General features: G+C 41.8%; 1 protein-coding gene and 2 pseudogenes across 1 annotated transcript; all 3 read right to left on the reverse strand.

The window, feature by feature from the left end:
* Positions 1-21199: 21199 nt before the first annotated feature.
* On the reverse strand, positions 21200-21260 carry LOC149461433 (U6 spliceosomal RNA; annotated as a pseudogene).
* A 9742-nt stretch (positions 21261-31002) lies between these two features.
* Positions 31003-105950, reverse strand: TMEM164 (transmembrane protein 164). The gene is made up of 6 exons (XM_089678270.1): positions 105517-105950; positions 53024-53073; positions 52294-52360; positions 47294-47372; positions 35656-35756; positions 31003-34796 (listed from the first exon to the last, which is right to left on the reverse strand). The coding sequence occupies exons 1-6, from the start codon at positions 105913-105915 to the stop codon at positions 34590-34592; spliced, it is 903 nt and encodes a 300-aa protein (XP_089534396.1). The 5' UTR covers positions 105916-105950; the 3' UTR covers positions 31003-34589.
* A 37296-nt stretch (positions 105951-143246) lies between these two features.
* LOC149461435 (U2 spliceosomal RNA) lies at positions 143247-143372 on the reverse strand (annotated as a pseudogene).
* Between the last annotated feature and the right edge of the window lie 807 nt (positions 143373-144179).

Genomic DNA, 144179 nt, shown 5'->3' on the forward strand with positions numbered 1-144179 from the left:
ATGAAATGTTGATTCCTATGGTGCCTGTCCACATGTCTGATGCACTGGCAGTGTGGATCCAGTGCAGATTAAAAGAGTCATGTCCAATTTCTGTGCGGTCCGCTTCAGGTGCTGATTACAGGCTATTGACTTCTATGGGAACAGTTTCTAAACCGCACATGTGTGAACAGGATAAAATCCTGACCTGTACCTGATGTGAACCACTGCACAGCTACTGTGGCTGCTGTGTCAATTAGCTGTGCAGCCTGAGCTTCAATCCGCACTGCACATGTGTGAATCAGCTCGAACAGTTGCTGAGCAGCAATGAAGGATACTGAGGTTCTTAATATGGAATTTAGGAAGTTTTTGGACATGCACTTAAACTGGGAAATGGGGGGCAGAGATGTAATTGATAAGTCATTTTTGCTCCCAGCGGGTTGAAACAAATGTGAGGGTTTGTGTTGCAAAGGACTGTGCTGATGGTGGTACATCAAGTGAAGTTTCTGGTGGTGAAAATAAAGCAGTAGATGGCAGTGTTTGTCATGTGCACTAATCCTCGTAGTTTAGGCAACAAGCTTTGTGAGCTGACAGCTATGTCTTGGGACAACCTGGACCTTGCTGCAATTACAGAGATGCGGTTAGACATGTGCACAATGAAAAGTTAATTTTGTTGCATTCGTAACAAAATTCGTTTAGTTTCATGTATTCGTTTTCAACCTGATTTGAATCCAGTGGATTTGAAGTATTTGAATCAAATTCAAATCAAAAATGTTGAATCAATCCGAAATCATTGCGAAGAATAGCTGGTTCTATTCTATTTGAGTTTTGGAAAACAATTATCCTCTTTCTAGTTTGTTCTATTCTATTTTATTTTCTATTCCTTTATTTTCTAATCTATTTTATTCTATTTTGTTTTCTATTCATTCCTATTGTGTTCTGTTTTTCTCTAGTTTTTTCTATTGTTTTATTCTATTTTCAAAATTCAAATTTCAGAAGACCGCTATATTCTTTTCTATTCCTTTTTCTATTTTATTTTATTTTCTATTCTGTTTTCTATTCCTTTACTTTCTATTCTATTCATTTCTGTTCTATTCTGCTTTATTTTTTTTAAATTAGAATTTTGGGAGACGTATATCTTCTTTCTATTCTATTTTCAGATCTATTTTTTAATGCTATTCTTTTAGAATTTCAGAAGATGGCTGTAGTCAAACACTAATACACATAGGCTTTGAAGGAAAACCGCAATATATTTTGACTGTTTTTTAATTTGATTCCATTTTCGAATTAGATTCAAATTTCGTATTAAAATGTTTTGTAATTTCAGATTCATTTTAATTTGTTACTATTGTAATTCAGAAATTTGGATACATCTAAATAACGAAAATTGTGTCCGAATTTGGTTACGAAATGAACCACACATGTCTAGACCTGGTTCAGGGATTCATATGACTGGGAAATAACTATACTGGGGTATACACTTTACAGGAACAAGATAGTATGGGGGAGGTGGAGTTGCCTTATACTGTATGTGGAAAAAAAAATAGCATAATACTAACAATTCAATAAACAAATGAAATACTCTAAACCCTCTGGGTCTGCCTTTCAACCAGAGAGGGATCTCCCCTTAGAATTGGTGTAGTTTACAGACCCTCAAGACAGACTGAAGATTATAACTTGTTGATTGACGAGATAACTCAAATGACAAAGAAGGGAGAGGTTTTGATTATGGGTGACTTCAACATGACTGATGTTAACTGCAATTCTCAAACTGCTTTTAAAAGGAGGAGCAGGGATGTAATGGATGCGATGAATGGAGTTTCTCTAAAACGGTAAAAAGCCCAATATTCTAGACCTAGTACTGACATATGGGAATCGATTGGTGTTGATGGGAGAAAATTTGGGTTCTAGTGATCACCAGTGTCTTTGTACAGTGAAGGAAATAAGTATTTGATCCCCTGTTGATTTTGAATGTTTGCCCACTCACAAAGAAATGATCAGTCTAAAAATTGAATGGTAGGTGTATTGTAACACTGAAAGATAGTATAGCAACAAAAAATTCAAAAGAAATGCATGTCTAAAACATTATGCACTGATTTGCATGAGGGGAAATAAGCATTTGATCCCCTATCATTCAGCAGGATTTCTGGCTACCAGGTGTCTTTCATACAGATGATAAGCTGAGATTAGAAGCAGTCTCTTAAAGGGAGTGCTGCTATTCTCATTTTGTTACCGATATAAAAGACACCTGTCCACAGGAGCAATCAAACAATCAGATTCCAAACTCTCCATCATGGAAAAGAGCTGTCCAAGGATGTCAGGAACAAGATTGTAGACCTACACAAGGCTGGACTGGGCTACCCAACTATCGCCAAGCAGCTTGGTGAGAAGGTGACAGCAGTTTGTGCAATCATTCGCAAATGGAAGAAACACAAAACAACTGTCAGTGTACCATGCAAGATCTCACCTCATGGAGTGTCAATGACCATAACAGTGAAGAATCATCCCAGAACTGCACGTGAGGATCTTGTCAATGATCTCCAGGCAACTGGGACCACAGTCACTAAGAAAACAATTGGTAACACACTACACCAGTGCCTGCAAGATCCCACTGCTCAAGAAAGCACATGTCCAGGCTTGTCTGAAGTTTGCTACTGAACATCTGAATGATGCAGAGGAGGAATGGTGGAAAGTGTTGTGGTCAGTTGACCTTTTTGGCCTCAACTCAACGTGTTTTGGAGGAGGAATGCTGCCTATGACCCCAAGAACACCATCCCAACTGTCAAACGTGGTGGAAAAATTCTGCTTTGGGGGGGGGGGGGTTCTGCTAAGGGAACAGGACAACTGCACTGCATCAAAGGGACGATGAACGGGGCAATGTACCGTCAAATCTTGGGAGAGAACCTTCTTCCATCGGCCAGGGCATTGATAATGGGTCGTGGATGGGTGTTCCAGCATGACAATGACCCAAAACACACGGCAAAGGCAACAAAGGAGTGGCTCAAGAAGAAGCACATTAAGGTCTTGGAGTGGCCTAGCCAGTCTCCAGACCTTAATCCGAATGAAAATCTGTGCAGGGAGCTGAAAGTTCGAATTGCCAAACATCAGCCACCAAACCTTAAAGACTTGGAGAAGATCTGCCAAGAGGAGTGAGCCAAAATCCCTCCTGAGATGTGTACAAACCTGGTGGCCAACTACAGGAAACGTCTGACCTCTGCGATTGCCAACAAGGGATTTGCCACCAAGTACTAAGTCATGTTTTGTGAAGGGGATCAAATACTTATTTCCCTCATGAACATGCAAATCAGTGTATAATTTGTTAGACATGCATTTCTTTTGAATTTTTTGTTGCTAGTCTGTCTCTGTGTTACAATACACCTACCATTTGATTTTTAGACTGATCATTTCTTTGTGAGTGGGCAAACATTCAAAATCAGCAGGGGATCAAATACTTATTTCCTTCACTGTATATGATTGTTCCATTCTTGTTTTAATATCAAACCAATAAAAGTGTTAGATTTCAAAAGAACACGTTTTGCTGAAATAGGGGAGTTTCTAAAAAAAAATCAAAGGTTGGAGTAAACCAACAGGAGTAAGTAAACAGTGGCCACGGTTTTTGTTTTAAAGTCTATTATCCTGGAGGCAACTAAGTTATATGATAGGCAAATTAGTAAGTAGTGAACCATATTGTTTTCCATTTATAAAGAGGTAAGTAGGATAGTAAAGGAAAAAACATCAGTATACAGGAGATTGAAGGACACAGGAGGTGTCACTGATACTTATGTTGAGGAAGACCTGGATGTAGCAAACCATTTCAACAACTACTTCTGTTCAGTCTTCTCAGAAATAAGTTGTAGTAGCAATAACAAGTTGGGGAATCATATTGGTTCTTGTAATGAGGGTTAATTTTTAGGATTCCTGGACACAGAGGTAGCAGAGGAACTGGCTTGGCTAAAGCGTAATAAAGCAGTGGGCCGTAAGGGTATTCATTCCAGAGTTCTAAGAGAACTTCGAGATATAGCGGTTGGACCATTAACAGATCTTTTTAATCAATCTGTTCTAACAGGAGAAGTTCCCCATGACTGGTGGACCGCTAATATTGTACCTATGCACAAGAGGGCAGCCAAGGTAAAAGCTGGCGATTTACAAGCCAGTGATTTTAACATTGGTTGTAGTAAAGTTAATGGAATCACTTTTTGAAAAGGATCATTGATCACTTAAAAAACCTACAACTTGCAAGACCTAAAGCCGCATTGCTTTGGACGAACAAAGGTCTATGCTCGAAAATGTAACAAAAAAAAAACCCATAAAACAAATTACAAAACGTGTATATAAAGAAAAAACAAAACTGCAAACTCAATGAACCACTTGGTCTTTATTCTGCCATCACTGTTCTGTATTTCTGTTTTTTCCCCATGCTGAAGCAAATTTGATAATGCTTTTCTTGGGGCTTTTTTATGCCTTTTCTGTGGATCATCTGTGGGTATAGAATTGTGTCTATGGAGGGTTTTGTTTTCCCAAGCGGACTATGTAACCTGTCAGTGCTGCGCTCTCCTTGTGCAGAGTGACTGGTCTTTTCTACGCCCCCTCCGTCAAACATTTCCACTTTCTGAACATATCTGGGTTTGTAAAGGCATTTGGTGAACACAAAGTATATTTATCTCTTTTCTGGCTATTGAGGAATATTTTTTAAAGTTTTTTTGTTCCCAGCCTTCAGCTTTAAAGCTGAACTCTGGGATATGCAAATATTGTATAAGTACAAGAGACTTTGTATTTTTTCCAGATCTGTGCAATAATCCAGTGTGAAACTTTGCCTCTGTCCAGGAGCTAATAAAGACCGGTCATTCACAGCTGCTCTCTCCCCTTGTGCAGGGTGACTGGTCTTGTCTGCACCCCCTCCTGTAGTTTTCTGCAGGCAGCCTGTAGTACAGTGGTCACTAAATGGCAGACCATGGTGTGACGATCGCGGCGTCGGACCCCAGCCCTTCTCACCAACTTGTGACCGAAGGACTAGCCAATCTAAAACCGTGCTGTCACGTGCGTAACAATGCCACACACAGCTGTACCCTGAGAGCGATTGTTATTGGGTAAGGGTAATTACGCAATTTAACCCTTCATGCCGCCACCACCGCCTTTTTGTAGCGAAAAGGAGGAAACTTGCCAATATTAGCAATAACACTATGATGTTTGAATAATCGTTTGTATACCACTGTCACCGCAGGCAGAGATATACAGAAGTTTAAAAACACACAGTAACACTCTTCAGAGACGGATTCTTAGTTTGCATTAAAGAGCTTTAGAATATTTACAGAAAAGATGTAGCACACACACACACACACACACACAACACAGCAAAGAGATAACAGAAGTTTAGGGAGGTAGAGTACTTGCCAAAAGTCCTGGGTTAAGCAGATCAACTTTCCTGAAATCATAGGGGAAAGTGGATTTTAAATGTGATGTCTGTTTTACGGCTTATCTGGAATGCGTTTGAAGCCCAGTGAAGGACTGGTTTATGGCTTTACGATACTTTCCAAGCAAGAGTCTCCCAGACATACTGGGGCCAGGCTAATTGGAGTTTATAACCATGAAGCTCTCCAGCTGGGGCCTGATGCCTTTTGAACTCAGCATGATACAAACCACATGTCACTCAACAGAGAGGGAGGGGGGATTGGAGGAGGGAGAGAGATACAAGATGGAGGGTCTTTAGCAAGATGGATGACCGCGTCCATCTCTGTGTGCACAATTGCTACACCTCCCCCCTTAGGTGGTTGCAGGGGAGGGAACTGCAATTTCCCTCCTGATGCAACCGACTCGTGCTGCTGGTTATGCTGACCAGGGCACAGATCCATTGTGCCCAGAGGTTCACCTTGGGGTGATCTGGTACAACTGCACTGTGGTAGAACCAGGTTCCTTCTGAGAATGGTGCTGTTCTCCCCAGCAACACTGTTGTGCCAAACAAGTGAGTTGTCAGGGGTGAGCACCAGTCGGCTGTGACTACCCGGATATCGTGGCAACTGCCGTGGTGCCCACCTGTTTACAAAACACTTCTTTTCAGGGGTCTCATATGCTAACATATTGAGATGTAGCTACTTGTCGAGGTAGAGAATGAGATTTCCCTCTCCAATCTCCTTCCTCAGGCCCAGGACTACATCTGACCCGAAGGTAGTAGCGCCTGTGTGCATTGAAACCGGACAGGCAAATTCTGGAACTCTCCTTCCAGATGTGTCTACAGGTACCTTCGTCCAGGATGATAAGTCCTCTTTACCTGCTAGCATCCAGGACACCATTTTCATCAGTTTCCTGTCTGCTAGGTCAGTCACAGGTTCAGCTGAGCCATGATAGTTGCACCCAGGCATCTTACCGTAGCCAGCTGTATCCAAAACTGACGTAACCTGCTTTTTGGCCTGGGGAGTAGGCCAGGCCATAACCGCCTCAGCCTCTCCATTTCCAGACCTCTGGGAGTCTCTTCCTCCCGGTGGTTCCAAGTGCTGAACCACTGACATGCCCCTCTGACAGTTACCATGTTTGACTGTCCGACTAGGCATGGGCAGTTTGGGAAGAGCAACTTGGATCCCTGTCACTAGTCAGGAACAAACAGGGCAGAAACACTGCAAGGCCCCTAAAGTGGGCGACTGCACACAGTTCTACTCCACATTGTAGGTCATTCCTGACCCCTGGGGAGGTGGTTGGTGCGTTCTCAACCCCAACTAGCTTTCCTGTGAATTCAGGCAAGCAACATGGGGTGGTGAAGGCTGACTCGTCCTGAGCGTCCTGGGTTAGAGAGGGTGGCCCATACCCTCTGTTCAGGTCCATGATGGTTAGACAGCAGGCACCTGCCGGATGCTTCATTACCTCATGGCTCCTGGGCATGGGGTAGGCCACAACCACAGGGCTGGCACTCAGTTTTCCAAGGTCCTCACAAAGCCTGGTCATCGGATCCTGTTTGGAGACCGAGAGTACCGGTGATGCCCAGACCCTGCGGGACCTCTGGATCCCTGACTGCGATATTCCCTCTGTCTCTTTGGCCCATTCAATCTGCACCTCCTGTGAGGTGAGGTGGGCATGAGGGAAGGATACACCCTGCCGTCCAACTCATGAACAGCACGGTGAGCTCTCCCAGGGTTTCCCTGGACCCAGACACCATCTCTCATAGGCCTTGCCAGCAGCTTCTGTACCTGAATGGAAAGGAAAGGTGATTGGAGCTGAAGGCCGCAGCTCCCTCTCTGAGGGCAGCAATCAACTCCAATGGGGCCCCTCACACTTCCAATCCAGGTGTGCTGTCACTGCCCATGACATACGTTTGTCTGCCTGGTTTTTGGGGAGCGAATTTAAGCCAGAAGTAGTTGGAGGGGGTTTCCTCCCTGGCTTCAGATGTTCCCCATACACTTTGACTGGCTAGATCAGATGTCAAGCCATTGTTTATCTTTCTCAGCAGGGAAGCTCACAGCTAGCCTGCTGATGAATGCAACATTTTGGTCATTCCCCAGTGCTGCCTTGCCCATGGGACTACAAGTACCAACCAGCTGTCCAGTACCATACAAGTACAATTACTGGGCGGTTATCAAGGTAGAATCCTCTGAGCCGGAGCAAGAAAAGGCCTATCCAGACCATCCCTCTGCTCAGCACTCAGAGATTGTACCTCTTCCCACTTCACAGCACTGTGGGTGACCTCCAACAATGAAAATGCATCATTATTATCATCATGACCATCATTAACATTATCAATATCATCATCATAATCGTCATTGGTATCATCATTCTCAACAGTTACGTTTGTAACATCAATGACACATGAGTTCATTACCTCCACATGCAAGGGGATTTCCTCTCCTCCCTGTAAGGGAGAATCCTGTACCCCCACTCTATTCCCAGCCCCCTCCCTCTGTCCATCCACAGGTTGCCCAGACATTACCCCAACATCTGCACACAGTACCTTAGCATGTCCAGAGAGTTTCAGGGGGGCCTCCCGGATGTTCTTGGCAGGGGCATAATAGGAAACAGGAGTGCCTAGATCAGCACCCAACAGAACAGGTGTGGGAATTTCATCCGAGACCCCCACCTCCCTTATCCCACTTCCCACACCCCAATTGATGAATACCTTTGCACAGGGTATGTGTGAACGGGTCCCCCCAACTCCAGTGAGGGTAAGGAACTTTCCTGGGATGAAGTTCCTTTGCTCAATCACCTCTGGTCAGATCAAGGTGACTTCTGCCCCGGTGTCACGGAAACCAGTTACAGACAGGTGACTGGCTGCAAGTTGGCGGGGGTTACCCGCATCTTCCTGCGGTCAAACAGCACGGAAGAAGAGTTGCTGGCCAGGTGATGTCATCTGCTTCTGCTCAGGACACTGCGTCCTGAGATGTCCGGATTTCCCACAGGTGAAACATCTGCGGTTGTTAGGCAGGGGTGGCTTGGCCGCAAGTACTGCAGGTGTTGGGTGAGGGGGAGCTTGACTCACCGGCGTAGGAGGGGTTGCTAAGGGTAATTTCCCTCCTTTCCAGCCATTCGGAGGAGCCTTGCGAGGGTCAGACACCCATTGTGTTCAAAATAATAGCAGTCAGACATCACTAACCTGATCAATCACTGTTTTTGGTAGAAATTATATTTCTACATGGCAAATAATTTACTAGCAGGTGCAGTAGAGTAATAGAAATCCAACAGACCCAACAGTCATGACATGCATGCTGCTGATTCTGTGTAATTCAATCACTAATTGAAAGGGGCATGTTCAAAATAATAGCAGTGTGGAGTTCTATTAGTGAGGTCATTCATTCTTTGAAAAACAGGTGGCAGTTATTGCCCTTATTTAAGGAAGGAAGGCAGCAAATGTTGTACATGTTGGTTACAGTGCATTTCTCTCTGAAATTCTGAGGAAAATGGGTCGTTCCAGACATTGTTCAGAAGAACAGCGTACCTTGATTAAAAAGTTGATTGGAGAGGGGAAAACATATAAAGAAGTGCAGAAAATGATAGGCTGCTCAGCTAAATTGATCGCAAATGCTTTAAAATGGCAAGCAAAACCTGAAAGACGTGAAAGAAAGCGAAAAACTACTATTCGAATGGATCGAAGAATAGCCAAAATGGCAAGGACTCAGCCAACAATCAGCTCCAGGAAGATCAAAGAAGGTCTAAAGTTACCTGTGAGTACTGTTACAATTAGAAGACGCCTATGTGAAGCCAAGTTATCTGCAAGAAGCCCCCGCAAAGTCCCACTGTTGAAAAACAGAAATGTGCTGAAGAGGTTACAATTTGCCAAAGAGCACATTGACTGGCCTAAAGAGAAATGGCGCAACATTTTGTGGACTGATGAAAGTAAGATTGTTCTTTTTGGGTCTAGTGGCTGGAGACAGTTTGTCAGACGACCCCCAAACACTGAATTCAAGCCACAGTACACTGTGAAGACAGTGAAGCATGGCTGCACAAGCATCATGATATGGGGATGTTTCTCATACTACGGTGTTGGGCCTATTTATCGCATACCAGGGATCATGGTTCAGTTTGAATACATCAGAATACTTGAAGAGGTTATGCTGAAGAGGAAATGCCCTTGAAATGGGTGTTCCGACAAGACAACAGCCCCAAACACACCAGTAAACGTGCAACATCTTGGTTCCAGACCAACAAGATTGACGTTATGGAGTGGCCAGCCCAATCCCCGGATCTTAATTCAATAGAAAACTTATGGGGTGACATCAAAAATGCAGTTTCTGAGGCAAAACCAAGAAATAGAGAAGAACTGTGGAATGTAGTCCAATCATCCTGGGCTGGAATACCTGTTCATAGGTGCCAGAAGTTGGTTGACTCCATGCAACACAGATGTACAGCAGTTCTCAGAAACAGTGGTTATACAACTAAATATTAAGTGATTCAAAGGAACGCAAAATCTTCAAACATTTTTCAGTTTATATAGTGAATGTTTGAGTTTGTACAGGTGAAACTCGAAAAATTTGAATATCGTGCAAAAGTTCATTTATTTCAGTAATGCAACCTAAAAGGTGACACTAATATATGAGATACTCATTACATGCAAAGCAAGATAGTTCAAGCCGTGATTTGTCATGATTGTGATGATTATGGCTTACAGCTCATGAAAACCCCAAATCCACAATCTCAGAAAATTAGAATATTACATGCAATTAATAAAACAAAGATTGTACATAGAACAATATCGGACTTCTAAAAAGTATAAGCATGCATATGTACTCAGTACTTGGTTTGGGCCCCCTTTTGCAGCAATTACTGCCTCAATGAGGCGTGGCATGGAAGCTATCAGCCTGTGGCAGTGCTGAGGTGTTATGGAAGACCAGGATGCTTCAATAGCGGCCTTCGGCTCTTCTGCATTCTTCGGTCTCATGTCTCTCTTCTTTCTTTTGGCAATGTCCCATAGATTCTCTATGGGGTTCAGGTCAGGCGAGTTTGCTGGCCAATCAAGCACAGTAATCCCACGGTCATTGAACCAGGTTTTGGTTCTTTTGGCAGTGTGGGCAGGTGCCAAGTCCTGCTGGAAAATGAAGTCAGCATCCCCATAAAGCTCGTCTGCGGAAGGAAGCATGAAGTGCTCCAAAATCTCCTGGTAGATGGGTGCGTTGACCCTGGACTTAATGAAGCACAGTGGTCCAACACCAGCAGATGACATGGCTCCCCAAATCAACACAGACTGTGGAAACTTCACACTGGACTTCAAGCATCTTGCAGAGTGTGCCTCTCCATCCTTCCTCCATACTCTGGGTCCTTGGTTTCCAAATGAGATGCAAAAGTTGCTCTCATCAGAAAAGAGGACTTTGGACCACTGAGCAACAGACCAGGTCTGTTTTTCTTTAGCCCAGGTAAGACGCTTCTGACGTTTGTTTGTTGTTCAGGAGCGGCTTGACAAGAGGAATACGACATTTGAAGCCCATATCCAGGATCCATCTGTGTGTGGTGGCTCTTGATGCACTGACTCCAGCCTCGGTCCACTCCTTGTGAAAGTCCCCAACGCTTTTGAATGGCCTTTTCATGACAATCCTCTCCAGGCTGCGGTCATCCCTGCTGCTTGTGCACCTTTTTTCTTCCACACTTTTCCCTTCAACATAACTTTCTATTAATGTGCTTTGATACAGCACTTTGGGAACATCCAACTTCTTTTGCAGTTACCTTTTGAGGCTTTCCCTGAGGGTGTCAATGATGGTTTTCTGCACAACTGTCAGGTCAGCAGTCTTTCCCGTGATTATGATTTCTACTGAACCAGACTAAGAGACTATTTAAAGGCTCAGGAACCCTTTGCAGGTGCTATGGCTTAATTAGCTGATTAGAGTGGGACACTTTGAGCCTAGAATATTGCACCTTTTCACAATATTCAAATTTTCTGAGATTGTGGATTTGGGGTTTTCATGAGCTGTAAGCCATAATCATCACAATTATGACAAATCACGGCTTGAACTATCTTACTTTGCATGTAATGAGTCTATCTCATATATTAGTGTCAACTTTTAAGTTGCATTACTGAAATAAATGAACTTTTGCATGATATTCTAATTTTTCGAATTTCACCTGTAAAGAAGAATACAAACACTGCTATTTTTTTGAACAGTCTAATATTCGCTTTACTGAAATTTTTTTTAGAGGAACACAAATTTGATATATTTTTCTTCATGTTTTGATTTGGAATAGAATGTGTAGTGTTCCCAATGCATTTGTGTGTATGGAAATAAAAGCTATTAGGATTTTGAGCTTTATTTAATTTTTTCAACACACACTTCTATTATTTTGAACACAACTGTATATAAAACATTTTACTGGACTTATTCTGTAATGTTGAAGACTTTGTGTCCCTCATCCAAGTCTCTTTCTCAATTCTATTGAGTTTCAAGGACATATCCCAGCATTTATAGACACACGGGTAGCTCAGTCACTTTAATCCAATCACCATGGTGATATGCAGTGTGTCAAATTAGATGCGGATTGCTCAAGAAAAAGGCATGAGATGTGAAAGTTTGTGAAACCACCCTGATCTGTTTCCATAGTCTAATAGCCACAGTGCCATGTAGTCTGTGACAGGTGTTTATTATAGGCTTTAGCACATCAAGCGTCCTTTAATTGCTTTATTAATGCACATTTGTGTTTTTTTTATTGCTTTATCAGTAAGTAAACTTGCATAGTTTCAGTGCGGTACATAAATTACTTGTTGTTCCACTTGTATACATTTTATTTGTGTTGTCTCTCTTCTAGTTTAAAGTCTGTTAAGAATGCTGAGTAATGAAGCTGATGATGTATGTTCTTAACCTTTTGCAGCGACTGCAGCTCTGTCATGTTTGTGATCAACAGTATTCTCTTCAAATAATAGACTTGGGGAGAGAGTATGTAGAACTGAAATGAAAATGCAATGTCTCAGCTGCTTGCTCTTCAGTGATGGCTACCATTAATCTACTTGATAAAAATCGGCTTCACTAAAACCATTATATGTAACAAGAAGATGCCCCAAATGCGATAAAAGTATAAACCTACATGCAACGGCTTCTCTCTCCCAACCCCCCCCTCCTTTTTTTTTTTTTTTTTTTTTTTCTCTCCTCCCCCCTCAAGGCATGGATATTGCTGTGCTCTGGTCAAGGCATTGACCCAGACGCCAGTAGCTTCCTGTTATTGCCCTCTTGGGGCCTGATTCGTTGGCCCCCTCACTGGCGTATTAACGAATCCCTGCTGACTACCCAGGCCACGTACCAACACATGCAATCCTCAATTCAAACCTATTTTGTGAATAATGTTGGCTCATTCTCCTCGGCAGTGTTCTTTTGGGAGGTCCGTAAGGCCACTGTACATGGCCAGATCATGCAGCTGGCTTCCTCATGGAAGTGTGATAGGGAACGTTGTCTTTTGGAACTTTATTCCCTCCTGGCTGATGCAGATACGCTCTGGAAGACGCACCCTACTACAGCTCACGGGAAGGCTCGTGAGGCCCTGGCTACGGAGTTGAAATTGCTTTCCACCTCTGTGCCCAAGAAGTCCTTGCACTGAACTAAACATAAATATTGTACCTGTTCAGACAAGCCTGGACCGATGTTTGCCAGGAAACTTAACTCAGCTGGGAAACCATATAGGCCTGTTCGGGTACAGTTGTTTGCAGACGCCTCTACCTCCATCCCCCAGCAGATCAGGTCAGGCTTTGTAGATTACCTATCGAAACTTTATGCTAAACCTAACCCATTTCCCCTAGAACAAGAGTAGTCCTTTTTCTGTGATCTGAATTTCCCTGCGTTGTTCAATGCAGCACGTAGCACCCTTAATGCTAGTATCAATGAAGCCAAGGTTCTTCAGACTATTAAATCCTTGAAATCCTCAACCGCCCCAGTCTCTGGAGGTTTCTCTGGCCTGTATTATAAGAAGTTCTCTGTACTTTTTGCACCTCATCTAGTTAATTACTTTAACACCCTAAAAAATGGGCCCCTACCCCCTCCTGATGTGCTCAGGGTTCATATTTTCTATGATTCCCAACAAGGCGGAGGATGCAATGGAACCACAAGCCAATGTCCTCCTGAACGAATACCTGAAGATCTTGGGAAAGATTTTAAGCCTTCATATTAATATCTGAGCTGCTTGATCCATAGAAACCAGGTAGGCTTTGTCCCAGGGCAGCAGGCTGGTAACAACGTCTGCAAAGTCCACCTTATACACCTTTTGCACCAGCGGAAAATCCCTGGGTCCCTGCTCTCTTTAGATATCTACAAAGTGTTTGATTCTCTTTCTTGGGAATACCTACGATTTGTGATGTCCCCCTGGAGCTTTGGAGAGGTAATCTTAGCCTGGATTCAGGCCTTATACTCTGCCCCCTCTGCTTAAGTCAAATACACAGGGTTCTTTTTAACCTCCTTGATATTCAGGGGCACAAGATAAGGGTGCCCTCTGTCCTTAGCTCTCCATTTTAGCACCATAACCCCTGGCGATGGCCCTATGGGCTGTCCAGAGTGTAATGGGAATTCCTTACATGGGCCAGTAATATAAGCTTAATCTTTGTGGATGATGCTCTATTGGCCTTAACCAATCCCCTTACCACCCTCCCCAATCCAGAGTTTTATCACGATTCTCATCAATATCGGTCCTGTGCATCAACTTGGCATTGAATCTGGTCACCTGTTTACAGTCCCACTTCCCCTTTCAGTGGGCATCACCTTCTATCGACTACCTCGGCATTTAGGTAACCTCTTCCTGGTGGGTCGCTAATGGGTTTACACATGTTCTACATTTCCTAGCTGCCAGGTCATCCCCACGTGGACCTCGCTCTGAGAGACTAATGATATCTTGCAGTCTGAGTTTTTTTGTTACCTTCAACTTCAGCATTGGCCCACCTTGCTATGTACCCGTTCCAGAAAACTGCATTTGAGCATACCTGCCAGCACTACCCAGGTGCGACGATCGTGGAATCAGACCCCCGCCCTTCTCACCAAACTCGTGACCGAAAGACTAGCCAATCTTAAACCACGCTGTCACGTGCGTAAGAATGCCACGCCCAGCTGCACCCTGCACAAAGATTTTCCAGCTAATGGACCACAATCTGTGTGCCAGCATCCTGGGAGCGATTTTTACTGGGTCAGGTTAATTACGCAATAAACCCTTCACACTGCCACCACCTCCTTTTTGTACGGAGAAAGAGGAAACTCAGCAATATCAGCAATAACACTATGATGTTTGCATAAGCATTGGCATACCACTGTCACCGCAGGCAGCGATATACTGAACTTTAAAACACACACACAGGAGCACTTTTCAGAGGCAGGGGTTCTTTAGTTTGCATTAAAGAGCTTTAGAAACAGTTCAACACTTCCAGAAAGTAAGATTTATTACTAAAAGGTCAAAAGGGTGCAATAAAAATATTTACAGAAAAAGATGTAGCCAATATATACAGTTGTGTTCAAAATAATAGCAGTGTTCCACAGTTCTTCTCTATTTCTTGGTTTTGCCTCAGAAACTGCATTTCTGATGTCACCCCACAAGTTTTCTATTGGATTAAGATCTGGGGATTGGGCTGGCCACTCCATAACATCAATCTTGTTGGTCTGGAACCAAGATGTTGCACGTTTACTGGTGTGTTTGGGGCCGTTGTCTTGTCGGAACACCCATTTCAAGGGCATTTCTTCTTCAGCATAAGGCAGCATGACCTCTTCAAGTATTCTGATGTATTCAAACTGATCCATGATCCCTGGTATGCGATAAATAGGCCCAACACCGTAGTATGAGAAACATCCCCATATCATGATGCATGCGCAGCCATGCTTCACTGTCTTCACAGTGTACTGTGTCAGACGACCCCCAAACACTGAATTCAAGCCAAACTGTCTCCGGTCACTAGACCCAAAAAGAACAATCTTACTTTCATCAGTCCACAAAATGTTGCACCATTTCTCTTTAGGCCATTCAATGTGCTCTTTGGCAAATTGTAACCTCTTCAGCACGTCTTTTTTTTCAACAGTGGGACTTTGCGGGGGCTTCTTGCAGATAGCTTGGCTTCACATAGGCATCTTCTAATTGTAACAGTACTCACAGGTAACTTTTGATCTTCCTGGAGCTGATTGTTGGCTGAGTCCTTGCCATTTTGGCTATTCTTCTATCCATTCGAATGGTAGTTTTTTGCTTTCTTCTATGTCTTTCAGGTTTAGGTTGCCATTTTAAAGCATTTGCGATCATTTTAGCTGAGCAGCCTATCATTTTCTGCACTTCTTTATATGTTTTCCCCTCTCCAATCAACTTTTTAATCAAGGTACGCTGTTCTTCTGAACAATGTCTGGATCGACCCATTTTCCTCAGAATTTCAGAGAGAAATGCACTGTAACCAGCATGTACAACATTTGCTGCATTCCTTCCTTAAATAAGGGCAATAATTGCCACCTGTTTTTCAAAGAATGAATGTCCTCACTAATAGAACTCCACACTATTATTTTGAACATGCCCCTTTCAATTAGTGATTCAATTACACGGAATCCGCAGCATGCATGTCATGAATGTTGGGTCTGTTGGATTTCTATTACTCTACTACACCTGCTAGTAAATTATTTGCCATGTAGAAATATCATTTCTACGAAAAACAGTGATTGATCAGGTTAGTGATATCTGACTGCTATTATTTTGAACACAACTGTATGTATGTGTATATGTATGTATGTATGTGTGTATATATATATATATATATATATATATATATATATATATATATATATATATATATATATATATATATATGTGTGTGTGTGTGTGTGTGTGTGTGTGTGTGTGTGTATGTATGTATGTGTGTGTATGTGTATATATATATATATATATATATATATATATATATATATATTTATTTATTTACACAGAGAGCAATAACACAGCAAGGAGATAACAAAGGAATGTAGATAAAGTACTTGCCAAAATCCTTGGGGTAAGCAGTTTTCAAGTTCAGAGCAAAAGGGCCGTCTCCCAGAGTTGGTTCCGATGTTACAAGGGAGAATCTTCAACTTAGCTTACTTTCAAGCATCACAGCCTTAATCTAGGAACTCAGCAGGGTGTCTCCCTGAAGCAAAGAACCAATCGCCTTATTTGGGCGGGTGTGGCAGGCGGAGACCCAAGCTATGACCAAAAATCCCTCGTAGCTTATATTATGGTTCATAACTTACCCTGGATACATATAACATTCTATCCACGAGTAGATTAATACGCAGAATCTTCTTCTGAAGGTCTACATATGAAATACCTGCTGGGATGGTTAAGGAGATATTATTTTCTGCTCTCCTGTTGATCTCAGCAAGGGCATGTAATATACCAAACAATTTGTATTAAAGTGAGCCGTCCGAATATGTGCTCCATGTTTTTGTAGTTATGTCCTATTTGAAGATATAAAATTATATGGAAAAGTGAGTTTTTAAATGTACGTCTGCTTTTACGACTACCTGGAATGTCTTTGAGGCTCTGTGAGGGCTTGGTTTATAGTTATACGATCCCTTCTCCTGCAAGAGTCTCCCAGACATAGGGGCACCAGCTAGTGTGGTTCTGTCATCATCCAGATCACATGTCACTCAACAGAGAGGGAGGGAGGATATCGGAGGAATCTGATTTGGGAGAGATACAAGATTGAGGGGTTTGGAGCAAAAATGGATGACTGCGTCTATCTCTGTGTGCATGATTGCTACACCAGGATCTCCTGGCCTCATTTCAGCCTTTTATACTTCTCTAAATAGTAGCCCTTCTTCCACTCCTCTCTATGTCACTCAGTGGGAGTGAGACTTGGCAACTGAGATGGACTTGGTGGACTGAAACATAACCTGATCTTTTGTAGCTAAATGCTCATTCAACACAGCCACCTGGGAGGCGGCATCTAAGGTGCTTCTGCATTGGTATTTGGGTCCCTGCCCTTATAGTTCATGCAAATCCATGCTACAGTGATTGCTGTTTCCTGGATTGTGGCAATCGGAGGGATGTTATGCACACATGGTGGATGTGTCCTATTTTAACTAGTTTTTGGTCCCGTGTATTTGGCCTCCTATTTACCCTGTTTCATCTGCTCATATGTAGGGAGACAAGTTTGCCTTATCACACTGCCCCATTCCAGGTCTGTTTGGTCATCAGCGCAAGCTCACCCTCCTACCTTTCTCTGTCAGCCTGGAAAAAAAAATCTGTCCCCTTCCAGGGGGTGAGAAGCCATATGACCACGTTGATGCACAATGAACAGATATCCAGCATCCACAACATCTCTCATACTAAGTTCCTTAAGATCTTGGAACCACGGATGACGTATACCTTCTCTACCCTCCCTCAAGCCAGCTCGGGCCTATTCTAACAGGCAGTCCTGATGCTCCCCAGGTAGTCCCCCGATACTCTATTTTACAGGTGTGCAATTCTTTTCCCTGCAGCTTCACCTTCTTGTCTAACCACTCTATTCGCCTACTCTTCTGTAGTTACATAGGTTGCATATTGTGACTCTGCATGGGTATTGGTGGGCCCAGGGGATGCCCTGATGTTGTAGGGAGCTTCTCCAGTGCCCTTTGACCTTTAAGGCTTACCAGTTATGCTTAGGGTGCTGTCAGCTTTTGGTTATCTTTTACTGCCACATTTTTGTCTCTGTTATTGTGTAAGCCAACCTGTTACAAATATCAAAGCTAGCCCCTGCGTGGGTGAAACTGCTGCATGTTCCTTGAAAAAAACAAATAAAAACTATTGAAACAGAAAATAAAGAAAATTAACTTACTTGTAGCCACAATCGTGTCAGGCCAGGCCCCAATTGTTTTTTCTCCTGGTGGGAGTGTTCTTGCAGTGCATTCTTTGCTGTATACTGATGTAGACACTTTCTATTGGCTGGCTGCTAAAAGTGTCAATCACATGGTTGAGGATTCTCCCAGGTAATGTTATAATGTGAGGGTTGGCAAGATCATCTGGACTGGCGTGCAACGTTCACTTAATTTTTGGAGGGTGGCTCTGTGATCCTCCTATCTATCTCAGTGCACTTTTGTTGTTAGCCCTTTCTCCTCTTCCATTTTCCATTGGGGTCCCCCAGAGCTCTGTTCTTAGACCCCTTCTGTTCTCTCTAAACTTCTTCTCAAGGCAAGTTAATATTCTATTTACATTCTATTGCTCTCTGCTTCCTCCAAATCAAAATTTTCCTGCTTTGATCCAACTTCCTGTTGGAGGTGGCTATGTTTGTTCTTAATGGTCAACTCAAAAAAAGTGCCTTCTATTGCTCTATCCTTCTACAAGTTCTTTCTTTTGTTGCTGTGATCTGACTTCCCGTTAGAGGGCGACTGCATTCATTCTCCATAGTTCCACAGTATGTAGGAACGTAGCCACATAAAGTTAGTTATTTAACTTTGTAGGTCCATTTTTACACTATGTAAGCTATTTACCTACCTTTATAATTTTAGACTATTTCCTGTAGAAAAGCTGCTTTTTAATCCAGTTTTAATAGCTTCTGGATGTTAGAAGAAAACACCCATAGGCAGCAGCTGGTGAGAGCATTTATTTATATTGTAGGGGGTATAGGCGTACATATTTTTTCACCCTCTTTTGCTTACTCGAGATGGACTAGGAACTAAGGGATTTGTAGTATGCATAGAACAGTGCACATGACCATACCTAATATGTACCACTCACTACAAACAAGTGGAAGTTAGGAGAAAAAATAGAAATTCAGGAGCTCACAAATGACATTACTGGGTTTTTCTGCCTCCTTGTAAGAACAAATTTCATGAAAAATCAATTACCGGGCCACTGAGTAGTAAATACGAATGGATAATTTTTGAAGAACAAGGATATCGTTTAGTGTAATTTTAGGGATGAAAAAAAACTTGGATGATATCAAGTATGGGTATGCCCCAAGACTAACTTCAGTAAGTTTGTTGGGGCCTGAAACGAGTAAAAGGTAATGGTTTAAATCACTATAAGGATTTGTTGGGAGAGGGCTCTGTGGCTTTCCTGTTCTGACCAGTTCCCTGAAAGATACTCATGAAAGATTCAACAAAACATTGTCTTATTGGATTGAATACTCCTACATGGAGGAATTTAAGATTTGATGTGATTATTATAACCTAATGGGCACTCGCCATGCCTTAGAATTGGTTGAGGAGCTACATAAATTCCTTTATCCTTCTGGCAGAGTCAGTCATTCAAGATGATTCTGAAATCCAGGTGCTCGGTGTTCCTCCCTCCTTAGGCCATGTTTTATTAGTTTACCCTCCTCCTAATCTTTTTTTTTTTTTTTCCCCCTTTCCTTATATTTATGTATTTTGTTTCCCCCGACTCTGCTTATTCTCCTCCCTCCCCCTCCCCCCTCTGAAATGACTCTTAATACTTCTTCTCCACTCTAGCCTATAACTTGGCAGGATGACAGACTGGATACAATCAGAGGATAGGTCAATTTCCATTAAGTTCTCTGGGCTAACAGTTCTAAGTGTGCCCAACTTTGCTCACAATCCGAGATGGATATTTACATAAGGTCCAGCTTCTTTATAACAACCCCAAAGACAGAGAATGAAAACTCCTCCAAGATTAACCAGTGCTCGGCTGGACACTGATAGAAGGCACAAGACTGCTCTAACTGCTGATATGAAAAGGTATTTAGCAGTTTATATTTACTAAAATAATTGCATTTCCATGCTCTGTGTACTGTGGGAGACCGGATATAGTGAATGCAGGGTCCTGGGTTTAGTAACGCTTTAAGGTTAGTGTGATTTCAGCATCCGTTTTGTATTGTACACAGGCCCTAGGCGCTTCGGTGTATAAAGACCAGCAAAATTAACTTCTTTTCAGACATAGGAAACTATACAATCAAAAAAGAGAAACAAAGTTTATATTAGAAGGCAGATTTTAGGGGTTAATAATGGTGTGAACCTCCTGCGCTCACTAGTGTTCAACTATATATAAAGAAGAGAAGCTGCTAACATTAAATCATATACCAATGATTACCATAGACATATAAATAATAATGTAGCTCTACTCACATAATAAACAAGTGCATATAAATATATGTACCAAGTGTATCAATTAGTGAAAAATACCAAATCAACTATTGACCAAGTGATTTCATGCAAAAATCCAAACAATTGTATGTGAACACAAAATGTGATGGTGATAATTGAAAACAATTAATCCTGATCAAATACAATCTTCAAAAATAATTATAATGACCTAAATCATATGGAAAACATATATATATCTCTTTATACAAATCCATTCAGTGTAAATAATAGATAAAATCACACGTGCATATAGTGAACATACTATAGTGGAACCACAATACAAAAACAACAAAATCAGTGCTCTTAAAGTCCAAATTATGCCGATGGTAACACTTAGATGACACATTCGTGCTGATATTTGTGTGCAAGTGGATATGACAATCCGACCACCGTCTGGATAAGCCTCTCACCTTATAGCTTCGACCCTTGCGGGTCAAAGCGCTTTACTGGATCCTTCTCACGGATCCTCCAAGCCTGCTATCCCTCCAAATGGTCGCTCCTTGTCACACCCAAATCCCTCAAGGGGTCAGCACTCCACTAATGGCTCCTCTCCAGGTAAGATCAAGTGTCTCTCGTGTGAGAGATAAAATAGATCCTCCCATAGTGTAGTAAGTTTATTTGTAAAGTAGGGACAATAACAAAAATGATAAACTCACATAGCAGCAGTATCCAGCTCAAACCTCATGCTTTCGGATGAGGAAACGAATGTATGGGTGTACAGGTGTACCAAGATGGCCACTTCACCGGAAGTGCGTCACTACGTCAGGCCAATAAATATGGAACGCTTCACGAATTTGCGTGTCATCCTTGCGCAGGGGCCATGCTAATCTGACGTAGTGACGCACTTCCGGCGTAGCGGCCATCTTGGTACACCTGTACACTTGTTGTACACCCATACATTCGTTTCCTCATCCGAAAGCATGAGGTTTGAACTGTTTGAGCTGGATACTGCTGCTATGTGAGTTTATCATTTTTGTTATTGTCCCTACTTTACAAATAAACTTACTACACTATGGGAGGATCTATTTTATGTCTCACATGAGAGATTGGTGCTACACTTGATCTTACCTGGAGAGGAGCCATTAGTGGAGTGCTGACCCCTTGAGGGATTTGGGTGCGACAAGGAGCGACCATTTGGAGGGATAGCAGGCTTGGAGGATCCGTGAGAAGGATCCAGTAAAGCGCTTTGACCCGCAAGGGTCGAAGCTATAAGGTGAGAGGCTTATCCAGACGGTGGTCGGATTGTCATATCCACTTGCACACAAATATCAGCACGAATGTGTCATCTAAGTGTTACCATCGGCATAATTTGGACTTTAAGAGCACTGATTTTGTTGTTTTTGTATTGTGGTTCCACTATAGTATGTTCACTATATGCACGTGTGATTTTATCTATTATTTACACTGAATGGATTTGTATAAAGAGATATATGTTTTCCATATGATTTAGGTCATTATAATTATTTTTGAAGATTGTATTTGATCAGGATTAATTGTTTTCAATTATCACCATCACATTTTGTGTTCACATATAATTGTTTGGATTTTTGCATGAAATCACTTGGTCAATAGTTGATTTGGTATTTTTTACTAATTGATACACTTGGTACATATATTTATATGCACTTGTTTATTATGTGAGTAGCGCTACATTATAATTTATAGATTTTAGGGGTTGATTTACAAAAACTGGAGAGTGCAAAAATCTGGTGCAGCTCTGCATAGAAACCAATCAGTTTCTAGGTGTTTTTTTTTCCAAGCTTAATTGAACAAGCTGAAGTTAGAAGCTGATTTACTACCATGCACAGCTACACCAGATTTTTGTTTATATAAGGGCAGTTACAGGACATTCATAAACTATGCCTATGATTGACAAGTTTAACTGAGGAATAAAAAACCACCACACTTTCTATCCACAATATTTTATTTCCAAATATTACCAAAACTTATTTGCACATTTTAGTAAAAAACAAGTTACAAAATACCCCATACACATACAGCCATTACACAACACACTAATCACACAGACTGAGTTGTAGTTTTTCAGAAGAATCTTAAGTAATGGAAGCTGTTCTATTAAATATATGCAAGCAAACAGCAGAAAACACAACAACCAATACTAGTTCTATATTATTTAAATAATAGATTTTATTTTACGAAATTAAAACAAATGGGAATGAGATTTGTTTAAGTGGAAATAATAAAGTGAAATACTAGGCCTAAGTGCATTCCTTTTCCTGGGTTACTTTCTTCCAAATAAAGCTCCATTCAAAGAGGAATTTTGGTTATTGTAGAAAGCCATCATTAAATGTACATAGTTGGCATCAAACACTCTGCCGAGGACATACAATGTTTCTCCACAAATGTGTCATAATTTGGATGTTTACAGTAATGGTTTTTTATGCCAATACAGTGATCAAAAATGTTTTACACATCAAAGGATGAAAGGCTTAAAGCGGAGCTCCAACGCAAAGGGGAAGTTCCGGTTTAAGCCTTTGTCCCCTGCTCTCCATTAAGGATTAGCACCTTGGGGGTGCAGGTAACCAAATTTGACAGGTTCCCACTTCCGCTGTGATCGCCTAGGCAATCGGAAGCGGAAGTCCCCCCCTGCCATAGCCTTCTGGGACACATGACAGGTCCCAGAAGACTACGGGACCATTCACAAAGTGCAGCACTTTTTTGCGCATGTGCAATGGGCACCCAGCTGTGAAGCCACAAGCTGTCAAAGTCTGGTGCCCACACTAAAGAATGCGGCACCAGGGAGAAAAGACAGCTGGTGAAACTAGCGGTGGTGAGGAGGACACCGCTGGACCAAGGAACAGGTATGTGTCTATTTTAAAAGTCAGCAGCTACAGTTTTTGTAGTTGCTGACTTTTTTTTTTTCTCAGGTGGATACTTCTTTCCATTAATATTTATTTTATGCAGAACCCCAGACAAACCATTAACTTTATAAGTGTAGCGAAGGGGTTAGAGCTTCTGTCAGATTTTTTTTTATAATCTTCCTATCAAGAAGTACTTTTCCTCACTTCCTGTCTTACTGACAAGATCTCTCTAGGGGGGGCACATAAAACCTAACACGAGGAACTAACCTTTTCATTGAAAACTTTAAGGACCCCATTATACTTCTATCTTCTGTTCTGATACATTACAACTTGTGCATTAAATTAAAGTGATTGTAAAGGTAAAAAAAAAACCTACAACAATATGTTATACTTACCTGCTTTGCACAGAGCAGCCCCAATCCTCCTCTTCTTAGCTCTGCCACCAGCATGCCTGGCCCCTCACCCCCGGCGGATGACCCCAGAGCAAGCAGCTTGCTCTGGAGGCACTCATGTGTTTTTGCGCCTGCGTTGGCCCTGTATGTCCATAAGACACACAAGGTGTAGCTCAGTCCCACCCCACTGGCTATAATTGAGAGTAACGGGAGCCAATGCCTCATGCTGCTGTGTCCGAGCCAATGAGCAGGGAGAAATCCAGGACAGCCAATGCTCTTCTGCACATTGCTGGATCGAGATTGTGCTCAGGTAAGTAGTAGGTGGGGCTGAGGGGTGTACAACCAGCACACTGAAGGTTTTATATTCATAGAATGCATGAAGGTAAAAAAAAAAGGCTTCAGCCTTTAGAACCACTTTAAGGGCAGCCCATACATTTTGAATGGGCCAGAAACACGCACGATGAAAATAAAACTGGGCCTACATTTTTTTTTTTTATTATTAAACAGGTGCCCTGGCTATTGTCAAATTTGAATCTGTTGACACCTTCTGTAGTTGTGTGTTGGGGTGGCATTTTAAATGAATGGCACTTAAAAGTCCTCACATAGAGGGATGCCCAATCACACTTTATGATGATGTAATTGTGGAAAACCAGCATAAAAGAAAATATGGCTGGACTTCTAGATGAAATATCAAACAAAAAGTCTGGAGTTATAACAAACCTCACTGACATTAAGGGGACATGTGTTACAAAAAAAAAGTGACATGGCACAATAAATGCACAACATTATGTCCACTTAGCCATTCCACAGATAAAGAGTTGGGTTCTTATTGAAATCACTTTAAATATCTAGTGGTGTAGTATCTTGGGTCAGACAGCGGGCTAAGTTCAGAAAAAACATTTCCCTTCAAAAACACTGGTAAAAAGTGATTCTGTCTATAAATTGTCCCCATTGTGGATAAAACACTTGTGCAGGCACTGGATGCAGACACACAACCAGCTCTTTTCTGAAAAAAAAAACCCAGCATCAGACTAGTTGTTCAATGTCAGGTCAAAGGAAAAAAAACATTTTGGTATGTAAAATTATATTTCCATTTCAATCTGAAGGCTGCTAAGATTTTGTAAACAGTTCAACACTTTTTCTCTATGTTTGACTGTCAAGTGGGAGAGTTTGATTGTAATACAACTGTGCAGTTTCAGACAGGACACTAAATATCAGTGTAGACATTTTAGAGGACAGAAGTAAGGTTTGCTAAATACTTTCAATAAATTCACCTAGAGAGGTGTATGCTGCTCAACAAAACGTGAATTTCACCTAAAGAAGCATTATAAAGTAGCAAAGGATTTGCGTATTAAAAGGTTATTGGAAGAAAAGTTTATGCTCTAGGCATTCTGGACATTGCTGGATTTTGGTAAAGTTTTGTTAAGATAATATGCAACTTAACTTACAATTGCCCTTATAAAAATGAACTGGGAGTTTAAAACTGACTCTAGAGAACCAACAGAGTGTGATAAAAAATCTCCTGTAACAATGCGCAAAAAATCCTGTTCAGAAAAGTGATCAGCTTTTTAAAATTGATCTTTACTCAGATGTTAATAAACTGCAATGTTACAGTCTGGCTGAGAAAGATTAGCTTAAACTATTTTTTACCCCAACCTTTCATATTCCTGATATGTGCCTGTTGTAAAATATACTTGTGTTACAAAGTATCCTGTTCTCTTTGCATTGCTTCCTTTGTGTGAAATACCTGGTCATCATGACAGTTCACCTGCTTTCTTATTTCAAAACACAGTAGGCATGAGAGCACATCCATCTCAGTTTGGTCAGTTTATTTTTGCTGGGCTGGGAGAACAGCCTGCTTGTCTTCCACTGGCCAAGACTTGTGCTGACATGCTCTCCTCCGCACAGTCATTCGCTGGGAGAATCCGTGTACTGCTCTCTCTCGCGCTCTCTCTTGCTGGCACCCCCCCTGCAGTCTCTACCTCCACCTCTGCAAGCCTCTTATGCAGCTGCTAATGTAAGTTATGTGATCACTTATAAAAAGGTATTTGTTTTTTTTAATAATTATACACAAACATTTTGCCTTGCATTTCTATTTTAAACTGAATGAGTTGTTTTAACAGATAAGGGTCCACAACAAACTAAAAACGAGAGAGTGCAAAGGCCCACTGTATTACCCAACAGACACTTTATTAGAAACAAATTGCATACTCACTTGGAGCATGCTCTGAAGAAAGGGGGTATGTGCCTCGACCTGCAACAGCATGTATGTTGGAGTGATTCCTCGGCCTTGACATGCATCCACTTTCTTCTGTCATTTGGGTTCCATTGTTTCTACACATTAACCTTTGGCTCCCTGTGAGCATGCATTAGGCACTTTTTTGTTTCTAATAAAGGTTTTATTGGGTAATGCATTGGGCCTTTGCTACCTTGTTTTTCCTTTTACTGTTTGTCAGTTGGACTCCTTAGTCTGAAGAGGGCTGCATTGGTGAAGCATGTTTGCTGATGTAAAGAACCTGGTGAAAACCCTGCACTGACATTTTTACCAGCTCCTTAGCGCTTTTTGGTGACATGATCGCCATTTCACTTGTTTTAGGTAAGAGCCCACATACTGTATACTTTAAACATGGATAATTCCTAAACAAACAGCTGCTTCAAGTGCCCTACAGTGCTGGTCATAGGAGGGCATTTGGTCACGTGGACAGCAATGGCAAGAGCCTGGATCAACAGTTTCCCTAGGAAAGGTATTTTTGCCATTCTATTACTTTTTACCCATTTCAACTGGTCCATTACCATGCCAATAATCTAAGTATAGACTCTGTATAAATATATTTAATTTTCTTTTAACCACTTCCTGTCCGGACACTTTTACCCCCTTCCTGTCCAGGGCAATTTTCAACGCTATCATACTTTGAATGTCAATTGCACGGTCATGCAACACTGTACCCATATGAATTTTTTACTATTTTTTTTTTGAGACCGATAAAGCTTTATTTTGGTGGTATTTATTCACCGCTATGATTTTTATTTTTTTTGCTATGTAAATGTCCAAAAATTTTGAAAAAAGTGGTTTTCTTATAAAATTTTGCAAATAAATAATATTTCATCATAAATCTTGGCCAAAATATATTCCGTTATCTTTTTAGTAAAAAAAAAAAATACACCAAACTAGTTTATAACCAAAAATTATAATTTTTATAATTTTTTTTATATTTGTTTTTTTTTTTACATACTGTCACCCTAGCAGTACAGTGTCACCATGGTGACACTGTACTACTTGTGGGGGCGATGATTTTTTTTTTTCTTACAGTGATTGCTTTTACATCCTTATAGGATGTAAAAGCAATCATTTCTCTTTCTCTCTGTCTGCATTCTTGCAGCCATTGACAAATACTGTGTGAGCTGTGATTGGTCAGAGCTTGTCCGATGGTACAAGGCTGTTGTGAATAGCCTTGTACCATGTGACCTCTGTGATCATTCACAGATTTCACACGTAGTAAGAAATGATGACACAAGTGGCATCTTGCTTACTACTTTGCATGTGCTCACTGATTGGCCAATCAGTGATCACATGATCGGGACCTCATACAGAGGTCCCGTCCGACGATCGGTGTTTCACTGTGGCCGGAGGACACAACGGGCACCAGATCGCGGTGCTGCGCGCTCCCAGGGAGTGTGCACAACTAGAAATAGCAGGTGCTGTTTATGAACAGCAACCTGCCCCTGGAGTGCCACTGTCCTGCCATTTAAAAACAGCAGGCGGATGGCAAGTGGTTAAAAGGAAACTAGAAAATCTAGTTACAACCTACATAAATTAAGGGACCTACTTACAGCCGAGAATGGATATCTCAACACTGCCTCTACATTTTGAGAAAATAATAAAATATAGGCGATGGTAAGCGATAGTGTATAGTGTCTCTCCCCCCCCCCCCCAGTTCTCTCTGCACAACACTACAGAGCGAACCTTGTAAATGGAGGAGACCTAGGTCCCTGTATTTTAACAGGCCAAGTGACCACGCTCTTCTCTCAACTTTTTTTCTTACAATATTCATTAGAATGAATGGCACGCCATTTGCTTCAGAGTTCTGAAACAAGAATAGCATAATGCACATTTGTAAAGCATGGCACTGAGGAAAACAAAGGATCTATCGATCTCTATAAATGTATATATTATTGCATTTACAAAGCTGCAGTATGGCTGTGGCAAGGCCATACTGCTGTTTTATACAGAAGGCCCTAAGTCACTAAACTTTCCTAACAGTACAATCATTCTAGTCAGTTCAAGAATTATAGTTATGCAAACAATACAGCCTATAGAGATGAACAAGACAATATTTCAATGGTCAGTCAACATTATACGACATATGGTTATCTGTTCCCTCGTAATCCTCCTGCAGTACCTTGAGGTGAATTAAAGTGGTTGCAAGTCCTTACATACACCCAGTGAAGCGAGTGGTCTCAGATGATACATATAGATGCAATCATCTATTCTCTACATCCATTCAAAGTGTTGAATTTATAATTCTTGTCAGAGTTAAAAATAAAAAATTAAAAAGGGGGGGGGGGGGGGCAGAGAGCTGAAATGGCACTCTGCATTACACTCTAGAGAGCCCCTCCCTTCCACAAAGCTCACAGGAACAGAGCCGTTCCTCCTCTGTCACCATTTTTCTCTTGGTGTCAAGAAAACTTGTCAGAAGTGATTCATGCTGACAGAAGAACAAGGCAGCACACATAAATAACACTTGGTGCTCTAACGAGAGACAAATACATACTGCAGAGGGATATGCTTTGTCTATATTTCATGTCTGAGATTTACAACCACTTTAACTCCGCAGCATACTAAAATATGGGTTTTAGGTGGAATGACCCATCAACACAAAATCTCTCAGCATAATAAGTGGCCTATGAGAATTGTAGTACTAAGCACAAAACCTTTCTAATCCTTAATATCATTATATAAAACATACAAAATGTATAGAAATTTTAACCCACAATAACATACAAACACAGATCAAACAGAGCTTACAAGAAGGTATAAAATGGATTAAAAGACTGACAACAGTTATACAAGTACTTTTGAAATGTAATATAAAATATATAGAATATCTGCAAATTCACACTCTATTCAGTAGACTGAGGGAAATAAACAAAATAATAACAATTATATAAAAACCAAATGACTGGAAGTGGTTCCAGATCTCTACCTCAGGTAAACACAGCTAAAGTTGACTGTACAAGTGCACGGTAAAAGGAGATGACTTATGACCTGAAGCAACGTATTCCATAATAAGAGCCAAGCAACGTATTCCATGTTTAGAGCTGAAGCCATGTATGCCCTGATTAGAGCTGAAGCCATGTACTCCGTGTCTAGAGCTGAAGCCATGTACTCCGTGTCTAGAGCTGAAGCCATGTACTCCATGTTTAGAGCTGAAGCCATGTATGCCCTGATTAGAGCTGAAGCCACGTACTCCATGTTTAGAGCTGAAGCAATGTACGCCATTTTATAGACATAGCAGTTTTCCTTGTTTACATTCATCTGTGACATACGGAGAAGTCGCTACATAAAATAGGAAAGCCTAGAACTACTTCTCGGGGGTCCTGGAAAAGGTGTGAGGGCACTATAATCTTATGTAGCCATTTTGGATACAAATAGTGCTTAGTCTTCCTTAATATATGTGGCCTATGGCATTTTGGTTGGCAGAATTTATAAAAAAAAAAAGGGGGTGGGGGATTGTTGTATGGCACTTCACAGACCTGAGATACTTATCAAACAAGATTTCTCTGGTTTTGATCTTGAAAGGTGAAGAAAGAATTCATGACATATTCTATATGTACAATAGAGAAAGGCGAGGTATCAAATACTCTCTGTAAACACACAGAGGAGGAGTGCCAAGTACACCATTTTATAAACATCTGGAGGGTATATGGGGGGGGGGGGGTTTGGACATGTTCGCAGCAAATAATTCTGATGGAGTGTGGATGCATCTGTACTGCAAAACAGATTTTGATGAGTTCCGGTATAACGTAAGCATCAATCATAACAAAACAAACCAGCAGTCCCGTGGCATCCTTTGGGAAAAATTTAGCAAGTTAGTAGAAGACAAAACTGCCTGCTGTTAACAACTATTGCCATTGATATTAGCTCCAGTAGCAGCAGTTGTAAATCAGCCTGACTGGATTTGGCTCCAAATCACAAAGCCCAAAACAACAGTGCTGCTAGTGAAGCCAAAGACAAAACTATAGAAGATGGTAAAAGAGTTATAAACGAGCGCCCCTATAGGAAAATGAATAGCCGCTGAACATAAGGTAACCAAACACCCTAGAAAACCAGTATATCATAAAAATGCAGCGCTATGAGTAAATGAGGAACTGATACATATATCAATACAGTAAGTAAAGAAGTTAGTCCATGCAGCAGTTAATAATGTGACTTCAAGTGCTTTCCTTTAATTCGTATTATCCTGATATTCAGGCGTTGTGCGGAATGGTGCAGAAGAAATGTGCACTCACCAGAACGCACAGATAAATGAGCGTTTGTTAAACATAGGTTCCCCTCTGGAACGTTAGGAAAAGGTCTGTAAGGCGATAACCTCCCTTCAGGATTCCTGGGTGCTCCTGTTTGTTCCCTCAGTAGGTGGCTTGCGGACTTCTCCTTATAGCACGCCCCTTGTCCAGTAGATGGATGAGTGGCTGAAAATTGATGCTCCCCACCAAAGAACATCCCAAAATAAATTCTCCTCCTCTTGACGATCACAGTGATACCACATATGTGTATGTTAGTTGTGGTTTGTACCTCTTGCCCCTCCTCTCTACACCACTCCACTCAAGCTGCAAGAAAATGGTGGCGCATGCGCAATTCGCTTTGCGCCACCATTTTCTTGCAGCTTGAGTGGAGTGGTGTAGAGAGGAGGGGCAAGAGGTACAAACCACAACTAACATACACATATGTGGTATCACTGTGATCGTCAAGAGGAGGAGAATTTATTTTGGGATGTTCTTTGGTGGGGAGCATCAATTTTCAGCCACTCATCCATCTACTGGACAAGGGGCGTGCTATAAGGAGAAGTCCGCAAGCCACCTACTGAGGGAACAAACAGGAGCACCCAGGAATCCTGAAGGGAGGTTATCGCCTTACAGACCTTTTCCTAACGTTCCAGAGGGGAACCTATGTTTAACAAACGCTCATTTATCTGTGCGTTCTGGTGAGTGCACATTTCTTCTGCACCATTCCGCACAACGCCTGAATATCAGGATAATACGAATTAAAGGAAAGCACTTGAAGTCACATTATTAACTGCTGCATGGACTAACTTCTTTACTTACTGTATTGATATATGTATCAGTTCCTCATTTACTCATAGCGCTGCATTTTTATGATATACTAAAACTATAGAAGAAACTAGCATTTTTAGAGGGAGAGGTTAACAATGGGGCAATGCCAGCCTGTCATGTTACTGAACTTTAAACTGGGTCTCAAAGTTTTATTACTGTACCTCCAGGGAGAGACCTACTCCTGCCACATTCATAGAAGGCACCCAACGGGATTCCAACTATCACCATGACATTTTGACATGCCAAATATATTTTTCAGTAGAACTCAATTGGACTTTTTTTCCCAACACCCTGTGGGCCCCAGATATGTCTTGTGGGATTCCCACCAGCAGATTGTAAAGCTAGGTCTGGATAGTGACCACTGACAGCACGCTGCTGTTGGATCAGAATAGGGAGACTCATTGCATCATGGGAATGTATTTCCAGTGAGTGGGTCTAAGCCAAGAAGAAAAGGGACCAAAGACAAAATTTAAAACTGGCAGGTCAAAACTGGCCAAACATAGGATCTAAAATTCCTGGCCAAAAAAAAAAAATAAGTTTTTACAGAAAACATTGCATTTTTAAAAACATTGTACTGGGCTATCTTATGTAAATGTTTAATTTATGAATAATGCTTAGTATATGTACTCTTTAGTTGAAAACAGCAGAGAATGCTTTGCTTTACTAATGCTGTACAAGCACTACTTGGCCAAGGCGTCAGTACTTTGTTAGAAAGTTTTATGTTAACTGCCCAGGAACTGCATGTCCCCATTGTCACTGGCTAGTAAGGCAAGACAAACACTGAGGTGGATAGTGATGACCTCTAGAAAATGCAAGCAGCCTGATTATTTTGCTAACTCTCTGGCTTCAATACTTTGAGTCACTGAACTGAAACAAATAAGATCAGCAAATCAGTCACAACCACTTAGCTGCATTCTTGTTTTGAATGAGAGATCGTATTATAATCCTCTTGGTCGGAGATCAACTTTAAAATCAAATAAAAGGTACCTGCCTTCCTTTTCAAAAACGATCATCCATTTCTTCCTACAGTCCATTTTATGCCCTTATTCAGTCTTTGTTCCTGGTCTTCCTGTATGTGTGGCTGGGCATCACAGTTGCATTTCCTCCCAGAAGTAGTTTTCAGAACGGCAAGGGTGCTTGGTTACATAAAGCTTTCTGCTGTGGGCAGGTATGATTGGCACAGCACTTGATCATGACCCATCTACATTTCTTGATTGGCAAGAGAAGCGAATAACATGGCTGCCAGTCAAAAAGATGGGTGCTGTGCTGATTGCACCCACCCACATCCTTTAAATTGGCAGCTAGGCTGAAGCGGCTCTTATTACGGAGCTGCCCCTCACAGTCCCAGATAGAAGCAGTCTTTGAGGGACTGGTAAGCAAGCTTCAGAAATTTTCATGTTTTTATTGTCTATTTAAATGTAAAAATCCTGTTAAAATATCCATCTAGGACTGCGATGCATGTAATCCAGAGTCAGTTCTCAGAGCCACAACAAAAATGCCCACCGTTTCCTGAATTTCACATTGAAACATGGGAAAAAAAGTACTGCTTAATTGTTCCCTGTGCAGATGTGACATGTGGTGCCTGCCCATGTCCAACCCCCACCTAGGAAAGGTGCAGAAACATACATTTACGGTATTATTTTCATAAATTTCTTAATGTTTAACTGCACATTAGGACAGTGATCTATAAAGACTAGGTGGTCAGGATCCTGTTTTGCTTTAAAGTGGATGGAAACCTTTACATATACCCAATGAAGTGACTGACCTCAGGAGATACACAGAGGTTAAACAAATCCTCCTATATAAACGTTGTACCTGTCGGTCTATCTGCAATACTCTCTTCTCTACATCCATTCAAAGAGCTGAATTTATAAATCTTGTCAGGGTTTAAAAAAAAAAACACACACACACTATAGAGAGATATGCTTTTTTTCAGATTTCTTGTCTGAGGTTTACAGCCTCTTTAAAGTATTGAAGCCAGAGGGTCACTACGACAAGCAAGCAACTAGCATTGGCAGAATGCAATATCAGCTATGGCACCATTCAAGGTTTCTTTAAAGAAACTCTGTACCTCAAGGTGCCTGCTCATATTTTCAGTGACTCTCATTCACATCTGAATACCAGAAATTCTGAATGGCCAAAGCTCTAACCCTTCCTTGTAGTAATAAAGCCTGCCTGTTTCTCCCTCCATCCCCATTCCCAATAATGGGCTAGGCAGCTTTGTCCATTCAAAGCAGCTGATATTCTCTGCAGCAACTCTTATTTACATTTGCCGATATAGTTATCGCTGAACCTATTAGCAGTTCCTCCCTTTTCTTAATGAGAGATTCATTTGAAACATTAATATGACATAAAATTCCTTGATCTTTCCCCCATTATATCAGTAATGGAAAAAGATCAGCTGCAATGAAAACTGAGGCAATACTGGTGATTGGTCCCTTAAGCACAGCTTGTCTTCTTTGGACATGGCGTTCACAGTTCAGTTCCTCTTTAAGACAGCAGTAGTTGACGATAAAAGCACTCAATATAAGAAGTGATGTGGTCATTATCTTGTGGTCATTATCTTCTACAAGCATAAAGTGCAACAAGCTGCTGCTCAACAAGCTTTCTATGACAAATCATTACTCTTCCTTACAATACTCAGACAACATTTACCAGAGAACACAGAACCAATAACATGTAGTAGAAGAACAGGTCATAATGACATAATGATGGCACATAGTGGCAGAGAACATTCTGTAACTGGGGTTGGATATAACTATGGCAGTATCCCATAAGAATTACATTTGACAAGGAGGTACAGATTAAAATATAATAATGCAGGCAAATATTAAAATAAAAAATATGTTGGCATTTTAAACTACACAGAAGGAAATAAAAAGAGTAAACAGCCAGACTCTAGTAACCATTTCCTAGCACTGGCAAACAATAGAAGAAACACCTTAGTCTCATCGGACAATAGAAACATTTTCGTTTCCTGAAGTCAGTCTCAAGTTGCCCCACTGTAAGTGATAAAACACATATCCAGAGATGTGTCCTCTAGTTGGGTCCAAGAGCAATACACTTTGAATATAAGTGCCCTTAGTTCTAGGTGTGTGTATGCCTTTAAAATGTATGGAAAATGGATCCCTTAGCGCATTAGTCATTCAGACAACCTTTAAAATCAGAATAGATTTAACAATAGCATTAACACTGCAGGCCCACAGTCTAGACAGAGAAAAATGACTTGCTATGGGCTGTGCTGAACTCCCCAATAATCATCATAAATAAAAGCATCAGTTCTTGTAACAGACTGCACTGCCAAGCTAGAAACCAAGTCAGAAGGATCTCTGTGCGAAGATGAATGGCCACCTTAGCCCTCATAAAATGTTCACCTAATGCTGCCTAGTGTACAGTTTGGCTCATAATGCAGCAAAATTGTTAGAAATAGTTACAAATGAAAAGCATATTTGACACCCTGGCCCTTTCTGTAAGGTCACTTGTTTAGGCACCTGGAAGTCCTTAACACTGGTTAATAATGAAAGGGTTGGTAGCCCTGTTAACTTCTGAATGCCAGTTGTGTACAAGTTTTGGCTGAGAAAAAGTTGAAGCTGGGCCACTCCTGTAGTGGCTTATCAATCCACTTTCTTGCCTGAAAAAGGAAACCGCTCCACCAAGAACTTAAAGCGTGGAGAGCCAGAGGAGAACAAAGCAACAATCAACTTCCCATGGATCATGGTCATGATGGTTTGGTGTCCTGATGCCCATATACGATACCATGGTCCATAGAAGGGGTCAGACACAGCTGGGCACAACATGTTGTTTAGATTTACTTCTGTCATCTAAGTAAAAACAGAGAGCCAACAAAAATTAGATACAGCGGGAAAGTTATTTCTATTATTTAATCACAGGTGTCTTTTAAGTGTTACATTTCAGGGTTTGGTTAAAAGTTTGGGGGTTGGGGTTGAAGGCAAGGGCTCTATAGGGGACAGCAGTAAAGCCTCTCTTTGGGCAAAAATCTATCTCATCACCTCTCACATCCAGCCCCTCCAAGCTATCCTGCTAAGCTTTTCTTTACCTTAGGAAGCCATCTATACTTACCCAAGTCCCTCACCCAGGTTTCACATCGCTGCCATTTCTGTAGGGTGGGGGGGGGACCATTTATCCAGTGCTGTAAAGGCCCCCTGAGAATGTCGGCCCCCTCAACTCCCCTCCACTGACATCACTCTTCTCTGTCCTGGGGGGACTCTGCTGGCCATTCAGTAGGAAGTGTCCATATTAGGCTGGCAGTAATGTGGACACCTGAAGAAGGACCCGTGGAAGTAGTAAGCAAAAAAGCTACAGATAAGTTAAAAATAAATAAATAAAAAGCTTTTTGATAGGGTTGGTAATTTTTTTTTATTATTATTTATTTTTTTAGTAAAGGAATTAAGAGGCCGGTGAATTGGATGGAGGATGATTATATCCCGACGTGGGGCTCATACAGAGGAAAGCAATGGGCTCACTTTAATGCCCACCTTCTGTGTGTAAAAAGTGGATATACATGGGAGAAGCTGGGGATAGGTCAGGGAAACCGCATAATAAATGTGACTAAAAAAAAATATCTCACAAATGGTCAAGAGACCAGTAACAAGAAGTTTCACTTAAAACATGAATTATGTTTATACATACTGTACAGTGATAGTTCAACGCCACACTTACCAAGCCTAGTATCTGGAGAAGGCTGAAGTGGTAGAAAAACATGAGACCGGTTGCCAGAATTGCCCACCAGAAGTTACAGAGTGGCTCTGGTGTATACGCCCCTAGGATAAAATAGCAGAAAACTGTTCAGATTCATCATTTTTTACATTTTTAAAAAAATGTTTTCACATAGCGTTCACGTTTGGGCTAAGGGTGTTGGGTTTAGGTCATGGATAATAATATACCATGCATTCTACTGAGTTTCTCTAGCATGACTCTCTCATCACCGACTTCAGACTGGAGTTCAATGTGAGCAGAAGAAACCTCTGGGAGAAATTCCTTGTGCAAGATATAAAAGAGCAATTCCAGGGAACATGATAAACCAATAGGTGAGCTGCTAATACTTTACAGACATCACTACCGCTGATACAGTCTAGAGCAGCGGTTCTCAACCTGGGGGTCGAACGACCATTTCCCAGGGGTCGCCTAAGACCATCGGAAAACATATTTCCGATGGTTTTAGGAACCGAGACACCGCTGCTCTGTCTCACGATCTGTGGGCGGGATGATATGCTGCCCCTGTAACCTGGCCACACCTCCGGGATCACTCAACAGCTCCGCCTCCTCGCCGCTGATTGGCCACCGGAACTGTAGCTCAGGAGAGGCACACAGGCGGCCAATCACCGGCGAGGAGGTGGAGCTTGGAGAGGAGGAGCCGAGCGGCAGAGCACGCAGATCGAAGAAGATTGAGGGAGCTGCAGGACCGAGTGAAGAGGAGGGAGGCCAGAGAAGGAAGACAGCTGACAGGTAAGTGCAAATTTTGCTTCTGCAGGCTGTAGATGGGAGAGGGAGAGAGCGAGCCCAGGCTGGAGCAGGGGTCAGCAAGGTAAGTATCATTGGTGTCAGTGGGAGGAATAGTGCCCCATCATTTGTGTCACTAATACCAACGATGGGGCACTATTCCTCCCCCCACTGACACCAACGATGGGGCACTATTCCTCCCCCCACTGACACCAACGATGGGGCACTATTCCTCCCCCCACTGACACCAACGATGCGGCACTATTCCTCCCACTGGCACCAACGATGGGGCACTATTCCTCCCACTGGCACCAACGATGGGGCACTATTCCTCCCCCCACTGACACCAACGATGGGGCACTATTCCTCCCCCCACTGACACCAACGATGGGGCACTATTCCTCCCCCCACTGACACCAACGATGGGGCACTATTCCTCCCCCCACTGACACCAACGATGGGGCACTATTCCTCCCCCCACTGACACCAACGATGGGGCACTATTCCTCCCACTGACACCAACGATGGGACACTATTCCTCCCACTGATACCAACGATGGGGCACTATTTCTCCCACTGACACCAACGATGGGACACTATTTCTCCCACTGACACCAACGATGGGACACTATTCCTCCCACTGACACCAACGATGGGGCACTATTCCTCCCACTGACACCAACGATGGGGCACTATTCCTCCCACTGACACCAACGATGGGGCACTATTCCTCCCACTGACACCAACGATGGGGCACTATTCCTCCCACTGACATCAGTGATGGGGCGCTAGTCCTCCCACTGATACCAACGATGGGACACTATTCCTCCCACTGATACCAACGATGGGGCACTATTCCTCCCACTGACACCAATGGCGGGACACTATTCCTCCCACTGATACCAACGATGGGTCACTATTCCTCCCACTGACATCAGTGATGGGGCACTATTCCTCCCACTGATACCAACGATGGGACACTATTCCTCCCACTGATACCAACGATGGGACACTATTCCTCCCACTGATACCAATGATGGGGCACTATTCCTCCCACTGCAAAATTACAGTTCTGAAGTAGCAACGAAAATAATTTTATGGTTGGGGGTCACCACAACATGAGGAACTGTATTAAGGGGTCGCGGCGTTAGAAAGGTTAAGAACCACTGGTCTAGAGAGTTTTGTGTAATCCACTGCAGTGAAAATTCAAATACCTTACAGGTTCACTGGAAGTGTTCTTTCTGAAGCCGGTGCTTTTCTTTCTGCTTATTCCATCAACAACCACGTTTATGTTTTCAAGACAGGCCTGAACTGATGGCTGTATATTGATACAAGCTACCATCAATTACATATTTGTTGTTTAATTCATTAAGCTTCATGTTATTATAACACTGATGTAATCACCAAATTTAGAAGTCAAAAAATCGTTTAAAAAAAATAAATAAATAAAACTATAAAAACAGATAAATGGCCCAACTACCCAGAGCTTGTGTTTTATCATCATGCTTTACCTGCGGTGTATTGAGTGAGCCTTCTTCAGTCCCCACACCACCCCCACCCACTCCTGAAATCTGCTTGGTTCCCGTGGACCCCTGGCACTTTTTATAGCCTTCTTCCTCCAGCTCTTAACAGAACTTTTCAGACCAATCACTTGGGAGGATGGGTGAGGTCTCCAAAGTGATCCAAGAGCCACATGGGCTGACATTTAGCGTATCTGTCTAATCTCCAAAAGCTATGATAATCACCATGTTTGCTGGATTTTGACTTTAGAACAGCTGTATTGTTTCCATGATGACACCAATGGTCTACTGACTGAATACACTCGCTGCCTGCATTTTCAACTCCCCTGCCCTTCAGTGCCACTTACACCACTACCTGTATGGGGACTCAGATCCACTGTATAGTACTGTACCCCAAGACTCCTCAAATCAGTGGTCCATTCATAGTATAGAAGTATAACATAGCTGCTGCTTTATTTGTGTTTTGAGGTAAGACTCCTCCTCTTCCTTAGGGAAACAAACTTTTATAATCCAACTTGTTTTGAGGTATTACTCAGAAATATGCATAATCATACTTGGAATATACTGTGATCACTGCAGCGTACATTTTATTGCCATATATGCTGAGAACACAGTAAAATGGTTGTCTAACAAGGATTTAACTCAAACCCAGAAATAAACACCACAACCAGGACATCCAGTGCACAGTGCAAGGAGGATTTATTTAGCAAGTGCCATAGCTGAGATGCCCAAAATACTGCTAACCCCATCAGTCCATCACATGAGCAGTTTTGTATTGAGTTAGATTGCTCTGTTTGTTTTGGTTTACTTTAAGAAGTATCTTCCTTTGTGTGTTTTTCTAGACAAGACAATTGAATGACCAACCAAGTCCCTTAATTTGTCCTCTACTGAATGAGATTGGTTGGTGGCTATATATATTTATATTCCAAACTTCGTTTAAAGTTAGGGACCACAATTTCATAGGTCCCTTTGACAATATGACATCCAATATACACAACAAAAATCCTGTTTCTAAATCTAAACATTAGAAACACTGCATAGTTGGGTTTTCTGTGCTTGCAAGCTAGACTTGGTGCTGGAGAAACCTTTGCAATGTTGCAATGTTCACTGAAAAAAAAAATGCTTGGCTTCAGCATGTACTCAATTACAAAGCTATAGAATTTCCAATTCTGCCAGTGTACGTATGATTTTTTGAACATTCTTTTAAATGAACACTAGATGTCAGCAGTACACTGCTTTTTGCATTACATACAGTACTGTGTAAAAGACTTTGATAGATGTGAAAAAATGCTGTAGATTAGGAATTCTTTCAGAAATAATAGTGTTAATTATAATTTTATCAATTACCAAAATGGAAAGTAAATTAACAGAAGAGAAATCCAAATCAAAATTTGGTGCGACCACCCTTTGCATTCAAAACGGTATCAATTCTTTTATTTATTTCTTTCAGGTACTTATATAGCACTGTCAAATTACACAGCGCTATACCTATATATAGTACATTCACATCAGTCCCTAACCCTCAAGGGGCGTACAATCTAAGGTCCCTAACTTACATTAATTCTAGGTACACTTACACACACTTTTTGAAGGAATTCAGCAGGTATGTTGTTCCAAGCATCTTGGAGAACTAACCACAGACCCCCTGTGGATGTAGGCTGCCTCAAATCCTTCAGTCTCTGCATGTAATCCCAGACAGACAGACTTTATGTTGCAATCAGGGATCTGGGGGGCCAGACCATCACTTCTAGGACTCCTTGTTCTTTACACTGAAGATAGTTCCTAATGACATTGGCTCTATGTTTGGGGTCGTTGTCCTGCTGCAGAATAAATTTGGGGCTAATCACATGGCTCCCTGATGGTATGGTATTATGGATAAGTATTTGCCTGTATCTCAGCATTGAGGACACCGTTGATCCTGACCAAATCTCCAACTCGATTTGCAGAAATGCAGCACCAAACTTGCAACAAGGAACCTCCACCATGCTTCATGGTTGCCTGCAGAAACTTATTATTGTATTGCTCTTCAGCCCTTCATGAACAAACTGCCTCCTGCTACAGCCAAATATTTCAAGTTTTGACTAATCAGTCCAAAGCACCTGCTGCCATTTTGCTGCACCAACTCCTATGTTTTCATGTATAGTTGAGTCACTTAGCCTTGTTTCCATTTCCTATGCATGTTTGCAAAGGGCTGGAAAGCAGTAATGAGTGTCTGCAAGCAACAGTGAAGCATGGTGGAGGTTCCTTGTTGCAAGTTTGGGGAGGAATTTCTGCAAATGGAATTGGAGATTTTGTCAGGCTCAATTGTGTCCTCAATGCTGAGAAATAGGCACATCCGGCTTCCACATTCAAGATGCTGGCAAGAATCAACTGAAGGGAGGACAGCACTAGACTTCATGGGCTGGTAAGTGCTGCAGACTTTTACATTTTCTTAAGCAAGAGTTAAATTCTTCTTTAAAGGAAGTTGTATGGATAATAATAGTTTTTAGCTAAATGTAAGCTTTTCCACTATATTGGGGGGAGTTAAGCAGCAGTTTTTACAGTATTTGTTTTAAAAGTGCTTTTTAGATGCTTAAACGTGCTACCCAAGTGGCATTAAAAGTTTGGGGTTTTTTTTAATAACAAACATGTTAAACTTACTTTTTTTATTCAGTGGTTTCTTGAGTCCCCGCCAGTGCTCCAGGCCCCTCCCTCCTGCCTAGTGGCCCCATAGCATGCAGCTTGCTATGGGAGCACCTAAGCAGGCTAGCTCCCGCGCCATTACTCTGTGTCCATTCATACACAGAGAATGGCACAGCCCCCACCTTATCCTCATTGGCTCACTGCCTGTGATTGACAATAGCGGGGAAACAATAGCTACCACTGGCCAATGAGAAGGGAGAGACCCGGGACACCCGAGACTCTCACACACATCGTTGGATCGGGCTCAGGTATATTCTAGGGGGGAGGGGGGGGGCTGGGGAACCTGCTGTACACAGAAGATTTTTTACCTTCATGCATAGAAAGCATGAAGGTAAAAATGCTTGAGCCTTTTAACCACTTTAAGCTATGCTATGTGAACAAGAAGATGTAATATGCAGTAGGTGTTCCACATGGACTACAAAAGTGGATATACACTTTAATGTTTAACCTTTTCACTTCCATTAACACATGGCATATGTTGGTGGCAGCGGGGGGGGGTATTTTATTTTTGTGTATATCGGTCAAGCTGACTGTCAGCTTTTTATATGAAAGCAATCAGGTGGCTCTACAGCACATCCGGGACACCTACATATGAAAGCATTGCTTACAGTGAATGTTACGGTGAGAGCAAGAATTCTTGGCCCATTATTCACGGTTAACTCTAAACTGGTGACTTGCAGGGTCTTTTAACGTAACACCTATGGAAACCATAGGGTGCCAAAGTTTACTGCTGTTTCGTGGGTGCACACAATTTTAAGGCTTGACATGTTTTGTAATTGTTTACTTGGAGCAACGTCATCTTTTATATCTTACTGGTAAAACTAATAATATATTGCATTTTTGTGCCTTAAAATTAACTTTAGTGTATGTTTTTAAAGAAATTGGCACTTGGTAAACCATTGCTCCAATATTTTGTGACAAAATTGGAATTTCCACTATATTTATCTCCAGGGTTGCTTCTGCTTTGAGGGTAGGGGGGTTACCTAATCTTCAGACCTAAAATTATTTTTGAAACATGCTCTGCAAGTGAAAAGGGTTACACTGCTGACTGACAGCACTAAGCAGAATAGAGCTCTGACTGGCTATCCCACTAAGAGCGCTGAAGAGGAAAATGAATATGGATTAAAATGGAGTTTTTATATCTGGAGTTCAGCTTTAAAGAAAACCCAATATTTATCTATACGTATATTATTTTGCAATATTTTTATTCTCTCAGGAATGACAGAATAAAAAGAAGAGAAAGGAAGTAATTAAATATTGGATTAATTCAAATAAATATATATGCAAAATGAAAATATACAAGCACTGGGTGAGTGACAATGTGTGGACAGCTGCTAGCATACCAAGGTAAACATCAAGGACCTATAAATCAGAATGTGTATACAAGAAAATATATGCAGCGCTGAAAGGATATAAATGGTCATGAAATCCATAACTGACAAACACATAAAATCAGCGTCTCAATCTCATTAAAAGATGCTGAACGACAATGGATAAACAACAGTCTCGGGTAGCACAGCAGGTGCATATAGTGACCTGATAACATCAATGAATTTGGTGATGGAAAAATTTGTGACTGCTGTGGTGATATAAGTGGATATAGATGTGCACTAACCAGATAGCACAATCTCTTGTGCATGGAGTATATAAGACCTACTCCTGGTACTCTGGATCTGGAACACTGCAAACGGGTGAAGTCATCAGGGCAGCAACCACCAGGTGTCATACATCCGAGTAAGGTAACCAGCCTCCAGTTATGCAGATGTCAGACACCAGGGGGAACACACACATCAGCATGCGTCAGGTCACAGGAATCACCTTCAAAGAGGGGGGCTCGCAGGAACAAACAAGCCCAAGAAGAAAGCTTCCAATGGTGTAGTATTTTATTAGCCAAAGTGGAGCAGAATAAATGATAACTTACATAAAAATCACAGATGGTCGCCGGCCATCCATGCAGGCCGTGTGGTGTGTACACAACGCTTAAGGGCACCTTCCTAACGCGTTTTGTGTTCATACACTTTGTCAAAGGGGCCCTGGTTTGTTCCTGCGAGCCCCCCTCTTTGAAGGTGATACCTGTGACCCGACGCATGCTGATGTGTGTGTTCCCCCTGGTGGCTGACATCTGCATATCTGGAGGCTGGTTACCTTACCCGGATGTATGACACCTGGTGGTTGCTGCCCTGATGACTTCACCCGTTTGCAGTGTTCCAGATCCAGAGTACCAGGAGTAGGTCTTATATACTCCATGCACAAGAGATTGTGCTATCTGGTTAGTGCACATCTATATCCACTTTCATCACCACAGGAGGCACAAATTTTTCCATCACCAAATTCACTGATGTTATCACATATGTCACTATATGCACCTGCTGTGCTACTCGAGACTGTTGTTCATCCGTTGTCATTCAGCATCTTTTAATGACATTGAGACGCTGATTTTATGTTTTTGTCAATTATAGATTTTATGACCATTTATATCCTTTCAGCGCTGCATATATTTTCTTGTATACACAAATAAATATATATATTTAGAATGGTACAGTTTATTTTTTTGGTTCTTTTTTAACCACTTGCCCTCCTGAGGATTTACCCCCCTTCTTGACCAGGCCATTTTTTGTGTTACGGTGCTGCAGTACTTTAACTGACAATTGCGCGGTCATGCAACGCTACACCCAAATTAAAGTTACGCCGTTTTTTTCCCACTAATTGAGCTTTCTTTTGGTGGTATTTGGTATAAAAAGCACTGAAACTGTACTAACAACACTGGGCAGGAAGGGGTTAACATGAGGGGTGATCAAAGGGTTAACTGCGTGCTGTTTCACTGTAATTTGTGTGTGTGTGTGTGCTTCACTGTAATCACACTGCTTTGGATGACTGTGCACAGCCAACAAGGAGGAGAACTGTATTGTTTACATACAGTTCTCCTCCCCGGAGAAACTCGTCAATCACCGGTGCCGGTAGGGCGCATGCGTGCCCCCTACCCGGAAATTCAAAATCACGTATATATACACACGTGATTTTGTGCACCCGTGCCGCCCTGTAGCAGTATATCTGCTATAGGGCGGTTGGGAAGCGGTTAAAGGGTGACTGGACATGTTTGTTTATTAAATCAATACTGTCACGTGTAAAAGCTTGATAACAGTGTTGTATAAAATGAAACAATGTAGAAAGGACTTTTATCATTTTTACAAACGTTGCCAAAGTTTTGCTTTTTTTGTCTAGTAACATCCAGGCAATACCAACTCACAGATACTTCATGTCTAGCTGTCCCAAATAGAAGCACACTGCTTAGTATCACAGGCTGGAGGAAATATTTTGTTATGTACAATTCAACACCAACAGGATAGTGGCAAACATAAGTTTATGTAGATGACCTGCAGCTGAGGCCTGGACAGGCTCTGTTGTAACATTCATTTTACAGAAGCAACCAAAGTAAAACATTTTGAATCATAAAATGGGGATTTAACATTGGAACTTCATGTGCATGTTCAACAGTGAAGTTCACACAGGAACTTCCTTTTTGTGTTGTGCTTTGGGAGGGGGGGCTACATCAGTAATAGTGAAATAAGCTGAATCAAGATGACCAATATCTGGATGGCATTGCTCAGACTGAATTCTAATGAACAGAACTGAACAATGAATACGCTGGGGACAATGACAGGAACAAATCCTGCAACCCTGGAAGTAGTCTGCTAGGAAGTGTATACAGAAAACTATGCATTTTGAACCCGTATTAGAATGTCAAAATGGTGCCTTAAGCTAGCCATATTGAAATTTGGCACCTTCAGCAGGGACCATCTGAATTTGATCCATGGGTGGCTGCTAACAATCAACTTTTGTTGAATGGACTTATTGGAAAAATCTTCTCGATCAGTAGCTGCAGATGCTGATCAGTGTATCCTGACTGCGGAGGATCCTCTATCCACCTCGCTTGTATGAATGTAACCTGCTCCCTGATCGAAAAAATATTGAAGACCATTTTAAAAATCAGCTTATGCACAGTCTAATCCCTGTCACCTAGACTCTGCTCTATAATGCTGATCATTAACTTCAGGGAGGGTAGTAGGACATACATATGCAATCGAATCATTTTCTGCCTATCTGATCACAAATACCTCTGTAAGGCGTTGGATGGCTGTGACTGCAGGCACCTACAAACAGCCAGCACCTTCACAGTCACCCTATGTCAGCCAGTACCTCTACATATAGGGATTATCTGTTTCCAGCTTTGTACAGTTTTCTAGGCCAGTTTCCAGTTGCAGTATGGCGACAACACAGTCTGAGTGCTGGCATGGGATCCAACCAACATGCATACATGTCCCTGGGCTTGCTCTATTAGGCTGCATGCACTTAAAATACTCTCATTTATGCTGAAATACAGTGAAAGAAATGCTAATTTTGGTGCATAAATTATGCAAGTTTACAGGTGTATGGCACTTACAGCCACATGCATGTAAACTCAGTCTATTGATAAATATTTATCCCCCAGAACTCTGAATGGACACATGGGGGAGATTTATTAAAACTGGTGCACTTTGGATCTGGTGCAGCTGTGCATGGTTATCAATCAACTTCTAACCTCAGCTTGTTCAATTATGCTTTGGCAATAAAACCTGGAAGCGAATTGGTTTCTATGCAGATGTGAGCACTCTCCAGCTTTAGTAAGAAATTAACTGTTGGCACTCTTCTCCCCTGTAGCAGCTGCTCACTGGTACAGGGGAACCGGCGCTGCAGGATCATGTGACCAGACCACAGCAGATTGAAATTAGGCAAGTACACAAATTATTTATTTATATACACATGGTATGCAGTGAAGATAGGAAGGTTTTTAAATATAGTTAAGTTACGCTTTTCTTTGACTTTAAATCAAACATTTTTGTGTTGAACATGAATTATGCCATCACACATTCCTTCTTACAAATAAAACAGTCCAGTTAGACAGAGGTGCCTACTTATCTGGCTGGATGACAATAAATGGTAGGATTGGCAGACCCACCATGTGGATGTAATGGACTGATAATAGGCTCATTTTCTTTCAGAAAGAGAATGGAGTACCTGGACAGAACTGAGTTACCCAACCATAGTCCCCTTTATGTATTGGATCAAATATATACTATAACTTATATACTTGCCAAAAGTATTGGGACGCCTGCCTTTACACGCACATGAACTTTAATGGCATCCCAGTCTTAGTCCGTAGGGTTCAATATTGAGTTGGCCCACCCTTTGTAGCTATAACAGCTTCAACTGTCCTGAGAAGGCTGTCCACAAGGATTAGGAGTGTCTATGGGAATGTTTGATCATTCTTCCAGAAGCGCATTTGTGAGGTCAGGCACTGATGTCAGATGAGAAGGCCTGGCTCGCAGTCTCTGCTCCAATTCATCCCAAAGGTGTTCTATTGGCTTGAAGTCAGGACTCTGTGCAGGCCAGTCAAGTTCCTCCACCCCAAACTCACTCATCCATGTCTTTATGGAGCTTGCTCTGTGCACTGGTGTGCAGTCATGTTGGAACAGGAAGGAGCCATCCCCAAACTGTTCACACAAAGTTGGGAGCATGAAATTGTCCAAAATGTCTTGGTATGCTGATGCCTTAAGTGTTCCCTTCACTGGAACTAGGGGGCCAAGCCCAACCCCTGAAAAACAACCCCACACCATAATCCCCCCTCCACCAAACTTTACACTTGGAAAAATGCAGTCAGGCAAATACCGTTCTCCTAGCACCTGCCAAACCCAGATACATCCATCGGATTGCCAGACAGAAGCGTGATTCGTCATACCAGAGAACACCTCTCCACTGCTCTAGAGTCCAGTGGCGGCATGCTTTATACCACTGCATCTGACACTTTGCATTGCACTTGGTGATGTAAGGCTTGGATGCAGCTGCTGTGCCATGGAAACCCAATCCATGAAGCCCTCTAAGCACTGTTGTTGTGCTAATCTGAAGACCACACAAAGTTTGGAGGTCTTTAGCTATTGACTCTGCAGACAGTTGGCGATTTCTTCGCACTGTGCACTTCAGCATGCACTGACCCCGCTATGTCATTTTACATGGCCTACCACTTCATGGCTGAGTTGCTGTTGTTCCCAGTTGCTTTCACTTTGTTATAATACCACTAACAGTTAACAGTGGAATATTTAGTAGCAAGGAAATTTCACAGATGGACTTATTGCACAGGTGGTAACCTATCACGGAGAGTGACCCATTCTTTCACAAAATGTTTGAAGAAGCAGTCTGCATGCCTAGGTGCTTGATTTTATACACCTGTGACCATGGAGGTGATTGGAACACCTGAATCCAATGATTTGGAGAGGTGTCCCAATACTGTTGGAAATATAGTGCATATGTTATATAAAATGCATGTACAAAGAGCTAAAAATGAGAATATAAAAGTCATACAAGAGCCATATATCATACCTACACAGACTAAAGGGGTTTGTTCAATGAGCCCCAAATAGCAAACAACTGGAAAAAAAAAACAAAAAAAAACAAAAAAAACTTTCATTTAGTAAAGGGAATTCTGATTGTTTGCTATGAGTTGCTGCATTGCATGCCGTTTTTAAATATAGTTTGAAAATTTTCAGGAATAGAAATTAAATAAAAAGGCACAAAATGTAAAAATATCAGACAAATAAGAAAACAAATATAGCAAGTCTTACCTCCTTTTCGCATTAGATAGATGGGCACTACGTAGAGCAGGATGTGTTGAATGTAATACACCTCCACTTCAAATGGGAGCTGTGTGTACAAAAAAAAAAAAATAATAATTTTATACTATATGCAAAGGGAAGGACTTTTTAGTACATTAACCTTAAAATCATTTGTTCCATCCACATTACTGAACTTTCCCAAACTATCTATAGATCTACATATGGTGCACCCTCCAAAGAAATACTGAATTTCTAGGAATAAGAAAGATGTGTTAGTGTTTTAAAGATCTAAATTCATTGAAGACCAACAAAACATCTCAGATTTGTTTGACCTCTAACAGTCAGACAGGCAAAAGCCCACAATAGGTCTGGGTCTTGTGGCAGTCCATGCCTATGTTTACACAGGATCTCTAACTATTCCAAAGTGGGGCTCAGGTTTTTTGTTTTTTTAAATCAACAAATCATTGCATATGTCCAACAAAACCCTTGCCACATATGTGAAAAACCTTTTTTATTTAAGTTTTTTGGATTCTTCTACAAAATCCTAGGACAGATGTGTTTTATATAATGGGTATAGTTTTAATCTGAGATAACAGATGACTGGAGGCAGAGTTACCTGTCAAAGCTTTCCTCAATGGCATTAGGTGCAGATTCTCACCATGTAAAGATCTAATGTGCAGAAAATGTAGAAAGTAATTTTTACCAAACTCTTCTACAACTCTCTAAAAATGGAACCTTAGCTAAAAGCTCAAAACTAGTTTTGAGAGAGTTTGCAAAGCCTGGCAGGTTTTTATTACTTTATATGTTTACATGGAGAAGAATCACCCTTAGTATCTGTCCTTGTGACTATTGTCCCCAGGACAAAAAGTGAATACCCAAACTGCTATGAAGGTCTTCAGCAGATATCCTTAAATGCGGACACATGTTACAGTGGCAATTGTCTAACTGGTATTTCCACTCTTTTTGGAGATATTTCTACTCGCTTCCTGTTCTGTTTCTAAAAGCAGTGTTAGCTGCATTATTCATAGCATGGTGGTCAATAACGGCTTCTGTGAGGCACACAAGGATTGTGTATTACTAGAAGGTTGGCCATACACATACAGCCTTTTTTCCTATCAGATCCCTCCATCCATGCTTTACAGAGTGGATGGATGAATCTCACTGCGGCTTTTGTATTCAACAGCCTCAACTATCTGCCTGGCTCCTTCAAATTTTTCAAATGAGGGATATGAAGCAGGAGAGGGCCAACAAAAGCACCCACTTATTTAACTTCGTAATTTCATCATGAACCCAACAATATTTGCTCCATGTATGGCCAAATTTAAGGTCTGTGGATGTACAGTTGTGTTCAAAATAATAGCAGTGTGTTGAAAAAAGTGAATAAAGCTCAAAATCCTTCTAATAGCTTTTATTTCCATACACACAAATGCATTGGGAACACTACACATTCTATTCCAAATCAAAACATGAAGAAAAATATATCAAATTTGTGTTGTTTCTCTAAAAAAAATTGGTGAATATTAGACTGTTCAAAAAAATAGCAGTGTTTGTATTCTTCTTTACAAACTCAAACATTCACTATATAAACTGAAAAATGTTTGGAGATTTTGCTTTCCTTTGAATCACTTAATTAATATTTAGTTGTATAAGCACTGTTTCTGAGAACTGCTGTACATCTGTGTTGCATGGAGTCAACCAACTTCTGGCACCTGTGAACAGGTATTCCAGCCCAGGATGATTGGACTACATTCCACAGTTCTTCTCTATTTCTTGGTTTTGCCTCAGAAACTGCATTTTTGATGTCACCCCACAAGTTTTCTATTGGATTAAGATCCGGGGATTGGGCTGGCCACTCCATAACGTCAATCTTGTTGGTCTGGAACCAAGATGTTGCACGTTTACTGGGGTGTTTGGGGTCGTCGTCTTGTTGAAACACCCATTTCAAGGGCATTTCCTCTTCAGCATAACCTCTTCAAGTATTCTGATGTATTCAAACTGATCCATGATCCCTGGTATGCGATAGACCCAACACTGTAGTATGAGAAACATCCCCATATCATGATGCTTGCGCAGCCATGCTTCACTGTCTTCACAGTGTTCTTTGGCTTGAATTCAGTGTTTGGGGGTCGTCTGACAAACTGTCTCTGGCCACTAGAACAATCTTACTTTCATCAGTCCACAAAATGTTGCGCCATTTCTCTTTAGGCCAGTCATTGTGCTCTTTGGCAAATTGTAACCTCTTCAGCACGTCTTTTTTTCAACAGTGGGACTTTGCGGGGCCTTCCTGCAGATAGCTTGGCTTCACTTAGGTGTCTTCAAATTGTAACAGTACTCACAGGTAACTTTAGACCTTCTTTGATCTTCCTGGAGCGGATTCTTGGCTGAGTCCTTGCCATTTTGGCTATTTTTCTATCCATTCGTATGGTAGTTTTTCACTTTCTTCCACGTCTTTCAGGTTTTGCTTGCCATTTTAAAGCATTTGCGATCATTTTAGCTGAGCAGCCTATCATTTTCTGCACTTCTTTATATGTTTTAACCTCTCCAATCAACTTTTTAATCAAGGTACGCTGTTCTTCTGAACAATGTCTGGAACAACCCATTTTCCTCAGAATTTCAGAGAGAAATGCACTGTAACCAGCATGTACAACATTTGCTGCCTTCATTCCTTAAATAAGGGCAATAATTGCCACCTGTTTTTCAAAGAATGAATGACCTCACTAAAAGAACTCCACACTGCTATTATTTTGAACATGCCCCTTTCAATTAGTGATTCAATTACACAGAATCAGCAGCATGCATGTCATGAATGTTGGGTCTGTTGGATTTCTTTTACACCTGGTAGTAAATTATTTGCCATGTAGAAATATCATTTCTACCAAAAACAGTGATTGATCAAGTTAGTGATGTCTGACTGCTATTATTTTGAACACAACTGTACCTTTGATAACTATAATGAGAACCTCTGATTTTGGATTGTGTAACTCTGTGTACTCATGTACACTGCACTGAAATAGAAACATAAAAACTAGTTTTATGTTCCAAGGAACTGGATAATTCCACTTTGCCACACAAATCACATATTGCAATTTATCTTATTTTACAACTGTATTATTTTTCTTTAGAATGAAATTCTTAATTTAACAAAAAAATAAAAAAAAGAACACAAATAAAAGTATGTTTAGTCAGATCTATTGCCGAGCAAAGACCAATATACCACCTATTGCCCCAAAAAGATGCAATATGTAAGCTACAAAGATGGTAAATACATACAAACACTCAAAAAATACATTCTATTCCTATAAGCAAGAAGATGTGGTTAAATAATTTCTATATTTATGTCAGCATATGCTAGTACAACTTCATAACTAAGCATTCAAATTACAAGGTTTGCCTATGAACAAATCAACTGCACAATTACTAGTCAGCCTTTAAAGGAATGAAGGAAAAGTAATAGGAACCCATACTAGTAAATTATTTACCAATTCTCAAGCATGTGCTCTAGCCCAATGGATAAATGAAAGTATGTAACTCCAACAATTTACAGTACATTTGTATTTCTTAAAGCAGAACATTTGCATTGACCACGCAGCTCAAAGCAACAGGTTCATGTAACTGGTGCCTCCCCTTTGCTCTAAGCCATTCCATGAGCCCAAGAAAGGGAAGACGTCCTATGTAAACATCAAATGGCTCCAACTTGGAATTTACAGTCCCCTCTAAAGCTTATAACCAACTCCCCCACAACTTAACCAAAAAACCATGTTGACTGAGCGCATGAATGCACTCCTTTTCCACTTAAAACAAGACCTCCAAAAATCACTACCATTCTTATTTATACACACCCTGCTGGATGACCTCCAGATTGCCTATGGCATCCTCCAGGAAGGTTTACAATGAACATTAATCTCAACACCCGCATAGATCCAAGTAGGTCTCCCTCTTGGCACAGGGGACCCTCGCATCTCTCCACAGCACCTCCTTCTATATGTTCCCCTCACTGAAGCAATGAAAAAGAAACCATCTAAAACGCTCTGTATAACTTTATTAAACTTAGCAAAAGAAACATCCTCACAAAAGTTAAAAACATCAGCGCTTTATTAGTTAAAATTAATTCAAATTAATCCAAGTGCTCTCTTTCTAGAGCGCGGAACAGCAAAACAGCATCTCCCGGGCTTCCAACAGCTTGCCTGAGCAGACTGTGTAAATGTGATGACATCAGACCTAGGCTCCACGTTACGTTCCCAAACAGACTTTGTCAACAGGTTGAACCTCTGATTAAATCCGTTCAAGGTTGTCCTACTGAACCTCTTGGTTTCAATACTTTGTCAATTACCTAGGTCAAGTATGCAGATCAGGACCCCAACTTCACACTTCATTAGCTTCAGACCTGTACTTGGTCAGCAGTAGAAAGCGTTGAAGCCAGAGAGAGCAATGCAACAAGCATCGTGAAAAGAAAAACACTTCTCTGAAGCAGAGAGCCAAATTGGAGTCTGGTGCTCCCCAGTGGAATGGGAGAGCCTGAGAAAGGTGCAGGAGGAGGGGGCCCCTGTAAAAGTAATTGGGTGGCTGTAAAGCCACTCGGATGACTTTTACATAAAAGAGAATCACCGGGTGTACAAATCAGATGGCTTCATCAGGAATGGTTACATTAGGATTATAGCTGCAAGATGTAGAGCAGTACATGGTCACTTCTCCTAATCAAAATCCATCACTTTCAGTGAGAGCTGCCTAAGAACCTGATCATGCAATGGTCACCACTAACAAACTGATGTCAGTACATTAGGACTGTATCTCTTACTGTTCTCTATCCAAGAATAAGGCCTGCATTAAACTCTGGAAGATTCAAAAAAAGAGAGGAAGCAGACTGATGTACCTTAATATTATCAGCACAAGAACCCAAACCCTCCCAACCTGTCCTAAAACACTTGACTGCGGTTTGTCTGAAGAAAAATCAATAGCTATTCCCTTTAGAAAAAAAACAAATAAGCCAGTAATAATCGCAATTTACGTACCATTCGTGTATTCAGCACTGGAAATAACAATGCAAGAAGCGCGCCATTCAACATATGCATTTGCAACCTAAAAAAAAGAAGTGACATTTTACAGTAAAATCTGTACTTTGGAAAATGTAATTTTTTCAGAATCATTTGAATAGAAAGCTTGGCTATTAAACGAAGATATAAAGTTGAAACGAGCATGTACTAGGCCTAGAACTTCTCATTTCATGTTCTTCACTCAATGCAGGCTACCAATGTTAAAATCTCATTCTGTATATGCTACAGTAAGTGTCTGGATGTCATGTTGCATCACTTAAAGTCGATAACCCTTAACAAGCATGCAGATAAGAACTTTACTTTGAGTCAATGATGCAGAACAACCATACATATCATAAAACTGAATGTATGATAGCTGAAAGCCAGAGGATCAGCATAACAACCAAGCAACTGGTAATTTCAGATTCAAATGGCAGCTTCTGCATTGCTCTTAGAAAAGTTTATTGTAAACTAGGTCTAAAATAAAATCAGAAGTCCAGCATAGACAGTATATAGCATACACGAGTAGGAAGGTAGGGATGGGGTTCTGAAATAGTACAGTGTAGCACTGTATTAAAATGCCCCCAGATAATCACATCAACAATCTTTGAACACTATTGTCTTTATGAAATCTGCCTCTGTAATAAAACCTTTAGCAATACCGTTTGTAAATGATGAATTATCGTCCCCTAATTTCATAATTACTCACCTGAATACTACTGTGGCAACTTTACATGGTGGACAGGCCAGAAGAAATATCTACAACACAAAAGAAGGAAGTTAAACCAGTGGTTTGGAAAATATATCACTTTTATTCCTCAAATTTCTGTAACGTTGTTTCAGTGAACACAGTTAAAAAAAAGTTAAAGGTTTCAGAAGTGCCCATTATGTCAAAGTACCCCCCATTGCTGTCACAGTACCCTACGGCAACCAGCTGCAGCTCATAACTGGATTTCCATCAGTCTATGGTGGCCAGCTTTAGTTCTATAGATAGATGCTGGGGGATTGAATGGCTCACTGTCTGAGATTGCAGTGGAAAGCTCTCCCCATTGATATTTCTAGCTCCACCATCTCCCTCACTCATGTAATCTCACTTTACTTACTACAGCAACAGGTGTCCCATTCATCCCCTGTAATCTTCATAATAAAACACATAAAAACACTGGCGTAACCCTCTTTGCAATGACCACAGCAAGTAACTGTAAATGGGATCTCAGAAGCAGAGATTCTTCCATTATTGCCAAGAGATAAAAGAAGCTAGTGTGTGATTCAACTCATTAAGGAGTATCCAAAACTATTATAACAGTTTTACTTGGATTGACTCTTTACAATTTCCAAAAATTAACAGAAAGCTTCAATAGGCTGAAAAATAAGTCACATTTTTATCATTTACATGTATTGGGATTTTTTTTTTTTTTTTTAGCAAAGACGTAGTAGAATACATTTTGGCCTAATTTTATAACATTTTATTTTTAATTTTTTTACTGGACAAGTTTAATAGCAAAAAGTTAAAAATAGTTTTCTTCTCAAAATTGTCACTTTTTTTTTTATAGCGCAAACATTTTTAAAAATGGTACAGATATAAAAAGGTGGGTAAGTGAGCGCAAACAGATCAGGTGAGCAGCTAACATACAGGGTAAACCTCAAAACCTTGGAATAAAACTTATAAATGGGGTATGTAGCGCTAGAGAACAGATGACAAGCACAGGGACTGTTGCAATATGAAGTAATCACATAGAAGTTCATATAATAACTCATATATATCAGTCAGAAGCAAAACAGAGATGATCCAATGCTGCTCCAGATCACATTCGGTGAGATATAGGAAGATAGTGAGGTTGTGCGCTTACCACAAGTACACACAATATGAGCATTGTATGCAATTCAACAGCAACCGGGCATCATGGTCTGGTCAATAGCCTGGGCACCCTCTGGTCATATCCGAACATCCAGGACACAGGTACACCGCTAACCAAGCTCCCTCTGGCTTTCCAATCCAAAACGTCACCTTACATAAGCTCATTAAAAAAACAAGCCGGGAGGCAAGAAAGCGCTTATAGTGAAGTACGTTTATTAAAAACACAAGATGTAAGCAGAACGACCAGAACTTACATCGACAAACTATACATCCAGGCCCAAATGGTTAGGCTCCCTGGTGGTTAGTGGTTAATACAACATGCACTGCATACAGATCCAGGTCCAATAAATGAAACCCTGGTGGCTAGTGGTATCATAAGTACATAGTCATATAATGTAAGGGTAATGCAGATATACTCATCCAGGTCTGGTAAGGCAGTTCCCTGGTGGCTAGTGGATCCTCAATAGCAAAGGCGTCAGTAGGGTGGATCCCCTAACATGTTTCGAGCTACAGCTCGTTTTCAAAGCCCTTTGAAAACGAGCTGTAGCTCGAAACATGTTAGGGGATCCACCCTACTGACGCCTTTGCTATTGAGGATCCACTAGCCACCAGGGAACTGCCTTACCAGACCTGGATGAGTATATCTGCATTACCCTTACATTATATGACTATGTACTTATGATACCACTAGCCACCAGGGTTTCATTTATTGGACCTGGATCTGTATGCAGTGCATGTTGTATTAACCACTAACCACCAGGGAGCCTAACCATTTGGGCCTGGATGTATAGTTTGTCGATGTAAGTTCTGGTCGTTCTGCTTACATCTTGTGTTTTTAATAAACGTACTTCACTATAAGCGCTTTCTTGCCTCCCGGCTCGTTTTTTTAATGAGCTTATGTAAGGTGACGTTTTGGATTGGAAAGCCAGAGGGAGCTTGGTTAGCGGTGTACCTGTGTCCTGGATGTTCGGATATGACCAGAGGGTGCCCAGGCTATTGACCAGACCATGATGCCCGGTTGCTGTTGAATTGCATACAATGCTCATATTGTGTGTACTTGTGGTAAGCGCACAACCTCACTATCTTCCTATATCTCACCGAATGTGATCTGGAGCAGCATTGGATTATCTCTGTTTTGCTTCTGACTGATATATATGAGTTATTATATGAACTTCTATGTGATTATTTCATATTGCAACAGTCCCTGTGCTTGTCATCTGTTCTCTAGCGCTACATACCCCATTTATAAATTTTTAAAAATGCATACGATCAAATAACACAAAAAGAAAGCTCCATTTGTTGGAAAAAAAAAAAAAAAGGACAAAATTTCATTTGGGTGCAGTGTTGCATGATAGTGCAATTGTAAGTTAAAGTAAAGCAGCGCTGTATCACGAAAAATGGCCTGGTCAGGAAGGGGGGTAAATCCTCTGTAGGGCAAGGGACTCCCTACCATTTCTCTCCATCATGTGGAAAGCAGTATTTATTGCTAGAAAATTACTTCGAACCCCCAAACATTTTTATATAATTATTACTACTACAGGTACTTATATAAAACTGTCAACTTATATATTGTACATTGACATCAGTCCCTAACCCTCAAGGGGCGTACAATCTAAAGTCCCTAACTTACATTCATACATACACATACTAGGGCCAGTTTAGACAGGATCCAAATAACCTACCTGCATGCCTTTGGAGTGTGGGAGGAAACTGGGAGTACCCAGAGGAAACCCATGCAGGCACAAATTCCTGGCAGGTGGTACCGTGGTTGGGATTCGAACCAATGACCTAGTACTACCAGGCGGAAGTGCCAGCCATTTAGCCACTGTGCTGCCCAGATATATATATTTTATTTATTTTTTTGCACGGGCCCTAGAGAATAAAATGGTGGGCGTTGCAATTTTTTATGTCACACAGTATTTGCACAGTGGTTTTTCAAACGCAATTTAAAAAAAAAATTAATGAATTTTATTTCAAAACACTATATAATACCTACTTTTTCGCTAAAATATAAATTATGAGATAAAAAAGATGTTATGCTAAGTAAATAGATACCCAACATGTCATGCTTTAAAATTGCATACGTCTGTGGAATGTTGCTAAGCTACAGTACCTAAAAATCTCCATAGGTGACGCTTTAAAAGCTTTCACAGGTTACCAGAGTTACACAGTAGGTCTGGAACTAAAATTATTGCTTTCATTCTGATGTTCGTGGGGATACCTCACAAGTGTGGTGCGATCACAGTTTACATATGCATGTGGGAAAGCATGGGGGGGGGGGCCCTAATTTTTTTTTATTTGAAACTTTTTTTTTCACACTGTCTTTAATTTTTAGCTACTTTAATGAATATCCCTTGTGACTGCATGGGCTATGACAGATCCTCTTTAAAGGAGAGATCTGGGGTCTGTTAGACGCCAAATATCTCCTCCAGCCTCAAATTCAGGCGATCAGACACAGATTAGTCTGTTTGGCTGCTTACATGGCCACTAACAGCCAGGCCGAACCAGGAAGTGACTAAATCCACGGCACTTCCAGTTTCCGGGGTCAAAGAGAGGGAGGAACACCATCAGTTCCTCTCTCTCTGTGTAGTACCGCTGTCGCTGGCATTCACAGCAATCCCAGGCTCCGCAATCAGACAGGAGAGCCCAGGAAAAGCGGCGGTGGGAGGGGGAAGGGCAGCTCAAATCACTTCTGCGGAAGAGGGAATCACCGGCTGCAAATTTTGATACTGTCATAATGTCCTACAGGCGGGAAGTGGTGAAGCTATGGCTGATCCCCATTCAAAGATCTCATGGTGTTAGCATCATTGAATACATTGTTCTTCAGATTTATGCTGTTGGAAATACTTTGTAAGTTGTTTTAAAAAACTTTGATTTAAATGTCTGAGTTATTTTATTGGTTAATTAACCAAACGGATTATGAAAGTGAGATAGGAAGGGCAGTGTGGACTGAGCATGTCAGTTATTGAGGTGAAAGCAAAAGTAGTCTATGGAAGGCAGATGACATTTTGTATTTTAGTGCTCTCATAATCCCATCTTGGTCATACTGGGAAGGAAAATGTGGCCTTAAAGTAAATGTGTAACCTCACCTGTAAAAACAACCTAATTAGTTTAAAGAGGAAATGCGAGGCAAAGCATTTGTGTATTTACACTATTGGTCAAAATTTTTAGAACATTTTCCAGTTTTTATTAAAATGTATGCAGTTTAATGTCACAATGTGTTCTGAAAATAAAGCATAGTTCAAATAAGCAACTGGACATAAAGAAATCATGGAATGGTTTTCTTCAACAAAATGTAATCTAAAATGTTTGACTCAAAGTAGCCACCTTTTGCAGATAAAACAGCCGAACATATTCTTGACATTATTTCTACAAGGGAAATCAAATATTGTCCAAAAAGGTTCTTCCCTCACTGTTGTGGAAGTTCCCATAAATGTTTTCCACTTGCAGGTTGCTTTCCTTTCACCCTTCTGTCCAGTTCATCCCAAATCAGCTTGATAGGGTTTAGGTCTGGAGTCTATGCTGGCCATTCCATGATTTAAACCCACTGTCTTGTTCTTTTCTTCTAAAGTAGTTCTAACACAGCCTGGAGGTATGTTTTGGGTAATTATCTTGCTGCAGGATGAACCCCAGTATCCAACAAAAGAGCCCCAGACCATCATGCTTTCTTCTCCATACAGCTGGTGACACACACACACACGGACCTTCCTTTCACCTACTCGACAGTGTACAAATACCCTGCATGAGGAACCAAAAGCCCAAAATTTTGATTCATTGGTGCATAGGACATTCTACCAGTCTTCAGTTATCCACTTGCGGTGCAAGCCTTTGCCATCTTAGTAGGGGCTCTCTTACAGCCACTTGACCTGTCAAACCGGCAACACAAAATCTTCTCTTCAAGGTTGACTCTCAGAATCTTGACTTCTGATTCTGTTGTGGGTTTGAGTCTGCCAGACCTCCTCCTAATCAGCCTTTACTCCAGTTTCCAAGTGCCTTTTGACAGTGTAGGAAACTGTACTCATTGACACCCTAGCTTTCTCTGCAACTTCTCTAAAGGAAATACCTACACTTTTAAGGGTTACAATGATCTGTCTTCCTTTGTTAATTCCATTCTTCATGTCTTCGAAATGATTTTTTGGCTAGTGCATAGTTAGCATAAAACTCTACTTTATGCAATGTTATTTCTGCAAAAAATCTCTCTCTCTCTCCCTCCCCCTTTCTCTCCCTCTCTCTATACACACACACACAGACACACACACACACACACACACACACATATAAATTTGGTGTTATCGCTCTCGCTCTCTCATACTGGTCACTGGAAGTTCAACATGGCACCTCATGACAAAGAACTCTCTGAGAATCTGAAAAAAAGAATTGTTGCTCTACATAAAGATGGCCTAGGGTTAGGTCAGGGTGTCATATCCAGAGGTTGTCTTTAGGAAATAGACGTATGAGTGCTGCCAGCATTGCTGCAGAGGTTGAAGGGGTGAGGGGTCAGCCAAACTGGTCTGCATGGCTGTCATCCCAGAAGGAAGCCTCTTTTAAAGATGATGCACAAAAAAGACTGCAAACCATTTGATAAAGACAAGTAGACTAAGGACATGGATTACTGGAACCATGTCCTGTGGCCTGATGAAACCAAGAAAAATGTATTTGGTTCAGATGGTGTCAAGCGTGTGTGGTGGCAGCCAGGTGAGGAGTACAAAGACAAGTGTGTCTTGCCTACAGTCAAGCATGGTGGTGGGAGTATCATGGTCTGGGGCTGCATGAGTGCTCCCGGCACTGGGGATCTACAGTTAATTGAGGGAAGCGTGAATGCCAACATGTACTGTGACATACTGAAGCAGAGCATGAACCCCTCCCTTTGGAGACTGGGCCGTAGGGCATTATCCAACATGATAACAACCCCAAACATACCTCCAAAGATGACCACTGGCTGCTAAAGAAGCTGAGGATAAAGGACATGGACTGGCCAAGCATGTCTCCAGACCTAACCCTATTGAGCATCTGTGGGGCATCCTCAAACAGAAGGCGGAGGAGCAAAAGGTCTCTAACATCCACCAGCTCTGTGATGTCATCATGGAGGCATGGAAGATGACTCCAGTGGTAACCTGTGAAGCTCTGGTGAACTCCATGCCCAAGAGGGTTAAAGCGGTGCTGGAAAATAATGGTGGCCACCCAAAATATTGACACTTTGGGCCCAATTTGGACATTTTCACTTAGGGGTGTACTCACTTTTGTTGCCAGTGGTTTAGACATGAATGGCTGTGTGTTGAGTTATTTTGAGGGACAGGAAATTTACATGTTATACAAGCTGTACACTCACTACTTTACATTGTAGCAAAGTGTCATTTCTTCAGTGTTGTCACATGAAAAGAATAAAATATTTACAAAAATGTGAGGAGTGTACTCACTTCTGTGAGATACTGTATATAATAATACTGTAGTAGGTATTTATATGCAATGCAGTATGAAAAGAAAAGCAAAACCGGTTTGCACAAAAATGCAAGGAATTCCCATCTGCATTTTATCCTAGACAAGGCCATTAAGTATAAAAATGATTAATACAAATTGCGCCCTATGAAACCAGACCACTGACAGCAGCAAATGTTACGCATTTAACTGGTAATTTTTGAGTTGAGGAGAGGGAGAAGGAGAAGAATGAAGACCTCCTACTACTGTCACCAACAGAGAAAGTCTGGAAGTGCTGGAGAAATACAGTGCCACATGGGCACTACCTATCAACTCAATGAAAACAAAAATCATGGTGTTCCAAAAGGAAAACAAAAACAGCCCTTCCTTTACATTAAAAAAAACTACACTCTTGATCCCACCATTTTTTCATTTATAATGCAAAAAAATAAAAAACCCCGTGGTGATCAAATACCACCAAAAAACAGCTATATTTGTGTAAAAAAAAAACTAAATAAGTTTTATTTATGTACAGTGTTGCATGACCGCGCATTTGTCAGTTAATGTAGAACAGCGCTGTATAGCATAAAATGACCTTGTCATGAAGGGGGGTAAATCTTCCAGAGGCCAAGTGGCTAAGACTGTTGTGGTGTGTTAAGGCTGTGTTTTATTTTTAAAATGGTTTGGCAATGTATATTTTAATAGGCATGAATTATTGTGACATGGTGCATTGTGGTGCGCCAATAATATAAATGAATGGCATTGCAGTTCCATGCACTAGAACAAAATGCATATATCTGAATGGGCCCTAAGTCCTCATGCACACTAGACATTTTTACAGCTGCTGTTTTTGGCTTTTGACGGTTTTTTTCTACAGCCAATAAACTCCCCAGCATGTATCCTGTGTCCGTGCACATAGACTGTAATCAATGTTTTTTGGCAGGGACGTTTTTTGGCTGGAAAAAAAAACCCCAGGACTAGTGGGTTTCTAGAGGAGTTTTTTTAGCTGCCAAAAATGCTCTAACACTGAAAAACGCCGCAAATCGGTGTTTTTGGACTTTTTTTGACCGAAAATAATTTTTTGGGGGGTAAAAAAAATAAACGCTAAAAACCGCAAACGCGGAAAAATTCCACAAAATGCGGCAAAACGCTAATGCAAAAACACTACAAAACTCACGTTTTTAAATGTGATTTTACACTGCTAACGTTACCAGCGTTATCAAAACTCCCGGTGTGCATGGAGGCTAAAATTTTTTGTCTTGACATAGGCATAAGCCTTTCAGGGGGGAAAATAAACAAAACAACACAAGATGTATTACAAGCTCACTGCACACTGTTTTACTATGGAGGAATAGTAAATATGCAAGGCTCATTACAGATACTGTATACAGGATTTATTTGATATATTCAGTTACTAAAGTGTCACATACAGTATAACAGGAATCAGGGTGCTTCTGGGTTACCTGGAGATCTCTTCAGAATACAGATCAGAAAACCTGAATAAATTATCCGTCCAGTTGCCATAACAACGCTTCCTGTTGCTTTAATGCAGAATAAATCAACAAGTAATTCCTCTATCCATTTACAGGAGGCAAAGGAAATAATTACCCAGACAACGTACAGTAAATGTTATGCTGTGACAAGTGAGTCTGTTGGTGCTCAGACCTGATTTCACTGGTGTTGTGTGAATTGCCATTTAATCAGCTCAAATGTTACATACACAAGCCAAGTGTAGTCTGATTATACATTTATTTTTATCCATCTCAGGGGTGTGGAAATTTTTTTAAAAAACTACTCGTCAGGGACTAAATTGGTGTCCCAATCTACTTGTCGCTCATGACAATCTATTTCTCCAGAAAAAAAAAAAAAAAATACATATTAACCAAAACCGTATTTAAAACTGCTTTAAATCATTTTTGGGGCTTTTAAGAACAAAAGGGGATTTATGGCAACTTAAATGTTTAATATTTTTAACATTGCGCCATTTATCTCCTCACCTCCCTGCCTGTCTCCAGCACCGCACCCAGGGACTAGCAGGGAGGGGAGACACCTTGCAGTGCAATGTGTACCGATGCTTGTCAGGAAGGGGAGTGTCCGACGGCTTATGCTTTATGCCTTTCGCTGCCAGAGCCATTTTTTGCACACGTTTAAAAAAAATCATTTAAGGTCTGAAGATTAAACAAAACTCCAAAATATATATTTCCGGAAATCAGAGACCCTAGAGAATAAAATAGAGGTAGCTCCAATTTTTTATGTCACAAGATACTTAGTTACATAGTTAGTCTGGCTGAAAAAAAAAAAAAGACTAAAGTCCAACCAGTTCCACAATAAAAAAAAAAAAAAAAAAAAAAAAAAAAAAAGGGAGGTTATAATCCTATACCCACAGTTGATCCAGAGGAAGGCAAAAAACCCAGCAAAGCATGACCCAATTTGCTTCTGCAGGGAAAAAAAAAATCCTTCCTGATCCCCCAAGAGGCAATCGGATATTCCCCGAAACAAATTTACCTATGAATGTTAGTATCCGGTTATATTCTGTGTATCAAAGAAAGAATCCAGGCCTTTTTAAAAGCAATCTACTGAGCTGGGCAGCACCAACTCTTGAGGGAGTCTATTCCACATTTTCACAGCTCTTACTGTGAAGAAACCTTTCCGTGTTTGGAGAGTACATTTCTTTTCCTCCAGATATAAAGAGTGCCCCCTTGTCCTCTGTGATGACCTCAGGGTGAAGAACTCTACACCGGGTTAACTATATGAACCACTGATGTATTTATACATGTTGATCATATCCCACCTTAATCTCCTCTTCTCAAGAGAATAAATTCAGTTCCCCTAATCTTTCCTCATAGCTGAGCTCTTCCATGTCTCTTATCAGTTTGGTTGCCCTTCTCTGATATAACAAAAATTTCAGTAAAAAATACAAAAATTTATTTTTAGGGCACAAAAACCAATAAATTATCCATTTTTTTGTAAAATATAAAAGTTAAGTTTGCATCGAGTAAATAGCTATCCAACAAGTCAAACCTTAAATTTGTGTGTGCTCGTGAAATGGAAACAAACTTTAGTACCCTATATTTTCTATAGGTGATGCTTTCAAAAGCCCCTTATAGGTCATCAGTTGAGCACTAGGGAGGAGGCCTGGTGCTTGAATTATTGCTCTCATTCTGGCGTGTGCGGCGATATGTATGTTTTCATGCGTAGGCGCCCCAGCGTGTGCTTTTACATTTGTACGTACGAACATATGTGGGGGGGGGGGGATTATATGCTTGGGTGTAACTTTACATTTTATAAAAATAAAATTGTTTTTAAATTAACTTTTTTTTTTAATCACACAGGGGACAAAAGTCCCTTATGTGATAATTTTTTGGTGACAAGTGCTCAGGGACGGAGGCTGACAACATAGTAGGCTGTGTGGAAGCAATCAGGCGGTAATGCTTCCACCTGACAGGTGAGCCCTGCTGCTTTCCCGTAGCAGGGCTAAAGGTAAAAGAAAAAAAAAAAAAAAACCTGCCCGGGACATTTGAATTGAACATCCCTATATAATATATACATACACACATACACACTTCAACTCTACTGGTAAGGCCATCCACAAGGTTTAGGAGTGTGTCTATGGGAATGTTTGACCAATCCTCCAGAAGTGCATTTGTGAGGTCAGGCACTGATGTCGGTCGAGAAGGCCTGGCTCACAGTCTCCAATTCATCCTAAAGGTGTTCTCTCCGGTTGATGTCAGGACTCTGTGCAGGCCTGTGAAGTTCCTCCACCCCAAACTTGCTCATCCATGTCTTTATGGACCTTGCTTTGTGCACTGATGTGCAGTCATGTTGGAACAGGAAGGTACCATCCCCAAACTGTTCCCACAAAGTTGAGAGCATGAAATTGTCCAAAATGTCTTGGTATGCTGACACCTTAAGAGTTCCCTTCACTAGAACTAAGGGGCCAAGCCCAACCCTTGAAAAACAACCCCACACCATAATCCCCCCTCCACCAAACTTTACACTTGGCACAATGCAGTCAGGCAACCACCAAACCCAGACACGTCCATTGGATTGCCAGACAGAGAAGCGTGATTCGTTACTCCAGGGAACACATCTCCACAGCTCTAGAGTCCAGTGGCGGCGTGCTTTACACCACTGCATCCGAAGCTTTGCATTGCACTTGGTGACGCAAGACTTGGATGCAGCTTCTCAGCCAAGGAAATACATTTTTTTAAGCGCTCTATGCACTGTTGTGCTAGTCTGAAGGTCACACGAAGTTTGGAAGTCTTTAGCTATTGACTCTGACGGTGACTTCTGTGCGCTGACCCCGCTCTGTCATTTTACGAGGCCTACCACTTCATGGCAAAGTTGCAGTTCCCAGTTGCTTCCACTTTGTTATAGTATCATGAATAGTTGACCGTAAAACATTTATTAGCAAGGAAGTTTCTTATTGCACAGGTGGCAACCCATCACGGTACCATGCTTGAATTCACTGAGCTCCTGAGAGCGACCCATTCTTTCACAAATGTTTGTAGAAGCAGTCTGCATGTCTTGGTGCTTGATATTATACACCTGTGACCATGGAGGTGATTGGAACTCCTGAGTCCAATGATTCAGCGATGAGAGAAAGACACATATACAGAAGAGTGCAGCAGATGAAAAATCAGGGTGCCGAACTTGATAGCTTGTGCAAAGATCAGGATGAGAACGTTGGCCAGTTAAACAACTATACACTATTATTTTTTCTTACACTGATCCATCGGTCAGTACAGAACTGTTAAAGCAGTAATGTGTTAAGCGCTGATGTTCACTATAGTTACACATATTTTGGCAAATAGTCTATACTTCTAGACTGCACCATATAAAAAACAATGAAAGGTGTGTGAATCGAATCCTAACGTAGATTGTTGGCTGGTGGGCTAAAATAGTCTGATAAAGAATTCCAGGAGTAAAATGCAATATGAACAAAAAGGTCTTCTGCTTCATCACTTAACCACTTTCCCTCCAGAGGATTTACCCCCCTTCCTGACCAGGCCATTTTTTGTGATACGGCGCTACTTTAACTGACAATTGCATGGTCATGCAGCACTGTACATAAATTAAATGTATGTAATTTTTTCCCCACAAATAGAGCTTTCTTACGGTGGACTTTGATCACCTCGTTTTTTATTTTTTGAGCTATGAACAAAAAAAGACCGACGATTTTGAAAAAAAAAAAAAAAAACACAAACACATACACATACACACACACACATATATATTGTATTTTTGTTTTTTTTTTTTGCTTTAAAAAGTATCCAATAAAAAAAAAATCTAATTTCTTCATAAATTTAGGCCAAAATGTATTCTGCTACGTCTTTGCTAAAAAAAAAAAAAAAAAAAAAATCCCAGTAACTGTATATGGATTGGTTAATGTGAAAGGTATAGCTTCTACAAATGGCGGTATATATACTGGAATTTTTTCTTTTTATACTAGTACTGGCAGCGATCAGCGACTTATAGCAGGACTGCAAGACTGTGGCAAGCATTCTGAAACTGGGTGGGAACTGACTGCCAGTGACATCCCCAGTGACACTAATACAGTGCTCAGTGATCACTGGCCAGTGATCACTGGCCAGTTAAAGTCTGGGGCAATCGAAGGGTTAACTGCTTGCTGTGTGTATTTTACATTGTGTGCCGTTTTACCTTGGAAACAAGCTGCTTTGTATCTCTGCTGTGCAGAGAGATACAAAGCAGCATATCCATGCTGAGAGCAGAGAGACCTGTGTTGTTTACACACAGGTCTCTCCACTATCAGCTTTGCTGACAATCACCGAGGCCAGGACCCGGTGATTGACATCTCCAGCCGCCAAATAGCTCCCTACCCGGAAATGCAAACCGCGTTTATATACACACGCGTGATTTTGCACTGCCGTGCCGCCCTGTAGCAGTACTTCTGCTATAGGGCGGATGGCAAGTGGTCAAAATGTAAGTCTAAACTTTTTTTCTAGTGCTGTAAGGATGTGGAAGGGTGAGGATTTTTAAGAATAAAGTTTAATACATTTTCAACATAAGTACCTGCTGTATGCAAGGATATTGTTGTACCTCACAGGAAGGAGGGGTCAGGAGCGCCGGCGGGGGACCCCAGAAGAGGTGGATCAAGACTGCTCTGTGCAAAACCACTGCAGATAATGCATTAAGGTAACAAATCTTTTTACTTTTAGGGCTCGTTCACACTTGACTGTTTTTCCAACTCTTGCCAAATGCCCCTATAGCGTTTGACAAGCGTTGGTCCGGCGTTTGCGGAGCATTTTTAACGCGCCGCATGCGCGGTTTAGTAGCGTTTGCCAAGCATTAAAAATGCCCCACAAACGCCTATAATGAAGTTTGAATGGTGTTAACGCTCCGCAAACGCCGGCCGGGCGTTTGAGGAGCGGCACCATAGACTTGAATAGGAGGCTTCAACTCCTCCTGACTCGACCAGAGGCGTCCGTTTTTGCCACGACGCTAACGCTCCCGTTTGAACAGCACCATGTGCTGCAATGTGCAGAATTTTCCCAGGCGTTTGGGAAACGGTAAAAACGCTTCCCAAACGCCTGTCTGCCACTTGCTAACAAGGCTAGTGTGAACGTAGCCGAAGTCATAAGACAGACTGGAGGGGGTGAGAAAGTGAAGAAATCAATCCAGGTGCTCCAATTACCTCTGGAATGGTAATTGTTTCTGGAAAAAAAAGAGAAAATTGGAAAAGGCATTTCTTTGTTGCCTTAACCACTTGGCAACCAACCGCAGTACATATACTGCTGCATTTATACCATATTTTCATGCAAACCAATCAATATACGCTTGTTTGCTTCACCAAAGACAAGTAGCAAAATACATTTTTCCTAAATTTATTAAGGAATTTGCTTTTTATTGGATATGTTTTATAGCAATAAAAACTGTGGCGCAAAGCAGCAGGTATGATATGTTTGTTATTAAAAAAAAAACCTTTACAATCACTTTAACAGGCTCTGGGATAATTAAGAGCAAAGCCTGATCCACAGTCTCTGGCCAATCCATAATTATTTGGTTGCATATTCTACAGATGGTTGTCCAGTAGGGTAGAATACAATGACAAGCCCACCAAACATGGGAGCATTGTGCCCTCTTTCACACTTCCAACAACTGGAGGTTGACAGAAACAATGCATGCAGAATATCTATATCATCTAGTAAATTGTTTGTAATTTCCCTCCTTTGCCTGACTTACTAAAAGGAAAAAAAGAAAGGATCTCATTCAATAGACATTTGGGATGGAGTGTCCCAGTTTCGTAGTATATAGAGTTCATTTGGCAAAGTATAAGTCAGTAGGATATTGCAGAGCAGAAGGGTCAGATTTGTATCATAATGTAAATTCACCCGATTTGTCCTGGTTGCCAGCTCAACGCCATACGCATCACTAGTTTTGGCAGAAAAAAAATTCAGCATATTTAGAGCATAAATTCATTCACCCATGTGGATGAGGCCTTATACTTCCAACTGTCATCACCCCATATAGAAACATCAACAATTAAACTGGGATTGAGAGAAAAGTTATAACACATGCATTTATAAAAACTGACAACACTGAAGAAATGACACTTTGCTACAATGTAAAGTAGTGAGTGTACAGCTTGTATAACAGTGTAAATTTGCTGTCCCCTCAAAACAACTCAACACACAGGCATTAAATGTCTAAACCGCTGGCAACAAAAGTGAATACACCCCTAAGTGAAAATGTCCAAATTGGGCCCAAAGTGTCAATATTTTGGGTGGCCACCATTATTTTCCAGCACCGCTTTAACCCTCTTGGGCCAATTACCCATTTTCCCTCCCCGGTGTCATGTGGCTGATTAGTGTTTCAAGGTCTCAGGTGTGAATGGGGAGCAGTGTGTTAAATTTGGTGTTATCGGTCTCACTCTCATACTGGTCACTGGAAGTTCAACATGGCAGCTCATGGCAAAGAACTCTCTGAGGATCTGAAAAAAAGAATTGTTGCTCTACATAAAGATGGCCTTGGCTATAAGAAGATCACCAAGACCCTGAAACTGAGCTGCAGCACGGTGGCCAAGACCATACAGCGGTTTAACAGGACAGGTTCCACTCAGAACAGGCCTCTCCATGGTTGACCAAAGAAGCTGAGTGCACTTGCTCAGAGTCATAGCCAGAGGTTGTCTTTGGGAAATAGATGTATGAGTGCTGCCAGCATTGCTGAAGAGGTTGAAGGGGTGGGGGGGGTTAGCCTGTCAGTGCTCAGACCATACGCCACACACTGCATCAAATTGGTCTGCATGGCTGTCATCCCAGAAGGAAGCCTCTTCTAAAGATGATGCACAAGAAATCCCGCAAACAGTTTGCTGAAGACAAGCAGACTAAGGACATGGATTACTGGAACCTGTGGTCTGATGAGACCAAGATAATTTGGTTCAGATGGTGTCAAGTATGTGTGGCAGCAACCAGGTGAGGAGTACAAAGACAAGTGTGTCTTGCCTACAGTCAAGCATAGTGGTGGTGGGAGTGTCACGGTCTGGGGCTGCATGAGTGCTGCCAGCACTGAGGAGCTACAGTTCATTGAGGGAACCATGAATGCCAACATGTACTGTGACATACTGAAGCAGAGCATGATCCCCTCCCTTTGGAGACCGGGCCGTAGGAAGTATTCCAACATAACAACCCCAAACTCACCTCCAACACGAACACTGCTAAAGAAGAAGGCCAAGCATGCCTCCAGACCTAAACCCTATTGAGCATCTGTGGGGCATCCTCAAACCGAAGGTGGAGGAGCAAGGGCTCTAACATCCACCAACTCTGTGATGTCATCATGGAGGAATGGAAGAGGACTCCAGTGGCAACCTGTGAAGCTCTGGTGAACTCCATGCCCAAGAGGGTTAAGGCAGTGCTGGAAAATAATGGTGACCACACAAAATATTGACACTTTGGGCGCAATTTGGACATTTTCACTTAGGAGTGTACTTACTGTTGTTGCCAGCGGTTTAGACATTAATGGCTGTGTGATGAGTTATTTTGAGGGGACAGCAAATTTACACTTATACAGGCTGTGCACTCACTATACATTGTAGCAAAGTGTCAGTTCTTTTGTGTTGTCACATGAAAAGATAATAAAATATTTACAAAAATGTGAGGGATAAGATCTTTATATTTGATATGCTGCCAGTGTAGATGATCCAAGTAAGCAGAATATTCTAAGGCACACATTGTTAGAATGATACTGATAAACAGTCCTTCTGGGGAATACATAATTAGGACCAGAATCTGTCAGCAATTAGTTCTGGCAAATTATTCAATAGCGCAAAATAAATGGTTATCCTCAGAGAAATCTCAAGTCGCTGAAAAAGCAGGAACTGTGCCAATATAGATTTAACAAATTTTAAAATTTTGGGTCGTTTAGCCTCTGAAGCAACAAAAACCTGTTACATAAGATCAAATGCAGATCAAGCTGTACAAAAACATAAGATTATATGTGTACAAAATTTACAGTACTAGCCAGTCTTCCATGAAAAACTCCAGCCTAATGGATCTATGGGCAAATCTATACCATTTACTTTACTTTTACCATGTTAAAAAAAATTTCAACTTTTTTCCCCCTACGATCTTCACGACCCAGCTGTTGTAGCTGGCTTCTTCCTTAATCCAGCATTGGCGATATTCTTTGGACACAACATCACTGGGCATCATTTTGCCCATTTCCAGTCTGTTGCTTACACACCACCTCTAGAAGGCATGTCATCAAGCAGGCTGGGCTAATAGTACTCCAACTCACATTTTAGTACATGAATGCCTTTCAGTTCAGGAAGAATGCCTACTGACCCCATTGACTCCAGAAGAAGATAAACCTCCTGTGTCAGCACCAGACCGGCAGGTGGTGGAAAAATTAGTACTGCTTTAATAAAACAAAACACACACACCCAAAAAGCAAAAAAAGGCGCACTCTCCTCGTGCATTACCGTGATAAAAAAAGAATTTATTGAAAATGACAAAAAGTGTATACTCACAAACCAAGAGTCATAAATAAAAACAAACAAGGAACCAATGTGACAGTCCCAGCAAATGGTGGTCTTGCAACAGGGTGTGGTAATGTGTTTCTGAAGACAAGCTCCCTTCCTTTTGTCATTTTCAATAAATTCTTTTTTATCACGGTAATGCACGAGGAGAGTGCACCCTTTTTTGCTTTTTTCCGTTATTATCAAGATTCCCCAATCTTTATAGAGGGCTGCACCTCAGCGATTGACTGGTACCGTGTTCCTAGGACGTGTATGGACCTGAGAGCTGGTTTTGCTTTTCTTTCATGTGTTATCTCACACACAAACCCAAGTACAATCTGATCAAGTTATAATGAGGTGAACTAAAAGAAAAAAAAAACAAAACAAAAAAAAAAAAAAACACCTGTCACAGAAAAATAAAGCTATCTATAGGTTTTAAGCTGGTCATAGCAGAGGTGTACAAGCACACAAGCAGAGGCATACAAAAGGCTAACACAACACTACAATACAACAGGGAGTCACAGATTTACAAGAGCACCAGTAGGACACTAATTGGAATGATTATCTCCCAGTGCTAATACTGTTTTAGCTCCAGAGGCATAGGAGACATATTCCCAGCTCTATCTCAGCTGATTACATATGTAAACACATGCATGTGCCTCTGAGTAAAACGTGAGATGTGCTACTTTCCCCGTAAAGAATATTCAAGCAATATCAAATAGGGATTGCATCAGGACTGGCCAACTGAAGTACCCCGGTACTAGATTCTTCCAGTACTTGAGGGGAGATCTGAGAAGGGTTTACATATTGCAATGTAAGTGAAGTGTACATGTACCCAGATTATGGATATTAAAATCATTACATATTCAGAACAAGCAGTAAAAAAGCATTACAAGGACAAGTTCACTTTTTGGAGCATATTACATCTGTATCTAGAGGCCTAAAAGATGCTGGTGCATTGAATCACATTCTTCAGGACCTCTGGAGCTGCTACTGTACCATGTGATTCAATGCACCAGCATTTTGGGTGTTAGCATTGCACTGCCACCTGCTGCAGATCACAGGTACGGGAAACGCATAACATTTTCCGTGCCATGTTCTGGTGTAAACTGGCCCTTATTTAAAGCCTTTAATTAAAAAAAAAACACAAAAAACAAAAAGAAACTGTTGTGGCAACTGCTTGTGTAACTGCAGTGTGCGCTGGAGTTTGGCTTCAACTTGTTAGTGTATCTAAATCTACTAGTACATCTAACTCCCCCAGTTTACCAATGCTGCTTTCCAAAGGTGCCCCCTGTGCTTTTTCATCCACAGTGGTGGCATGCCAATACAGGAGGTGTGTTAATCGGCCAGATCACCAGGTGAGAATAAAGGGGGAAAAAACCCTAAAAAAAGAAAAATGAATGCAGCTACCACATATAATGAATGGTAAGTTACAATATATTGCATTTTTGGTTTTGGGTTTAATACCACTTTAAATTCTTTCCTAAAGATCCCCAAAGATCATAAAAAAAGTGAAAAACAACAAAGGGAAATACTGTATGTCAGTTTTGTATTATAAAGATTCACACATTTTCCATGCACCAAATTAACCATGTTATAAGGTAGGCAACACAACAATTTCTAGAAATGTCTAGAATTACCGCAGATTTGTACCAAAGTGTTGACACATGGCAGAGTAAATGCACTCAAATCTGGCGCACCACCAAGGGACAAATGAACAAATCTGCATACAACACTTTTATTAACTTGTTACAGGAAGCATTAGTTAAGTAGACATATAGAAACTGGTGCATTCTTCACCATGTGCTAGTCTTTGTTAATCTCCCCCAAGGACTCTAAAATAAAGATCAGTTGGTTTCCAACAACTTAGGACCAATTCACACCATTGTGTTGCAATAATATGCAGCAACACACATTACATGCATTTGTGCATTGAGGTGCTAGTCACAGTGAATGGCACCCAAAACATACCTCCAATATGCTTGTTCGTAAAATGCAGTCTGCCCTGTTTTTGTGTGCGCTGCTCAGCGTCTCAGCCTATTCAAGTATATGGTGAGAGCGGTTTTGAGCTTCTTCTCTCACTGCCAATTTGAAGCAATATTAAACCCAAAAGTAAAACATTATATTACAGCTTACGGAATATTTTCTTTTCTTTTTTTTTCAAACTGAGTGCTTTATTAACCAAACATACAATACAGCATATATACAAAGAATAACATGGTACAACATGAAACACAATCTTCAGAGGAAACAAAGAGCAATGAACAAAGACTGTTCATCCATGTAGTACAGCACTGAAATAAGCAATGACAAAACCAGGTATAAATGAGTCACATGAACAGACTATAGCTACCAGTAGGACAAACCACTAGCAATTCTAGACTCCCAGGAGTGGACACCAGGGATACAGAGTGAGAGGAGGGATGGGACAAAGTAATAGAAATGGGGAGGAGAGGAAGGGTGGGGGGAGATCCCTACAAAAAGGGGGACATTGGGGGGGGGGGGGGAAGGAATCACTGCTCAGACAACCACAGAGCCGCCCACACTTTATCATACTTCCAAGGACAACCCCAATCAATGTAAGTAGGTTTATACATTGGTAGAGCAGCATCCACCCGTGCCTTCCAGGCCGACGAATCTGGAGGGGCTGGGGAGGTCCATTTTAAGCAATATCTCTTTTTTTAGCAAAAATCGTAGGTAGGAGATTAGAAGTTTAGCATGGTGTGATCATTTGTCATCCTCATGAATACCCAATAGGGCCAACTCTGTCGAGAGGGGTAGTGACAAATGCAACCAGAGGTTGATCTCAGCGAAAACCTCAGACCAAAAGGCCATAATCACGGGGCATAACCAAAACATTTGAAAAAAAGACCCTGGGTGTACACAACAACGGGGACAAACAGGGTCCCGTTCACGGTAAATTGTGTGAAGTCTCAGGGGGGTGTAATAAATTCTATGGAGGAATTTGACCTGAATCAGCTTATCTCTAGAGGAGATGACCAGTTTAGGAACCCGTTCCAGACAATCATCCAGTCACCATTCCCACATACGCTCATGTTACATTGTTAGTCTGGCTGAAAAAAAAAGACAAAAGTCCACCCAGTTCAACCATTTAATAAAAAAATTAAAAAAAAAAAAAAGTTATAATCCTACACCCACAGCTGATCCAGAGGAAGGCAAAAAATCCCAGCAAAGAATGATCTAATTTGCTCCTGCAGGAGAAGAAAAAATTCCTTCCTGATCCCCCAAGAGGCAATCGGATATTCCCTGGATCAACTTTACCTATAAAAAGGTTAGTATCCAGTTATATTCTGTGTAAATAAGAAATAATCCAGGCCTTTTTGTAAAGCAATCCACTGAGCTGACCAGAAGCAACTCTTGAGGGAGTCTATTTCACAGCTCTTACTGTGAAGAAACCTTTCCGTTTTTTGAGATTAAATTTATTTTCCTCCAGACAAGAGTGCACCCTTGTCATCTGTGATGATCTCAGGGTGAAGAACTCTACACCGAGTTTGCTATATGAATCACTGATGTATTTATACATGTTGATTATATTCCCCCTTAATCTCCTCTTCTCAAGAGAAAAAATTAAATTCCTCTAATCTTTCCTCATAGCTGAGCTCCTCCATGCTTTGTCAGTTTGGTTGCCCATCTCTGTACTTTCTCCAGTTCCCCAATGTGCTTTTTGTGAATTGGTGCCCAAAATTGAACTGCATATTCCAGATGAGGCAATACTAATGATTTGTACCGGGGTAAAATGATATCTCTCTCTCTCTGGAGTCTATACCTCTTAATACAAGAGAGGATTCTGCTTGCTTTAGAAACCACAGCTTGGCATTGCATGCCATTATTAAGCTTGTGATCTACCAGAACCCTCAGATCCTTCTCCACCATTGATTTACCCAATTGTACCCCCCCCTAGTATGTATGATGCATGCATATTCTCAGCCCCCATGTGCATAACCTTACATTTATCAAAATTAAACCTCATTTGCCACATAGTTGCCCAATTAAACAGTGCATTGAGGTTGGCCTGTAAATTAGAGACATCCTGTAAGGACGTTATTCCACTGCACAGCTTGGTGTCATCTGCAAAGACACAAAATGTTATTTTTAATCCCAGACCCTATATAGTTTATAAATATATTAAAAAGGTAAGGGTCCCAACACTGAACCTTGCGGTGCACCACTGACAACCCTAGACCATTCAGAGTATGAATCATTTACCACTACTCTCTGAATACAATATTTTAGCCAGTTTTCTATCCATTTACATACAGATTTTTCGAAGCCCGTAGACTTTACCTTACACATTAGCAGTGCGTGGGGAACGGTGTTAAACGCTTTTTCAAAATCCAAGTATACCACGTCCACCGCCACCCCTCTGTCCAAGGTTTTGCTCATCTCCTCATAAAAAGAAATCAGATTTGTTTGACAACTTCTGTCGGTCTTTCATGAATCCATGCTGTCTGTAGCTTAAAATATTTATTTTCCAGCAAGAACTCATCTATGTGGTCAGAGAATTAACATTAAGAAGCCCCCCATACAGAGCGGAGAGAGGTTTCACCAAATCTTCTGAAGTCACCAGTTCTTCAACAAGGTCAGTCTGGAGGAGAGGTGCCGGGCTGAACTGGACTCCCGAAGCGTGTCTTATTTGGTGATATCTAAAAAACATATGCGGTGGTAGTCCTAAAATGGAGAGCTAGGAGAAGGGCAAAAGGGCCCCCTGGGGCATAATATCACAAGGTTTTAATACCATATCACACCCAAATTTGGGGGTCAGGAATGGCACGCAACTGAAAAAGAGAACGGTTACCCCAGAGCGGTTGAGCTGGAGACCACTGGCCCGAGATCACAAAGACACGGAGCACCCACCCACACCCTCCATGCGGCACACGTAGGTTCCGGCACCCCCTCATATGTCCTTGGCCCTCAATACATGAAATTACGCAAGTCTGACAGGAAGCCTAGGGAGGCTGCCTCCAAAACACACCACTGCATTGGATCTGGAACCCACAAACCACCAATAAACGGAGGCTAGTACCGCCTCCTAGAAATACACTCGAAAGTTGGGAAGTGCCAGCCCGCCCAGTCTGGGAGGAAGCCAGAGGGTAGTCTTCACCAGCCTGGTCACCTGGACTCAAGAGGTACCTGAATTCATCAACCCAAACGCAATGGTGGGGGGCTTGCAGATTCATTGACACAGGCATCAAGGGGGAAGAGAAGTGATTTAGACCAATTGATCCTGATAGCAGAGAAGGACCCGTACATATCAAATATACAAAGTGCTGCCAAAAGTGATGGGCTAGCATCGTAAAAGGTATAACAGGGCATCATCAGCATATAGGAATATTTTCTCCTCCAAAGCCCCCACCGCTAACCCCCGAACCTCCGAGGACCCCCTAAACAGCATTGCCAGGGCAAACAGGCCAGGAGATAGCGGACAGCCCTGACGCGTGCCCCGGTGAAGCAAGAAGGGTTCCAAAAGTCTGTCACTGGTACGGACTCAAGCCCTGAGTGATCAATACAACTGAAGCCAATGCAGGAATTTAAGGAAAAAAACTGACATGTTTAAGGACTCTACAAAGGTAGGTCCACTCTACTGAGTCAAAACGCCTTTTCGGCAGCAAGGGATGCAACGACCCTAGTACCAGAATCAGCATGGAATATAGAAAGGTTCAAAAGAAGGTGTCTAACATTGATCTCCATTCTCTTGCCCAGCATGAACCCCATCTGATCCACATCAACTAGAGCTTCAATTACTCTGGATAGAGGAGTAGCGAGGATCTTTGCAAACATTTTTTTTATCCACATTTAATAGGAAAATAGGACGATATGAAACACAGTCCTGAAGGTCCCAGTCAGGCTTAGCAATCAAAACAATGATAGCCTCTTCCATAGATGCAGGAAGTGACTTAAGGGACAAAAAAAAAAAAAAAAAAAAAAAAGAAAACAGAAAACAGAGCTAACAATTGAGGGGTGAACAGTTCTGAAAATTGGGAATAGAACTCTACTGGGAAACAGTTAGCCCCAGGGGTCTTGCCACCTTGAAACTGCCCAATCACCTCCTCAAGCGAAATATAAACCTCCAAAGCCTCCCTATTCAAAACAGCCAAATGGGGAAGGGGAATAGTGTCTAGAAAGGCATAAAGGGCCCGTAAGGGCAAAAGGTAGAGGCCCAACATGGTAAATCAGGAGGAGTCTGAGTCACTGTGTGTAATCTATCCGGGCAAGGGACCATGTTAAAATCACCCAATATCAGAACATTATTCGTGTCATAGCGTACCAACACTTGCATAATAGTATTCAAAACCTGAGCAGAGGCTGCGGGGGTAGATATGGTTTCACAAGCACCATCTCCATATCATATATTCGGGCATGCACTATGACAAACCTGCCATCCGGGTCAGTCAAGGGCCTGAAACGGAAGAGATTTAGGTTGCATGGTAGTGTACACTCACCCAGGGTCTCTTGAGACTCATAATTTTAGAAGCTAATAATAGGTGGGTTTCTTTTAAAATGCAGACGTGGGGGTTAAACTTCTGTAGGAACCTAAAAACTAATGACCTCTTAATGGCAGAGATAATCCCCGAACATTCTAGGAGACAATCGTCATTTCAGACATTTATAGGGCCGTGAGTAATAAGAAGTAGGAGTAAAGCGAAGTGGGACATCCACCTCCATGCTGCTGGATCCGGATGGCAGGCTGTACAAAAGGAGAAACACGGGTCAAAAAAGTATACCGTAAACAAAAAGAAAACAGGGAGGAAGGAAAAACCAATACATCCCCCATTGTAAACTCCCCTGACCAAAAAACAGAGGTTGAATAAACCACACCCCACCCCGCATCACCAACCCCAACACTGGGACGCCGAAGTCTCCAACAATCAACCGAAAACAGAAGGGAGATGTGAGCCAGAGGGATCAGCTCAGAAAAGAGGGCTGCTGGAAAAACATGCAAGATGCTTAAACAGTCATTGGAAAAAACAGAGGACTTGTATTGAGAGGAATCCCTTTCTGCATCAATACTGGGGAGGAGTTGACACAAACCGGCACAAACGTAATTTGGCGTATAGTGTAGAACAATGAGGCCTTTACACAGCCAATGGAGGCCGATGATACAGGTGTAGATCATTAACGGCCCCAGTGTATTGTTCCAGGATAACAGGGATAGAGATGTAGCAGCAAAGTACAGGGCGAGGAACGAAGTGATGTATAGCAGCAGATAGCATAAACAGTTCCTGAACACAGAGCCATATAGTTCAAAACTGAAAGTAGCAGAGTTCTCCTGGGAAATCAGGGGCACATCCTTAAGTTGTAGTTCCAACAGGAGTCAGGCACAACGTGAGCAAAGGGGATTTAAAAAGGAACAACTCGTGGTAAAATAGAAGGATACAGCTTACCAATTCTTAGATGTGATGTCTGCATTAGTTTTCTTTTACAGGCTCTCTTATTTTCATCTGACCAGCAAGTCTTTATTTCAACAGAACAAGCTGTCCTGCAGATGTAGCAGTAAGGCTGCACTCACACTGGAGCAATTTGGAGCTTGAAGTGCAAAGCTCCAAAAATGCTCAAACTTAAAAAACCAACTGTTCTCTATGGTGCTTGTTTACGCAATCAAGTGTGAACAGGCACCATAGAGAACGATTTTTTTTTTTTTTTTTTTTTTTTTTTTTAAGTTTGAGCATTTTTGGAGCTTCAAGCTACAAATTGCTCAAGAGTGAACACAGCCTTAGAGGGCTGCAACAAGCCATTTAACACTGACAGAGGTGCTTACAACAATCAGCTTTTATATGAAAACTTTATCTCAAAAAATAAAATAAAATAAACAAAAACACTGTTAGCTGTAACTGATTATAATGTGTTAGCCGGAGAAAACTGATGCAGGCACCACATCTAATGACTGGCAATCTGCAGCATATTACATTTTTGGTTTGGTCTTTAATGCAGCTTTAAAAACAACAACATTTCTGCAGTAAGATTGGCAGCCTGGATTTTGTTTAGACATTTGAACACTTTACATTTTCCAATTACTTAGATAAGCTCCCAACTGTGATTGACACTCAATTTCTTTTAATTATGTTGATAATGTCACACAGTGAGACTAGGGGTCACAGCAAACTTATTACATCTTATCTCCTAAACCTAGCCTGGAAGCAGTATTCTCCAAAGTATACCATATTACACTCCATGCACACTGGCTTTTTTTTTTTTTTAAGCTCCTAGAAGCTACTTATGAGCGTTTTTTTTTCTGCCACTAGAAGCAAATAGTGTTATCCTGTGTGTCCATTCACACTATTGTAGGCTAAAAGAGTTCGTCAAGCTTCAGCTTCTAGAAGAAAACAAAATTAATTTTTATTTGCCTTTTTTGGGTGTGATTTGCCAGCAGATAAAAATGCTGAACGCTCTTAAACGCCACTAAAACGCTCCTAATAGCTCCCCCTTACAAACATACTATAAAAATGCTAATAAAATGCCAATGCTCCTAAAAAAAAAAACACTATTATCTGCATTTTTTATTGAGGGTTTTTTAGTTTTAAAAAAACAAATACTAGTGTGCATGGAGCCATAATATGACCCAGAGTTAAAGTGATTGAAAAGACTGAAGGTTTTTACCTTCATTAATTCTATGCACGAAGGTAAAAAAACTAAACACCTTCTGTGCGCTGGGCCTTTTAATAACACACTGCACACTGGGCCTTTTAATAATGCTGGTAACGTCAGCTGTGTAATGTCACATTAAAAACAGGAGTTTTTCAGTGTTTTTTGTATTAGCATTTAGCGTCGCTTTGCCGCGTTTTTTAGAGGTTTCTTTTTACCGAAAAAAATTTTTTTTTGTCAAAAAAAGGACTAAAAATGCTGGTTTGCTGCAATTTACTGCATATTTCAGCATTAGAGCATTTTTACAGCTTAAAAAACTCCTCTAGAAACCCATTAGTTTCCAGCCAAAAACATTGATTACAGTCTGTGTGTGTATGGACACATAGGATAACATGCTGGGGAGTTTACTGGCTGTAGAAGAAGAAAAAAAAAAAAAAAATGTCAAAAGCCAAAAATCAGATCTAATTTATACATACATTTTTCAAATTTAGACTTCTACACATAGTTCATGATAACAATTTACACTAAAGTGTACAAAAATAGTGAAGCATGTTTTATTTGTTTTGATAAAAGTATGGAAGTGTTTAAGGGCGAATTCCTGTGCAATTCCAGGGCAGTGCATTTTCAGTCAATTAATTTCAATGGGCTGATACTGCACTGCATCGCACCCAAAGTAGCGCATGCACTACTTTTAAAACGTACGGTACTTTGGTACCATGCAATCTGATGCAGGTAAACGCAAGGAGTTTACCAACTGCGTTTGGAGTTTCCTTAACTTGCACTGACACCAGCTGTAGATCACAGACAGTACATTTTAAATGCAGTACAGGAAATGTACACAGAATGTGACCTTCACGCACCGCGTTCCTGTGTGGACCGGCACTTAACCCCTGCCGGCTTAGATCTGCCTTCACTTTAGAAACATGAAGGGAGAGGAACCAGAAAGGTAAGTGGAGCTCTTTTAAGACAGCTGTCACCTGAAAGATGTCCCCAGGAGATTTCTTCTCACCACCTTCTCTGGCGACAACTGTAACATTTTGGATTTGCCATGACTTTCTGTCCCAGTGATAATGGTATTGAACTGTACAGTCACAAGTCAACCAGGTCTATTGTCAATTTTTATAAGGTGACTAAATATTAACAGAAACAGACTTTATGTATAAATGAGTAGAGTGCCGACAACAGGAACCAGATTCAAACTTTTAGACATCAAGGGGACCTTAATATATAATATAAAATATAAAAACACAACACACACCTCTGGAAAAGGTGAAAGTAACCCCCTTAGTCATTAGGGCCAACTCTTTAGTTCCTGCAGATTGGACAGATCAGATCTGACATACATAATGTGAAGTGTCTGCTGGTAACCTGACAAACACATGCCTCTCTACCCACGCCCTGAACACACTACACAGGCATACAGGTAGGGAAACATCCAGGATGTCCAGTTCAGGACATCAAAGACTCAAGTGGGCATTCGTGGACCTATTCTGTTTAAGTGATTATAAAGTCTAATCATTTTTTACCTGAAGACCCACCCCCCACCTAAATACTTACCCTCACTTGACCCAGCGCTGTGCCTGTCTGTAGCAGCGCTCTCCTCACTCCCTTCAATCACAGGACAGAGAGGCAGCAGCGGGATCCACTGGCCCCTGCTGCTGTCAATTAAATCCTGTGAGCAGGGCCGAGCCACACTGTCTATTCGGAAGCGAGTCCACAGTGTGTCCCCATAGGAAGTGTCTTCCTTTGGTGGCACATGGAATAGAGGAAGAACCAAGAGCAGTGGACTCCAGAAAAGGGGTTTCAGGCCATTCTTTGCAATACCATTGCATACAGCAAGTTTAAAATGTGTATTGTTTCAACAGCCTTTACAAACTTTTTAATTTTCTGGATTACAGTTTGAGCCCACAGGGGGTTGACATATTGTTGTCATCTAAGCTTTTAACCTTTTATGGGCTTATGTATTTATTTTGCATGTTTACTTCCTTCTCGTATGTTTTCCAACTCCAGGGGACAAGTCATAGCCAATGCACTTAGTATATCCGTGTTATGCTTATAGTGAAATCTACAGATTGCAGGCAGGGAGTTTTATGTCCCACCTATTATTTTACCTTACTGCTGTTGTGTTGTACTGGACAGTTTCCCCTCCCCCATTTAGTACTGGTAAGTACAGTCCTAGGTAGACTCTCAATATTCTCTCATGCTTTCTTACATAGTTTTAGTTCATCGCATCGCAGAAACAGGGATGAAAAACTGATTGCTTTAAAAGACTGGAAAAAACGCCCTCTCTGCTGTTCTTTGTGAAGTTAAATTGTGTTGTATTCTACTTCTGAGTCTTAGTGAACAGTTAAACTGCCTGTTGATTCTGCCAAATCAGCAGAGGCCATACTGCCCATACAGACTGAGATTTATGGAGCTGTGTCATTGCATAAAGCAGCATTTGAAACAGAACAATGTCAAATATAATAATGCGTAATAATATTAGCAGCATATTAACAAATGATTCAAATAATTGGAACAGCATTATAACAAATCATTAATACTCTGTACAACTGTCAAATGTTCTCAGCTAAAGACCGCTCTCTCACTTCTATGACTGACTATCTTTAAAGAAATACGCAATGTATGCATCAGTCAGCCATGGTAAAATGTACTGTACTGAATTTACACTATGAAGCCATCTCCTGTTTACACATTTTATATCTTGGGAAATAACTCAGATAAAACCACATTACATTGTGCAATCTGTCAACTACAGAACAGCCTTAATAAAAGCCATATACATAGTGTTGACAGAATACAAACAAACTACACAATGCAAATGGCAGTATGGAAATTGTAAACATACTTTTATGAAAATGGAAAAAAAGACTACAGAAACATTTGTCAATATGTAGGTCATGCCAAAACAAACTTCCCTTTTCTACTCTGGGACACATCTTACAAATCCAGTCAATAAACTGAGAGCACACTATTTAAAAGAGAAGCATAGCCAAAGCTTTTTTGGCCATGCTTCGCTTGTGGGTCATAGGAGAACATTTACTTTTGTATTCCTGTGACCCAGAGTCAGCTTATAGTAGGCTATTTCTTGCCATCAGCTGACGGGACAGAGCTGTGCCCGACTTGGGAATGATCCCAACAATATTGATGCAATCCACCCCGCTGCCTGGATGAAAGCGGGATCTTTTAGGCTAGGTTCACATCTCCGCGTTCCTGCGGTCTGCGTTTTGCGCGGGCATGAGAGCCCAATTATTTGAATGGACTTCGGTGCCCCGGGACACGTAGGGAAGAAGTCCCTGCACTTCTTCGGAAAACGCAGCCCGCACGGGAACCTTGGTTCCCAGTATGGTTGTGATTTCCAATGCGGGCGGCGTTCCATTAGAATTAATGGCACCCACCCGAACGTACACATTCCTCTGTGCGGGTGGTATGACTGCACAGATTTTTGTGCGGATCCGCAGGGGCACCACACGCACAGATGTGAACTAGGGGTTAGTGTGTGGCTGAGAGCTGAAGACGGCCTCCCCAGCTTGGCACTCTACTAAGTGTTAGAGGATAAGAGTGGACACTGACAGAAACCGACAGTCACTACTCTTCACTTGAAACCAACCAAGAACTAGGTGATCGCATAGTCCTTGGTGTCACAGCTGGCATAAGACAGATCATCACACAGATCCAGCATCATGGAGATGAAAATGGATGTTCAGTTTAAAGAGGATCTCTGAAGAACAGAGTACAGAGTTAAGATCTAAAGCTGATCCAGGAGGTCAAACTGGAGCATTTACATGCGCAACTTCCCAAAGAAAACAGGTTTCTGGAATAGAAGGGATACAGCATAAACCTGTCCCTTAAGTGTACTCAGGGCAGATGCTGGTCAAAAACAGACTAAAGATAGGCCCAAACACCAGAGATAGTGTATTTCCTGGAACTCAGATGTCCTCACACCAGGAACACCTTCCATGTTGCATGGTAAACCTTTGAGGAGTTATATTTTCTTGCCCTGAGTAAAATGGAAATAACCGAGCCAACAACTAAAAAGCAGGATGGAATAGGGGCCTTGGACCAGCAAGTCTGCTCTCTTTGGAAGAGGCAAAGGCTTGTCCACCAGAAGGCTGAGTAAGTAAGTGCATCACATTCTTCTGGGTCATTTTGGCATGGTGAAAATCAATTAAACCCTTTCCTCTTTCCTTCGACTGCTATGCAAGGTAAAGCTCTTCATCAGAGGGAAGGCATAAACCAGCTCAAATTGAGTCCAGGAGTCAGCAGAGAGTAAACTACTGATTCTAACATTAATTTGTTTATCTCGTTGTTTAACCTGGAGGCCAGGATGCCCACATCTGGTTTTCCCCACCTTTGAGTGAGATTTAAATAGTTTCCTGGGTGCAAAGAACAATCCCCCCAGGGTTTAGGCGTTCATTGCATGCCTGCTCCACTCTAGGGATGTGAAAGGCTAAGAGAACTGGCAAGAGTCTCTGCCTAGGAGAACATTAGACTTGTCTCTTTTAGGGAAGCTTAAATTCTGGTACCCCCTTAATGGCTTACAGTTGTGTTCAAAAGTTTGCATACCCTGGCAGAAATCATGAAATTTTGGCATCGATATTGAAAATATGCCTGATAATGCCAAAAAACCTGTCTGAATAGTCATGACATTTAGTTAGAAAATCAGTTAATGAAGCCATTTATCACCACATAGTGGTTTGGCTCCTTTTAAAATCATAACAGAAACCACCCAAATGGCCCTGATCAAAATTTTACATACCTTGGAATATTTGTCTTGAAACACACTGGTTAAAATGGCAATTGAAAAGGTTAAATTTCCCACATCTGTGGCTTTTTAAAATTGCAGTTAATGTCTGTACATACTGTAAATAGTCAATGAGTTTCTTAGCTCTCACATGGATGCACTGAGCAAGTTAGACACTAAGCCATGGGGAGCAGAAAAGAACTGTCAAAACACTCGAGTAACAAGGCAATGGAACTTCAGAAAAATGGAATATAAATGAATATAAAGATATCCAAAACCTTGAACATGACAGTCAGTACTGTAACAAGTCGAAAATTCAGGGATCTCTTGAAACCAAGCCACGGTCAGTTAGACCAAGAAAGACTGCAGCTACAACTGCCAGAACTGTTTGGGATACAAAGAAAAGCCCACAGGTAACATCAGGAGAAATACAGGCTGCTCTGGTTTCAAGGAGCACAACACACAGATATATGAGCAAATAAGCTGCATGGTCAAGTTGCCAGAAAGAAGCCTTCACTGTGCCAGTGGCACAAACCCAATTACAATATGCCCGACAACACATTGACGCTCCTCACAGCTTCTGGCACACTAATCTGGAGTGAGGAGACCATAATTGAGCTTTATGGTCACAAACACTGATGTTTTGGGGGGGGGGGGGTGAGCTCTAAAGGCATGGGGAATCTTGTTAAAATTGATGGCAAGGTGAATGCAGCATGTTATTAGAAAATACTGGCAGACAATTTGCATTCTTCTGCACAAAACCTGTGCATGGGATGCTCTTGAACTTTCCAGCATGGTAATGACCCCAAGTACAAGGCCACGTTGACCCTCCAGTGGTTACAGCAGAAAAAAGGTGAAGGTTCTGGAGTGACCATCACAGTCTCCTTACTTTAATACCATCAAGCCACTCTGGAGAGATCTCAAATGTGTGGTTCATGCAAGATAATTAAAGACTTTGCATGGCCTGGAGGCATTTTGCCAAGACGAATGGGCAGCTATACCACCTGCAAGAATTCAGGGCCTCAGACAACTATTCCAGAAAACTGCAGGCTCTCATTGATGCTAAAGGGGGCAATACACAGTATTAAAAACTAAGGGTATTCAACCTTTTGAACAGGAGTGCTGTTCCCGGTTTTCTTTAAAAATGGAATAGTATTACCAAATCTCCAAGGGTATGCAAATGTTTGCGCACAACTGTATTGTCTTGGAAATTCGCTTTAACGAATTTCTCCTTACCGTGAGTACTCGCAGTTGGATGCGCAGAAATCCCCCATAAAGCTGTGCGAATCTTGCTTACCACGACTGTAGCTAAACTACACGATTCCTGCCCATCCAACTACTTTTAGCTTCTGTTGAAATGTGGGGATGATGGAGCTCCGTTACCCTAGAATGATCAAACGACACTCTCAGGATGATGGTTGAATTCACATCAGGGCCGGTTTCAGACTCAGCCCCTGGTTTTATTAAAAATACACACATGCCCCCCACATGAATAAAGTCAATCCCCTCCCACCGAACAATGCAATGGGGAGTGCCTATACACAGGATGTACATTCCGATTGGAGCATAGCCTTTCCTATTATCTATCACTAATCCTCCCCCATGAGCCTTCTGAGGTCAGCAGACTTCCTCCCCTTCCTCTCATGAGCCTTCTGAGGTCATATTTCCTGTCCTACTAGCTCCCATTGGCATGCAAATCCTTTGTACAAGTATTCCCTAAGCTAAACACCAGTCTGTACCTGGATGGGCCCGGTACGATCTTTATTAAAACACATCCATCCAAGATACAGTTTCAAGTTGGTAATGGGTTGTAAGATATGCATAAGCCTACACGTGGAGTTCACACCGCTTGGCGCCTTGCGTTATGAAGCCCATGTGGTACTATGCTGCTGATATGTGGATACAGGCCCACGGTCTACTGCCAGCGACATTTGCATCGAATGCCGTGGTGGTATACACGCCGGTCTATAAGCGCAGATCTGCCATCTCATCCATTACCAAGCTGAGTACTGTAATACATACATTGTACATGCGCATGGCCCAATTGCAGCCTTCAGAGCTTTAATTAAGCCACACGAGAGACATATGAATAACACTCATATATGACACATTTAAAGTTCGACCAACAATACAAAATTTCCATGACAGTATGTAGGCCAGCACTGTGGCACTGTCCGACTGTACACTGACAACCTTGCAGAAAGGAGGACCAGTATTGCAGAGATGATAGCTCTCCAGACTGTCCCACAGAGCCCTGGTTTCAACATCATCAAGTCTGTCTAGGATTACATGAAGAGACAGAAGGATTTGAAGCTGCCTATATCCACAGAAGATCTGTGGTTAGTTCTCCAAGACCTGCCGAGTTTCTAAAAAAAAAAAAAAAAAAAACAAAAAAAACTGTGTGCAAGTGTAACCAGAAGAATTTATGCTGTTTTGAAGGCAAAGGGTGGTCACGACAAATATTGAATTGATTTTGATTTCTCTCCTGTTCATTTACTTTTCATTTTATTAATTGAGAAGAATAAATTATTACATAAAATCCCCATAGAATACATTTACGTTTTGGGTGTAACATGACAAAATGCGGAAAATTTCAAGGGGTATGAATACTTTTTCAATGCACTGTATGTCTTTTTTATAGACTGATGCAGGTTTAAATACCTAGTGCAATAATAAAAATCTTGTAGAAATCTATGATTCACATGTGAAACTACCCTGTGCAATTTCAGTCAAATGCCACCAATATCTCCCAGGAGGTAGGCTCTGTTGAGTCAATAAGACTTGAAAATACCTTGCTACAGTCTGCCAACTACAGCGAATAGCACACAACACCCAGATCGACAAACATGCCAGCTTTCTTCTTTACACAAAACTTCTTTACACAAAACAGGACCTGTACTCGACAACTCAGTAAACTGCAGTTTTTGCCTAAGGTCACCAATGATCAGTGAAAGGTTGTCAAGCATACCAGTCTGGTTGCTTTTGACTTAGCACAAATGGATACCCTATGACCTGGATGACGAAATACCCTCACAGACATCTTTTCTTCATCAATTAGTATGGAAAAAAAGCTAAAAAGGTATTTCTATATACGTGTAAACAGATTTATGTATTTCAAAAGCTTACCAAAAATGTGTGTTGAATTACCAAAGTTTTGATCCATTCTGATAGTTTTCTGTACCAACACTCCAAAGCACAGCTCCAAGCAAAAATGTACCAGATCGTGTTGGTTTGTATAGATTTGTTAATATCAGCATATAAAATTTTAACCATGGACAAGAATAAAAAGCAATAAGGAGCCTTTCACTTCTTGCTTATGTATATGAGCTGCACTTCAGGAGTATGACAGTTCCACACATCTTAGGAAGCCATTTATAAAACAAAAACACTGGAGGAATGAACAAAGGAACAAGATCAGAGTGGTTGATTGGCCACTGTGAAGAACAATTTTGCTTTTATACCATTTAGTCTCTCTTTTATACTGCATAACCGACAGATGAACAGAAACTGCTATGCCCATGCTCAAAGTCTGGGACAAATTATGGGAACCAGGCCTCCAATACACCTAAAATATTAAAGCTACTACTTTACCGCACTGCACTTAATTGTGTGCACTGAAATAACAACTGCTAAATACATACCCATGTTAATGGGCCCCGAGTATACATTTCAGCTGGGGCAAATTTAGGGAAAAATTAAAAAGTTGACAGATTACTTAAAAATATTAAATATATTTTAATTGCTACTAGCCTATTTACATGAAAATATTACACATACATGAAATGTCACATCATTTTCATACAATTAGGTTGTGTCAAGTAGAAGTCTGAATGAATAAAACGTGGAAACGCTTAATCCTTTAGCGTCCACTGTTTGACATCTTGCTGTGCAATAATCATTCAGATCCTTGTTTTTGTAAATTTAGAATCAAGGGATTATAAAAGTAGGTTGACATTTATTGACTACAGGGAAATTTGCTATATGTATGCGCCATAAAAGACTTTCTTAAAGTGTTACTAAACCCACAACAGTAAAATCAGTCTGCATATGCAGTAAAGCATGCTCACAATACTCACTTTGGAACCAAAGGGGTTAATACTCCACATTGTGTAAAAAGGCTGTTTGATCCTGTTTGTCTACACTAATCCTCCCCTTCTTCTATTGCCCTCAATCAATCTGCTGATAGTACAAAGCTCTAGGAGTCACTCTGCACATGGTCAGTTTAGTGTGTGTGGCTACAGGTTTTTTTTTCTCTGGGAGGGTGCATGTGATCAGCACAGGGCCAATCAGCACTGTCCAGACAGAAGGTATGCAGCCTCATAGGATGGTCCGAGAAGTATGAAAACTCCTCCTACAAACTTTAACCAGTGCTCTGCTGGACACTGATAGAAGTCACAGGACTGCTATATGCTGCCGATGAGAAAAGGTATGTAGCAGTTTGTATTTACTAAAATAATTGCAGTTCCATGTTGTGTATACTGTGGGAGATCAGATATAGTAAAACGTTAAAGCTCCATTCACACTTATGCAACGTCAAAATAATGTAATTTTCATTGTGACTTTACACTGCACACACATATGAATGGTACTCCATGGGAAACATGGTGTGTAACTTGTCATGTAACTTTGAACCCCAAAATCACATGACAAGTTGCACAAGTGTGAATGGATGAGGTCTGGATGGGTGTAGAAGTCACAAGGCCCAAAGCTAGGATGGCAATTTTTATTGGGGGCAGATCATCTTGTTTAACTATCTTATGGTCAACATTATTATTATTATAATTATAGAGTATTTATATAGCGCCAAAGGGTTTGCTCAGCGCTGTACATTAGAATGGGGGACAAGACGAGACAATACAGTAGCAAAACAATACACGATACACGAGGGTTAGAGGGCCCTGCCCTTTTGAGCTTACAGTCTAGGAGGGAGGGGATGGTGATACAGGGGGAGATGGCTGTGGGGGATGGAATGGAGTGAGGAGTGGAGGGGATGGGCTGTTAGGTGAGGGTGGGGTAGGCTTCCCTGAAGAGATGGGTTTTCAGGGTGCGCCTAAAAGGTGAGGAGCATAGGGGACAATCTGATGGATTGGGGAAGTGAGTTCCAGAGGATGGGGGAAGCTCTGGAGAAGTCCTGCAGTCGGGTGTGGGAGGAGACCAGGGAGCTAGAGAGTAGGAGGTCTTGCGAGGAGCGAAGATTACGGGTAGGGTGGTATTTGGGTATCAGGTCGGTGAGGTAGTTTGGGGCAGCATTATGAATGGCTTTGTATGTCAATGTTAGTAGTTTGAATTTGATGCGTTGGGCAATCGGGAGCCAGTGGAGGGAATGACAGAGGGGGGTGGCAGAGGTGGATCGGTTGGTAAGGTGGAGGAGTCTGGCCGCTGAGTTCAGGATAGACTGGAGCGGGGATAGCCTGTTTTGGGGTAGGCTGGTGAGAAGGGAGTTGCAGTAGTCCAGGCGTGAGATAATAAGGGAGTGAACGAGTTGTTTAGTAGTGTTTGGGGTTAGGAACGAGCGTATTTTGGAGATGTTGCGGAGGTGGAACCTGCATGCAGTAGTCAGCGATTGGGCATGGGGTTGGAAGGACAGGTTAGAGTCTAGGGCAGTGGTTCTTAACCTTTTTGGAGGTACTGAACCCCACCAGTTTCATATGCGCATTCACCGAACCCTTCTTAATTGGAAAAATAAAATATGATTTTTAAAATTCAAAACATAGGTATATATTTATACATAGGTGCACAAAATGAACAAAACCATTAAAACATGATTTTCACACAAAAACAAAAAAAAAAAATATTTACCGCAAATCAGTGTGACTTCTGCTGTTGTCTTTCAGAGGCCAGTTCAGAAATGCGCGGCATTACCTTGGCAAGTGCCACTCTCATGTCATTTTCGCAACAAAGTCTGTTCCTTTTCTTCGTCTTTATGTCCAGCATCCTCGAAAAGGATTGCTCGCAAAGATATGTTGTAACAAACGGTATGAAAATTCATCCCCCATATAGTAATTCATCCCCCATATAGTAATTCATCCCCCATATAGTAATTCATCCCCCCATATAGTAATTCATCCCCCCATATAGTAATTCATCCCCCATATAGTAATTCATCCCCCATAGTAATTCATCCCCCCATATAGTAATTCATCCCCCCATATAGTATTTCCTTCCCCATATAGTAATACATCCCCCATATAGTAATACATCCCCCATATAGTAATACATCCCCCATATAGTAATTCATCCCCCATATAGTAATACATCCCCCATATAGTAATACATCCCCCATATAGTAATTCATCCCCCATATAGTAATTCATCCCCCATATAGTAATTCATCCCCCCTATAGTAATTCATTCCCCATATTAATTCATCCCCCATATTAAGTCCCCAAGTCCCCCCTGTGTCAATTCACTTACCTTTGCTCCGCGCGTTCCTCTCGCTGTATTCCCGCGCCGTTCCGGTCTTCAGGGCGGACTGTGAGAGGAGCCTAGCTCCTCTCACGTTCGTCACGCTGCCCCGCCTACACACATCCTGACAGCCAATCACTGGCTATCAGGATGTGAGTGGCAGCGAGACTGGCCAATCATTGCATTTGAGTCCCTGCCGCCCGAGAGGAGGGAGGGGAGCGGGCGCCCGGCACACAAGAGCCGCGGCTTGCCGACCACTGGGCTAAGCGATGTTGCGTGACCACCTGCAGCCAATGATGGACAAGCGGGGCATGTCATCACAAATCATATGAGTCGGGTGTGGGTCACCTCCGCCGAACTCCCGAGACTGACTCACCGAACCCCTGGGGTTCGATCGAACCCAGGTTAAGAACCACTGGTCTAGGGTGACACCTAGGACCTTGGCTTGCGTGGTGGGACTGATGGTAGCGTTGTTGGTCGTGATGGAGAGGGGGGGAATGCGGGCAGGGGGGAAAATTAGGAGCTCGGTTTTGGAAAGGTTCAGTTTGAGGAAGTGGAGCGACATCCAGTCCGATATGTCGTTCAGTAGGTGGGTAATACGGGCGGAGAATGAAGGGGTGAGGTGAGGGGTGGAGAGGTAAATTTGCATGTCATCGGCATAGAGGTGATAGTTGAAGCCATGGGAGTGTATTAGTTTGCCGATGGAGGAGGTGTAGATGGAGAAAAGAAGGGGCCAGAGGACAGAGCCTTGGGGGACCCCAACAGAGAGGGGGAGAGAGGGGGAGGTGGCAGCGTTATAGGTAACGCTGAAGGAGCGTTGGGATAGATAGGAGGAGAGCCAGGAGAGAGCAGAGTCTCTGATGCCAAGGGAGTGTAATTTGTTGAGGAGGGGGTGGTCAACTGTGTCAAAGGCCGCAGAGAGGTCGAGGAGTAATAGGACAGAGTAGTGTCCATTAACTTTGGCGGATAGCAGGTCGTTAGTGATTTTGAGTAGGGCGGATTCGGTGGAATGTTGGGGGCGGAAGCCGGATTGTAGGGGATCGAGGAGGTTGTGGTCGGTGAGGTGGGCGCTTAGGCGATTGTAAACTAAGCGCTCAAGGAGCTTGGAAGTGAATGGCAGCAGTGAGATGGGTCTGAGCTTGTTCAGGTCAGTGGGGTCCAGGGAGGGTTTTTTGAGTATGGGGGTGATGTGGGCAAGCTTTAGGGTGGAGGGGAATGTGCCAGTAGAGAGGGAGAGATTGAAGATGTGGGTGAGGGAGCGCAGGATGGAGGAGGAGTGTGACCGGAGGAGTTGCGAGGGGACAGGGTCAAGGGGGCAAGTGGTGAGACGGGCTTTTGAGAAGACCTTAGTGACCTCCTCAAAGGTAGCAGGGCTGAAGGAGTGGAGTGTAGGGGAGGTGAAGCTGTGCGGGATGTTCGGTGTGGTGGGTGGGAGGGCGGTAGCGAGGTCAGAGGAGGGGGAAAGTTGATGGGGCTATGGTGGGGGGGGAGGCTAGGTGGGGAGGTGCGTTGAGCATTGGTGATGTCCTTACAGATTGCATCGATTTTATTCTGGAAGTGTTCGGCAATCTCGTGGGCGGTAGGGAGTAGGGAGTTGAAGGTGAAGAACAGCCGGCGTGGATTGGAGGAGAGGGTGTTAATGGGGGTTACGAAGTAGGCTAGTTTGGCTGCATGGAGGGAGGAGGTGTAGGTGAGAAAGTCAGATTTGTAGAGGGAGAACGCTTGGGGGGGGGGGAATCTAATTTTGCGCCATAGGCGCTCCAGCGCGGGACTGCGTTGTTAAAGATTTTTTGTGTGGTCATTCTGCCAGGGTTGGAGCGGTCGGGGTCTGGTGCTGCGTGTGGTTGAGGGTGCCAAAGAGTCTAAGGCAGCTGATAGCAGGTTGTTATACGCAGTAGTGGCCAGATCAGCTGCAGAGTGGAGAGGGGCAGGGTCCAGGTTGCGGCTGGTGATTGTTTGACATGTGGAGGGGGAGGCGTTAGAGGACCAGGAGATGGAGAACGTAATGAGGTTGTGGTCAGAGAGGGGGAAAGGGGTGTTTGAGAGGTTGCAGCGATGGGAGAAGACGAGGTCTAGGGTGTTCCCGTCAGTGTGGGTGGAGGACTGTGTGCACTGTGTGAGCTCAAAGGAGGAGGTTAAGCGGATGAGTTGGGAGGTGGCCGGGTTGTTGACATTGATGGGGATATTGAAGTTTCCAAGGATGAGGGTGGGTAGCTCAGAGGAGAGGAAGAAGGGTAGACAGGCGGCAAAGTCATCAAGGAATTAGGATATGGAGCCAGGGGGCCTATAGATCACTGCAATCCTCAGGGGGGTGGGGGAGAAGAGTTGGATGCAGTGGGCCTCGAAGGAGGAGAAGGATAGATCCATTCACACTCAACCTAAGCATTTTCGCACTCCCAGGAACAGTTTTCATATATTTGCAGATGTCAGTATACAAAAGGACACACTCCTGTACAATTTGAGCCACAGAAGTTCTTTGTAGTTCTGAGCTGCACTTCATGTGTATGACAGTTCCGCACATCCTACAAAGCTATTTATTAAAACAAAAACAATGGAGGAATGAAAACAAGAACAGCAGAGATGTGATTGACCACTAGCAAGAACAATTCCACTTTTGTTCCTATTTAGTCTTTTTTTTTTTAACCCCACAGATGAACAGAAGCTGTTATGCCCAGGCTCATACAGGGTGGGACAAACTCTGGGAGTCAGATATCCAATATACCTAAAATATTAAGGCTCCCACTTTACTAATTTATCTGTGACCCTACTGGCTCATGTATGTTACACAAATGTGTCCACCATGACAAGAACCAGGTGAGTCTGGCGTGATCCTTTAACTTTGAAATATATCATAAGAAACACAAATCTACTATTGCTAGCCCCTCTTCCCAAAAATTCTGATTGTCTAGCTGTTGTTCTGGCTATAACCTTGATTTATTAACAGCGTACTCATTGGAACGTTGGACTTTTGGAAACCATGCACTGCTGCTATTTTTTGGTAACCACTGAAGAAGTTTTCCTACTATCGAATGGGAGCCCTGTGCATGTTTTTCTTTTTCCTGTGGCTATTGACTTTCCATACGTGACAGCGTGAGGGGGATTTTGAAGGGTGGGCTGTGATGGGAATTAAATGTGGGAGCTACTTACAGGTTTAAAAAGAAAAAAACAAAAAACACCACACACACAACACACCTTTGCTAGGAAAGCTTCCATTGTGGACCTCTCTGCTAGTTGCCTGGCTATTAGGCTGACCATCTAACCTCAATACTCTGAGCTCCTGACCTCAACCAAGTATGCATATCAGGAAAGTCAAAATCACTTATTTGTATACTAGTCCCAGATGAGTGGAACAAAGAATTAAAACTGAACTACAGACAAAACGTTCATTGTAGATAGAAGCCCTGTTAGTTTTTTGCCATTGGCGAGATTTTCATTCACTTCCTTTCCCATAGCAAAAACAGGAAAAGAGGAAAGGAATCCCTGGCTGTCACCAGGACTAGATTTCCCCTCTATTCTTGTTCTGGTAACAGCCCAAAATGTTGGATTTTGGTTCAATGTTACTCTCAGTTATAACTGTAAACAGGGCAAAAAGAGGGTGAATCTCCCAATCAGGGCCACTGACAGTGATAAAACCCCTCTCCACCCCATAAAAAGCTGGAAAAAAATAAATAAATTAAAGGCTCTGCCTTTAGTTACCCTAGGTTCACAGTGCAGTGTTTTCTGCAGCGTTTTCAGAAACGGAGTACAGTCCATTTACCAGGATTTCCTATGGAACAGGTTCACATCTCCGCGTTTTTACCCAGTGCGTTTTTTGGAAAGGGTCAGGTATTTTTTTTAACGCAAAACATTGCGTTTTTGGTTCTATAGACTTCAATGGGAACACTGCAGAAAAGCATGTATTGCATTTAAAATCTGCCTAGCAACAAGAAAAATTAAACAAAAATGAAAAAAAAAGTACAAAAACACAAGTCGCAATGCATAAATGCATCAAACACAACCTGCATAAGTGTAAACCTAGGCTAAGCTAGGATTCCTTTAGGCAGTTTGCCATGCAGCACTTTGGAGCTCCCACACCCTCCATGCTGGAATGTTTGCATTGTAATTATAGTATTTGTTAATAGGGCTGGTCCTCCTGCTTAGGAGCTGAAAGAACCTGGTTCAGTTATGAGTCAATTAGGAATAATTTTACTGTGCCTTGTGCTGTTCTAGTGGTGCAATTTGTTAATAGATTGTATTTCAATGTATTTCTATTTTAAACTGTGACTTACATGTCATGGGCTTGGATACTCAGCCTTTTCTCAATTTGTTTTACCCCAAAGCAACCCTTGAAATAATATTTCGGTCTCAGGAAACCCCTGCTAAAACTAATGTAATCAGGGGACAATGGAAAGGGAGGTCAGAATGCCACCCCTACAGATAAGATGAAAAGATCTTTGGTGTCACATCATTGGTTTTGCCAAATGGCATTGAGCCCATAACTATACAGGCACCGCCATAAAGTCAATCAGCGGCAGCTCAAGAAATCCCTAGCAACCTATGGAGGTATCCCAAGGAACACTGGTTTAGAATGGCTGCTCTACCTACCACTCCTGACAAGGGGACAAGTACAGACAGGAGATTGAGAAATGCATGCAAAGGAGAAGCAAGAAGTAACAGTGAAGAATTTAAAGAAGAAGCTGTACAAAGCCAACAAGAGACAGGTAAGTGGACCAAGGAAAATCAGGAAGGGTATTGAAGCCCACAAAATGTACTGTATATCAGATAAAAGTGGAGTTACACCTTAATGTCACCAATTAAATATGACAGCCACTTCAACCCAAAAAGCATACTCCGGTGTTTTGCGTATTTATTTATGCCTTGCCTTCATGCTCTTTTATTAAAATGACTATCACATGTGTATCTTCTTGTGTACTATTTCATGCAGATGTTTACCTTGGAAGTGATCACCTGGATCATCCAGACTAAGCTGTATGCATGAATGGACCAGAAATGAAATATGGAGACACCAAAACCTGACACTGAAGGTCCATTCACACTTTGCCATTGTTGCATTAAAAGTGCATTGCCATAAGGCCGTCTATTAATGCAAGCAAACGAGAATGAACAAAAAAGAATAAAAAAAAAAATTAAAAATGAACATGCATTTTCCAGAATGTAAAACATCACACAGTAGTGCATTCTCATGCATCACAGAGTGCTGCAATGCACGTGCATCAGAGCTGTGCTTCTTTAGTGTGTTGGGGTACTATTCAAAATGACTGGCACTGCAACACGATAATGCGCTTAGCAGCAATGAATGACTTATGGCAACATACAGCTGCTCGGGAGGGTGTTTCTAAAGTCTTAAGAAATATACTCGGTAAACCCCTATATGGTCTAGAGTCTGACCTCGTGGAGACCTTCAATTTCTGCGAAACTGAAAGACCCACATTGACTAAGGCCACACACTTCAATCCATTTGACATGGTTTCCTATAGGACATGTTCACATCTATGCATTTTCAGCAGCTGCGTTTTTGGATAGGGTCAGGGACTTTTTTCTTGCAGCAGATTGCAACATGCATAGATGTAAACCCAGCCTAAAGGGGTACAACCTGGAGGTGTCATTAGGGTTGTGGCCATTGACAAAATCACAGCATGGACAGTGGACCTAATTCTATCAGCGGCTCCTATGGGGGTAGGGCTACACCTGATTGCTAGGACAGCAGCATGTCTAACAGCTACCTTACAGGTACAGTGTATGTAAGAGTCAGAAACAAAGAAAGCAATACCATGACACCTATAAAATATACATGTGGATTATAAATGACCAAGTGATAGTGAATGCTGCCTTGTAGGCAGTAATAGCAGCTGCCCCTAAATAGTGAATGAACACTCAATGTAACAAATCGTGAATAGATAGGCACTTGCGCAATACAATATGTATCAAATAATATCAATGTGTGCTCCCAACACCATATGAATGGTTACTTGGTACAGGATATAGAAAAGTCCAAAAAATGTTATCTATAGAGAGTGAATAACAGTCCCATGTTATAGAGAGTGAATAACAGTCCCATGTGTTATAGAGAGTGAATAACAGTCCCATGTGTTATAGAGAGTGAATAACAGTCCCATGTGTTATAGAGAGTGAATAACAGTCCCATATAGACTCGCTTATTTTTTTTGGACTTTAATATATCCTGTACCAAGTAACCATTCATATGCACTTTGATATTATTTTATATATATTGTATTGAGCAAGTGCCTATCTATTCACAATCTGTCATGTAGGAGTCACGACAAGAAAATGTCTATCTTGTCAAATCGTTTTCCTAGTTCAAAGATTTTTAAAATGTAAACATAAGATATGGGGGGGGGGGGCACAAACCCCCATACCAGTAATTGAGAAGTCACCTGCCCGCACAGGGAGGAGTCACATAAATCTGGATAATAGGTAGATACAAATCAATTAAATATTTGGCAGATAGATTTGTTTTTCTACTAGAATGTGAGTTGTAAGAACATGCATGTGTAAAGGTTTTGGCAGTACAAGTCAGGGACAGAGGTAGAAACTATGACGTCTAGGATTCAGAAGCTGCTGATTGATTTGGATGGGGGAGAATTAAAAAAAAAAAAAAAAGGGAAGGGAGATGTGTACAGAAAAAAAGGAAAAGAGGGAGGGGGCGTCCCAAGAGTTGTGTTAGCCATGGTTTGCCAAATCGTTTTTAATGACATATTCTGTTCAAATATCCTTGGTGAATATGTCGGTCTGTTGGCAGACTTTATCAAAATAATTGGCTATACATATAAGATGCAGATCACAGAGAGAGAAAAAGAAGGACAGCAACAGACAGGTTAAAGTAATGGCACCCTTCAACAAGGTATTTAGAACACATTTCTGGTGGTGTGGATGTAGTCGGCAGCCTTGTGCCAAATTCATAAAAACTCTACAACATTTTCATTGTTAGTGCCAAGTTCTTGTTTGTAACACTTTTATGGCATGGTATTGTTTCGGTGATAGGGAAAGTGGAGGTAAAACAGACCTCTTTCATGATGGAGTAAAGTGTTGATTGTGTCACAATTTTAGTATTGCATCTTTGAGACAATTGTGTGAAAAAAAAAAATGGTCTTTAAAGCTGAATTGCATATCTTTTTCACAGTTACACTGGTCCAGCCATTCAGAGAACACTTTACACTTTCAAGTTCTCTGATTGGACAAAGTGGAGATTATGATGTCACCCCACCCTTCCACCTGGTCCAATCAGAAAATGCTTAGCTTCACTGAGAGACTGCAAAGTGTTCTCTGAATGGTGTCTGTGCCAAACAAGCGACCCCATGTATTCACTATGTATGCAGCAGGGCAGTTGCGTGGCATGGACGCCAAAATCAATCTCATAACAGTCCCTACTACTGTGATTTCCAGCTTTCACAGGCATTGGCAAGGTATGACATGTGCAAACTTTCATTGGTCCAATATAGCTGTGTGAAAATATGCATACCTGCAATTCAGGTTTAAGCTCTTCTGTAACCGATACTGGACACATTTCCATTACTCTCCCAACTTCTCCTAATAGCTTCTCTGGGTAGAATACTTCACCACTCACAGACAATATGCTTGCATCAGTTCAATCTGAGTAGCAACAGATTCACATACACACTACTGACACATACATGAATCTGTCACAAGTCCCACCATTTGTCACATCCCTACAAGACAGATTACTTATAAATCTCTATGACACGCTTTATGAATTCCAGAGAGTGTGTTTTATTCTTCCGAAGGTCTTGTAAGTGTGTGTTAGGCATCTGCTAATCTACCAAAGCAAACTCTTATTGGTCTGCACTAGAACAACTGGAAATACCAGTAAGTGCATCCACATAAGAATTATTGTGATCACCCACAGCAATCACCTATCAATTTATTAGTAGATGGAAAATGAATCAATCGGTAAGAAGCCAGCGTGCGACTTCACACCTATTACTGGTATGATATGAAAAAGCCTGTTAAGCCTAGTATACATGGGCCGAATGTCGGGCGGCATCAGCCGGTTCAATAAAAACCGTCTGACATTTGGCCCATGTGTATGGCAGCCGGTCCAACAAAAGTCAGCAGCTCAGCCAGCTTCTATCAAAGAGGCATGCCCGAAAGAGGTCTGCCGATCGGCTCCCGATCAGCGCTCAGACAATGGCTGAGTGCACTGACCGGCATGTTCTGACAGGGGGAGGGCCATCCAACTGTCAGAAGACAATATCACAGCGGGGGGAACGACATACTAACATTGGATAGCTAGTACAGTGGCTCCTCCTGAGCCCTGCAGTTTTTTTGCTCAGCCCACCGGGTTGAACGAAAAAAAAACAACAAACTGCTAGTGTGTACCAGGGCTTTACTCTGTAAGGCTACGTTCACACTAGCGTTGTGTGCAGGCGGCAGAGAGGCATTTGGGAAGTGTTTTTACCGCTTCCCAAACGCCTCTGCCAATTGTGCACATTACAGCACATGGTGCTGTTCTAACGGGAGCGTTTGCATTGCGTCGCAGAAAAAACGGACGCCTCTGGTCAAGTCAAGAGGCGTTGAAGCCTCCTATTCTCGTCTATGGTGCCGCTCCACAAACCCCCCGCAGTTGCGACGCGGTTGCGGGGCGTTTGCGGAGCGGTAACACCACTCAAACTGCATTATAGGCGTTTGTGGGGCGTTATTAACGCTCGGTAAACGCCTAGCAACCTCCGCTAAACCGTGCATGCAGCGTTTGCCGAGCGTTAAAAAAAACGCTCCGCAAACGCCGGACCAACGCTTGCCAAACGCTATAGGGGCATTTGGCAAGCGTTGGTAAAACAGCCAAGTGTGAACGAGCCCTAAGAGAAGCAAATGTATACATTGAGCAGCAAAGACCCTTATGTGCTTATTTAAAGCACCCCCGCCAGCCCAGGATGACAGATAAAAATAATGCCGTAAGTATATATAAAGCAAAGTTGGAGCTGATCAACATTACCTAACTGGTAATAGGTCATTGTATTGTACTTGCAGGAGCCTCCAAATCTCCGGAGTCTTCTATTACAAGGATTCTGGATATCATCAATGTTGGCACTGAGATACCACAATGCAATAGTAGCACTTCCAATAAGTGGATATGATCTGACATGACACCGTGACGTGGAGTGGGGCTTTTCTATCGGATGACTCCTTATTAAAGTCAATATATGATTTTACAAAAACGCGACATACTGCAAAGAGGGAATCTTTAGACAAAGTGCAGCCCTTTCTGTACCGTACATTGTTAAACAATGCTTGATGGTAAAGTGGTATATAAAACACACACTCATATAACTACATAAAATTGATAGGGGTGCAAGTGAAATCTTGAGGTGCCTTCTACCCCATACCATTGAGCTCATTGTTAGCTCGGCACCTGGCTGAATTTTTATGAAAGTAGCTCTGACTTTCTTTGCAGTTCTGTCACATGACAAATCATATAACAGAGCTGTAAAAGAAGCAGCAGTGCAAAGGCTGTGTGTGATGGAGCCACAAAAAACACCAAGATCTCAGTATAGGGAGCAGGTACAGGAACAGTGATTTCTATGGCTCACCTCTCTTTGAAAAAGGTAGTTTCATGACTGATGTTTCTTTAAACAATAATTAAGTATGCAACTAGTTAAGTCAGAACTCAGGGAGGTTCAATCCCTATCACCCGACACCCGGGACATGTAGTACCGGGCGTCGGGCAGGTAGTTTTTTGTCTACCTTTAGCCCCCCACATGAGGTCTCCCGGGCTCCGCTTGCCCATCTGCGAGCCCAGGCCTGGCTCACTGCCCCTTCTTGTCCTGACCTGGAAGTGACATCATAATGTCACTTCCGGGTCCCCGTTAAGAAATTCACGGCTATGAAAGCCAGGAAAGAATGTCATGCGGTGTGATGTGCGCTGCATTACATTTAGGGGAGCACAGGGAAGACATGCAAGATCTTTTAGACCCTGGATGCCTCAATAAAGAGAACTTGTCACCAAAAAAATAATCACATAGAGGACTTAGTCACCTATGTGATGGAAAAAAAAAATAGTTTTTTGTTTTTTTTTTTAATTGTAAAAAATGAAAGTTACACCCGAGCACATACCCCCCCCCCCCCAAAAAAAAATTGAAGCCCCCCACATATACGCACATACAAACATATTGTATCGATTGCGATAAACATGTCACATATCACCACGCACGCCAGAATGAAAGCAATAATTCTAGCACCAGACCTCCTCTGTCACGCTAAACTGATGACCTATAAGGAGCTTTAAAAGTGTTGACCTATAGAAAATATAGGGTACTGAAGTTCATTGCCATTTCATGAGCGCGCACAAATTTAAGGTTTGACAAGTTGGATATCAATTTGATGCAACCTCATCTATATTTTACAAAAAAAATAAAAAAATAGGGTAATTTATTGCTTTTTTTGTGCCCTAAAATTAACCTAACTGTATTTTTTACTGAAATTTTGCGGTAATATCATGCGACAAAAATTGTAACTACCACTATTTTATTCTCTAGGGTCCCTGCTTTCAGAAAATATGTCATGTTAGGGGGTTTTATGTAATCTTCAGGCCTAAAATGATTTTTTAAAGTTGTTAAAAAAAAATGCAAAAAAAGGCTCTGGCATCGAAAGAGATAAAGGATAAGCCCGACACTCCCCTTTCCTGAGGAGCAGCCAATCGGTGCTCATTACACTGCAAGGTCTCCCCCCTCCCTGCTAGTCCCCGGGTGCGGTGCTGGACACAGACAGGGAGGGGAGGAGATAAACAGTGCAATGTTAAACGTTTAAGTCGCCATAAAACCCCTTTTCTTTTTAAAATCCCCAGACATTCCTAATATCACTTCCGATTTAAAAACAGTTTTGGTTAAAATGTATTTATTTTTTTTATCTGGACAAGTAGATTGTCATGAGGGACAAGTAGATTGGAGCACCGATTTAGTCCCTGGACAAGTAGTTTTTTCAAAAATGTCCACACTCCTGGAACTGCTTATCTGCATACTAGTACTTGAAAAGTACTGAAGACATTGGCTCAACATGACAGCCAGGCAACCAACATTTTCAGAAGATCAGTGAGACACTGGAAGCTTATGTAATGCTCTCAGTACGATTCTTCTAATAGTGCAGTGCAACAAGAATGTTAGGAAACCATGTATCACTTATTATATGCCAATGTCCTTGGGGCCCTAAAGCTGATCACAGACCACTAGAGTTTCTCTTTCACTTAGTCTGGTGCAGACTAAGCAGGAAAGAGTTATTTTATTACAGGTACTTATATAGCGCTGTCAATTTATGCAGTGCTTTACATATATATTGTACATTCACATCAGTCCCTAACCCTCAAGGGGCGCACAATCTAAGGTCCCCAATTTACATTCATACATGCACATGCTAGGGCCAATTTAGACAGGATCCAATTAACCTACCAGCATGTCTTTGGAGTGTGGGAGGAAACCAGAGTACCTGGAAGAAACCCACGCAGACACAGGGAGAACATGCAAACTCCAGGCAGGTGGTGTCGTGCTTGGGATTCGAACCAACGACCCTAGTACAATCGTTTTCCCCACCCATGCTAAAGCAGTCCATGTATGGCCTAATACTATGAAACGGAAAACTCCAGCTGTGGGTGGCCCTATCAACACAACCTGGCCCAGCAAACTTCAATTCAGAAACTGCAGGTTCTGGACAACAACAAAAAAAAAGTCAGCTGAACCTGAACAGTGATGGCATCCAATCAGCTGCAGGTGCTAGCTGTCAGAATACAATATCCGGCACTGAGAGAGTCATTCATTCATGCTGTTTATCATGGATGGGGAAATCTATGGTGTTTAAGGGGTGCTAGGGGAAGCTGATATTGGAAGGTTTTTAACCTTAATGTAGAGAATGCATTAAAGTAAAAAAATAAAAATGTATCTTAAGAAGCACTTTAAGCATGCAACTTCTGGAGGGTTTTACCTCCTCCATGACCAGGGCATTTTTATTAATTAGCACTGTACTATTTTAACTGGCAATTGCTCGGCCATGCAATACCCATATGAAATGTATTTTTATTTTTTTTACACAAATAGAGCTTTCTTTTGCAGGTATTTAATTTTTTTTATTTTTTTGCTATACACGTGAAAAAAAGACTGAGAATTTTGGTTAAAAAAAACCCACAAAGGTTTTTCTGTTATAAAATCTGCAAACAAATAATCTTTCTTCATAAATTTAGACCAAAATGTATTCTGCTACATTTCTTTGGTAAAAATAACCCAAATTAGTGTAAATCATTTATACAATGTGAAAGTTATAGCATCTACAAACTATGTTATATATTTGAAAATTGATCAATTCTGATGTACTGATCCATTTATTGAGGCCCTAAAACGCCAGGGCAGTACAAATACCCCTCAAATACCCCCTTTTTGGAAAGTAGACAGTCCAGGGTATTTAGTGATGGGGATAGTGAGTTTTTTTAAGTTACCATTTTTTTGTCACAATTGTTTTTAAAATTAAGGCTCCATGTACACTAGAACGTTTATTCTACTGGCAGCAGAAAAACGCAAAATGTTCCAAAAAGACGTTAAACGCAGTACCGTGTTTAACACTTTGAGGCTTATTTATTTAATTGGCCAGAGTACTTGCCATTGAACTGAACAGATGCCCAAGCGCTAAATGTGGTTAGGCACGTTTACGACGAATTTTGAGTTTTTTTGGCCAAAGTGTTCCTCTCCTGAAGGCGATTCTTCTGCATTCAGGAGAGGGACGTTTAACTGCCCCTAAATCATGCTGCTGCTAAACTCTGATAAAAGCCTATGTGTGCATGGACAGCAATGCCTGAAAGAATATTGGTAGCCCATAATAACAATATACTTCCTGTCACTCCACCACAGGCTGGAAAACGAAAGCAACAATCTAATGTTAACAAGTCTGAAAAACAAGAATACCAAATGTCAGATAAACAAATACATGTGCATTGCGCTGTGTATCTTTCAGCATCCCTAGAATGCTTGTTGCACCACACCCATTCAATGAGAGCGGTGTCTGATGGATGGGTCCAGCACAGAGATCCTGCTTGTAATTACATTTATACATCGGGTCCCTAACCCCACACATAGGGCCCATCCACAGAGCCTTAAAGCATACATTAATGAATGATCAACTGTGCATTGTTGCCATGCATTTATAACAACACCCCATTACAGTACAAGGCTCCACACTACACACGTGTTGTTGCAGCTGCAGGTGTATGTTTGTGTATTAAAGTGTGCTGCCAGCTCATTAAAAATGAATGGACTGCCTTAAAAATATACACAAAACGTGTGAATGGGCCCTCAGTGAGAGGCCTTCTACAGTGACAAGGGAGTGACAGCACATCTGGGAGTACAGGAGTAGGGGGTGTATGAGAACCAAAAGATCAGATCAAAGGATGACCCCCCCCCCCCAGGTTCACCCAACACCTAGGTTTGCTGATCAAAACATGTTGAGCAATTACCCCCCAATACCACCACTGAACTCCACCGATCTCCATTCAGATCCACACAGAAGATCAGACACTTTGTTGTCTCCATACAATGTACACGCTGTTTCCTCCTCTACTAATCCTGATGTCACAGTCTACTTCAGTGTATATCTATAGTAAAAAGGTGTTCTAGGAGATGTATGGACAGGTTAGGTAGGGTTGTATGTACAGGTAGAAGTAGGATTAGGAGGTGTAGGCAAACGGTAGGGTTAAAGGGGTGTAGGATGAAGTAGAATTAGGAGCCATTAGTGTTCCACAAGGCGTAGGCAGAGGCGGGGTTATGGGAGGCAGAGGCAGAGGTGGGGTTATGGGAGGCGGGGTTATGGGAGGCAAAGGCAGAGGTGGGGTTATGGGAGGCGAAGGTAGAGGCAGAGGTGGGGTTATGGGAGGCGAAGGTAGAGGCAGAGGTGGGGTTATGGGAGGCGAAGGTAGAGGCAGAGGTGGGGTTATGGGAGGCGAAGGTAGAGGCAGAGGTGGGGTTATGGGAGGCGAAGGTAGAGGCAGAGGTGGGGTTATGGGAGGCGAAGGTAGAGGCAGAGGTGGGGTTATGGGAGGCAAAGGTAGAGGCAGAGGTGGGGTTATGGGAGGCAAAGGTAGAGGCAGAGGTGGGGTTATGGGAGGCAAAGGTAGAGGCAGAGGTGGGGTTATGGGAGGCAAAGGTAGAGGCAGAGGTGGGGTTATGGGAGGCGAAGGTAGAGGCAGAGGTGGGGTTATGGGAGGCGGAGGTGGGGTTATGGGAGGCAAAGGTAGAGGCATAGGTGGGGTTAAAGGTGTATGTACAGGTACAGAAGTAGGGGGGTTAGATGTATGCACAGATAGGTGGTATAGGTACAAGCAGAGATAGTGTTATATGAGGTGCATGTACAGAGGTAGGGTTAGGTGTATGTACAGATAGGAGGTGTATGTACAGAGGTAGGGTTAGGTGTATGTACAGATAGGAGGTGTATGTACAGAGGTAGGGTTAAGTGTATATACAGCAGTAGGGTTAGGTGTACGTACAGATAGGAGGTGTATGTACAGGTACAGAGGTAGGGTTAGGTGTATGCACAGGGCTAGGGTTAGGTGTAGGTACAGAGGTAGGGTTAGGTGGATGTAATGAGGTAGGGTTAGGCGTATGTACAGATAAGAGGTGTATGTACAGGGACAGAGGTAGGGTTAGACGTATGTACAGGTGCAGAGGTAGGGTTAGGCGTATGTACAGGTACAGAGGTAGGGTTAGGCGTATGTACAGGGTTAGACGTATGTACAGGTGCAGAGGTAGGGTTAGGCATATGTACACGGGTAGGGTTAGACGTATGTACAGGTGCAGAGGTAGGATTAGGTGTATGTAAAGATAGGAGGTGCACGTACAAGTACAGCGGTAGGGTTAGGCGTATGTACAGGTGCAGAGGTAGGGTTACGTGTATGTACAGGTGCAGGGTTAGATGTATGTACAGGTACAGAGGTAGGCTTAGATGTATGTACAGATAGGAGGTTTATGTACAGGGGTAGGGTTAAGTGTATGTACAGGTACAGAGGTAGGGTCAGGTGTATGTACAGATAGGAAGTGCATGTACAGGTACAGAGGTAGGGTCAGGTGTATGTACAGAGGTAGGGTCAGGTGTATGTACAGGTATAGCGGTAGGGTCAGGTGTATGTACAGAGGTAGGGTCAGGTGTATGTACAGAGGTAGGGTCAGGTGTATGTACAGAAGTAGGGTCAGATGTATGTACAGAGGTAGGGTCAGGAGTATGTACAGATAGGAGGTGTATGTACAGAGGTAGGGTGAGATATATGTACAGTTATAGCGGTAGGGTCAGGTGTATGTACAGATAGGAAGTGTATGTACAGAGGTAGGGTGAGATGTATGTACAGTTATAGCGGTAGGGTCAGGTGTATGTACAGATAGGAGGTGTATGTACAGAGGTAGGGTGAGATGTATGTACAGTTATAGCGGTAGGGTCAGGTGTATGTACAGATAGGAAGTGTATGTACAGAGGTAGGGTGAGATGTATGTACAGGTATAGCGGTAGGGTCAGGTGTATGTACAGATAGGAAGTGTATGTACAGAGGTAGGGTCAGGTGTATGTACAGAGGTAGGGTCAGGTGTATGTACAGGTATAGCGGTAGGGTCAGGTGTATGTACAGATAGGAAGTGTATGTACAGAGGTAGGGTCAGGTGTATGTACAGAGGTAGGGTCAGGTGTATGTACAGAGGTAGGGTCAGGTGTATGTACAGATAGGTGTATGTACAGGTATAGCGGTAGGGTCAGGTGTATGTACAGAGGTAGGGTCAGGTGTATGTACAGAGGTAGGGTCAGGTGTATGTACAGATAGGTGTATGTACAGGTATAGCGGTAGGGTCAGGTGTATGTACAGAGGTAGGGTCAGGTGTATGTACAGAGGTAGGGTCAGGTGTATGTACAGATAGGTGTATGTACAGGTATAGCGGTAGGGTCAGGTGTATGTACAGAGGTAGGATCAGGTGTATGTACAGAGGTAGGGTCAGGTGTATGTACAGGTATAGCGGTAGGGTCAGGTGTATGTACAGAGGTAGGGTCAGGTGTATGTACAGAGGTAGGGTCAGGTGTATGTACAGATAGGAGGTGTATGTACAGAGGTAGGGTGAGATGTATGTACAGGTATAGCAGTAGGGTCAGGTGTATGTACAGATAGGAAGTGCATGTACAGAGGTAGGGTCAGGTGTATGTTCAGATAGCTGGTGTGATACTGACCTGTAGCATGGTGACCACGTGACAAGGATTTAAGAAGTAAATGACAGTTCTGGTTGCGAACTTAAAGCCGACCTCCACCCCGAAGGTCAGGCAGACTGCCACCAGCAACAGGTTCTTCCCCAGACTGTCCGGCCGGCCGCACACAGCGGGCAGTTCCCCTTCCCCGTGCTTGTTGCGGACGATCCTGCTGAGGGACAGTCCGATCTCTCCGGCGGACACGATGAGCAGCACTAGGCTCTCCACAAGTCGCTGTGTGTCCGGTAAGAATGAAGCACACTCGGGCCCCCCATTACCGGCCAGGCTGGGGTCCACCCCTCCATATAACCAGTCCGAGTAACGGGACATGCTGTCCTTCCTCAGCACACCCAGCACGGCTCCGCTGCCTTCCTGTTGAAACATCAACTGCACGGCCCGGGTACCTCCGACAACAAGGAGGAGCGGGAGGGGCGGGGCAGTGGTGCTGGGGCGAGAGCATCCTCTGCATCCCTTTGTATGTGCACGAGCTTTATTGCTTTATTCCTGCCCGCCTATAGGTGGCGCTGTACCATTTAGTTGTATTATTACTAGTAGTAGTAGTAGTAGTAGTAGTTGTAGTAGTAGTAGAGCTGTAGAGGCCAGATACGGGGGGGGTTACTAAAGGTGGCGCAGCTGTGGATGGCAACCAGTCACCTTCAAGATTTCATACTATGTACAAGGAAAAGGAAACCCGTTCCAAAACCATTAGCTTACATTGACACTAATGCGGTGCGGGAAATTCTGTGATCTGTACACATTTCCCGCACCGCATTTCAATCTCACTGCCTTTCCAATCTGCTGCGGGTGTTAATACAAAGTTAATGACACCCAAATACAGGCCACTAACGCAGTGTGTTTGCCTACACCAGATCACACTGGATGGCATGCTACAAAACAACCATTCCATCACTGCAGCTTTAAAAAGGTGCATGCACGTCTTTGGTGCAACCTACACCCATTCAAAATGAATGGGTTCAAATCGCACCTAACTGAATCACATGTGAATTGCAGAGGAATGTGGTGTGGTTCCTGTGCAATTCACCTGCAGTGTACAGTGTGAACCAATCTATGTGCATAATATATCATTTAATCACTTCAATACTGGGCACTCTCTTACCCCTTTCCTGCCCAGGCCAACTTTCAGCTTTTGGCACTCTCACAGTTTGAATGACAATTGCACGGTCATGCAACACTATACCCAAAGTCAATATTTTCATTTTTTTCACACAAATAGAGCTTTCTTTTGGTAATATTTAATTACCACTGAGTTTTTCAGTTTTTGCTAAATAAACAAAAAAAGACCAAACATTTTGAAAAAAAAAACAGTTTTTCTTAGTTTCTGTTATAAAATTTAGCAAATAATAATTGTTCTTCATAAATGTAGGTCAAAATGTATTCTGCTACATTTCTTTGGTGAAGTTACCCAAATTAGTATATATTATTTAGTCTGTAGGAAAGTTATAGAGTCCACAACCTATGGTATATATCTGAAGATATCCCCCAAATTACCCCTTTTTGGAAAGTAGATAGTCTGCAGTATGTAGTAAGAGGCATAGCAAGTTTTCTGAAGGTGTAATTTTTTGTCATCATGTTTGGGAAATTTCACAATTTTTCACCATGCAGTACAGTGTCATCATATAACTGGTGTAGTGGTGATCAGAGACACTGACTAATGACCGTGCAAAAAAAAAAATATATATATATATAAATTTTTTATTATTTTTTTTATTTTGTAACAATTTATTAAAACACAGTGACCAGAGTAATATAATGTTACCATGGTAACATTGTACTACTCTGGGGAAGTTATCAGTATTTGTTTTTTTTTTTTTTACACATTATGATTGGGGATCTTGAAAGACCTAGCAAGGATCCTGTGAGTATTCCAGCCAGCTTCTACGTCTATTGTAAAAATGCCTCCATTTATTCCTATAGGTGGCCTGTACTCATTGTGGCCTCAAGGCAACCATAGGAATGAATATTGAGTATGCGCAGTAGGAAGAGGAGATGGCCAGGATGCTTCCTTTGCAAAGGTGGTGCTGGGCCACCCAGCGAAGAAGGCTGAAATGGGGGTGAAGGTAAGTATTTTACCAGACGGGCTGCATTAAGGAGGATTACCCAAAGGACAGCATAATAAATGTAAAATTTTCGATTCTTTGTTAACAGCTTGGTGGTTTTGTATTCCTTACTGACTGCCTCATTCATGTACATGCATTTATCTTTTTTTATGCTTGCATCTTATACTACTGTTTCGCACCTATGTGCCTTTTTCTTGTGCTGTTTTGATCTTCAAGTGGCTATACTGTTACTGTTGTCTATCCTTTAATAAAAATCGTTTGTAAAAAAATAAATAAATTAATGTAACGTTGTCCTTTAAGACCACCTTTAGGGTTTACAATAGAATGCAGTGCAGGAAAGACACATTCCATGTGTGTTTTCCGCAGCGCACACAAACACACTACCCTTGCAAGATGCACGTGGATGCCATTAATTGTTAATGGCACCCCATATGCATCTCGCAAGTGCAGCATGTGTTCGGCCACCAAACCACATGCTACCGCAGTACCAGTGCCCATGCTACTTTTTCTGTGTTCTGGTATGTTTGGCAGTCCATTGAAGTAAATGGGCTGTCAAATTCGGAAGGTGTGGGACCACACAGGAACGCGCCCATTCTACTGTGAACCAGCCTTTACATCTCTCCTATTTTCTTCTTTGGTGTGGCTTTCAGTAAAACAGACCTGTGCAGAGAATAGTGTGCATGACCATTTACTGATCCATGGTTTAAACTAATAGGTTACTGGAAAAATATCTTTTAAAACAAAAAAGAACAGGTCAGTAAAATGAGGCTTGATTTTCTGGCAGTAGATATTATCACTCACATTAATTCATTTGTAATTGAAAATGACCATTTAGTGTAACCAGGCAGTTTTTCATCCTATTATCATTGTCAGTACACAGTGGACTTTCTAAAGGTTCACACTCTGAGAAATACTGCATATTATGGCGTGTTGCCATGGCACCATCAGGAGCCTGTGCAAGAGCTGTGATTGCCACAACTATTATTGGAGATGGAACTGTAAAGATAACATAAAAGGATGGAGCTACAAAGAGAAGTGGGAGACAGTAAGACTTTTTCTATCTGGGTTTAACTCCAGTTTTACCTTCGATTTAGTTTTCCTTTTCAACATCACTGCAGGTAACATCTAACCCAGCTTACCCTGCTCAGTCTGCATTGATAACATATGTATGTGTAAGGATCTGCTGCACTCTCTACTGTCTTAGTTTGTAAATAGCAGGGGCGGACTGACCATTTGGAAACTCGGGCACTGCCCGAGGGCCCGGGGTCAATAGGGGGCCCCATGAGATGCCCCTGGTACCTTTTTCATAGGCTTTTTTGAGTTTGGGCAAGGACACAGGGGCCCCATGATCCCTTATTGTCCGGAGACCCCATGAGTTGTCAGTCCGCCCCTGGTAAATAGGTTTTGTTTGTTAATTACCACAGAGTTTATTGTGTATGTAACTTCTTGTCTCTTGCTTGTTGGGTAAAAGAAGGAAGTGGGAGGAGAAAGAAGCTGACACCACATGTCCACATACAGGACCTGAATTACTGCAATACTGTACTTTACTCAGCCCAGATCAGAGACTGTTAGGTAATTGTCCCTGTGTTCTGCTTGTGTAACTGTAGCTGCTCATAGCTTATTGATCTGATTTGTCATGGCAGACAAGTATCTGTCCTATTGGTATTATCTCATATGCACAGTGCCAGATAGCTAGGTATGTATGTAGTATTCACCTTCCAGTATATTAGTAACTGAACCTGATTATTTCAATACAGTTTATATGAAGCTCCTGTTATTCTAGTTAAGCTTGTCCCTTCTGGTCTGGGATTCTATAGCTAGTTTTAGCTTAGGGCTCATTAACCAGCATAGGCTAGAGCCAGGTTAGGCATCCAACAGACACTTCTGGTAGTTAGAGGTCCAGTTGCATGTCAGATTAGAAACTACTAGAGAGGGACTATAGAGCAGAGTACATAGACTGAATATGAGTTCCAATCCCACACCACATTCCCTGCCTGTAAGAAGCTCTATTCCTGGCTGGTTGGACATCAGTTGGAGGATCTCTCCATGACCACAGATCTTGTCTTCAGGTCTCTGACAAAAAAAGACAGACACCGCATCAGCCTCAGTTCTGCAGCTGGACTTTGCTGCAACATTCAACTGGGGGAATCTCTGTTGATAACAATATTTACCCAGTTATATGTGAATAATTCCACCAGGACTCCTGTCAGGCCCTTATGCTGCTAATATCTGTTTATACATTAAATGTATGTACTGTTATTAATCTTTTCTTATATAAAGTTTGTGTTATTTCCATACTTGTGTGCATCTATATATTTAATATATACTAATGTTATATGCAGGTTATAGTAGTTCCTCTGCTTCCAATTACTTTGATTAGATTACTGGTTAATTTCCCAGGAAGGGAACCTCCTCTGTTCACAGAGGCCCTGTCCTGGGTGGAGGCACTGCCAGCTTTATCATCAAACCCACTCTTTCACTTATTGAAAGATCTGGTTCTCTTATTTACCTACAGGTTTAGCTTAATATCCTCTTTGGGGAGGGCCATTAAGCATACCCCCCCCCTTCACAAGAGGGCTACAAATGGATCAAAATCACACCAATGTCCTTCAAAACTGCAAAATAACATTATATATCTTCTCTATGCTCCTTTTGGCCCTACATGTACTTGTAAAAGGCAGCAAGTGCATGTTAAATGTCCACTTTAGATCCCTGTACAAATTATTTTCTTGAGTTCCTAAAGCATATATATATATATATTTATATATTATACTGTGTATCCAATATAGTATACATTTGGCTATCTGTGTTTGTCTCACAAAGAAGGATAAGGCTGGAGATACACTTGGAGAATTTAGTACGGTTCATGATGAACCAACCAAAATTCTTAATGAACTGACCTTGTGGGCACCACTCTTCCTGTCATCCTTGATTGAGCAACTGAAGGAGCCAGGCACAGAATTGTCTGCAATCCAGTCAGATGCAGACACTGTTCATGATGTATTCTGACAGTGTCAGAATACAAAAGCCACAGCAGGAGATTCATCCATCTGTGCTGTTTAGCCTGGGTAGGGGGATCTTTTAAATTACTTTCATTCAGCCTGCAGGAAATCTGTGAGTGTATGGCCAGCTTTAGAATTTATGGGGGACATTTATCTATTATGTGGCATGACAAAGCATTGATAAACAGGAGCAGTAAGATGATTTTGTGAAACAGATTTCTGAAAGGTTTCAGTCATAATTTCTCCTTTGACTGTACTAAATTCTCACTGTGATTGAATGAAACCTGACCTTACTTTGTAATCCTGTGTCTGTTCAGAGTGGAAATCTGTTTTATCTTTAGTAATGAATCTGTCTCAGAACATTGCAAACTTTTACACCTGGTTTCCCAGGTGCATGGTCTATAAAGCAATTGCATAGACTTTGGGGAAGACTTATGCAGGCCATAGAAGGGTCGAAAATCGGCCGATTTTTCGGCTGGAAAAAAGATCGTCCGATTTTCGCACCGTTAATGGGTTAATTGGTCGGCCATTTTTCTGGATTTTGTCAGATTTTTTTGAAGTTGAAAAAACTCCAGTAAACTTGGAAAAAAATCGGGCGATTTTGCCAATTGGCCGATTTTCGCGGCAATGATGGGCAAATCAGCCGATCTTTTTAGCGATAAAAAATCTGCGCATGAGCCGTGACCTGCAAGAAAAAGAAAAAGAGGAAGAAGAAGAAGAAGCAGAAGAAGAAGCAGAAGAAGGAAAAAGAAGAAGGAGAGAAAGAAGAAGAAGAGGAAGAAGAGAAATAAGAAGAGAAAGAAGAAGAGAAGGAAGAGGAAGGAGAAGAGAAAGAAGAAGAGAAAGAAGAAGAAGAAGAGAAAGAAGAAGAAGAAGAAGAGAAAGGAGAAGAAGAGAAAGAAGAATTCCAGTCCGCTATTATATTTGACATTAAAAAGTATTGCAGTTGCAACAATGTATCTATTTGTATAAAAAAACCATCTGTATCCGAAATGGATACAAATAGATACAATGGTGCAGCTGCAATACTTTTTCATGTCAAATATAATAGCAGGCTCTCTGCAGGGACAGAAGTAATTAAATGCCGGCCGTAGACGGGAAGAAAATTGGCCAATTTTTTTTTTACTGTTGGTGGTAATGTGGGCCTATGGAACAACCGATTTTTCGTTTTTTTGTTAAAAAAACGGCCGGTTTTCTCCCCGTCTGGCCTGCATTAGTCTGATTTGTGACTGATCGTGTTGCTAATTTGCTTGAAAAAATACACTACATGGCCAAAAGTATTGGGACACCCCTCCAAATCATTGGATTCAGGTGTTCCAATCACCTCTATGGCCACAGGTGTATAACATTAAGCACCTAGGCATGCAGACTGTTTCTACATTTGTGAAAGAATCGGTCACTCTCAGGAACTCAAGTGAATTCAAGCGTGGTACCGTGATAGGTTGTCACCTGTGCAATAAGTCCATCTGTAAAATTTCCTTGCTAGTAAATATTCCACGTTAACTGTTAGTGGTATTATAACACAGTGGAAACAACTTGGAACAACAGCAACTCAGCCACGTAGTGTTAGGCCATGTAAGATGACAGAACGGGGTCAGCACATGCTGAAGCGCACCATATGCAGAAGTCGCCAACTGTCTGCAGAGTCAATAGCTAAAGACTTCCAAACTTCATGTGGCCTTCAGATTTGCACAACAACAGTGCGTAGAGAGCTTCATGGAATGGGTTTTCATGGCCGATCAGCTGCATCCAAGCCTTACATCACCAAGTGCAATGCAAAGCATCAGATGCAGCGGTATAAAGCACGTGACCACTGGACTAGTACAGTGGAGACGTGTTCTCTGGAGTGATAAATCATGCTTCTCTGTGTGGCAATCCCATGGTCATGTCTGGGTTTGGCTGTTGCCAGGAGAACGGTACTTGTCTGACTGCATTGTGCCAGGTGTAAAGTTTGGTGGAGGGGGGATTATGGTATGGGGTTGTTTTTCAGGAGTTGAGCTTAGCCCCTTAGTTCCAGAGAAGGAAACTCTTAAGGTGTCACCACACCAAGACATTTTGGACAATTTCATGCTCCCAACTATATGGGAACATTTTGGGGATGGCCCCTTCCTGTTCCAACATGACTGCGCACCAGTGCACAAAGCAAGGTCCATAAAGACATGGGTGAGCGAGTTTGGGGTGGAGGAACTTGACTGGCCTGCACAGAGTCCTGACCTCAACCCGATAGAACACCTTTGGAATGAATTAGAGCAGAGACTATGAGCCAGGCCTTCTTGTCCCCCATCAGTGCCTGACCTCACAAATGCGCTTCTGGAAGAATGGTCAAACATTCCCATAGATGCACTCCTAAACCTTGTGGACAGCCTTCCCAGAAGAGTTGAAGCTACAAAGGGTGGGCCAACTCAATATTTAACCCTATGGACTAAGACTGGGATGCAATTAAAGTGCATGTGTGTGTAAAGGCAGGCATGTAAATACTTTTGGCAATATAGTGTAAGTCCCTATCTGTCAGGTTTCACTGCTGTGTCCACTCTAGACAGATTGACTTATCTCTTTTTGATAACCATTGTTGTGTGATGGCAAATCCAAAAACATTCATTAGAAAAGAATGTGAAAGCTGCCATTGATGAGCTTCTTCAAAAAATATTGGTTCCTTGGTTGCCTTGCTAACCCACTTCATTCAAAACATTCAGTCACTGATCCGAAATTAGTTTTTATTTTAGTCCAGCTTTACTTCTCTTTATACTTCTGAATCATTGACTCAAAGTATTGAAGAAAGAGGGTTAGCAAGGCACCCAAGCAACCAACCTTTTCTAAAGGAACAGATTTACTTTATAGCCACACTCCAGGCAGATATATTAGACACAAGTTATTGCAGCGTTGTATTCATGAATATTATTATTATTATACAGGATTTATATTGCGCCAACAGTCTGCTCAGCGCTTTACAAAATGAAGGCAGACATTACAGTTACAATACAATTTGGTACAAGAGGAAACAGAGGGCCCTGCTCGTTAGAGCTTACAATCTAGGAGGAGGGGTTGAGTGATAAAAAAAGGTAATACCTGTGGGGGCATGAGCTGATGGAGGAAATAAATAGAGGTTTACTAGGTAGAAGCAGGATAGGCTTCTTTAAAGAGAGAGGTTTTCAGGGTTGAGGACAGATGCAGATGTTGAATGAGAAGACCTGATCGCAAAGCTCTTCAGTTGGGTTGAGTTCAATTACTGATGTTGGATGAGAAGACCTGATCGCAAAGGTCTTCAGTTGGGTTGAGTTCAATTACTGATGCTGGATGAGAAGACCTGATTCCAAAGATGTTCAGTAAGATTGAGGTCAGGGATCTGTGCAGGACAATTGAGTTCTTCCACACCAAACTCATCACACTAATGTCTTTATGGAGCTGGCTTTGTACACAGGGGCTGGAACAAAAAAAGGCCTTCACCAATATGTTACCACAAGGTAGCAAAAGCACAAAATGTAATGAATACATTATTAAATGTGCTTTAATAAAGGAGGAGTATGGCCAAAGCTTTTTTGGATCACAGGAGTGCTAAAGCCTGCCGTTGGCTGACATCACAGAGCCTGTCCAGGCTCTGAAAAGATCCAGACCATATGGTCAGGATCCACCCAGATGTCTGGACCAGCAGCTGGCTCAGCTTATTAGTGAGCTGCTGAGAGCCTGAGCCAGCTGTTCCCTCTACAGCTCGGTCTCCAGTGAGTGCTGGAGGGGCAGAGCAGAGAGCCAGTGACTGACAGTCACAAGCTATCTGCAGCCTGAAGACTGAGAACTGAGTGATCTGCAGTGTTTGAGCAATCGCTCAGTTCTTGGTTTTAGATCCAGCATGGGAAAGATGCAGCATTGGACTAATGCTGCATCCACCGAGGTGAGTACATTTATTTTTTACTGAAACCAATACTTCTATTTTAAATGTAAGCAGTATTAGTACCTACATTTGTTTTTGTACCAGACTTTTGCAGTCCTTGTACAACAGAACTCAGACTAGCAGAAGGAAAAGCATCACAAATAGCCAATTAGCGTGCCTCAGTGCAACAAGCGTGGTGTTCCAGCATCTGCACCTTCTCTCCCTGATCCCCCCTCTTCCCACACCCACTGTCACAATTTGAAAACAGCACAGGTGTGCAGGGCTCTGCCTACACAGCCACATCATTCATTCACAGTTTCCTGTGCATGAATAGACTACAAGTACTGTCAGCCATTGAAGCTGATGATTTGTAGTTCTCAATGAACTGCAAAGGTGCCGGTGAGAGCTCTGGTAGTTCATTGCTCTTCCTGCTCTCAAGTAACTGTCTGCCCATAAAGGAGGTATAGGCAGACAGCTATCTTGTAGTCTACAGGAACCTGAGATTGCACCCGTGATCTGTTGGTCGTGGGTGCAATGCTCTACAGGCTCCTTAAACAAAATTCTAAATGCATATTTTTTACCTGCAAAAAAATGTGCATTTATTATTTTTTTTAAAAGGCGAACTTAGCCTTTACAGCGCTTCTGCATCACGTATTTGTGTATACTCATACTACTTATTAGCATAAAAATCCATAACCTTGTTACTCATTTCACTGATGCTTTATAACTTTACACTATGAGCTCTACTGATATAGCTGAGCAAATGATTGCCAGTACATACAGCAAACATCTGAGCGGTGGTCATTCACTGCAACCTGTTAAAATGCGTGTGTGCTGGTGCACGTTGTGTAGGGTTAATGAGGGTAGTGCGATCTATTGTTAAAACTACTTGTTACTTTTTTTTTTTCTTTTATAAACGATTTTTATTAAAGGATAGACAACAATACCAGTATAACCACTTGAGGATCAAAACACCTCAAGAAAAAGGCACATAGGTGAGTAACAGTAGTATAAGATACAAGAATAAAAAAAAGATAAATGCATGTACATGAGTAAGGGAGTCAGTAAGAAATATAAAACAACCAAGCTGTTAATCAAGATTCAAAGCACATCAAACCATGATAGACCATCAGCCAGACAATAAATGCAGATGTGTTTTCCAACCATTCCATTTTCTGTTGAACAAGTGCATCCTATCTAGTAATGTATAGTGAATATGTTCCATGAGCATAACCGTGTCGACTCTCTGCAAAACAGAGGCCAAAGGAACAGTTGTTGACTTCCAATGAAGGGCTATGGTCCATAAGGATGAGACACAAATCGTGTGGATTAGCCTCATCTTGTTGACAGGAACACCCAGAATAGGAGCTCCCAATAAACAAATTTGTATAGACATAGTTATTGGAGTATCCCCCAAGGCAGAGGCCAACACCAAGATTCTATTCCAGATCAAAGAGAGACTAGGACAAGCCCAAAACACATGGACAAGGGTTCCAGCGAGGTCACAACCCCTGAAGCAGAGGTGCGATGTTCTTGGGAACATGACATGTAGTCTAGAGGGGGTATAATACCAGCGAGTCAAAACTTTAGGGGCCGTCTCATGGACTGAGGGAGATCTAGATCTGTATATTATCCACCATGGAATCCCAATCCTCATGGGAAAAAGTAATACTGCAATCAGCCTCCCATTTCTGTCCATACAAAGGGGGAGTAGGGAAGGTGACATCCGAAAAGAAGCGATATAAATCTGAGATGAGACCCCTACATCTGGGAGAGTCACGGCTTTGTTACTTTTTTTTAACTTTATTAAAATGTCACAAAATGGCTCTCCATTTAACTATACTGTATGCATTGTGCTATGCTAAAATGTATACATGCTGCATTTTTATGCAGCGCAAACCACCGCAGCATATACAGTGGGGATCGAACGTTTGGGCAACCCAGCTAAAAATTTGTATTAATGTGCATAAAGAAGCCAAGGAAAGATGGAAAAATCTCCAAAAGGCATCAAATTACAGATTAGACATTCTTATAATATGTCAACAAAAGTTAGATTTTATTTCCATCATTTACACTTTCAAAATAACAGAAAACAAAAAAATGGCATCTGCAAAAGTTTGGGCACCCTGCAGAATTTATAGCATGCACTGCCCCCTTTGCAAAGCTGAGACCTGCCAGTGTCATGGATTGTTCTCAATCATCGTCTGGGAAGACCAGGTGATGTCAATCTCAAAGGTTTTAAATGCCCAGACTCATCTGACCTTGCCCCAACAATCAGCACCATGGGTTCTTCTAAGCAGTTGTCTAGAAAACTGAAACTGAAAATAGTTGACGCTCACAAAGCTGGAGAAGGCTATAAGAAGATAGCAAAGCATTTTCAGATGTCAATATCCTCTGTTCGGAATGTAATTAAGAAACGGCAGTCATCAGGAACAGTGGAAGTTAAAGCAAGATCTGGAAGACCAAGAAAAATATCAGACAGAACAGCTCGCAGGATTGTGAGAAAAACAATTCAAAACCCACGTTTCACTGCACGATCCCTCCAGAAAGATCTGGCAGACACTGGAGTTGTGGTACACTATTCCACTATAAAGAGATACTTGTACAAATATGGTCTTCATGGAAGAGTCATCAGAAGAAAACCTCTTCTACGTCCTCACCATAAAAATCATCGTTTGAACTTTGCAAATGAACATACAGACAAGCCTGATGCATTTTGGAAACAAGTTCTGTGGACCGATGAGGTTAAAATTGAACTTTTTGGCCGGAATGAGCAAAGGTACGTTTGGAGAAGGGGCACAGAATTTAATGAAAAGAACCTCTGTCCAACTGTTAAGCATGGGGTTGGATCAATCATGCTTTGGGGTTGTGTTGCAGCCAGTGGCACAGGGAACATCTCACGAGTAGAAGGAAAAATGGATTCAATAAAATTTCAGCAAATTTTGGATGGTAACTTGATGCCATCTGTGAAAAAGCTGAAGTTAAAGAGAGGATGGCTTCTACAAATGGATAATGATCCTAAACACACCTCGAAATCCACGGGGGATTACATCAAGAGGTGTAAACTGAAGGTTTTGCCATGGCCTTCACAATCTCCTGACCTCAACATAATTGAAAATCTATGGATAGACCTTAAAAGAGCAGTGCGTGACAGACAGCCCAGAAATCTCAAAGAACTGGAAGACTTTTGTAAGGAAGAATGGGGAAAGATACCTCAAACAAGAATTGAAAGACTCTTGGCTGGCTACAAAAAGCGTTTACAAGCTGTGATACTTGCCAAAGGGGACAGTACAAGATATTAACTCTGCAGGGTGCCCAAACTTTTGCAGACGCCATTTTTTTGTTTTCTGTTATTTTGAAAGTGTAAATGATGGAAATAAAATCTAACTTTTGTTGTCATATATTATAAGAATGTCTAATCTGTAATTTGATGCCTTTTGGAGATTTTTCCATCTTTCCTTGGCTTCTTTATGCACATTAATACAAATTTTTAGATGGGGTGCCCAAACTTTCGATCCCCACTGTATGTGGTGTGAACGTGGCATGTAGAAAACAATAAGAAAATGCATCCTTGCATTGAGCCGGTGTTGATCCATGCAGATTAACGCAGATTAAAGGTAATGATGTAAACGATGTAAACGAGCCCTGAACTGTCCAGTGGCATGTAGGGACAAACTAGGAGCATTCATGTCTAAAGGAATGCTAGGGGTGTCTTGTACAGCACAACACTGATGGTGTCAATCAGAAAGGGAGGGCATTCTAGAGAGTTGGAATATGGCGGCAGGAGCAGTGGGAGGTGCACACGTGTGGTTTGTATGTAGTGCCTAAAAGAAAGGGAGCAGTCACAGGATAACAAGCCCGATGTGATCACATCTATACGGCTATTTGTTGTATACAATGGCAGTGATGTGCGTAATATCAACAGAAATCTGTATTTTATACATTTACAGAAACACGTAGCTTGCCTGTGGCTAGTCAGTGGCCAGTCAGTGCCTCCAAAAGCACTGAAGTCTGTGTGTCACAAACAATGATAATAGCCAGAAAACTAGCATTTTAGAAGAAATTCAGCAGAAGAAGCTCCTGTGTTTGATGTGCGGGGAGTGATAGTAGAGCGCACATATGCCATGAATGAGCTATGCCATTGTAATATGTAGATGGTGACATGGCTCCACCACACTCCTCCCCTACTCTGTAAGCATAGGGGGGTCCTGCACATCACCCCACCACAATGCCCGAATCACACACAGCCAGCTAGGACTGCTCTTCCTATTGGACAAAATCCTTTTCCTAAATCCCTCCTCCTCTAGTGACTACACCATGACTGGAACTGCTTGTCACTTCTTTCTAACGTGACAGAACATGTCCTCGCACTGAGGACTGGCATCATTCTGTATGCCAATCAATCCTGGAAGATCTTCTGGATTATACGATCAGTCATACATACTGTATCATTCTTATGATTTAGTGGTTAAAACGGTGGCATCCCCACGCTACTAAATGCATACTTCCTTTATACCTTTAAAACAAAGAATAAAAAAAAAGATAAATATTATATTTTTTAAATTTCCTGGTTTATGTTTTCAAATGCTAAGACAGCTTTTCACAAACAGGAGCAGGGACCACAGCTTATGTATAGTCCCCCTACCCCCTGTGTGCCTTTTCCATCAGTTTTTTTGATTACTCAGATTTTTGGAAATGGAGACTTCCTACAAATAATGGGAAATGACAAAAAAGGACAAAAACAGGAAGGTATTTGAATCAAATGACCCCTATGGCCAATAGGTCTACAGCATCATGTTGCCAATTTAAAGTGATATTAGAATGATACTGAAGCTAAAAAGGTTTTTTATCTTAATGCATTCCTTGCAATAAGGGAAAAAACGTTTTTGATTTATATGCCCTCCCCCCCTCCCTGTGTGTGGGGAGAGAGAGAGAGGGGAGACTAGATCCAGTGCTGTGCACGGCTCCATCTATTCTTCCCTCTCTTCCTCTTCACTCAGCACTCGAGCAGCAGCAGGAGCCATTGGCTGCTCTTACTGCTGTCAATCGAATGTAGTGAGGAGGAAGTGGGGGGGGGCAGGGCTAAGTCCCTCTGTGTAAGTCTATGGAGCACGGCTCCATAGGCACACAGCTTGGGAGCGTGCAGACACTGGGGTTGATTTACCAAAACTGGAGAGCACAAAATCTGGTGCAGATATGCATTGTATTCAATCAGCTTCTAACTTCAGCTTGTTCAATCAAGTTTTAAATCAACCCCAATGTGTGCCTCCATAGCAAGGGGCTTGCAATGGGGACACAGGAAGAAGAGGAGGAGCCATGAGCGCCACAGGGGGACCTGAAAAGAGGAGGATCAGGCTGCTCTGTGCAATAAAGCAGGCGAGTATAACATTTTTGTCACTTTAATTCACCACTTGCCCTCCAGAGGATTTACCCCCCCCTGACTAGGCTATTTTTCGCATTACGGCGCTGTGTTATTTTAACTGACAATTGTGCGGTCATGCAACACTGCACCCAAATGAAGTTTACATCCTTTTTTTCCCACGAATAGAGCTTTCTTTCTGGTATTTGATCGCCTGTGCGGTTTTATATCTTTGGGCAATAAAGAAAAAAAGACCAACAATTTTGAGAAAAAAAACAATATTTTTGATTTTTTGCCATTAAACATGTCCAGTAAAAAAATTTAAAAAATAAAATTTGTCATAATTTTATGTCAAAATGTATTCTGCTACATGTGTTTGCTAAAAAAAAATACCAATATGTGTAAATTAATTGGTTTACATGAAAGTTATAGTGTTTACAAATGGTGGAGATGCTCCGCAATCGCTGGGCGCCGGTGAGTAATCACCAACTGGGACCCGGTGATTAACAGCCAAGGCTGTGAATGGCACGCGCACCCTACATGGAACTGCAAAATCACGTATATATACGTGATTTTGCAAACTTCTGCTACATGGTGGACGGGAAGCGGTTAAAAACTATTTTTTTACTTAGAGTGCTAATAACACTTTACATAGAAGTATTTTTTACATACCTTGATATGTGTTCTAAAATATCAAGTATACTAGGTTTCTGTTTTGTCCTATGCACTCTCCCTATCCTGCACTGATGCACCTCACTGCTAATAGTGTAGAGCAGTGTTCTTCAAACTGCGGTCCAGGGGCTGGATGTGGTCCTTTACTTGAGTTTATCTGGCTCTTGGGGCACTATCCCACCAACTGTCACCTATGATGGAGCACCATTCCCCCTAATGACACCATCAATGGGGTATAATACTTCTCACTGATATCAACAATGGAGTACTTTTCTTCTCACTGACATCAACAATGGGGCACTATTCCTTCCTTTACAATCATGGGTGGGGCATCGATGCCAGGGAATTTTCTATTCCTACTGGCTACAGTCTGGCCCTCCTAAGGTCTGAGGGACAGTAGACTGGCCCTTTGCGTAGAAAGTTTGGAGACCCCTGGTGTATATCAAGCAGTGTCGTTATATCTGGTCACATGCTGAATATGTCTGCAGACAGATATGTAGTCCATCTCAAAGGCAAGCACGATGGGGTGGCTACATTTACATACACAAGGGGCTTGGAGAACAAATGTAGCCAACCTAGAACAGGAAGTCTGAGAACAGGAGAAAAAAAGCTTGTGTTTGAGAGATGAAACAAAGGAAAGAGATAGAGGGTGCATTCTACTTATACGGTATTTAGACACATTGGGGGAGATTTACTAAAACTGGAGAGTGTAAAATCCGGTGAAGTTCTGCATAGAAACCAATCAGCTTCCAGTTTTTTTGTCAAAGCTTAATTGAGCAAATTTAAGTTGGAAACTGATTGGCTACGATACACAGCTGCACCAGATTCTGTGTGCTCCAGGTTTTGTAAAACTCCCCTATTGCATTTATTTTATTTTATTTAAAAAATGTGAGTTACACTAAGTGTTACTTTAAGTTTTAGGACACACTGTCATACTGTATATGCACATTGCTAGAGCCAGCTACAGTTAGAATTCTATTGTATGTGTTCTATTAAAATATCATGTATATTATACATACACACAAATATATATACAGTACATACATACAAAAGGGTTGGTTGCCATGCATGCTTTGATTTTTTGATCTGATTGATTTGATTAAAACAATCAAACCCACAAACAATTGAATAGCCATAACTTTCCTTCCCCTGATTTAGATTCAATTTAGATCGGATTCAATCAAACTGAGTTGATCGGACAGGGTGGAAAAGTATCGATCACCTTGGATCAGTCAGCAGCATTAAGATACTTTGAGATCAATCATAACAGAAATCAAGCATTCGGTGAAGCATGTATGGCCACTATTAGGGGGAAGGAGGGCCAGCAATAGGAATCAATAAGGTTTTGTAGTGAAGGTAGAAGATCTGGTTGTGCTGTATGGCAGGGGTATCTTGAATGGACCACAAGACTAAAGCTGCATACACACTACAGGAATTTCAGATGACTTCTGAGGATCTGGAAAAATTCTCCACATGGGTGGCCCTGTTGACTACCTCTTACCTGACATTCTTTGGTTGAAAAATCAAAGTAGAAAGGCAGAACATTTTTGGCTGAACAGTGGCTGCATCCAAACAGATGCAGCTGCTGTTTGGGCAATCTGACAGGCTCTCAGAACACAACAACCACAGTTGGAGATTCCTATATCTGCACTGTATAGGATGCAGGCTAATACACACATTCCTATTTTCTTCTTGTGACTTGCTACAAAATGGCATTGTACAGTCTGAGTGGTCACTAGAGGAGAGAACATTTATGTTGGCCATGTGCTAGTAGATTGTAGAATGAAGGAAAATCTACTAGTGCTGAATTATGTATTATTGTATTTTTTTACTTAGGTTTTCACATATGTTTTGGCTACTTACAAGACATACATTGTCCTCTTCTGTCTTCTCCCATGGTGGGCAGTCCTGGATGAAGCAGATAGTGGAACTGATATAATGACATTAGCACTACTCTCTGCATCAATACCCTCTGAGTACAGAATGCTGTGCTTGTTCATTTTTGTAATGAAGAGGTACTGCTGAGGACAGCTCTGGATTGAAGGATTATTCCAGTTAGAGATGCTTTTTTTAAACATACAGGAATACCTAATAAGAAATAGCCTAAAGTTGGTTTTTAATAAATGACAAAGAATTCCTAGAGCATGTTTTAAGTTATTGACTGAAATCTCAGATTGCCTTCTCTAATAAGTGATGAGTAATTTCTGTGACCTATTATGTTCTTTCAAAAATTTAATTCTTTCAGCAAATCTAAAACCTGAAATAGCTAATCTTGAGAAAAAAAAGACTGGAATGCCACCTGCTAACTGGACAAGGAACCACATTATGTTTTTTGCAATATTTCATATTTACCTAACAAATCTTATTGACTTTAGGATTTTAATTGGGATAATAATTAAAGTGACATGAAAGTATTTTTTTAAATAACAAACATCTTATACTCAGCTGCTCTGCATAATGGTTTTGCACAGAGCAGCCCATCCTTCTCTTCTTGGGTTCCTCGTCAGCATTTTTGGCTCCTCCTGCCCTCGAGGCTGCTTGCTGGGGTACTCATGAGGAATTTCTTCAGAGCTGCACTGTGTGCGTCTATTGACATACGCATTGCGGCTCAGCCCTGTCCCCGCTTCCTCGTCACTGGATTTGATTGACAGCAGCAGGATCCAATGGCTCCCACTGCTCTCACTGAAAGAGCAGCAATGCTGCTCTAAGACACAGCACTGGCCTGGGTTGGGCTCAGGCAGGGGCGGACTAACCATTTGGAAACTCAGGCACTGCCCGAAGGCCCGGGGTCAGTAGGGGGCCCCATGAGATGCCCTTGGTACCTTTTTCATAGGCTTTTTTGAGTTTGGGCAAGGACACAGGGGCCTCATGATCCCTTATTGCCCAGGGGCCCCATGAGTTCTCAGTCCACCCCTGGGCTCAGGTAAGTATTTAGGGTGGGGAGCTGGGGAGAGCTGCACCTAAAAGGTTTTTTTACCCTAATGCAGAGAATGCCTTAAGAATAAAAACTTTTAACCTTTACAACCACTTTAACACATTCCCGCCCAGCCAATAGTAAAATGACGGCCGGACAGGACATTCGCTGCTCTGGGAGGATGTCTTATGATGTTCTCTCCAGAATGAGCCTCGAGCGCAGCTCTTGGGCTGCGCTGCGGTGCGATCTGCCACCCACTGTCTCGACAGCGGATAGCAGATCAGTGTACCAGCCCACTAACGATACCATGTGATCACTGTGACCAGACACAGCAGATCACATGACAATTGTACACAATGGATGGCGTTCATTCATGCCATTAATTGTGTACTATTGTGTTAATCTCTGTGATTGGTTACAGTGATCACATGGTACAGACAGGGCCAATCGCAGCCCATCTGTACCATGTGATTAGCTGTGACCAAGCTAATCACCATAGTTAACATTAAATGAATAGATTTCATTTTTTAAAAAATGGTTGTTTATAATAGTGAAACTCACTGTTATAAGCAATCATAGTGTGTAAAAAAATAAGAAAAAACAAAACCTGATCGCCTCCCCAGAGTAGTACAGTGTTGCCATTGTAACACTGTATTGCTCTGATCTCATACTGATCGCATACTGTTGCCAGTCAGTGCCCCTTATCACTTCCACACCCAGTTATATGATGACACTGTACCGCACTGGTGATAGTATGTATAAAAGAAAAATTGTGAAATTTAAACTATTTTTTATTAATTCCCTTATTTTTCAAAAAATTGTGACAAAATAATTACAGCTTCAAAAAACTCACCTCTTATTAAATACCTTGGACTGTCTACTTTCCAAAAAGGGGTCATCTGGGGGATATTTTTACTGTGCTGGCATTTTCGGACCTCAAGAAATGAGATCGGCTGTCAGTACATCAGGATTGATCGATTTTCAGATATACACCATAGTTTATGGACTCTATTATTTTCCTACAGACTAAATAATATACACTGCTTTGGGTTATTTTCACCAAAGAAATGTAGCAGAATACATTTTGGCCAAAATGTATGGAGAAAGATTATTTGCTTGCAGAAAAGAAGAAAAACAAATATTTTTTTCAACATTTTTAGTCTTTTTTAGTTTATTTAGCAAAAAATTAAAAATCCAGTGGTGATTAATTACCACCAAAAGAAAGCTCTATTTGTGTGAATAAAATTATAAAAATTTCATATGGGTTCAGTGTTGCAAGACCACACAATTGTCATTCGAAAAATGTGACAGCCCTGAAAGCTGAAATATGGCCTGGGCAGGAAGGGGCTTACAGTGCCTGGTATTGAAGTGGTTAAAGCAGAACTCCAGGCAAAAACTTCTTTACATGTCCTTGTTGCTGATTTCCTACCTTCACTGAATATGTCATCCATCTTCTGCTTCACTCAGTAGTTGCTCTGAAATAGCCTATTCATTTTCAAATCAAACCATTACCGTATTTTCCGGCGTATAAGACGACCCCCTACTTTTCCTGTTAAAATATAGGGTTTGGGCTATACTCGCCGTATAAGACTACCCCTCTTCCAACGCACACCAAATAAAAATTAAAAAACATCAGATTTGATTTCAATATGGTATGGTATTCCAATGATGGGGCATGATTCCTCGCTCTGACACCAATGATGGGGCACTATTCCTCCCACTGACACCAATGATGGGGCACTATTCCTCCCACTGACACCAATGATGGGGCACTATTCCTCCCACTGACACCAATGATGGGGCACTATTCCTCCCACTGACACCCATGATGGGTCACTATTCCTCCCATTGACACCAATGATGGGAGAGGAATAGTGCCCCATCGTTGGTGTCAGTGGGGGGAGGAATAGTGCCCCATCGTTGGTGTCAGTGGGGGGAGGAATAGTGCCCCATCGTTGGTGTCAGTGGGATGAATAGTGCCCCATCATTGGTGTCAGTGGGAGGAATAATGCCCCATCATTAGTATCAGTGACACCAATGATGGGGCACTATTCCTCCCACTGACACCAATGACACTTGCTGACCTATGTTCCAGTATGGTGCTGCTGCAGCCAGCATATGTGGTTGCAGCAGCACCTCTGCACAGCACACTTACCGGCTTCTCCCTCACTCGATTTTTGCGGGTCCGCTCGGCTCTGCCTCCTCGCCCATGATTGGCCGCCTGTGTGCCTTTCCTGAGCTACAGTTCTGGTGGCCAATCACCGGTGAGGAGGCGGAGCCGAGCGGCAGGAGTGAGGGAGTGGCTGGAGTGACTGAAGGAGCAGCGCTTCCTGGACTGGATCGTCGTGGGAGCCAGGTAAGAGACAGCAGCCCTCTGCCCACCCCTGTACTTAGTGTCCCTTCTGTCGGAAGGGGGGACGGCGGCGGCACCGCACCGCCCCCCTAAGAAGTGCCGCCCTGACGTATACCGGCATATAAGACGACCCCCGACTTTTCAGAAGATTTTCAAGGGTCAAAAAGTCCTCTTATACGCCGGAAAATACGGTAATTCTTTTTGATTTCGTGTTTGTAAGATCAGTGGCTGCTATGCCTCTTATTTCCCCAGCCACTGGTCTTGGCACATCCCTTCTGTAGTTCTTTCTCCAGGAAGCAGTGATGTAATTTGGCCCCCCTTGCAGTGGTGGGTGGTCTGAGACTCTCAGACACATTCAACATGTACAGGCCTAGTGTACCCACCCACATTCAATACAATTCCCTGTAATTGATGGGAACTGTAGAGAGAGGAGAGGATATGATGTAATCCCTGCTGCTACACCTTCACCTTGGCAGAGCAGATGCTGTTACCTTTTAAATTACAGTGATGAGGTCATGAAAGTTAAATTAGACTTTTCTCCTAAATGGTAAGGATTTTCAAAATTGTATTAACTGTTTAGTGTTTTGTGTAGAGGGGTGTACTAATGGGTGATTTTTTTTTTTTGCCTATCCTGGAGTTCTTCTTTAAAGAAAGTGCACAAACCATTCCCTTTTATCGCACATTTACATGCGTGCTGAGACCTGTTCAGCGTGAATGAGCTCCTTGTTTAAGTGAAAGGAGGCATGTGCAAGCAGACCATGTTTCTGTATGGGAATTTAGCAGCTGCATGGACATAGCTGTTTGTCCTAATTTGACAGGCATGCAGGGGCAGGTGAGCAGCCACTGAATGCACACTGTTTGCGTTTGAGACCATACACCTGTCACATTAGGACAAGAGGCTGCGTCCATACAGCCAGTGCATCCCTGTACAATAACATGTATGAGCTTCAGCATCCGTGTAAATGAGCCCTTACAGACAATGCTGTGCTTAACCAAAAGAAAACCAAAACTTTTTTGTAGGATTGTTAGAATTTGATCTTGAAACCCTGACAGAATGTTTTTTCGTTATTCAAAGGGGCATCTCTAGCACAGGTTGGGTATGGTGCCTTGAGGTTTCTTCAGGGGTGCCTTGGCAAAAGGTCTAAAAATTGCCCAAAACTTGTATACAAGCCAGCGGGTGGAACAAGCCTGCCTTTTAGTTACACAAAGCTACAGGTCTCCATCGTGCACCATTATGACCTTCTAACCGCTGGCGTCCTGACAACCAATGACATCATCAGTTGATAAGGAGGATGTCAGCTGCCTGCACAGCATCCTAGTTTGACCCTCCCCCTCCCCTCTCCATCAGTACTGGGGTCACATCAGCTCAGTGATGGAGAAAAACTGAGGGAGAAGAGAAACACTGGAATACTAGTCAGTATCAGTGTGCAAAAGTGTATTTGCTTTGAAAGAATAAATCACCTCTAACGTTGGGTGTCCTACTTGTGTGGATGTTGCTGCATTATATAAAACTATTAGAATAGGTTTTCGCATTATAGAATTATAAAGCATTATAGAATTATAAAGCACCCCGCCCTTTTAAAATTATGGACAGTCTTGAGGCACCCCATTTTAGAATGGTATGCCTCAAGACTGTCCGTAATTTTAAAGTGTGCCTCTGGACTGTCCATAATTTTAAAGGGTGCCTTGATTGAGAAAAGGTTGAGAAACACTGGTCTAGCCAACTTTACAGCTTGCAGAAAAGATACTGATTGATGTTGTATATAAAGAAATCTTTACAAATCCTTCACAACGTTGTCTGCAGTCATTGAAGTGAATCCAGTTTCAAGACTCTTTTTGTTTAGTTTTGGAGAGATTTTACTGAGACTTTTGTAACACACAAGGATTAAAGGAAGTGTTAACTTTGTATCTCATTTAATATACAGTAAACGCAGACCATACCATCTGTCCACACTGGAGTTCCTATAAATCTCTATTACAGAAGCAGATATTTTTACACAAGTGTTGGATCTTTGCCTGCATTCATCAACTATTTTCAGACCATTTTTGCAGTTTTGCAGAATCTAGTTATTCTGACTGGTTGCTTCATTGTAGCATTTTGGCTTTTGCGTCTGTAAATATTCTTTAGTATGAAGGCCTAAGCTGCAATAATATAACACTTTATACATTAATTTATTATGAGCAATATAGCCATATCACAGCTTTAAAAGATGAGTAAGAAACTTTTACCACCAATGTCCTTGGATAGAATATATGTCTTTTCACGCAGTACCATGAGATAAGGGAATACAGGCAGACCTTCCAAACATCCCGTATAAAATACAGTTGCAAGAAAAAGTATGTGAACCCCTTGGGATTACGTGGAGTTTTGCATGAATTGGGCATAAAATGTGCTCTGAACAAGTGAACAATATAAGAACACAGTCTGCTGAACAAAATACTACACAAACATTAGATGTTGCCATGGTTTAATTGCACATAACATGTAAATATTCACAGTGCAGGGAAGAAAAAGTATGTGAACCTTTGGACTTAATAACTGGTTGACCCTCCTTTGGCAGCAATAACCTCAACCAAACGTTTCCTGTAGTTGCAGATCAGACCTGCACAACGATCTGGAGTCATTTTGGACCACTCCTCTTCACAAAACTGTTTCAGTGTAGCAATATTCTTGGGATGTCTGGTGTGAATCGCTCTCTTAAGGTCATGCCACAGCATTTCAATTGGGTTGGGGTCAGGACTCTGATTGGGCCACTCCAGAAGGCGTATTCTGTGCTGTTGCAGCCATTGTTTTGTTGAATTACTTGTATGCTTTGGGTCATTGTCCTGTTCCATCACCCATCCTCTGCGGAGCTTCAGTTGGCAGACAGATGGTCGTACGTTTTCCTGCAAAATGTCTTGATAAACTCTGGAATTCATTTTCCCATCAATGACAACAATCCGTCCAGGCCCTGAGGCAGCAAAGCAGCCCCAAACCATGATGCTCCCTCCGCCATGTTTTACAGTGGGGATGAGGTTTTGATGTTGGTGTGCTGTGCCTTTTTTTCTCCACACATAGTGTTGTGTGTTCTTCCCAAACAACTCAATCTTGGTTTCATCTGTCCACAGTATATTTTGCCAGTAGTGCTGTGGAACATCCAGGTGCTCTTTTGCAAACTTCAAACGTGCTGCAATATTCTTTTTGGACAGCAATGGCTTCCTCCGTGGTGTCCTCCCATGTACTCCATTCTTGTTTAATGTTTTCCTTATTGTAGATGTGTCAACAAAAATGTTAGCATGTGCCAGAGATTTCTGTAGGTCTTTAGCGCTGTGCTCTTGCAGTCATTTTTACAGGACGACCACGCCTAGGGAGAGTAGCAACAGTGCTAAACTTTCTCCATTTGTAGACAGTCTGTCTTACCATGGACACATGAACATCAAGGCTTTTGGAGATACTTTTGTAACCCTTTCCAGCTTCATGCAAGTCAACAATTCTTGATCGTAGGTCTTCTGAGAGCTCCTTTCTGCGAGGCATGGTTCACATCAGACATTGCTTCTTGAAACCAGTAAACCCAAAACAGGTGTGGCTTTTTTAAGGGCAGGACAGCTGTCAGCAACACATCCAATATCATCACACTGATTGGAGTCAAGGTTGGCTCACTCCTGGCTCCAATTAGCTCTGGGAGAAGTCATTAAGCTAGGGCCTCACAGACTTTTTCCTCCCTGCACTGTGAATGTTTACATGTTATGTGCAATTAAACCATGGCAACATCTAATGTTTGTGTAGTATTATGTTCAGCAGACTGTGTTCTTCTATTGTTGTGACTTAGATGACATTCAGAGCACATTTTATGCCCAATTCATGCAAAACTCCACGTAATCCCAAGGGGTTCACATACTTTTTCTTGCAACTGTATATTTATAGACACCTGCAAGGGTCAACTTCAGCAAAAGAAGGATACTGGAAAACCACTTTTACTTTTCAGGGAAACAGGTTCATTTGAAAGTACAGTATATCTAAAACGTTTTTGTGTTTTTTATTTTAGATAGAGTAGAGAATGTTCTTTGTCTTTTTTCATCTGCAGAGATTGGGCAGCATTCCCTCCACTTCCTGTCCTGTGGACACCACAGGAGGTAAGAGGAAATCTTTCCAAGATGAAGGAAATGCTCTCATAGACATTTGTGACTAGACCTAACATCTAGACTGGAAGATTTTACTCTTTATCTTTTGACATAGGGATAAGGAGCCCCTCACAAATAGTGGTGTGACCCTCCTGCGCTCCAAATATTGTGTTTTAAACAATTAACAAATAAAATATATGAACCCCAAACAGCTGCTAGCATTAAATCATATACCAGTGATCAAGTGAATATAAATCATATAAATGCTGCGCTACATTCAAAACTAAAAGTGAATGTGGAATCCAATGACATAAATCAATATATTGACAATAAAAACCATATAAATGCTACGCTACATTCAAACTAATTAAAGTGAATGTGGAATTGAATAGCTCAAATAAAATAATAACAGTAATGATAAATATAGTAAAATATAGTAAAAAATGTGCTAAGTGATAACACAAAAATGATGGCAAAACACAAACTTAAATCAATACGCATGTGCATAAAAATAAATATATTACATCACACGTGCAAAAATGTGAAGTGAAATTACATCTAAATAATACACACAAACTCAAAGTCCAATAATGGAATATTAAGGTGAAAAAAGTCCAATAATGAAATATTAAGGGTGAAAAAAATTTTTTGGTTTTGGTAAACTGTGTTTCCAATAGGCTGTAAAGTGACCACAAGTGAAACAAAACGTGCAGGTATCTGGGTGTAGATAACTTGTGAATCCAACCACCTTCTGGATTAGCCTCTCACCTCATCTCTTCGACCCTTGCGGGTCAAAGAGCAGTATGGATCCCTCTCACAGATCCTCCAGGCACCAAAGCACTCCAAAGCCACTTCTCAGGATACAATATTCCCACTCAGCTCTTCTCCAAGTGTAGATGAAATATTACTTTCCCAGAATAAAACAAAGGGATCCTCCCATAGTGTAGTAAGTTTATTATACCATAGGAACATCAAATGTATAATAAAAAAGCACTCACGTAGCAGCCAGTCCACATTAAACCCTCATGCTCTCAAATGAGGATATGTGTATGTAAGTTGGGTGTACAGCTGAATCCACAGGTGTACCAAGATGGCCGCCACCCTGGAAATACGTCACCGCGCTACGCCGACGCGTTACGTCACAATATCACGTGACTTCATCAGGGCTTTTTTCACCTTAATATTCCATTATTGGACTTTGAGTTTGTGTGTATTATTTAGATGTAATTTCACTTCACATTTTTGCACGTGTGATGTAATATATTTATTTTTATGCACATGCGTATTGATTTAAGTTTGTGTTTTGCCATCATTTTTGTGTTATCACTTAGCACATTTTTTACTATATTTTACTATATTTATCATTACTGTTATTATTTTATTTGAGCTATTCAATTCCACATTCACTTTAATTAGTTTGAATGTAGCGTAGCATTTATATGGTTTTTATTGTCAATATATTGATTTATGTCATTGGATTCCACATTCACTTTTAGTTTTGAATGTAGCGCAGCATTTATATGATTTATAGCCCCTCACAAATGTTCAGCATTGAATCTGATCCAACAGTGAGACCCTTCCCCCAACTTCATCTAGTGGCACTTGAGTCAGACTTTTGGTTAGGTTCCTACCGGTGGTAGCTTCTAGCGTTCCACAGACCCCAAGGCGCGGAATCTAAGTCCCAACCTGCTTGTTCACCAGGGCCCCTGATGGTGGGGATGGACTTGGAGCAGGCTGAGACCAGGTCGCGACCCCTGGGTTCACCCAGCTGCGGTAGAAGCACCACTGAAGGTGTATAGCAGGTGAGAGCCTGATGTGAGGAGGTAACAAGAGCAGTGTCGGGCAGGCCAGGTCGGTAATGGTGGAGGCAGCGTGGTACAAAATCAGTAGGCAGAAGGATAAACAGGTCACAAGCCTGGTTCGGTAATAGGAGATCAGAACGTGCAGGGTTAAGCAGGAGAATGGTCAGACAAGCCAGGGATCAGAACAGGATACAGACAGCAAATCAGGGTCAGGCAGGGTCGGCAACAAGACAATCTACAATACAGGAACTCAGGATACAGGTAAGACCATACGGCGACTAAACACAGCCCTGACCTGTTTTAAATAGGGCACCCTGCGCCCTTATTGGTGTCAGGCACGCGTCCGCGAGTGCGCATGCGTGAGCACCGCTGCAATCGCGGGTGCCCAGGTCCCAATGCTCGCACGCTAGTGCGGCCTGGCACACCGCGCATGCGCAAACCCGTGCGCGATCGCGGTCCCTGACACTTTTGGTGGGGAACATGAAATGAATCAGATGTTCCCCATACCTGCAGGAATTAGGTTTTTGCTCCAACAGTGGAGGTTATAGCACCGAGTATTTGTGCTTCCATTCCCCCACCCAATGGGCAAAGTACAGAATCACATTAATAACAAAAGGGCATATATTTGCACCTTAATTGATGGTCTATTCCCACACCAGAGTATAGATCTATAGATCTCTGCCTCCATTTTTAGCAAATTAAAGTGTACTTGCATGTCCCTTCTGACATGCATGTGTGTAGGCAGATGCCTACAAAAGGTTTAATGTTTTTTTTTCTGTGCTGACTCATGCTCTTCAGTTATATGGGTCAAGTCTGCTGCCTTTCCTATGAAACTGTTACAATGTTTATGTGCGGTAGATCTGAGGAATAGAATGGATAGGTTTTTTTTAGAAAGAGCTGCTGGGAACACTGTTAAATGTAGGCTGTTATGCTGCTGGACTAGGGGGGGTCCAGTCCAGGTTCCCTGATGGACTGGGAACATGAGGATCCAGGGGCAGACTGACCATTTGAGCACTCGGGCACTGCCCGAGGGCCCAGGGTCAGTAGGGGGCCCCATGAAATGCCCCTGGTACCTTTTATAGGCTTTTTTGGGTGTACTTTGAGTGTGGGCAAGGACACGGGGCCCATGATCCCCTATTGCCCCGGGGCCCCATGAGTTGTCTGTCCGCCCCTGTGAGGACCTATATGGGTTCTACGCTGCTTTTATTCTACCTCTTGTGGATTAATTTCCAATCATGGACACTTGCCTCTAAAGAACTATGGACTTATATATTCAAGTATGATTACCTTATGGGCACTAAAGCACCTTTGGAATATATGTGAGAAGTTGCCTAACACGAATTGTTCCTGTATGTTGACTTTCTTCTAGCCTCTGTGGCATTGGTTCCTAAATGCTGTGCACCTAGAAAGCAGTGTTCTAACTGTGGTAGTGTCTGTAGTACTTAGCGTGAACAGTACAGTAAATTAGCCATGGGTTGCTAGAGGGTTAACTGTGCTCATTGTGGCTTGCTTCTGAAGTTATGCCTTAATACTGATTTTCGCATGACTCAAACTCCTGCCTAGAACCTAGGCAATTAGTGAGCGTAGTTCTAGGGTCCCATCTACACACCCACACCCAGGAGGAGCAAACACATCATCCATGGAAATGCATGTGGCTATCTCTAAATTTTCTGGAGTATATATATAATTGAAGACACAAGTGCATTGTAAACCTTCAGTGACCAGGTGTCATGGTCATAGTAAACATGTTGGGGGATGAACACAGATGTCTAGATAGCATTCATAATGGTTTTGTGTCAATATATTTTATCTGTTTTTGACCTGGCACATATTCTCATATTCTTTTTATGCAAAGTAAGGGTGTGTGTCGACAGACTTATGATTGCTTCATGCGTGTTTTACATTCCCATACAAGACTATGCGAAGGCAAAACCTGCAGCAGGTCAAATGCAAGTCAGAAGGAAGTCAATTGATGGTCTAATGCAAGCTAAGTTTATAGCTATATTTATCTCCTAGAGAAGTATTTCTCAACCTTTGCTTCAGTCACAGCACGCTTTCAAATTACGCACAATCTTAAGGCACCCCATACTAAAATGTAAAAACTAAACTAATAGTTTTACATAATGCAGCAACATTCACACATGTAGAACACCCAATGGTAGAGGTTGCCTTTGCACACTGGTACTGACTAGTATTCCAATGTTTCTCTTCTCCCTCAGTTTCTCTATCTCACTCTGCTAATATAAGCCAAGTGCTGATGGAGAGGGGGAGGAGTGAGGCAAACAAGGATACTGTGCCCAATGTCCACCTTATCATCTGATGACATTGGTTGTTAGGACACCGGCAGCTAGAAGGTTGTAATGGTGCACAACGAAACCCTATGGACATAAATTTCATTCGGGTGCAGCATTGCATGACCATGCAATTGTCAGTTAAAGTAACGCAGCACTGTAATGCAAATAATGGCCTGGTCATGAAGGGGGGTAAATCCTCAGGAGGGCAAGTGCAGAAAATGATAGGCTGCTCAGCTAAAATGATCGCAAATGCTTTAAAATGGCAACCAAAATCTGAAAGACGTGGAAGAAAGCGAAAAACTACCATTCGAATGGATAGAAGAATAGCCAAAATGGCAAGGACTCAGCCAACAATCAGCTCCAGGAAGATCAAAAGTTACCTGTGAGTACTGTTTGGATTCAGTACTGTGAGTACTGAATCCAAGCTATCTGCAAGAAGCCCCCGCAAAGTCCCACTGTTGAAAAAAAGACGTGCTGAAGAGGTTACAATTTGCCAAAGAGCACATTGACTGGCCTAAAGAGAAATGGCGCAACATTTTGTGGACTGATGAAAGTAAGATTGTTCTTTTTGGGTCTAGTGGCTGGAGACAGTTTGTCAGACGACCCCCAAACACTGAATTCAAGCCACAGTACACTGTGAAGACAGTGAAGCATGGTTGCACAAGCATCATGATATGGGGCTGTTTCTCATACTACGGTGTTGGGAATATTTATCGCATACCAGGGATCATGGATCAGTTTGAATACATCAGAATACTTGAAGAGGTCATGCTGCCTTATGCTGAAGAGGAAATGCCCTTGAAATGGGTGTTCCAACAAGACAACGACCCCAAACACACCAGTAAACCTGCAACATCTTGGTTCCAGACCAACAAGATTGACGTTATGGAGTGGCCAGCCCAATCCCCGGATCTTAATCCAATAGAAAACTTGTGGGGTGACATCAAAAATGCCGTTTCTGAGGCAAAACCAAGAAATAGAGAAGAACTGTGGAATGTAGTCCAATCATCCTGGGATGGAATACCTGTTCACAGGTGCCAGAATTGATTGACTCCATGCAACACAGATGTACAGCACTTCTCAGAAACAGTGCTTATACAACTAAATATTAATTAAGTGATTCAAAGGAAAGCAAAATCTTCAAACATTTTTCAGTTTATATAGTGAATGTTTGAGTTTGTAAAGAAGAATACAAACACTGCTATTTTTTTGAACAGTCTAATATTCACTTTTCTTCAATTTTTTTTAGAGGAACAATACAAATTTGATATATTTTTCTTCATGTTTTGATTTGGAATAGAATGTGTAGTGTTCCCAATGCATTTGTGTGTATGGAAATAAAAGATATTAGAAGGATTTTGAGCTTTATTCACTTTTTTCAACACACTGCTATTATTTTGAACACAACTGTAGGTTGGAAACCAGTGAAGAGTGCCGGCCGCTGAAGGAGCGAGGGGTAAGGTAAATATTGTGCTTATTCTAATCCCCCTAGACAAACTGAGCAAAAAAAAAACCTTGCAGTGTTGATTGGGGAGCACGGCAAGGTGAATTTGCACAAATACCTGTAGTAGTATATGTATAGCCAAAACTTTCCTTTTTTGTTTTGGATAGAGTGGATAAGGGGTACAACCCCTGTTGTGTTTTGTTGTTTTTTTTGCTCTCTATTTTTACATTATTCCATGCTCTGGCAGGCTTCTTCCTTGCTACTGTTTTCCAATATTCCCCAAAAGCTTCTTTTTGACGCCCCTCCAGTCACAGCCTCTCAGACATCATTACATATTGCTTAACACTTGAGGATGTGAAGGGACAGCTCACATACCAGGAGGGTCAGAGAGTAGAATTTTGGCTATGCATACACTTTAAGCGCCAGTATATCCCTGCATTTAGCTAAATTTACCCAGCATTGAACCACTTAATGGATTATGGGGCAATTTTTTTCAATTTTGTGCACACGATAAATCTGCAGTTTTTTGCTAGAAATTACTGTAAACCTCCAAAAATATTTAATTTCTGAAATCAAAGACCCTGGAAAATAAAATAGTGGTAGCTGCAATTTTTTTTATGTCACACGATATTTGCGCAATTTTTTTTTTTTTTAAATCAAATGCCTATTTTTAGGAACAAATACACTAAAATGAATTTTTGTGCAATATTGACTGGTGGATGAAGAGCTGTCATCTACCCCACTCCCAATAACCCTTGTAGTCGCAACTACTAGTGTCGCAACAGCCTCAATTACTACAGCAAAGCTTGAGTTTATTTATTTTTTGTGTTAAAATTATATGATTTATTTGAATTAGGATACAACACAATTGATAACTATAAAAGGTACTGCATAGCTATCGAAGCACAATATTATACACACTTTTGGTAAATTATAAAAGATGTGGTTGTGTCAAGTAAATAGATACCAAACAGGGGCGGACTGCCAACTCATGGGGCCCCCAGGCAATAGGGGATCATGGGGCCCCTGTGTCCTTGCCCAAACTCAAAAAAGCCTATGAAAAAGGTACCAGGAGCATCTCATGGGGCCCCCTACTGACCCTGGGCCCTCGGGCAGTGCCCGAGTTTCGAAATGGTCAGTGTGCCCCTGATACCAAATATGTCAAGTCTTAAAATTGTGCACGTCTGTGCAATCACAAAAACTGTGGTACCCTCTTTCTTTCATCCATGATAAACTGCACAGGTTCAGGCACTTTCCCTACTGGGCTGTTGTATTTTGACAACCGGAACCTCAGGCTGTCAGAATGCCAAACAATGCCCACATCTGCTTGGATGTAGTCACTAACAAATTTCCACCTGGCTCCTTTGATAAAAGCCGTTTGAACTGTTGACTTTTGGGCCAGCCAGGTGATGTCGACAGGGGCAACCATGGCTTGAATTTTTCTAATTTCAGCAGGTATTGGCTGAAATTTGAGCCATGTATGGCAGCCTTCAGGCATACAGCCCTAATATCAAAGTGCTGGCCAGAATCTCTAAAGATAACAAATCTACTCCAAGGTAGGTGGGATGCAAAGCTAATTTGTGAGTAGCAGCAGCATGAGCCCCTGCATCTGACCTCAGCTGTTCTAGAACAATTTCCCTATAGTGGGCTCAAGGCGGCCATCCCGAGGAGGCTGGCATCTGCTATTGAATGCCAAAATCCAACGAGATTTGGGCAGCCATCCTGATACATGTGCTTAAATTGGAGTAGGTAAGGGATAGAGCCCTAAGAGAGTGAGGTTCTCATTACAGGGTAACTCTTCTGCCAGCTTCTTGGGACTGTCTCACAGCCACATAAAGTGCAAGGAATTTGGGGATCTCTGAGTGACCCAGTAATCTGGATTCCTCCTTTAAGGGATGTGCTCCTCAAGCAATACATGGTCTGTAAACTCATATTGCTACTGAAAAAGTGCTTTGCTGATGGACATTACCCTTCTGCTCGAATAAAAGTGTAACTCGCAACGTATATGGTGCCAAATCCGTAAACTACATTATTTCTGCGATCGTTAAATTTGTACAATAAATAGGAACAATTAACCATCAACTCCTAATTCTCTATGCTGGTTGAGCCCTACTCACACACCTCCCAATGTTGGGTCTTTGATGGCACATGTGCTCGTAGAACACCTGTTTGGCTTAAAGTGCTCACTCTACCTGTTCTACTGTACAGGAGATTAGAAGAGGCTGACACTAAATCAGATTCAGGTACTTAAAGAAGAACTTCGCCCTTGTCATAACAATTACAACTATTAGAAATGTTCATGGCAATCTACAAACATATACTTATAGATAAGCATGCTTTTTATTTTTTGCATACTTTATTTTTCTTTTCTTCCCTATTCTTCTCAAAGAGACCATTTTCACTAGAAGCAGAATGAATCCAGCTCCTTTTACTTCCTTCAACTCTGCCTAGAACTCTGGGTCTGCCTCCTGGAATATGACACAAATTTCCCAAGATGCATCTGTGTGGCCAGGGTTACAGGACCAGTGCGTCACTCAACCAGGAAGTGGAAATATAGTAATTCTAGAAAAAAAATGTTTGTTTAATGAATGAATGTAAGATGATTTCATATCAGCATGCAGATGTGATCTTTAGTGAAAACTGGAAAAGGTCAGTTTTAAGATAGAAACATTTAAATATACATTAAATGATTTAAAATAAATAAATATTCATCAGTCTGTATTTTTAATACCTTCATATAGCAACACTTTACCACTGTACCAGGTACGTGACTGGACTTCAAGTGGTTGTACCAGGTTGCAGCTGCAGGCATCATCCCGGTACCGGTTTTTAGAGTTGACAGTTGACTTTCTTGTAATATATACAAATTACAAGCAGCATGAAGAGCCTTTCCCCCTCTCCTGACGCTTTCCGTAGATTTAACGGGATCCCAACAGAAGTCCTGATCAACCAGTCGGCACTGCAGCTGGCTGGTCACAAAGCCAAATAAAAACTCTTCGGCTTTGTTTGGCTCCGTTAAATAGTAAACCAGAATTGATGACCTAACATCACTTCCCATTTACTCAGAAATAGATGGAGCCTGGTCCTTAAAGTGTTACTAAACCCACATCAGTAAAATCAGTCTGTATATGCAGTAAAGCATGCTTGTTATACTCACTGTGGAACCTGAGGGGTTAATCCTCCGCATTGTGTACAAAGGCTTTTTGATCCTGTCTTCTCTGATCCTCCCCTTTTTTTGCTTTCCCCAATCTATCTGCCATAGTCAGAGCAGCAGTGGCATGTCTGCACATGCTCTGTTTGGTGTGTATTGCTAGAGAGGTTTTTTTTTAGGAGATTGCATGTGATTGGCACACGGCTAATCAGTGCTGTCCAGACAAGTTCAAGGGTTATGCAGCCTCATAGGACAGTCAGAGGAGAATTAATACTCCTCCTACAAGATTAACCAGTTCTCGGCTGGACAGCAATAGAAGTCACAGGACTGCTACATACTGCTGATGAGAAAAGGTATTTAGCAGTTTATATTTACTAAAATATTTGCATTTCCATGTTCTACGTACTGTGGAAGACTAGATATAGTGAATGCAGGGTCCTGGGTTTAGTAACACTTTATGGAATACATAAATATGTACTGTACATGTTGTTAACTATACTTTCACTTTTCCAACTTACATGCCTATGTGACAGTGGTATTAATTGTTGAGATACCAGTCGTGCCATATTTTCTGCATGTTAGAAACGTTATTTAAAAAGTGAACTTGTTATCAGGTCCTTTGTTATTTTATTTTTTACTATCACACCCCTTGTGTTATGTATTAAAAAAGTAAAATGTATTAGATTAGGGTGTGTGTGTGTATATATATATATATATATATATATATATATATATATACACTATATTGCCAAAAGTATTGGGACACTCCTCCAAATCATTGGATTCAGGTGTTCCAATCACCTCCATGGTCACAGGTGTATAAAATCAAGCACCTAAGTATGCAGACTGCTTCTACAAACATTTGTGAAAGAATGGGTCGCTTTCAGGAGCTCAGTAAATTCAGTTTTGGTACGTGATAGGTTGCCACCTGTGCAATAAGTCCATCCATGAAATTTCCTTGCTACTAAATATTCCACAGTCAACTGTTAGTGGTATTATAACAAAGTGGAAGCAACTGGGAACAACGGCAACTTGTAAAATGACAGAGCGGGGTCAGCGTCAGATGAAGTCATGTAAAGAACTGGACTCTAGAGCAGTAGAGATGTGTTCTCTGGAGTGACGAATCATGCTTCTCTGTCGGATGGATGTGTCTGAGTTTAGCAGTTGCCAGGAGAACGGTACTTGTCTGACTGCATTGTGCCAAGTGTAAAGTTTGGTGGAGGGGGGCATTATGGTGTGGGGTTGTTTTGCAGGGGTTGGGCTTGGCCCCTTAGTTCCAGTGAAGGGAACTCTTAAGGAGTCAGCATACCAAGACATTTTGGACAATTTAATGCTCACAACTTTGTGGGAACAGTTTGGAGATGGCCCCTTCCTATTCCAACATGACTGCACACCAGTGCACAAAGCAAGGTCCATAAAGGCTGTGGATTCAGTGCCATGAAGGTGGTTGTACTGTGTATGTACATCTGAATGCCTCTGATGTCTGCAGCAAGCCTTATCCAGGTAGTTTTTCAATTTTTTAAATGCCCTTTAGCACTGTGTACACCAGGGAACTGTGTGCTTACAGAGACAATTGCACATTTACAGTGAAGAGTCATGGAGTAGTCAATGTGGGGAAAAAAATGCAGAAGTAAAGAGATAGCTAGTATGATGGGTCTGTATCAAGAAACATTTGCAACCAACAAACCATCAGGATCTTCTGTGAATTTCTACATGCAGGCGAGGTGAGTTGGAAACGTCTAAAAGGAAATGACACTGGTCTGTGAAACATACATTTTACAAAAAAAGCAGGGGGCTCTGACAATGTATTATTTGTTGTACATCTTTCCAATGTATACTGTTCGCCTTCCCGCCGCCACCTCCTGGACCTTTAACTGGATCGAAATGCAAAGAGGCAGAGGTGGGCATTCCAATCATGTGACCACTCTGATTGGCTGTCACAGCAGTCACATGATCCTAATTCTTCAGATCACAAGTATGCATCGGGAGCTTTCCGTTACACGTTAGTTGCTGTGCTAGGAACGCACAGTGAGCACGCTCTCAGCAGATAAAATTGCTTACAAATAGACGCATATATGCGGCCGCTTGGATTTAAAGCCCACCCGCCAAGCGGCAGCATATAGGTGCCTCGTTGGTGGGAACTGGTTAAATAATTGCCTATATAAAGACCCTAATCAGGTATCCCTTTCATCTATTAAAAAGAGCTAGGCTCCGACTTGTGATATTACTTGTAACATTAGCATTAAAGCCATTGACTGATCGAATGCTGGTTTTCCAGCAGGACCATTCAACACAAGCCAGTCTAATGACTGGCTTCTCTTAAACTGACAGGGCTACACAGATACCAAAATTTGGCTGTTTCCTGTCAAATTAGATAAATGTATGCCCAGCTTTAGTTCTAAATAACTGTAGGGTTCCAATGGCCACAGCAGAAACAAAGGGTGACAACGCTGCAGGTACATGTTGCAAAAATGTGATTTAACTGCCGAACAAGGAAGGTTGTTAGAATATTGGAAGCAGTGTAAGAATTATTGACTGTGCTTGCAGAATTACCTGGTAATAAAACAATGTTATAGTGTGGCTCTAAAAGTATTAGATGTATAATGTGAGCACATGCTTCCTTCAGACCCAATACATTGCCTCCTCAGCCTACCCTAGGTATTTCCAAAACTTAAAAAAAATTGACTACCCATATACTAATGGCAATTAGGAGACTTCTTCCTCTCCATTGGAGGACAATGTTGTCCTGTCCGAGACAAACTTACTGAATACGGTAAATTAGGACGATGGAACATCTGACTGCCAAACTTTGTGATGGATTGAAAACATTTTCCCAAACATAGGCATTGTGGAGCCCTACTAACCCTCACCCTACAGCCTCCCTACTCCTTTTCTCTAATACTTCTGATACTTCACTTTTAAAAGTAGAACATGATGCATTATTTAAACTAGTGTTATTTGAAGCTGAACTCAAAAAATTGAATCACTTTCTAAAATGTGCTGGCTTACTATGAGTTAAGCCCAGCAAGGTGCATGCCACTTTGTGGATTTATTTCTTTTGTTTACAACTGACAGTTTTACTGAGCTCTGGGAGAACAGCTATCGCTATACTCCCATCGTGCTTACAGGGGAGACACTGCTTTCTCACACAGCAGCAGCTCTACCCACCCCTTCCGTCCCCTCTGCTGTCCAATCACAGAAGACTTTGTATTTTGTGAATGTGCTTTCATTACCTGTATGGTCAGCAGGACAGAAGGAAAGGGAAGATTTCCCTAAGCCTGGGGGGGGGGGGGGTCACAGAGAGCAAGAATAAACAAAGTATGCAGCTGTTAGCCCTTTATCCAGAACTAAACAGATAAAAAAATTATTTTTTTCTGTGGTTCTACAGTAAAACAGATTGTATTTTTACAACATTAACAATATCAACAATGATCATTTAAATAGGGGGAGAGTTTTGTTTCATTCTACATCTTGCATACAAATTGTTGGCCTCACTTTTTTCTGCACATGTAAAGCTGTCCACTGCTTACTCTTGATTGATGGCACTGTGTGTGACCCAGATGCATAACCCTCCCTCTACTCATATTCTTTCCAGGAGGATTATCCTGTATTTAAAGCAATCTCTTGGCTCTCATCCTTTACATGTCTCTACTGGAGATTTATAATCTGTTAAATCCTTTTAAACATACCTTGTTTGACAACCTTTTTTTAATTCTCCTGCTTTAAGAGCTGTAATGTTCCTTTCTTTGCATGTGAATATGATGCTGTCAGATGTTATCTGGTGGTGTTATAAAAGGACATCCCATTTGTAATGATAGACCTATCAGTATAAATGGGAGGCCCTCTTATTACACACTTACATACTTGGTGGTCCAACATTCTAAGGCATGGGATCACACATCACAAAATTGCATAGTAAAGAGTCCATAGGGTGACAATATGCAAGACATCTTTATACTGGTAGTGTTGGGGGCTGAAATACATATATTTATTTATTTTTTAAATGGCAGACCTGGACACAGAGCTAAGCTCCAAAACAGAAAATGCAGGGTAAATTCAAGCATATTTTCAGGGGGTGGAAGGGTTTAGATACACTTATAGTGAATCCGTGTGTTTGGATATATTTTTGGCACAAAAAATTAAATGGGTTTCTTTTTTAATAAGGTAAATACAAAATATTGCATATAATCTCTTAAATATTTGCCACCTGCAGACAGAAAATACTGCTCAAGGTAAGTCTCAGATAGAAGCTCTTGTGCTAGCCCTAGATGACTCAGAGGAAGGGCATGACAATAACTGGTGATTTAACACAGTCTATCAGAGAGCATAAGTCCTCATGCACACTGGACGTTTTTACAGCGGCTGTTTTTGGCTTTTGACGTTTTTTCATACAGCCAGTAAACTCCCCAGCATGTTATCCTATGTGTCCATGCACACATAGACTGTAATCAACATTTTTTGGCAGGGACGTTTTTTGGCTGGAAAAAACCCCCCAGAACTAGTGGGTTTCTAGAAGAGTTTTTAGCTGTAAAAATGATCTAATGCTGAAAAACGCAATAAAACGTGGCAAACCAGTGTTTTTGGATTTTTTTTTTTAAAAAAAAACCTCTAAAAAAACACTATAAACACAAACGCAAAAAACACGGCAAAACGCCACTAAATGCTAATACAAAAACACTGAAAAACTCAAGTTTTTAAAGTGACTTTACACAGCTAACATTACCAGCGTTATTAAAACGCTGTCTTTAATTAAACTGATAAGAACAAATACTACACTTGATTTTAGCCAAAAGGCTGAGAAGCAATGGGTATGTCTTTTAAAAACACTGCCATGTTTACACTCTGTACCACATGTTTTATTTGTAAAATAATATATGAAATAAAATGTAAGCTTACTGCCTGATGTAAGTCCAGTGCACTTACTACTTTGTGGGTTTCCTCCTCCCCTGGGACCAATGATGGTAGTGAGGCTCAAAGAGACCCCTCTTATCAGTACACCTTGAATCGATCCCTAGGGCAGAAGAAAATACTGTCACCCTACTCTGAGGGGTATCTGAAACAACATTGTTTTATATATTTTGTAAAGTAGAAAGTGGTTTGATTGTGCAGCCAGTATCTGACCACCCTATGACTAGAGAGATGCTAGAGTAGGTTACAAACCTGTAAGCGTGGTGCTGCCAAGCTTGTGTTTCCTCTTTTTGGAGAACGGAATGGGGTTAACAGGAAAAAGAGAAAGGCACTTGATTACAATGCGAGAAGTAGTAATGATTGGGCATTGCTGGTTTATTGTGGAGACATCTCCTAGGCATGAGATCATCCATCTAAAAGCAGCCAGATTGTTTTGCTGTTATCTCGTCTGTTTAACTGTCTGTTAATAGCTTCAAGTTCTTTCCAAATTTTTAGACAGAAACAAAATGCTGCTTATCACTGTTTGTCCATTTCTTAATTTTCTGAAAAGAATTATCTTTTGAGGTCAACCCCATATACTGTAACATACCTTGAAACTTAGAGATGGAAGCAGGACACTTAATTGTCAAAATGTTTATTCAAAACAACATGCTCTTGTCACACCCATGATTGCGCTTTTATGTTTTCACATATTGTAAAAAGAAC

Source organism: Staurois parvus, unplaced genomic scaffold (genome assembly GCF_062004578.1).
Source record: "Staurois parvus isolate SC_StPar_1 unplaced genomic scaffold, SC_StPar_1.0 ptg000202l, whole genome shotgun sequence".
In the NCBI taxonomy this organism is placed as follows: domain Eukaryota; kingdom Metazoa; phylum Chordata; class Amphibia; order Anura; family Ranidae; genus Staurois; species Staurois parvus.

Bases quoted from the DNA above. Each gene is read 5' to 3' on its own strand.
- TMEM164 (XM_089678270.1), bottom strand. From the start codon at position 105,915: ATGTTTCAACAGGAAGGCAGCGGAGCCGTGCTGGGTGTGCTGAGGAAG. The intron at 52,361-53,023 runs GTGAGTAATTAT...TCTTTTTTTTAG, and splicing joins GTTGCCACAGTAGTATTCAG to GTTGCAAATGCATATGTTGA. The intron at 34,797-35,655 runs GTAAGTGTGGCG...GTTTTTACTTAG, and splicing joins TTCTCCAGATACTAGGCTTG to ATGACAGAAGTAAATCTAAA.